The sequence below is a fragment of the Lagopus muta genome, chromosome 8 (assembly GCF_023343835.1).
Source record: "Lagopus muta isolate bLagMut1 chromosome 8, bLagMut1 primary, whole genome shotgun sequence".
Lineage (NCBI taxonomy): Eukaryota > Metazoa > Chordata > Aves > Galliformes > Phasianidae > Lagopus > Lagopus muta.
This window is the reverse complement of record NC_064440.1, coordinates 24,913,482-25,015,817: the sequence shown is the minus strand read 5'-3', so window position 1 is coordinate 25,015,817 and position 102,336 is coordinate 24,913,482. Positions and strand designations below refer to the sequence as shown.

Here is a 102,336-nt window from a genome sequence, read left to right as displayed (position 1 = left end):
CTTCCCCATCACAAGAGGGTACCTCCTTTGCATTTGCATTATCTGACCTGTCACCTAACAGCATGTCAGTGACAACATCTGTGAACTAGAGTTTGTTCATGAATGACTGGGTCACATCAAGTCTGGAGATGGGTAAATTGTAAAACAAATTTTCTTTGCACTTGGAATTTATATTATATTATTATATTAGTGAAACCAATGATATCACAAATGGTCAGTTCTCAAGAAAAAGAGAAAGAAGAGAAAGCCTTTAACTGAATTTGGTCACTCAAATTTGTGGCCTAACTGAGCTAGGGACTAACTCTGAGGCTGTGTGTGTATCCTGCAGTACTTCTTGAGCAGAAGAAATCTTTTTTTTTTTTTTTTTCCAACTCCAAGAATGTCAGCTGCATTTGTGATCTCAGTGACTGTAGAGCTCATTTTTATCTCTTCAAGCATAGCTTGTGGAATTCTGTTTTCCACCATCAGGGGAAATGGAAGTCAACTTGCATTAAAACATGATGGGCAGTGTCTATGCTGAGTGAACTGACAGCATGTAGGACAGCCGCACTCAAACATGCTGTATTTAAGCTGTGTTAGGAATGGGAGCTGAGAGAAAGAATAAGCAATCAAAGAGTGTAATGTTAAAAGCAAGCATCCTTGCTTCTCATAGTGTACCCTTTTTTATAAACAACGTGAGGAGAGATACTGGTCAGATCTTGAACTCCTTCATCACCAGCCCTCTCTCCACAAGAAAAAGAAAAAATACCTACTCTTAAAGTTTAACAGTGGGTTTGCTAATTAGTCAGAAATCTTCCTGGAAATTACTTTCTATCCTAGATCTGAGTGTCCATTTTTTATTTCCTGAAGAACTATTGTAAAAAATCAGTTCTACTTTACTGAGGTGCTGTTCTTTCAGAGATAAATGTAACCATTTCTCAGATATTTTAAAACTAAAATTAAGTGAGAGAGCGAAAAATTAGAAATTATGTATTTCTTACAAATGACACTCCAGTTTTCTGAAGAGTGCAGGTGCTTCCTCCTTGTCTCCTACTTTCATCTCTTAGTTCACTAGTTGTCGGATGTTTTCTTAGGATTGCTTACCTCTGAGAGTGCTCCAGATAAGACCAGCAAGAATCCAGATTGGAAGCAGAAGAGGAAGTAAAGTTTGTACAAAGCTGCTTGCAGGAGATAGAAGGCTATCAAAGATGGAGCTCAGGATTGCAGTTTCTTCTGACTGAAGTGGTTCACTTTGAATGGTAAACATTTTTATGGTAAGCAATTGTTTATAGCTGATCTTAGTGCTATTTATGCTATGAGTTCACATGTAGTAAAAGCTAGAACGATAACCACGTGTATTTGCTTTATCTTCAGTGTGGTAGTTATCTTCTGAATGCAAGCTGGTATAACATCTGTATTCTTAATTGTTGACAAAGCTGCTACTGCGTCTGAGTTTTTGTACGTGGAAGGAGATGGAGGAAGGTGAGAACTGCTTGACTTCCTACTGAGAAGAGATCATCTGAGGAATGAGGGCTTTACTAGTTTTAAAAGTGCATGGTGAGGGGGAAGGTTTTGCATTAATTGGCATTTCTTTCTCACTATCCAAATCTATTTTAACTGGCAATAAATTAAATTGATTTTCCCCAAGTTGAGTCTGTTTTGCTCATGACTTTAAATGATAAGCGATCTCCCTATCATTGAATCGATGGCTTTTTCAGCCTGTTTCTGTGCCTGTTGAGAGGGGATGGGGGGGGGGTGGAAGAGTGGATAAGTGCCAATGCAACTACCACAGCTTGTCCATCATCTGAGGTATGAACCTCACAGGATTCCTTAACCTAGGAAATAGTGGACTATGAGTGGTGTCTAAACTGTTTCAGATGGGTGGGTCTAATGACAGTATTTCTTCATGGCAGGTGCTTCTCTGGAGTAAATTCTTACATGGTTAACGGTGCTTCCTGGGTAATCCCACAAGTACTTACTGAAAACTTGTATTTGATCTCAAGTCATAATGGCAAATTGTGATCTCTTTGATTGTTGCAAGCAATTATTACTTTGAGTCCTTTAAGCAAGGCACAAAATTGATCACATTTTACTTTTTAAAAAATCATTCTATGTATAGAAAGGAGTGCATGATGTTTAAACTGGGGCTTGTAGTTCTGAATACATTCTGGCTGGGCCTTCCAATTTCTGCTTGTTCACCATTTCACTGTAGTAGATCTCAGTTGTGATATCAACTAAGAAACTTGCCTGGCCTATTACATTTCTGCTGGAGAGTACAAACAATATTTGTGTTTTACAGGTTTAAATGTAGGGGAGGCAGTCTGAGAAAATTATGCTGCTGCAGTACATTCTCCTTCATCTATTCTGGTAGTATTGCTCTTGCTGATGATGAGGATGGTAGCAGCATCTTCAGAGTGTTATATCTATGCTTCAGAAGGGGATAAAGCTTGGGGTGAGTGGCTTCTTTGGTCTAAGTACTGTTAGGCCATGAACTGGAAAAGAAATAAGCAGAGCCTGGGGATGAGATCTATATCCCAGTGCTTTTCAGAGAGTAATTTCCTGTTGAAATGAGAAGGGATCTTCCTTGGAATGTAAGTTTTGTATATGGGTTCTTCTATCACCTACCAAAAACACCTGCTGCTTTCCACTGAGGGTGTCTAGGCTGGATATTAGGTGAGATGATTCACTTGCTGATTTCTGATAGGGGCACTCTTTGTAACAGAAAATCAATTGATAACTTCCTGTCATTAACTAAATTAATCTTTCTTTTATTCCCCTTTCTCCTTATCTCACCATGAAAGGAAGATTCTCTGTTAAAAGGAACGTGGCAAATTATTAGGGCTGTCTGTGTGAAGGATGTAAAGCTATCTGTGGTGGACAGAGAGGACTTCTTAGCTAATAAATTAGAGGAGGAGCTTCAAAAAGGATTGCACTGTCACTGTAACTTCAAATAATGTCTTCCAATATAATTAACTATTGATTATTGTTTTAATGTATAATTATTTCTTAAATTTTCCTGTCTATGTCAAGGCCATGGATAGAAATGTATATACTAATTATTTTGTCTCTTGAGGTACTATCAAAGGGAAGGTATTTCTCCATATTTTAACTGTCAGGGTCAGCTGGGGATAATTAGCCACCAGCTGCTCTGGAAGTATACATGGTTATACATGTTCCACATCTACCAGAAGTCTTTTGCATACTAAAAAAATTTTCTGAACTTGAACCAAACAGAGTGACTTGGCTTAGAATACTGTAGTTTGGGTCATTGAACTATGGCACCTGTCATTTGAAAAGCAGCTACAAAGACTACCCTGGAATCCAGCTGGCCACATTCAACTGCCATAGCCTAGGTTTATTAGCTGCAAACAGTAAAAAAAGAGCAACATTTTCGTAGAGAACTTTACATATATTTCTTTTTTTCAGAAAGCTCAATTTATGAAAAAATGTCTCTTCTCTTTCAGATGTATGAACTTCTTTGCAAAATGATCTGAGGTATCACTAGTGAGATTAGCTAACAGCTGCAGGATGGAACTGTTTTGCTATGGATAGGTGATTAAAAAATATGCATATATATATATTATATATTGCAGTCAGTCAGCATTATACTCATTAGTAAGGTAAGGTTTTTCAAATGTTGACCAAAGACTAACACTTCTGATGATATGATGGCATTTATTCTGAGATTACAAACAAAAGTAGTGAGTAAGATACTGCAGAAAGAAACGGTAAATAAAGCACTTCATAAAATACAAATATGTGGTGGATTTGGTTTCTCTTGGCTTTGTCCTGCTTTTATTTAGTGTTCAACTGCTTTGCACACCTTCTGTGGAATCTCTTTTATCCAGTTGGTAGTTTTCACATTAGAGCACAATACACAAGTTCTTCTTGACAAGATACATTTCATCTACTTGCTAACATGAATAATTTGTTTTCAAATAACAATGGTAATTATCAAAAGACACTAGAAACTTAAGCTGTTCTAAATTTGTCTTTAATTTGTGTTTTGCTTTTGTGATATCTGAATTCCTGTTTCTTTCACAGTAGTTTTTAGCACACAAGTGACTGTTTTCAGTCACTATAAGCTATGGGGTCCTTACTGCAACAGAAAGGGCTTTCAGTAGAGAAACCTAAAGAGCCATAGTTAATTTGAAGTGCACAGGATTTCCAGAGAATGCTAAAGTCACCTCTGGACTTAAAAATAAATAAATAAACAAAAAGTGTTTTTTTAAAAAGGTAATCTTATGCCCCAAAGGTAAAGATCAGCTAGGTTTCCAAAGAGCTTTGACTGACATATACAAATGTAGTATAATTAAGTGCTATGAGTCAATGATGCTTCGTATTTATTACGTGCCTAAAATTATGTTCATTCTTCAATGCCTTGCTAGCTGATATACTGATGGATGATGCAAAGAGGAGATTCCCCAGTAACTGTTTTGCTTAAACACAGAAATAGGCATAACAGATTGCGTGTATGTGTATATCTGTGTATTATATACATATAAATCTACGTGTATATGCATATGTATATATAATAATTGCATAAAATTATGTATTATATGTATTGTAATTTGTAATTCAATTACGTATATATAATTCTTTTCCCTGTTTTTATCTGTATTTGATTGACTTGATCTGCTATAATGCATGAGAACAGCAGATTATCTTTATTTTGGCTAGTGGGTCCTCATTGCTAATTCACAATTTGAAATTCTAATCTGCTTTTATGCCATGATCATACACAAGGGCAAGCAGTGTCAGACAGAACTGAGGGAGTAGCACAGAGGTAGGCATCCAAAATGCTCTGAAACATTTCTGCTGATTTTCTTAAATGTCATTTTTTAAAATTATTTTTTGTAGCAGTAGGTAAGTGATATAATAATAAGCAGGGGTTTTGGGGCTCATTCTTTCCCTGGAAGGTCCGTGTTGTGCTGAGTTATTTTCTTTTTCCTCATCTATAGGGGCAAGCAAATGAAACAGGCTGAAGGTGCTGCTGTTTGGAAAACAGCTGCAGAGCTGTTGATTGTTGGCAGGGAACACAACCGCCATCCCCATATTCAGCAGGTGAGAGAATTAGGAAGGAAATGAAGATGGTCATGAGCCAGATTTATGTTCTGTCTTCGTATTAGCACAAAAGACTTCCAGGAACAAATCTGAAAGAAAGCAGAGGTGAAAGCTTAGTGTTAGCAGCTGATACAACTCCCTCATCATCCAGCTGAGGGAGAAGTGCTTTCCCAGTCTTCCTTCAGACTGTTTGAATATATTTTACCCCAGTCTGTTTTCTAGTACTAGGCTTTTGAGTGATGCTGGCCATTTAGGCCACCAGGATTTGAAAGGGAGTGTGGTGTGGTTCGGGCAAGGATGGGTGCACTGTGGTAGACCACATTAGTAGTGTTTCTTCTTAAGTTGTTGTGAGCTCTTTCAGCAGTAGGCTCCTCTGTATACATTAGACAAATAGCAAATTTTAGGAAGTGACTGTACTTTTGGAGTCTGCAAAAGAAAGTATAGCCTCGCACAGTGCACACATGCATAGTTATACACATGGGTGGTTATTTTTTGTCAAAGTTATTTATTGATAATACTTACTATGAGCAATTGTACAAAATCATTCTGAGCAATTTGGTAACGTGCAAGTGATGTGACAGCTCTTGTAGTTTACAAAAAAAGACCCTTAAACTATTTACAGTATGTACAGCTCTTTTACAAAAGTGGTCACTTCCTTGAAGTTTCATCTACTCACTTGTGTGTTGGAAGAGCTTTTGGTGTTTAGCATGGTTGTTACCTTCTCTTGCATCTTCTGTACCAATCAGTCATTGAAAACTTATAAATTAGTTACAGACTCACTCATGTATATCACTCAAGACAGACTATTTAGGTACTCCTGAATAAGCTTTTGCACAACTAAGAGGGTCTTATGTTTTGCTTCCAAATGCTGTAAAATGAAAGTGATGGTTAGAAAAACAGCATAAGGATCAGCCTGAATATTGTGATCTGAGATGCTCTACAGGATTATTTCATCCCCTATTGTTTAAGTTCATTTTTTTCTGTTTTCCTCTTTTATGTCTTTCTTGGTAACAGTGGTTACATTTGCAGTGGTCACAGTGGTCTCCCTCCATAGAAACTGTTGACCAAAGTTGTCTGTACTTGCCTTGAGAAAACTCATGACCAGGATGGCTGTGTGCAATTGCACCTGTGATTTATGAGTAAGCGTGTAAAAAAAGATCCTGCATTTTCCTACCCCGTACATATGTTTGCCTCTTAATTCTTAAGATGTCTGTGCTTTAGCTATGTGCACGCAACTGACTCCTAGGATACACTTTGGTCAAAAGTGAAGAAAAGCAGCAGAATTCCAGTGTTCTTCTGATATTCGTTACAAAGTTTTTCTCTTGGTTTAGCACTGCCTAACTGCATTATTTCTCTTGTGGTGCTAGAGGGAGCTCTTGGCTTATGCAGTCAGTAAGACATGGTATCGTGGACAGTTCTTGAGGAAACACAGATGGGAAATGTCACTGATAGCTATAATGCACTTTTTTCCATCAGCTGCAAAACAAGGGCTGAGTTTATCCACCTAGAAAATTACACATCTGGCTTTCAGGGACACTCAGATAACAAAATGTTGTTCAGATGCTGAAGAAACAGAGGAAACACCTCTCTGTCATGGCTGGATTTATCTTCACAGCTCCTTGTGAAGAAATAAGCCCTCATATCCCTAGTAACATATGCGAAATTGTAATACTTTGTAGTGCATCTTTCAGGCTACACATGACGTAGTGACTTCAACTGAACATCAGTCTTGTAGACAGGCAGAGACATCCTGATGTGCTGCATCTCTGTGTTCAGTCAGTTCCCTGTGGTGCAGATGCAGTGCTGTCCTTCCCAGCTAGCCAGATTTCAGCTATGAGAGAGGCTGCTGCATGGACAAAGCTTATTTGGAGCATACACTGAGAGCTCTCTGGGCTAAGAAGCATATTGCTTAAATCTGGGTTGTGCCCTCTTCCTGTTTCAGGCTCAGCCAGCAGCAGTCAATGAGCTGGAGGGAAGCTGCAGGGCTGGACTCAGTGCATATAGTCAAGGGGAGCCTGCAGCAGGCATCTCCCTGCATGCCTGAGAGACAGCTCAGCAAACAGCTGTGTTGTGTGGTTGAAGCGTTGGAAGATGTGTAATCTCAGACTTGTTAAGGTCTTCTCTGAGGTAATGGAGGGCACACCAGCCTAGTGAACCAGTGGCACCCCAGAAGTGCTTCAGCATGGCAAGCATCAGCAGTAGGCTGAAAGAACACTGTTTGCTGCTGGGGACTGAAGAGCCAAGCATCCACAGGAAACATCAGCTGGAATGGAAGATCAGGAAAGGAAGTTGGTAGGATTTGTACCCTGAAGAGCCCTTACATGAGCAGTGTATAAATAAACTTAGCAATATGGAAGGTATTGCTGTAGGCAGGGGTTTGGATGGTCAGAGAAGAGGATGTGCCCAAGCATACAGATGCATGCAGGCACACTGTGTACTCATGCACAGCAGAGGGCAGTTTTCCAGAGCACTTGAGGAGGCTTGGAAGCATAAGGTAACATCCTGAAATGTGACTGTGGGGGTTTTTTTGTTTGTTTTGGTTTGGTTTTGTTTGTTTGTTTGTTTAGCAAATTTAGTTCACTTTATAACCATTTTATCTCTCAGATTTTTTGACTTATCAACTCCTCATCCTAGTGAGTGCTACCTGTCTTATGTTTAATTATATTTCATCAAGCCCTTATTAGCCCTTAGTTAGCAGGAGCTCAGCCATCGCTGTGGTGCTCAGTAAGGTTACTGAAGGTATCAAGGCAACACTTAGTAAGTGGGCGATCATATTCCTTCAGAGTCTGAAGAAAACACCTGGCCGGCTGGGCTTCGGCAGCCCGAGTTCTGTGTTGGTGCAGGCGCAGTCTGTCCAGGAGAGGGCAGCGATGCACAGCTGCTGGGGGCCTCCATGAACTGCCTGCACTAGCCACCTCCTGCCCAGACCGCTGCGCTGCTCTTCTAATTGGTTTATTCTAAACATAAAGTGTTTAATGCGGGATAAACATGTATGATATCACAGTATGGAAGCGTGAGGCTTCTTTCACTCTTCCAGTTTAGGGGTAAGAGGTCTTCAGTGTTGTGATTTTTCTCTTTAATTCCGTGTCAGCAAGGAGGAAGCAATATCCTTCTAAGAGACTTTTGGGTGCTGTCAGGCCAGCATCGATGCAACTGGGAGACTTCACCATAATTGCCAGAGTGGGGAAAGTATTATGTATTGGATAGAAAGGCACAAATGGGTTGGCAGGTATTAGATATCACACAGTCATTGTTCAAAGGCCAGTCACAGTGAAGAGAGTTCAGAGCAGTATTAGAGTCAGTAACGTGCTGTCTTGATGGAATAGGTGTTGTTCAGGAAGCTCTCAGATTGCTGAAGATGAGAAGGCATTACAGCAAATTGACTTTGTAGATACCCAGACTTAATGACTGCGGTTTTCCAAACAGTAAGTGCTGGTGATTACCATGATTAATAGCTGAGCTTGATTCATGGAACAGAAGATATTGGATTTACCTGTGTGCAGAGGACTGAAGTTTTTCTTTTTAATATATTGCAACACAGTTGCCTAAAGCTAGATTACTCACTCTTTATTCCTAAAGGATGAAGTAAGTACCAAGAGATGCTGTTATTTGCTCTCGTATAGGTGACACTGCAGATAATCTCTGGCCGAGGCAGTCATGTTCCTTTATCACCCAAGTAGTTCATCTCCATGGACACCAATGGCATCATTTTTATTTAGAAAAAAAAGAAAAGCTGAGACTATTATAGCACATGCTACTCAGTATTTACAAAATGGTGGATGTCCTTAGAGCACAAGCGCAGTAATGGGTAGATACTTGAGGTAAAAGGATTTGGGCTCTGGGGAAGTATTTGTATAGGCGTTACAAGCAATGGAGAAGGTACATGTGGAATACATTCATGTCTTTACTCCTTATATAGCAGAGAGAGCTTTTGGGGCTGCACAAACTCTAACTGTATCTAACTGTAGCTGCCCCTGAGTGGCTACATTAGCAGAGATCTCAGGAGTGCAGCAGCAACCCAATCTTTCTGCTTTGCCCCAGGTGCTGTTTGCTGATGAAATTAGCATTAAGCAGAACAGTCGCTGTGAAGGAGTGCAGACTCAGACACTGAAGGTCTGGCTGTAACTTCACTTTTGAGGAGAGCAAGAGTCCCTAGAAGCAGCAACTATAAATAAGCCAATTGTTTTATTTTCTTTTTGTTTATTTTTTTTATTTTATTTTATTAGAACAGGCAGATTGCTTTTTCTGAAGCTCTGACATCTCAGGTTCTTCTAGATAGGGTTGGTTTCAGGTCTCTATTCGCAGTACTGAGGTGTCAATATTATTCCTTGTCCCCAAACGTGCAGGATTGGTGCTGACTGGTGTAGATATTGTGTGCTGGTATAAATATTTCTCCTGTCTGTTGTATTAAAGGCTTTTCTGGGGCAGTGAGTAGTGTCCTGAGACCAGGTGAGGTCAGTGTCTGTGACTAGGGGACCTTCCCCTGGCACCTCTTGCTCACTGAAAGGACATCAGGAGTACAGAGGAGGGCAGGTGTGACAAATGCCAGCTGAGGGCATTGAAGGGAAAGGTTTTTGCTAAGCTGGCAAAGCAAGATGTTTTCTAGAGAGAGATGAAAGGATGTGGAGACAAAGCCAGGAAATTACACTGAACTAAACTGAAGTGCACTTACACAGATTAATAGCTGCTTCCCACCCTATATTTCAATGTCTTCTGCTCACAATAGTTTGCAGACATACAGAGCTGATTTTCTGGAAAGGCATCTTTTGACCCTTCTAACTCCTTTTCATTTTCCCTTAGATTTCAAGGCATGGATTCAATTAAAATACAGCTCAAATCTACATTGATGAGCTCAAACTCAGTTCAGGGCAAATGCAAAAACATGCAGCCAGCACAGTCGTGTTTTCTGCATTGGTGGGATTCAGATCAGTTTAAGTGTGACAGGATAACAGCAGGAGAGTGAAGCAGAGTAATCTGGAATGAATCTACTTACATTCATTGTCTGACAGCCTCGAATACTTGCAGGATGAATATAAAGAAAAAGGGAGAACTAGTGAACGAAAAAGTAATCACAGGGCAGATTTAGTTGTTCCCCGCTTACTTGTAGTGTTCCCATCTGTTTCATACCAGATACCTCACCTTCAGCTGTGCTACTCTGACTGCAGTTCCAAGAACTAGACCTGCTGGTATCTTACCACCCACCCTATCTCTCACTGCTGGGAGCTCTGCTCCCTTCCAGGTCCATCTCATTTCAGCCTGCCCAGCACAAACTACTCAGAGTTCTCCTTCATGCTGAAGCTCAGAGCTCTTCTTTTTCATGACACAACCTTGGTCACTTTGTCCAGACTTTGGCCATCTTTCTTTTCCCGTTGCTGCAACTTATTTTTTTCTGTGGTACCAATATTTCTAAAGCTATCGATCCGTTGTTTGGGTTTTGTTTGTTGTCTGTTTTTTGTGTGTGCGTGTTTTGTTTATCTCTTCATTCATTTTTGCTTTAGGTATCAACTAGATCTCCATTATCCTTTCTCAGTCGTGGTTTTGTTTTTGTTCAAATCTCATGTTCGCATACTCACAACAAAACTGTCTGTGTTACCTGTTAGTAGTAAAGAAAGGTAATACTTAATGACACTTACAAAGCAAAACTTGTAATCAGAGGCCAGGTTCTGTGTGTTCTGTATTAACTTCCTAATTTAGATTGCAAATTTCATAGGCAAAAGCAGTTCCCCTGCATGTGTATGATTATTTTTCTAAAAAGAAAAAATATATGGATAGTAGCTGTTATTAACTTGAGGAATTATGTACTGAAAACTGATGGCTTTTTCAGGAGTGTGATCCTTGAAACAGAATGCTTCAAAGCAGGGACAGGGAATACCACTGATTGCAGAACACCGTGCTAATTCTCTCGAGAATGAACTGTGTCCACTCCTCATCTCTATCTGCCAAGAGTGACAATCAGGTATTGCCAGTTTAATTTCCCCGTGTCTCAGCCCCCTTCATGTGAAGTGTGAGTGCTCTTTTTGGCTTGCAAGGGTGTTCTGAGATGTTTTGCTCTCATGGAGAGGAGACAGAGCACTTAAAGAGAGTTTCTTTTGTTGCAAGATCTGTACTTGCTGGTGAACTGCTGAGAACAACCCAAAGTTTCCATGCTTTTTTGTTTGTCTGCTTGTGATGAACCATTAGCGTCAGGATATTTGCTTCAGGGGTGGGCTTGGTGGGTGCCCATATGGAGGCATTTATTCCATACGTCATCTAGATAAACTCATTCCTTGTAATGAAAAACAGTACTGGCATCAGCTGTCCCCTAAGTGCCATCCCCAAGGCTGCACACCAAGGATGGCACGCATGCAGGTGCTCAGGCAGTGCTTTGTCTTTGTAGACTTGCCCACAAGTTAGTTGTGCAGTGCAACCATCCATTAGGGCTGTGGCTTTTGAAGGTGAACTGGAAGTTCTACATGAAAGAATAATGGTGCCTGAGGTTTGACTTCGATACAAACAAACAAACAAACAAAAAAAAAAAAACAAAAAAAACAACAAAACTTGCATAAACTTGTGGGAGTCATTTCATTGGTTGGTTTTTTTTTTTCATAGCTGGCTAAAAATGAGCCCTGCTGTCCACAGCCCTGTATCTATAGCACTTTGTGTGTTACAGCTGAAAAGAGCTGCACTGTTCTTCTGGCTTATTACTTGTGCGTTGTTACAGTGCACTGTTTGATTGCTGTCTTTTGCAGCGACATCTTGAGACCTCTTGTCCACATGTCCATGTTGAAGTGAGAGGTGTGTGCCTTACCCTGTGATACCGCAAAGCGCCTCTGAAACAGGCCCCTCACACCTGGCACTCGGGACAATCTGCAGGTCTTCAGAAGGCTTTATCTGTGTGCTGTGGAGGGCAGCGGTGCAGGCCATCAGGTTGGAGTTTCGCGCTGGCCCTCTCTCCACCTCACCGACAGGTAGGAGCCACTGTCCGCGCTGGACACGGCTGCGGTGCAGGATGCTCGGGGCGGCTCCCACTCGTAAGCATCTCCCGAGTGCGGGCAGCAGCACGGGCCTCTGCTGCGGGAGCTCCATCTGGCCGTCGTTCCCCATTACAGCCATCGACGCGTCGTGCCCAGCCGCGAAGGGTCACGGGGTGACGTGAGAGGTCGGGCGGGCCCTGTGCGGGGCCGGGCAGCGCGGAGCGGCTCCCAGGAGCACGGGCGGCTGCCGGCGGGCCCGGCCGGGGGCGCCCCGCGTGGTCCCGGGGTCAGCCCCGGTACGGCAGCTCCGGGCCGGCTGTCAGCGCCCATCAGGCCGGCAGGGCTCAGCGGCGGGGGAGGAAGGAGGGGGTTTATTTAGAAGCATTAGCCCGCCCCTCCCCCGGCCCCATTAGCGGCCCTTATTAAACCAACACAGACAAAGAGCAAAGATGCCCTCGTTAATGGAGAGTCTCCGATAATTACTCTGCTCTGCCGCTTCTTTTAGGGCCTGAATGGCCTTTGAATAATGTTTCTCTTGCTGCGGCCGCAGACAATAACCTCGCAGACCGCTTTAAGCGGTGCCAATCCCATTAGCAGAAGAATAGCGGAGCTCTCGGGGCCGGCGGGGGGCGGCTTCGCCCCGCTCCGCCCGGGGAAGGCTCGGCATGGCGGGCGGGAGCGCGGCGCCCCCAAAAGCACCTCCCGGGTGGGGGCTGCCGGAGGGGGCGCTGCGGGGGACGGAGCCCGAGAGACGCTGAGGTCGGGCCGGGGCTTCGCGGAGTCCCTCCGCATCCGGGTGCTCATGGAGCACGAGAATGGCAGTGCCGGCTGATTTCGGGAGGGTTAAATCCGCGTTGCGCCCCCCGAGCGGGGCTAATTAGTGTGTTCAATAGGCAGCTACCAACCCAAGCTGGAACGGCTCTACCTGAACCGCTCTCTTTGATCTTCTTCCCGCATGATAAGTGAGAACGGTGTATTGCTGGGCTGGCTGTGGTGTTTAATTTAATCATCTGATGATATTTATTTTCACAAACGTGAACTCAAGGAACAATTATCGGAAAGGTTTCATCTTGCACTGAACGTGCCAGTTAGCAGCCTTTCTGCGAGGTAATAGCTTCCACCTAGGGAGTCCGTAATTAAAACGTGTGAAAAAAGGCTCTGCTTCAGAGGCGGTGGTCTAACGCTCAGCCAGTGTGAGCTGCTGGGTCTTGTAAATTGGCATTCGTCCTTGCACGTGGTGCCGGCCCTAAGGGTTCCAGAGAGTTCCCCATTTAAAGAGAGAGATGCTTGGACTGTGGTCAAAAGGAGCCAATCTTGGTAGTGTACAGTCCAACGATTCGGGGTTTGGAGAAGAGTTCTGCTGTACTTGTGGGAGTCATTCAGATTAAAGAAGAGCACTCAGTCCTGCAAGCTCTTACAGAAAGACAGCAGCTGAGTTACACTTTCAGAGTTAGCTGAAAGAACCATGTTCTTCTTTTGGCATTGACTTCAGCTTTTGTTAGAGGTTCTGAAGTCTAATAGATGGTCATGTAGTGGGAAAATGACCCCATGTGTGTCTTCATCAGGTGGGCACACAGTTTGTTTTCTCGTGAGGTTTACCACCAAAGGCATTGGACTGTGTGCTGATGGCTGCTGAGTGAAGGCACCAAGCTGGATGTCAACACAACAACCACTGCCAGGTCTTTAGCTTGCAGCGGCTCCTATCATGCAATATCTTTAATGGGTGAAAAGTGCTGCATCCTAGTGACATTTGTGGACACAGAGGTGGCAGGTTGATGGTTAGACCTTAGTGGTCTTTTCCAACCTTAATGATTCTACGAGTCTGTGATCTGAAATGTATGTTCTTCAGTATGTAAAGTTAAAAGAAGGACATTTTCCAAGGTTCAGATTTCTTGAGAATGGGAGCCTGTCATACTGCAGCCTTAAAGGATAGGGCTGGCCGTTTGTTCTCCCCAGTGTCACACAGGCTGTGGGATGTCTGTTGCATTAAAAAAAGGAAACAGAGCTCCCTGCCCAGGAGGGCTCCATTGTAGAAAGTTGTGGCAGAGGAGCACGTGAGGAATCAGAGATGTGAAAATGTCATTTAGTAAGGGGATGAAGTCTTCTCCTCCTTCAGGTGAAATGGTTATCATTGTTTGGTCCCTATGACTAGTGTGAGAAAGATGTGCACAGATGTTTGGATTAGGTGATCTCAGAGATCTTTTCCAACCTTAATCATTCTATGATTGTGTTTGGTGGAGTCACCATCCCTGGAATTGTTCAAGAGTTTTGGAGATGCAGCACTGAGAGCCACACTTTAGTGGGCAGTATTGATGGTAGGTGGACATTTGCTCTAGGTGATCTTAGAGGTCTTTTCCAACCTTAATGATTTCATGATTCTATTCTATGATTCTCAAGAAAGCAATGTTTCCCCATTGCTTTCTTATCAGTCCTCTTATGAAAGGTACCAGACCCCCCTCACAGTGCTGGCTGAGGATGCCCGTTAAGGGTTCGGTTCAGCAGCTTGGTGCAGCACTACCTCGCCAGCCCCGTGCCCACGTGCACAGCCTGCGGCGTCACACTGCTGGGTGCTATCGGGCACGGGGCTGAGGTTACCGGGCTTCACTCAGTTAAGTGTGCCTGTGGGCTGTTTTTGCGCATCCCGTGTTTTTGGGTGGGGTCCCGCGCTGCATTCTAATGTAAAGAAGGGTTTGCGACGGCCTCGCAGCTTGGCTTTCCCCGTGTGCCAGGTTGCACCGGAGATGCCCCCGCTGCCGCAGACGACGCTCGCTGCACCGACCCGTTCCGGCGCGGAGCCCCTCGCGCCGCCGCGTGCCTCGTGGCCGCCCAGGTGCGCGAGCCTCGGCCGCTCCCCGCCCCCAGGCTCGCGGTCCCTTTGCCGGACGCGGGCGGCCCCGAAGGCGGCGGCAGGAACCTTGGTGCCGCGGCGCCGTTTCCCGCGGCGGCCGGGCCGGGATTGCGGCAGGACGCGGCCGCGCCGAGAGGGGCCGTGCCGTGCCGTGAGCGGGCCGTGGCTGCGCGCCGGCGGATCCTCTCCGCTCGGGCCGGCCCGGGCCGCCGGGAGCCCTTTCCTCGCGGCGCGGCGGCCAGGTAAACCTCGCGCGTCCGCTGCGGGTCGGGCGCTCCGCGGGGCCGCCTTCCCTGGGATGCGGGGGCGAGGCCCGCGCTCAGCCGGCCGGCGCCCACGGTACGGTCTCGGCAGCGGGCCGTGTTCCCAGGATTGCTCCGGCCCTGCGTCTCTCCGCAGTTCTCGGCGAGCGTCTCGGTTTCGTTCCGACCGGTTCCGCGATCTTCTCGTGCGTCACTGAAACCGCAGCTTTTGTGCCACGGGCGCCCGGGCAAAGGCGGCGCCGAGACCGCGGGGGGCACCGGCCGTGTGGGCTCGGGCCGGCCTGGGGTGCCGCAGAAGGGTGGGTTTAGCCTGGCAGACGGAATTGTGGCTTGTGCCTCATCTGTTCTCTGCTCTGCAGATATGGGCTGACTGCCCTGATCCGTTAGGATTTACAGACGAGTCTAATTTTAGGCGCTGCATCATTCTACTGAGTGACTACAACAAGTTGCTGTATGTAGGAACAAAAGTATCTGCCTCTCGGTGGGACCAACACCTACTGGAAGCAAGTAGTTTTCATCTCATCGCTTACATGGTGTGTTCATCTTGCATGGAAAAATTGTGTGCGTTAATGTGAGATTAAAGAATCAGAAATCTAAAACACAAAACATGGTACTGTATAACAAGAAGGCAAGCTGTAGTTGGTGCACCATTCCTGCAGAGCTGTAGCCCACCATCTTGTTAGTGTTGCAGTTTGATATTATGTTTTGAGGTTTCTAATAGGTTTCTGCAAAGATCTCTTGTAATAAAGTTACAGTTTGAATTAGAGAACAGCAGGTGTCAGTGCTGGAAGAGTCAGCTGATGACAGCAGCTGTGCTGAAGGAGCCTGAGGGGGCTGGTAGCTGGAGCAGGGCTGCTGGGACCAGGGTCACTGTGCTGTTGTTCCGAGAGTCCTTTGTACTCTCTTTCTCCTACGCCTCATCCCTAGAGGTAAATGCGTCAAACCATAGTGGTCCCTGCTATCTGAAAGATAAGGAAGAGGGCTTAGATTGAGGTTAGAAATGAATTTGAATTTGAAACGTAGTTCCATCAGCATCAACATTCAGCCACCAGTAGTTGAGGGAAGACCTGTGTTTGCCTTGGAGTGTCCCAGCAGAGCTCCCTGGGTACCACAGCAAGGAGTTGATTGTGTTTGCAGATCAGGGCTGCTCGGAAGTTTTGGAATTCAAGTCTGTATTATCTTTTGGCCTTGTTATAAGCTTAGAGAAGAAATGTCTCCCATGTTCTTTGTGGAGATGCCATGTTTCTGGCCCTCGTTGCCTGCAGGCAGTAGCAGCTGTTACTGCCAGGTGTGGGGCATGCTGGCCTGTGCTGGCTCAGCTGGGCTATGCTCGTTACTCCCTGCTTGGTGCACCTCAGATAAACTGTTCTGCAGAGCTAACTGAAAGTTAATTGTGTAGGCTGGCATAGTTGGCAAAGGATTCACTTACTGCATTACTATTTATACCAGCTAGTGTGCCTCATCTAAAAAAAGTCCTAAAGCTTCTTATTGTCCCCTTGTCCTACTTATAAGGAGATAAATATCTTTATCTGGCAGCCCCCCTTGTATGTGTCCTTCATTACTTAAACATGGCCACCTCCAGGCAGCAAGGGAGGCACGCCGGGCAGAACATTGCTGCACACAGCAGCTGACAGCTCAGCAGCCTGATTTCCAGCAGCCTCTGGAAATGAGTACTACAAAACAACATTCTTAGGAGTGACATATGCCTTTCATTTCTGTTCAGAGCTCATGGGGACAAAATGAAAATGCCTTCATTTCTGATCTCTGTTAAATACATAAAAGACAAACAGGGTCTTCTCTTCAGTGTAGTTCTTCTAGAACATATGGACTGGAGAGATACTCACAATTTCAGTTGTGCTAACCAGAAAAGTGTATTAAAAATGTTTCCTGTCCTTAGTCATGTACTAGTTGTCCTGTTTCCTCTCAGCACACAAGCTGGTACATCACAATGGAATGTCTGATCAGCCATGTGTCTTGCTGTGCAGGTGGAGATTTGCACAGTGCTTGCATACCCTGCACTTTGTTCTGGTGTGCACTCCTCAGCTTAGATTTATTTCATTTTGATTACTTTTTTCAAAGTACAGTTAAAATGAAAGGTATATTACAAGAACTGTTTATTATTCGTTAATGTGTGCTCATTGCTGTTTGAGGTATTTACAGCTGTGCTGTGTTAGCTTGCCACACAGACGGAGGATGCATAGAAAGTTTCTTTGGTAAAGCAATGGGGCAGATCTGTAGCTGAGGAAGTCTGTGCTTCCACGGAGTGATACCTGTGTACCTTCGCATAAATGTCTGCTTCCCCTCACAGAATGCGACGTTCTGCTTTCACTCTGTTTTCTCACCTTTATCTCTTTTTCCATTTTTCTTTTTCTTCCTTTAGTGAGGAAAATCTCATTGCTGCCCTTCAGGGAGACCATAGCAAGCAGGTGATTTTGCACCACAGAAGTGGCTGTGCTTACATTCAGTCATCTTCTTGGGCGCCTGGCCTTACAAGCAAGCATTCCTGACCAGAAAGCATCTTTCTCCAGTTTTTGTAAGCTTCTTCTGAACATCAATGGCTTGTGCCTGATTATCAATCAAGAAGTTCTTCCATATGACACCGTAAAGTAGAATTGTCTGAACATTTTAAGCAGTTTATCATTCAGTTGGATACTGGGGGAAGAGACTTTTCAAAAGGTGCCTTAGAAATGTCATTTAAAGTCAATTCTTCAGGCCATGTAAGACCGTTGAATATCATACGGCAATCTCTTTCAAACTCCAGTTGCCTGTTCCATATGAAAAAGTAATGTAGTTTTGTCTTTTTTTTTTTTTTTTTTTTTGTGAGGCATTTAGTTCAGAGATTTAAATGAATCTAGTAAGTTTGCGTGCTACATTACTCAGGATAACACTTATCTTGGGCTGGGAGAATGAGAAAGCTGGTGGTCAGAACATTGAGAGTGTTTGCTGAGTAGGCCTTGCTATACTGAAAACAAAATATCATCTGCTGTCTAGTTATAGCAGGGAGATTATGCAGTACCTTACATTTTGCTGCCTCAATTTTTCAGCTTCATTTTGCCAGCAGAGTATGAAAATGGTGGTAAAGACTTCAGCAGCTACCTGTATGTCATCATCCTCTCTTCTGTCAACTCAACTGTGCCACCTGACAAATACAACACAACTTCTTAATTTAGAGGTAGCTCCCTAATGTTTTTATTAGGGATTCTGCACAGCATACTGGTTTTCAAGGACAGTCACTGACCTAAGTGCATCCCATTTAGATTCTGTGCAGTACTTGGCTGATGGGACCCTCAGAGCTAAAGCTTGTAGAGCAGAGCCTGTAGGCTGTGATTTTTCAAGGTACCACTCAAAGAGAGTTTACAGGCTGGGATTGCTCAGTCTGACTGACAGAAAAACTCATTGGATATCAGCTGCACGAGCCCCAGTGGTTCTGCTCAAGGTGGTTTTATGTCCATCTTTTCTTCAGATAACCTCTTAGTTAGACTGAGCTTGTTAGAGACATGAGTTGGGCTTGTTAGTGGTCTAAATCTGCAGCACACAAGCGATAAAGGTTACAGTTGCTGCATGAATCTGCTTCGCTACCAAAGCGTTACCAAATGTTCCAAAATAATGTTCTGTTCTGTTTTCTTGCATGCAGAAGGGTTTCAGCCCACAGTTGCTATGCAGCGTGTGGTAAGTGCAGCCTGTTTCCTCAGCAGGTTCCAAGGTGCAGAGAAGGGATGGAGTGAGCTTTCCAGGAACTGAGGCACAACTACTCTCTTTGCAGACAGGTAACCTGTGAAACTCCTCTTGTGGTCTTGAGAGACAATTCTCAGAAATACCAAATTCTCTGCCAGAGAATTTGACTCTAAGAGTCATTAGGAATCAGTGAAACCATGTTACTTATGTATTCCTATCTTTTGTCTGGCTGGGCACTCCTCTTGTTTATGTGTTTCCTCCTGAAAATTTTGCTTGTGCATGTCATTGATGGTTCCTTTCTAATTCTCTCTCCAAATACAAGAAAAAAAGGAGAGGACCCTTACTTATCTATTGTGTGTAACTGAAACTCATCACTTTATGTATACGCCTCTATCTCTTGCTCTCTGAGGAGGTCCTGTGAGCAACAAAATCAACCTGGCTGCTTTCTTACTAAATCGTGTTATCATGTCTCCTTTCTTTTGTACTTCCTGGTGTTTTCACATCTATCTAATGCTAACATGCTTGAAGAGACTCAAGTGGTGGCACTTCTGCAAAGGAAGACGGGCTGGGTTTTGCTTGCCTCCCCTTTAGCAGAAAGGCTGAATTTTCCTGTTTTCTACCCAGTATTTAACAAATGCAAGAACTGTGTCTTTAAAGACACTACTGCCATATCTAGTTGAATTTGCCTGCATAATTCAAAAGAAAGGGAAGGAGAGCAACTGGAAGATAGGCAGGATGGTGGCACAAACCCTTTTTCCTTAGGCAACCAAACAAAGATGTCTGATATATATCTTGTGGGGATTACAGAGCTAAACAGATCTCTGTAGTCTTGTTTCTCTCCTGCTCGAGCTGGAATGAGCAGTCCTGGTCATGATGCTTGAGCTGGGGGTACATAGTGGGTGCTGTCAGGGAAGTTTGTCACTTGTAGGTTTACTTTCTGCCCTTGCCTCTTCCCTGCTAGTAATTGCAGTGTGCACCCAGATATTCTTCTGGAAGATGGGATCCAGAAAAGCGCATCAGGAATTGAAAATATCTGTTCCAGCATACATTCCCTGGCATTTGTCATCCATGGCTTTCTTCTGTGGCCACATTGCTCTGTCAGCTTGGTTGGCCCTTGTGGCTTCTTGAGGCCCTGTGTATCCCTAACTAAAAGGAAACTCTATATCTCGTGTGGCATGACCTGCAGTCACTGCTGCTTGCCTCTTCTATGAGTAATGTGGACGTTATGCTCTTGTGATAGTAAAGACTTAACTCATGTTGTGATTATTCATTATCTGACTGTTGCACATCTGTGGACAGAAGCTGTATCCACAGTAGCTATTTTTCAGCTGCTGCAAACCAACGCTGAGCAGTTTTTGCTAAGAACAATGCACTGCCTTCACCAATTTTGGTTAAGATGGCTTTCTTACAGCTGCCTGTAGCTTTGGTAGTTTTTAGTAGTCTGGCTGATGCATCCCTCTTTGTTGTGTTCACCATCCTAGGCTGAATGTCCTTGGAAAATTTCAGATGTTTCTGAGAAGCAATACATGTGATAGTAATTTTAAAGGAGTTCATCCTAATGTTTTGTTTTCCTTTTCTGCTCTTACGTGAAAGGAGCAATTTCCACTGTTTTCTCTCCTGGAGGAGATTCAGATGGATCTGTTTACTGGCATATCAGAGCTTGCATTCATTTGTCACGAAATCCCTTTAAAAGTCTGAAAGAAATCATTGCTGAATGTCACTGTCAGAAGATGCCAGCTTGTGCTTATGGAGATTCGTTGAATCCCAGTGCTGAGGGAGCTACTGCACGCGTGGCACGACTCTTTCTCTGACCTGAGGAGGCTCTAGTGTAGTAGGATGTGATCTGCCTGTCACTGCCGCTGAGGTCACATTGCCTGTACCTACTGAGCAGGACTGATCAACAAAGGTAGGGGATATGAGTGTTGCCCTTTGCATGCCATATGATGCAGGGCCTGCCACCTTCTCATGATCCTGTGATTCAGCATCTCCCCGAACATGAGGTCAGCTGTAGTTCTACAGCACTCTGCGTGGCTGCATGACTGGAAATTCCAGTCTCTAGGATCCAGAGGAACATGCAGCTATGTGAGGCAAAGCTTCCAGCAGTTAAGAACAAACCTGTTAATGTGTCATTTTTTTTCCTGTCCCTTTTCACCTTTCTTGATTTAAAATAAAGAACTGCATGTGCTATCACTGAAATTCTTCCTCTGCAGTGTTTCAGTGGCATGTCACAAACCCTTGTAGAGTGATTGCTGCTCTGGTGCTTATGTGAGAGCCGGGTTGTGTTTTCTGCCATTTCAGGAGGTAGTGCCTTTGTGTGGTCAGCCTGCAGCTCTCTTGGCATAGGGTTGTGCTGGTGCTGCTTTTGTTCAAATGAAAGCCTTTTGTGGTTTTGCAATTTCCAAATACCATTCTTACTTTAAAGATATAGCATGGGAGGATGTGGAATAAGTGGATGGGTTGAAACACACTGTGTTGCTCAGCCTGCTGGAGCTCTGAGGCACCACGAGCAGAATGTTGCTCAGGGGTAAATGGCAAGAATGACCTTGAGAGTGAACTTTGCTTCTTTAAGGTGACGTGGATATGGTTGTAGTGCCTTCATTTCCCACTGCCATCAACTAGTACTATTGCAAGCTTTGCAAAGAGTGTTCCCATACTGATTTGAAACCACTCTATATATGTTTTGTTCAGCACTCCATTTTGATTCTGGCTCTGCCATTAGTGTCTCACTCTTCAGTTTGTCTTAGTCCTGGTTTGCTGTGAGAAAAGTGAAGAGAATCCTTGCAAAAAGGTGGGGGAGAAAGATCTCAGTGTAAAGCCCTGAAGTTTCCAGAGTTATGTATGTGGTTATTTATTTGTTTGTTTATTTATTATTTATTTGTTTATTTATTTTAATTGGAATGTGCTTAGAGAGATGATGGTCTGAAATGCTGATCTGTGACACAGGAGGCTGAGCTGCTGCTTTCCAGCACAGGACCGTTGGCCACAGCAGAGGGAGGGAGGAGGCCAGCAAGTGCCTGTGGAGGTTTTGTGCTCCAGGACTCTGTGCCCTTTTTTGGGGGGTGCTGGTCTCCTTCCTTCCTGTGGCTTAAGGAAGGAGACTATTTAAATGGCTTTGCGAACTTAAGTTAGGGTAAGGCAAGTCGACTGTTCTTGATTTAAAAACAAAAAACAAAAACAAAAAAACACCAGGAAACAACAAAACCCAAAAAAACTTTAAATATAAGCATGATGTGTGTTTGATGCTGTTTAATAGATGTTTTTTCCTGCTAAGTGTAAATCTTCGTGGGTCTTGGTGGCACTTAGCAGTATTCACAAGCTAATGAGCTGCTAATTATCAGCCCTGTCCAGGCTAATTAGTTCTGCTAAGAGTGTATTAATCTAGACAGAGCTCTGAGCTAATGCAGCTTTGTTGCTTTTAGGCCTCAAACTGATGTGGCCAAAACCGATCTCTTTGACTTTTGGCCATCCTGCGTGTGCCTGTTCCAAGTGCTATGAGAGCTGTTTTACTCCTGGCACCCAGTCTCTAGGTCCCAAGAACATGCATGCTTGATTTTTCCCTATTTGAACCTAGCTTCCCTGCGTGTCCCTCAAACACAGCAGCACCATGGATGGAGCTTCAAGAAGTAGAGGTTAGAAGGCAGCAGGCATGGTGAGACAGAGCTTGGCAATGAGACACCCCCTTATTGCACCCCAGGGAGTGTAATAACCCTCCCTTCCGTCCTGAAGTGAGCTCAATACAGCTCTTCAATAGTTCCAGCCTTAAAGCTGGAAGCTATTAAATTCTCTATTAAGACTTTCCAAACCAGCTGCTGGGAGATAAAGATCTGCAGCTTTATGACAGTATGGGTTATGGTATATTTTGTTTTGCTCATAGGATGTGTTACCTTTCTGGGATTTAGGTTGCCACACTATTTCCCACAGGTTCCCAGCAATACTCTAGAGAGAAATGTGCAGCAGTCGCTTTGTAGCAGCCTATTAGCACTGATTTATTAAATATCACAGTTCTGTTTATGCAGACAAGCAGCAAAGTAGTTGTTGCAAACTAGTGTCAGTGTCCTAAGACAAAGAATGCAAGTAATCCAGGAGAAAAAAAGTAATTGAGATCAGTTGGCTTGCTTTGCAGTCTGATGGGAAACTGTACTAAGTTTCATACATGGCATATTAGAGGGATGCTACTGACATTTGGTTAGTAGGTGGTATCCCTTCAGCTGGTGGCCCACCCTGCTCTCTGACCAAGAAGACAGAACACACTGTGACTGTGGAAAGAATGATGCAGATAAACATATTTATCTGGGAAAAAGCCCATGCTGACACGATGCTTTGCTTTGCTTTGCAGGTGAGCCGTTATTACTATGAGCGTGCTTTCTAGAGTGACTACAGCCAACTTTGTCATGAATGTTCGGTCTCACATCTGAAGAAAAGGATTGGTTGAGTTCCTCTCTGCCGGTACGGATTGTGGTTGATGTGTGGACTTGTCCTACCATCTCTGAGTTAGTGGTGTGCAAAGGGCAGATGTGAAGCACCTATTTCCTTTGGGCCCACTGGCAGCACAGGAAATGGAAGCTCTTGAAGTTGATGATATTAGCCCTGCCTTGGAAGTGACTGAAGACTTTTTCAATAGTTTTGATACTAAGCTTGAGAAGATTGTGCAGCCCTCTGGGGTATTTGGTGTCCAGGAGGTGCCTGAGCTGGTTGGGCATGAGGTGTTTCATCAGATAACGGAGAGTAGGAATCTAAGGAACGTCGCCTCCTTAGCCAAAAGTAGCCTCATTTGGGATCACTGCAAAAATGGCCTCTTGGAAACGAAAGCCCAGACAGCACTCTCTGCCAAAGATCAGCATGTGGTGCGGAGGGGAACAGCTGCTGACAACCTTGCTTGGGCAGGGGAAGGAGAGACTGCTGCTTTTAACATCTTCAACATCTGCCAGCGGAGGAGGGACAGGCCTCGATCAGTGAATGACATCCTGGTGCGGAATGAAGAAGCCTCCACGTTCAAGCCAGGACACAACCGCTCACGCTCTGATATCAGCCATGTAAACTGGGGAGTCGTCTTCACTGGCACCTCTCTGCAGCAGCCAGCTCTGCCAGGTCAGGACAATAACTGCGCTCTGCTCTCCTACCTGGCACTAACCAAGGGACAAGACATCCAAGGAAACACAGGTTTGTATGGATATGTTATTGTTTCTGTAGAAGTGGAGGCTTTTCTGTTTGTTTTTAATATTTACCTCCAAAAGAAGCTAGTTGTTTCAAAACAAACAACAACAACAACAACAAAAAACCCCTATGAGCTAACTCCTAGGATGATGTAAAATAGCATGACTTGTCTTTGATACAGCTCTGTCTGTTTGTCTGGTGAAGAGGTCAGTGTTTAAAACAGTCTTCACTTCTGTTTGAAAAACTAAGCTTGTTTCACTTTTTGCTCCTATTTCATTCATTTTTTTGAGGAAAAGTCATTTCCTAAACTAAACAAAAAAACAACTTTACATGCTAAAGCTATTGGGAGAATGGCAAACTAAGTCAGCTTTTATGAAGTAATGAAAGAGCAGCCATTAAAAAGAGGGTAGGTATATGAAGTTTTACTGTGAAGCCTGAGATCTCTGTTCTGTTTAAGAAATGCTGGCTATTCAGTCTGTAAACAATTAACAAAAACTCAAGCATGCTATTTGTGCCTGTCAATAATAAGGCTTCTCTGCCAGCACTGTGGCGCGTACAGGAGGTCCTGTTATCAGATTGAGGCAGGCATCCTCAGTGAGCTGTCTGAGGTGATATTTCAGCAGGTGATAGTTTTTCCTTTTCCTTTCTCAAGCAACACATGGAAAAGGTTGTGCTCAGGGCTTCAGAAGCACTCAACCACTGTCTCCATCTCTATGATTTATTTTGTGAATGTCAGAAGTGGACTGAGCTCAAAGCTGTATTCAAAATACCTTTTGTAGAGGAGTCTCAGTAGGGTTGATTCCTGGGATCTTAGAAGTGAAGAAGGAAGGGTGGGAAATGGGCTGATAAGAGTGGCTGAAGAACTTCTGCCAGGACCCTGCTGCAGCCCAGCAGCAGTCAGTACCTCTAAGATGCTCAGCTTATGCTTTCCTACTGCTTTTTGTGAAGGCGTGAGGCATCTGTCAGTGCTTGCTGTGTGCTCTCCCAGAGCCCTTCTGCATGGGATGTCTGTCTCAGAGTGATGGTACCTCCCTTGGGGAATGAGACCTGTGGTCTGAAAATGAACTTCTAACCTGTTTCCCTGGCATATTCTGTTCTGTTGCTGTGCAGGGTTCAGATGGTAGCTGTGGTATTTCTTCCCTTTGTATTTATTGGAGAGCCTACCTTAGAGTTTGCTGCTACTTTGAGCTGAGCTTAAAACAGAAAAGCAAAACCAAGAAAGTCAGTGTTGCAGGAATGTGTACCTGGGACTGGTAACTGTACTCCACAACAGACAAAAAATGTATATGCAGGTTGGCTGAAAGCTGCTGGGGTGGTGGAAGAAGTCATGGAGGCATCCTTCTCCAGGTCTTTGTAGATTAAACCAATGCATATGAGGTACGGAGAGCAGCTTGCAGCTGCTCCTATTAGTCCCCGTGGCAATGAAGGACTTCCCTCTGGAGCCTGCAGAGGTCTCCCCGTCCTCCAATGCTGGCCAAGTTGCAGCACAGATTAGCTCTTCACAATCACAATTATTATTTTTTCATCATCTTCATATTATATTTATTACTCTGAGCTTATCTGTTCCTGCTGCTTACTTTCTCATAATACAAATAAAATGAAACTGGATCCGCTCCATGTTCTGTGAAGGAAAAAGCTCTGAAAGAAGCTGTGCCTTCTGGGGTTGTATCTTCTCAGGCCTGCTGGCAACGCAGCTAGTGTACCAGAAATGAGCACTGCGGAGCAGTGTTAAACAGTAAGTGGAGCTAGAAAAGAAGGAAGTTGCAAGCAAATTCAAGGCAGGCTTTTGTATTTCTGGGCATTTGTCCTGGCAAACAGAAAGAGAATACTGCTTCTGTAGCATCTCGAGGAAGATCGCTTAGATCATTAAAACACAGTGCATGAGTAGTCATCTTTGACAGTCATGTGGATGTTTTCATTCAAACACAACCAGTCCTAGGAGTGTGAGTGCTATAATGTTTTTCCCTGGTAGCTGCTTATTTTGCCTGCCATGCCTGTGAGCATGGGGCACTGAAGAGCTTTCACTGAGTGGAGGAGCACCTGTGTGCTGAAAGTGTCCCAGCTGCAGAGAGCTGATGGCCTGGTGCCCCTTGCCAGCAGGCTGTGCAGGTGGGTACTCAGACAGCCCCCCTGGTTTTGGCACTACTGTGTCAGGATGATGCATCTATGGTTTGGTTGCAGTGCTGCAACGTGGCAAAATAGTCATGTTGAAGAAAATGATTGCCTTAAAATGGCTAACAAGACCAAAGTCCACTGATTTTTTCACCTGCCTCTCTCTCATTCTGCCTCTATGATTTACACTGTTTCCCTTTCTTTGCATCTTTTTACCTGTCTGGGAACCTAGTCACCATTTATAACATGGCAAAGGTCTGGTCATATCTTCAGGAGTACTACAGAGAATATTTCAAAAGAGGTTTGGTTCCCAACTTCATGCAACTCTTGGATATCTGACATGTAGTGGAAATGCTAAGTCACTGCTTGGAACAGTGTTTGAGCACATGGTAGGAAGGCAGGGCCAACCCAGGGGAGCTCAGGTGCATGCAATGCAATGCCATGCACCTGAGTGACTGGAAGGGGTCAAGCCAGCATCCGTTCCTTCCCAGACCTCATTTAAGGGTTGGTAGTAGAGGTGAGGGTATCTTGCTGGTGATCCCTGTGTACCTGATGCCTTCAGAAGGTAAGCAGCTTGTTTCCTTTTTTTTGGTGCTCCCAGCTGTTGTATTTGAGCAAACCTTCACTTGCTGCAGCCTAAGACCTTGCTGCTCTGCTGTCATTGCTGTGCTATCCATCGTGTTACATTGGCAAACTTCTCTATATTTTTGAGGAGGAAAAATATATCTAAATTTCTGTTCATGAGCAGCACAATAGTGGTTCGCAGACTGAGGATTGCTACTGATCTTTGAGTTTTTCAAAGCTGCTTTATCCTACTTCAGGCATCACGTTGACTTGAGGGATTTCATTTTTCTACTACTACACTGACCTTATGTGGCATAAAGCAGTCTCAATTCCATCTTAATCAAACACTGCCATGCATGTAGTACTCAGTAGCTGGGTAAGGAGCAGATTGAAGGGATACTGCTGAAGTGCATGTGAATTGGTGAGGGAAGTTGTGAGGGTTTTCTTCTTTGCCTAAATTGATTGCTTGTGAAAGAAGGACATAAGCGCATCATTGTGGTGTTAATGTCATTCACAGAAGCGAGTAGAGCAAGCAGAGCAAGCAGGCTCCTGGGCCTACAAATTTTCAGCAACACTTGCAATCTGGGTTCAGTTGAGAGTAGGTTAATCCTTAAGCAAAGGAGTTATTTATGATTTATATCTCGCTGATATTTGACAAGGCTGTCAAGTGTGATACAGCTTGGTGGTGGTAGTAGGGAGTCTGTACCAGAAATCAGCAAGTGTCATCTGCTGGGGAAAGATATTGTTTAGGTTATGTCTGTAAACATTTTTATGCAAGTGCATAAAAATTACAGCCAGAGGCTGCTGAAATCACGGTCATAAGACCTGCAGGGTCTGGCTGCTTTGAGTTACAAAATCATGTCATAACTGAGAGCTCCTTGGAGCCTTGACTATCCTCTTTGACTTTGGGAATTTGACACTCAAATTGTTCTTTGATCAGAAGGGGAATTTCTTCCTGAAGTGTAATTCTTAACTTTTTAATGCAAATTGACAGGAAAATGGGAGTCATTGAAATTAAAACGAAATCCCAATCCTAATTCATCTCTCTTCAGTGTTGTTAGAAAATTACTTAATCTGCTTGAAAAATAGAGTAATCTTTGTTCGCCAGATATCCTTGCCTTCAGCAGCAGCAGTGGCTGGCATTGTCTCTGTGCCAACGTTGCTAGCTCTTGCAGCATTTAGTAGTACGTATTGCTGCACTGAGTTGGTTCCTGGCAGTGGGTCACAGAGCAGGAGATGGCAGAGCCATCAGTTGCCACTGTTGTCCTGCTTGGGATGGAGCCTCAAAGACAGCTGGACAGAAAATGGAGAGGTTGTGCTAAGTAAGGGAGCTGCTGCAGAGTGGGAGTGGCCAGAGATCTTGAGCGATGTGAAATGCTGAGGGTATGATGTGAAGACCTCACACTGGCACACTGCTGATGGCCAGGTGAAGCCCAGCTCCTTCTGGTCTACTAGGGAGATTTGTGAAGTCTAATTACTATTTGTGGTTTTGCAAAAACACTCCATTAGCATTGTCTTTTGTCAGCAGTAAGTAGAGGTTGCACAGTTAGAGCGGACCAATTGCCACAAGGATGGTAGAGCGTTATAGCTGTGTAGTATTGTGTAGAACACAGTAGTGCAGCCATCCAAAAGGCAGATGTATGGAAACAACACTTAGCACCTTCCTCTGTGAAGAGCAGGAAGCCTCAGACTAGTTGGAAATAATCCCAGAAAGAATTCAGCCAGTTGGAGCATCCATTGCCCTCGGAAGGCCAATCTATTTTCAGCATTAAAAGGTAGGCAAGGGAAAGCTGTGCTTGCAGAGATTTGGAGCCTGTCAAGATTTGAGGTATCAAAATTGTTTAAAATCCAGTACGAATCGGAAGCCCTCCACTGGGCTGGGGTCCCCAGGTGCTAAGGGCTGTCTGCATTTAGCAAGGGACAGCCCCTTTTCCCAAGAGGTTACAGCTTAAACAAACCGTGCAGTAAAGGCAGCAAGACTGAGCAGAGACGCAGAGGGATGGGATGAGGTGTTTTGCCTAAGACCAGACGGAAGTGTAATCTGGATCATCTCATCTGCTAGATCAGACTTCCCCTCTAACTGCTCTGTCTGATTTGGGGAGTGCTGCACTTGCCCCCTTCTGGCTCAGTCCTGGTTTCTCATTGGGCACCCTCTGAGCTGAAGGGGCCACAGGGGCTGACAGAGCAGCAGCAGTGCCCTGTCTGCTCCCCTGCCTGTGGGGCCTTGGGAGGGCAGATGCACTGGAGGCTATGGGAGGGGGTCATGTAAAGAAACTGACAATGCAGGAGGATTACAGTAAAAGGCACCAGCGAGTTAGGTTGGGAGGGTTATGTCCTATGGAGTTACAGCACTCCATAAATCTTAATAGTTTTTCATCTCCTGGGGGTACTGCTGATTGCTTCCAGTGATGTTGTTGTGATGACTATCATAACTGAATTTTCACATTTGTTGCTATTACAGTATGTAAGACTTTTCCCTTAGTGGTGTTAGTGGTCACTGGCAATGTGAACCAATGACTCTGTTTTCATAGCTTTGTCAGTCATTTTATACTCTTTCTTCCTTCTTTTTGAAGTAGAATTGAGTGAATTTATACAAGGATCAGCAAATGCATTTTCGTTTGACTTTTCTCACTTCTTTTGCCTGCAAAAGAAGCACCTACAGAGCCAGATGGAAAATGGATGGGAAGAAAAGATGGTGGTTTTAAGTGGGAGGGCAGTGGGCATCACAGATCTTAGTCATGCCAGCTGAGGGACAGTTAGATCCTAATCCTGCAAGCCCCAAGCAAGTCACTAGTTCTGCTGACTTAAGGAAGAACTCGTGTCTAATTTGTTCTGGCAGCAGCAGCATGAGGGTGTTCTGTCGGAGGGCTTCCCAAGAGCCTTGAGAACAGTGTGATCAAAAACATACGGCATACAGGAGAGTGTACAGAAAGCACTGTGCAAAATGGAGGTAAACAAAAAGTACAAGCAAATGAGTTGGCCGACTTGACTTACAGAGTTAGTGGCAGAGCTGGGAGTAGGACCCAGCATTTCCTAGCTCATATCTCTGGTTGAGATTGCCATGCCAAAACTGTACTTAAATTGGGAAATGGTTGGAGAAAAACTGTTTTTGTGTTTAAGGTGACTTCCACAGGGTTCTGCAGCTATACTCTCTGACCACATGTCTGGCAGTGCTGTCTCTCGCAACTCGGGAGACTGTGGGACAGCAATGCATTGTGATCTGAGAGAGCGTTTCAGGTCAGAAAGGCATCTGCTGAATTCTACACAAATTTGAGGTGAGGACTATTGTCAAAAGCTCTGTGATTTGTTCGTGACTCTGAGAACCAGAAAATCCAGACAGGAATACCGCCTCAAAAGGCAAGTCATTCAGAAATGAAACATTTCCAAGTTACTTGGTATTGCTGAAATCAGAAATGCTTCTGTGGTGCAGAGCAGGGCATGTTTTTCTGGGACACAAGAATGTCAGTTGTTGAGGAACATGGCATCTCCTGGATATGCTGAGACAACCTTTGTGCTCCCTCTCCTATCACCAAGCATGGAAAGTGGTAGGTGTGTGCTGAGTGCAGGGTGCCTAGCTCTCTCCCCAGAGGAGAGGAGAGATGCTGAAGAGCGTATTGTCCTGTCCTTAGTTGCTGAGTTTCTCTGCTTCCTTCTGCCTCCTTCCTCCTCATCACTTGAAACTATAACTCCAAATGGTCCAGGCACGGGCCATTTACTGTTACTACTTCGACTTTTTTTTAATACTTCCTCAGTTTATTCTCCTTGTTTCTGTAAGGAGAAAGAGCTGCAGTGGATTAGTTTCTGTTTTGAAGGCAGATGGAGAGGTGGGAGCGTTTTCTCTCTGAGTGGAAAGGCATTGTCTGGCACACTGCATGTGGAGGAGATCTGGGAGCAGAGGGCTGTAAGGGATGTGTGTGTGGATTCAACACATCTCCGTCAGCGTCTACTGCCCTGGCCTAAACAATATGATACATTTGAATGTTAATCAAGTTGGCTGCTGGTTTTGTCTCATTTAGAGTGGAGCTGAGCTTGAAGGAGGGAGTGGGGTGAAGAAGGGAGGAGGGGGTGCTTCTGTGAATGGCAGAGAGGGAGAGATAGCTTTTCTGTAACTCAACAAAAGATGAGCAAACGTGTGTGCAGAAGAAGGAGGGGTGGCTGGGGGAAGGTTATGAGTTGTCTTATTATGGAGAAGCTTGAACTGTCATCTGTACTTGATGGAAGCGAGAGAGATTGCAGTTGGAGCTGCAGAAGTGCTGCCTCCCTGATTGGATTAATAGAAAGGGAAGATGACTCTAGAATGGATGCCCATTATCTGCACTACAAAGGGATTAGTGTGGGTTTCAGATAAATTAATGGCTTTTGAGTTAGCGCAGAAATACTAATGAATGTCAGGGCCAGAGATGGATGGTGAACAAAATTGGTTCTCTGTTAGTGTGTGTATGCACGTGTGTGTATCCGTTTGGGATTATGAGAGCGTGCTTTTTCTCTACCATTGTAAGTTTTAGATTGGGCTTTCAGTTTTCACATTTAGTTGAGATATTTTTGAGTAGCCTATTTGTCTGCAATGTAAGTTTTATTTATTTATTTTCAGCTTTTTATACCTGCTGCCAAAACAATGATTTTTCAATTGCTATGATTTTAGCCATATATGCAGGAAGTCTTTCCAGATACATTGAAAAGTGCTTTTTTGAGCATGGTGTTAAGGGCAGTCTCCGTTCTCTATATATGGGCTACATGAGGAAGCTGAGGCCAGGTTGGCAAAGCAAAACTTAAGCATCCATTTTGTTTGTGTGGATGGGAGGTAGCATTTTCCCCTCACTTTTAACTGCCTATCTCAGGTTTGCATACACACATTAAGTATCCCAAAACAATTAATTCTCATGGATATTGATTAAGGTTGACTGAAACTTGTCTACTTAATCCTGTAAATGCTTTTCAACGGGCTTCATTGAGAGCAGTCCAGCCAGCCCTCCTAGGAAGCCTGGTGGGGATGAGGGACTGTACACACAGCCACATCCTGAGCTCTTTGCTTCCAAGCTCTGTCAAACCCAGGTACTTTGCTCTGTGTTGAAGGCATCCTAGGCATGGTCAGTGGAGCTCATGTTTTACACTTGATAGAGTGTGGGCTGTTGGCCCGAGCAGTAGCTGGTTCAGTGGTGATGCTGGAAATGTTTCCTGCCTCCAGCTGCCTACCCCATCCCTCTGAAAGACTCTGGGGCCAAGGGCAGGAGCTGCTGGTGAAAGGGCAACTGTGTTACTGCAGTTCCTGACTCTTGTGAGCCAAAAGCCATCGCAGGTCCCATCACAGGAAGGGTAGAGTCCAACAGGGCAACACTTTGCTCCTCACGGCTGCGTTGTGCCGTGCCAGATGTTAAACTCGCCATTAGGGCGTCGCAGCGAACTGCACTGGGATTTACCCCGGTACCAGCAAAGATGGGCACGTCCATCCCAGGAGGAAGGAGTGCTCGCACCTGCTGGCAGCGCCTGCGGTGGGGCACGGCTCAGCTGGCGCAGGTGCGGGCTGCCCCCTGCTGGGCGCGGCCGGTTCCAACGGCTCTAACGGTCGCGCAGCTGTGCAGCTCCACGAGGCGGGCGGCGCCTGCGGGGCTGCTGAGGGAACGGCGGGGGGACTGGAGATCCTTCGCTGGGCGAGTTTGTCCCCTGGGCATGAGACCATTAAGATGGGCAGCAAGGCGCTGTTTTGTCGTCATCGTCTTTTTATTTTTTTTTTTTCTGTCCAAATGTATTTCAGTTCGCTGTAAATTAAACTAGTTTTCACTAAGTAGTAGCTGCTGGTGATGGTAATTGGCAAGCAATCTCCTTGCCTTTACTTCTCACGAGCTTTTTCCTTTTTTTTTCATTCCTCTGTCCTCTTCAGAGAGGAAATGAGAGTGCACTTGAGTTCAACCCAGGTCTATCATATGACCTGGTGGGCCAAGTATCAAATTTGGTGGTATATTCACTGTGAAGTATACCTAGATGACATCATCTGTGCTTAGCATCTTTGTGTTGCCATTGCCACTTGTATGTTCACCTTACAATACTGTACTCTTCTGGACTAGGTTCTGGGAGGCTTGCACTGTTTTGTTGTTCTGTCACTTCTGCTGGATTATTGCCGAGAAATTGCTTATTTTCTTTTTCCCTGTTTCCCTGCTCCTCTCTGTAAAGTGCTTTGGCATCTCTGAGTAAGATTGTGTTTTATAATCATAGCATATTGGATAAAGGCTATTTCCATGGTCTTAGCCTCTGAATGCATTGTGCCTGATCAGTAGAAGAGTGTAAGCCAGTATGACTGAGCAAAGTGAGATGTTATTTAAAATGAATTAATGTTCTCATTTTATTTCTTCTAGAACACAAGCCAACGTTCCCAAATATTCTGAAGAAGGGATACTTAGAAATTAGAAGAGACAATGACAGCTACTGGCAAACCTGTTACTCTGAGCTCTCCCCATCCAAACTGTACCTGTATTGCCTGGACAGCAGTGGCAACCAGACTCTTCCCACCATGTACCCGCTTGTGCATTTTCAAAGGGTCACTGTTACTGGTAGCATTGAAGCCAAGGTGGTGGAGGTTGTCCTGTCAGACAACTCTCAGCTGCAGCTGAAGGCAGAGTCATCATGGGAAGCTTTGGACTGGGGGCGGAAGCTCTGGGAAGTGATGCGTGCTTCTGTGCCTGCTTTCACAAGACAGCCAGAGCAAGTGGAGAATGTGCCAGAGCCTGACAATAGCAGTGACCATTCTCAAACTAACGGATTGGTAGAGAAGCCCATGGAACTTTTGCTGTCTATGAATTTGACTGAAAATACTAAAGAATACCAAAATATTCTCAAATCGGGGACTCTTTATAGGTTAACTGTCCAAAATAACTGGAAGGCATTTACTTTTGTCTTAAATAGGTCTTATTTAATGGCATTTCAACCTGGTAGGCTTGATGAAGACCCTCTGCTGAGCTACAATGTTGATGTTTGCCTGTCCGTTCAGACAGACACTCAAGATGGCTGTGACTCTTGCTTTCAGGTAATTTTTCCTCAAGATGTCCTTCGCCTGCGTGCAGAGACCCGTCAGAGGGCTCAGGAGTGGATGGAAGCACTGAAAACAGCAGCCAATGCCACTAGAAGTCTAGGTCAGAACCCACAGGTCACGCTTCGAAACAAACCTGGAGATCGACCTTTTGGAAATGATTTCAGGAAGAGCAAGCGCCAGTCTGTGACAACCAGCTTCCTCAGCATCCTGACTACGCTGTCTCTAGAAAGAGGGCTCACAGTTCAGAGCTTCAAGTGTGCAGGTAAGCAACTAGCCAGCAGTTTCTGCACCCATTCCTCCTCTGCAGAAACATACAAAATATCACCTGGAAGAGCTCACATTTGTTTTAGCAGCATTTTAGAGAGCTTTCTACCTCTCACTACAGTCATGGGCACTTTGAGCTATTAATCTTTCTTTGCTCTCTAAAATGTGGAGAAAAACCTATAAGATACGCAAGGACCCTCCAGCATTTGATGCACAGTTCTGAAGCATTAGATTGTGCGCACATAGCATATGCTACATGGGTCAGGGCTTCCTTACTAGGCAGATGAGCTGTTTTCAAAGGACAGTGGACAGTGGTCTAGAATCAAAAGAACCTGAATTCTGGTTACAAGGCTGGTTTCCAACATCAAGGACTTGTGTCTTTTTATTAATAATTCTCCTCAAAGTTGTTTTTGGAACTCACTTTGTATTGAGCTTTCGAAGGAGATTCTTTAAAACCGTGTGTTATGTTTCCCTGACATACCATTGTTTGGTGACACATGTTCTAGCACTGAGGTTATCTGCTCTTCACTTCCCTTGAAGCAGAGATGAAAACATGACCTTCAGGTTCTGCATCTAATTGTGAATCTCGGTTCATTTGAAATGCGACTCTAGTTCTAGGAAGGAGTGTGATTTTCATCCTGATTGGGAATGAGGTGAAAATAGAGGAGACCCGTATGAATGCATTTCATTGTTTTTTTACTTCAGTAAAGGCAGCATTGTGGAGCAAATTTGGAACCTTGTGCCAAAATTGTGGTTTGTAGGCTGGCTTTAGTTATGTTCACTTAAAATTGCCAGCTGCATCAATAGCAGCTTTTCAGTGGGTTTTCGTCATTTGCTGTGGAAGCTGCTAGGAGCTGCATTCCCCCTGGGATGGGGAGCTGTCTGGTTTGAGGGTCTCCTGTTGCTCTAGAACCATATGTGGCTTTCTTGGGCCTGTGCATGGCAGCTGGCTGGCCTGAATCCCTGCCGGAGGAGACCTGAGCCCCCAGAAATACTTGTTGCCTGCAGAGCTGGGTGTAGATGAAGCTGGCTTTCTCTCTCTGTGGTGATTGCCTACAGATATGCCTCCTGCTCAACTCTCCATGGTGCATGGCACTTTGGTTGCTGGAGTATCATAAAGGTTTGTCTCGTGGCAGTTATTAGTTTGGTCACGTTGTTGGGGTTTCTGCTTGAATTCAGTTCTGTTCTTGGCTATGAACTCTAACTTCATATCTTGTTTTTCTGGGACTAATTAGGTGCCAAACTCAATTGAAGGTGCCCAAGAACCATAACAGCTCTGATTAACTGCATGTCATTGGGTACCTAAGAATGTAAGCAAACATCTGCCCCCTCTAAAACAGGGGCAGCAGAGATATCTTACCTTTAAGGAAGCTGTGAGAATGACAGCTGTCAGAAGACTCTGGGAATAGTCAAACAGGTATCTCCAAGATGGAGTCGACCTGGCATGGTACCTAGCAGACAGACCTTGTGAAAGTCAAGAAGTCAGAAGAATTAATAGTCTCATTTTAAGATAACATCCCACATTGTATTCAAGCTCTATTCCTTTCTTCGTATTTCTTTTTGTTTCAAGCTTGGTGGAGGAATGTCTTCTAATTTTGCTTCATCCTCTGGCTGAGATCCACGAGAATTTCAAGGTGGTGTTTCCATCAGGATCAGCTCCTGTAATGGCAACAAAATGTGTGCCTGCAATGTGAGATAGATTTTAGTGTTGCGTTATGTTGTATGGGAAGAGATTCTGGAGTGGGAAGGAATGGATTTCTTCTACCAAACATGGGACACTTAGTCTGAACTCATTTGTGTTCCCCACAAGTAGTATTCTGACAGTGGCAGTGACATTGTGTCTTTCCCTGATACATGTGAGACTTCCCCGGTGCTCCTGTGGCTCCTTTCAGTCTGCAGTCTTGCTCAGAGAAGTTTGAATTGTGAAGAGCCTGTAAGAAGCATTGCTGCCTCCCGATTTTGGATGATACTCCTGGGACTATCTGTATCCCCCCTCATCCTTGGGTACATAGCATTTACTGTGGGAGCATACCCTTTGCCCTGAGACTCTCCGAGCTGGTTTGTATAAGTCAGCTGGTACTTCTGGCTGTTAACATAGCACAAAGAAACGAATGATTTTAATTATAATTGGGAGAAACTGAGAAATCTTGTTTGGCTCAGAAAAGTTGTGCTGAGGAGACTTTGGAGACGCTAAGGCTCCCTCCTTATACCTTGCTTCCTGCAGGCAGTTTGTGCTGTTCCCTGCAGCGGGCTGCTGTTTATAGTGAGGGGCCTGCTGTTGGTAATTACATCTTGCAGGCATTGAGAACAGTTTTCCCCGGGGCTGCAGGGAGGGGTAAGCTTGGAAAAGGATAAGGAGGGGGAGAAAGAAAAGTTTTGCTGTGAATTCTTCAGCCATTTAGTGCAAATTCCTGTAATTACCGTCTTTGTGTCCTGTCCCAATGGCACATAATACAGCAGAAGCCTTTCCTAATTGAGACCTTACAGGAGGTACAAATCCCTCCTTTGTTCGGCCTGACAAATTAGTGCCAGAAAGTGGCAAGGTCCGAGTGGGAATCAAAGGCAAGCAATACAAAGATGGAACTTAAGGCTACAGTAATAACCCTCTCTAGTCCTGCAGGGGTGGGAGGGAAGGAAAAGTAATGACCAATGAAAAATGAAGGGTTTTTTTTGTGATAAATTCCCTTGACATGACAGCACCTCAGGGCTGCTTTATTTATTTAGGAAAAGTGATTAAATAGTAATACAACAGGGCAGACCATTGTCTCTCAGGCTACCCCCCTTCTTACAGACCCCCGCTGCCTTGGCTAATTGATTGACAATGAACCACTGATAATGAAGGTTGTTGGGAGGACCTGATGGGGAGAGGTTGTGTTTTTGTGTATTTTTTTTCTCCTCGTTGCAGTCTTTGTGAGGTTCCCCTCCCCGTTTTTGGTTTTGTTTTGTTATTTTTTTTCTTTTTTTTTTGTTTGTTTGTTTGAATTGCCCTCTGTATCTCCCTTTTCCTTTCTCCTTTAGTAAAGGCTTTTCAAGGGACTGCTTCCACACAAACAGCTAACATTCACAAGCAGGTAGGGAAGAATGTCTGCACTTCTCTATTGACAAGCTTATCTTGGAGTCTGACTGGCACTTTTCAACTCGTGATATAAGTCAGGACTGTAGTGTCAGATGTAGTCGTGGGGCAGGGGGGACAAACTGTTAATACATTGGAGTCAGAAGGTGGAAAAAAAAGTTTGCATCTGCTGAGCAAGAAACAGAGTCTTTCCCTGGCACTTCTAGCTTTCTGTTGTGGAAGGCAGTTCATCATTTGAAATTGTAAGAAATAATGTCCTATCAGTCTGTTGATAATGTGGAGAGGCATGCTTTCATAAACTCTTTTTCCTTTGTTGCCACTGGTTGTATTTCTGACTTTGAATGGCAATGCATTTAGAAAGCTAAACTAGCTAGAAACTATTGGCACTAGAATGGCACCCTCTTCCGTCCTTCATATATCCACATAGCTGCAAGTTTGCTCCTGTCGTGTTGCTATCATGTAGGTTGTACCAGTGTTCCCATGGTTAGTGTCTGGGGCTCTGAGCTGGAGTGACATTTCAGGTGAGACCTCTTGTCCTCAAATGAGTATGGAGTGAAAGCTGTTGCACGTGCAAGCTTGTAAACATTAGGGTTTATGATTTTTTTTTTTAATAAAGTGAGTAATGAGACATGCTAAGGCGATCAATTATTTAACTTATTTATTTTACCTGGATTCAAGAGAAATTCTAAACTGTTCATATTACAAATTTGAGGTGGCTTCCATCAGAACGTGCTTTGCAGGTGCAGCATCTTGTCAGTAGTGGTAGCCAGTTGTAGGCACTCCAGTGACAGTCCTTTCTCCCTGTTGGGTTGTCTACGAGCTCCTGGGGAAGGGCAGCTAGCTGTCTGACCTGGAGAACCCCTTCTGGAGCTCTGTCAGGAGCAGAATTCCCCAGCAGCCCTTGCCATTTGCTATTCCCTTGTCTTGTGCCTTCACTTTTCTGCAGATTAGGAAGGCAAATAGCCTCCATCCCTGACTCTCGATTTTTACAACGTGGCTCCTGTTCTTTAAATGTTTTTCTTTCTTTTCACTTCTTAAATTTTTTTTTAATTTTTTTCTCTCCCTATCATCTGCCAGGAGCACTTGTTGCTTTGACAACGAGTCCTAATGGATGTGGGAGTTTCTGCTTTCTGCAAAATGTACTCTACACCCTTTTGTTTCTCTGTGTGGCTTTCCTCACACCTGTTTTGGAGTACCTTTTGTCTTTTCTTCTCTGCTTTCTCTTTGACTTGTCACTTGCAAGAAGAAAAAACATTGCTATTATGGCACTGCTGACTTGGCTGGCTGAACTGATCACTGGGAGCAGAGTAACCAGTGTTAGTAAATGGGCTATTTCCTGAGCCTGTAGCCCTGTCAAATGGAGCAGCAGGTGGAAAGCTGCTGGCTTTCAAGGAGTCAGGCTGCCTCTAGTGCTGTGATCCCGTGTGTAGAAGGGGAGAGCCCAACGCAATGTGCCCAGCTCATGTAGCCTCTGCTCTTGCTCACTTCCTTGGTCTAAAACCAGCTCAACTTCTGGTAAAAGTTAACTCAGTCAAAAATAAAGTGTGTTCCTAATAGATTGTGAGGCAGCAAATATAATTAAAAATAAAATAGATGAGCTGTATGCCAAGTTGACTTAGTTCAGTGTTCTAAAAAGCCAGGTAGTTGAGAAGCAAAGGTGCTCCTTCCTTGAATTTAACTAATACTTAGTGAACTGTTATCACACCCAGCGCCTATTTGATAGCAGCGAGTAACAGAAATACGAATAGCAGGGGACAAATCTCCACAAACGTAGCACAGAAGTGCTATAATACCAGAAAGTCCTTTGGAAAGCTGTCAGCCCTCTTCTCACTCTTTTAGTTCCCAAAAATAATTGCTGTGGAGAAAAGGTTTCTATGCCAGGGTAACTTAAATTTGTTGAGCATGCAGTGCTTCATCTGCTATGCACCTGCATGTTTCAAAACATGAGGTTGCTGGTCCAGAGGTTCTTTGATCATGTGGCAGCTCATTGGCTGGCATTAGAAAACATTGCACGGTTTCTCTTTTGTTTGCTTGAGTTGATTAAATCTCTTATCGGTGATCAGTTATGCTCACATAAGACATTCCATTTTCAGAAGTAAAGTAAAATGGGCTTTTCAGTTTAAGAAAGCTTGGCTGTGGGGAAATGGCAATGGAAGCATTAGCTTTGTGTAATCTCATAGCAATTAAGTCCTTCACCTGCCTGCCATTTGTTTGGTGCTTTCGCAGAGCAAGATCTTCTCCTTTGGATTTTGAGATTGGCCTGCTATTGTTGGAAAGGCAGTTCAGTTGAGTACCTGGCCAGTTCAGTGCCTGTCCTGTTCCCCTATGTGCACTTTGCAATCCTCTGCTGCTGTTTCACTTATTTTATTTGCATCAGCCCTGGAGGCAGAACAGCTGTTACACAGGTCTTGGCTGAAAATCTATGTATTTCCCCTGGAAAGTTTAAAGTGAGCCTTTGCTCCGTGCGCTGGGATAGGTTACTGTATAATTCTAATCTTTCCATGAAGAACTCTTTAGGTTTTTAGCAAGTTGTTGTTGCCTGTTTCTTGTTTGTTTGTTTTTTTTTCTTTTTTTTTTTTTTCTTTTTTTTTCCTCCAACCTAAATGTGTTGTTATTTTTGTTTTCCATGGTGCTGGGAAAATGAGCTCAGTTTTGCTGAGTGAGCATGTCTACTGCTTGCATAGGTTCTATTCTTTTCCTTGACAGTGTCTTGTTTCTTGTGAATCCCAAGAATTAATTCTGCTGGCCCTAAGGAACTCTTGACTATTTTTTTGGTCCATTTGTCCATTGAAGCCAGTCAAGGTGTATGTCTTGATGAATTAATTAACAAAGTTTAAACAAAGGAATATCAAGACAGGAGGTCTAAATGTCCAAGTCTCATTTGTGTTAGGATAGACAAAGCTACACCTGGAAAATGAAAATGTTTTCAGCCCTGAAAAGTCCAAGTCTCCAAATTCTTCTCTGGACAGTAGGGATCACGTCACAAGAACCTGTTTCATTTGCTGGGTTAGCATCTTTTAAATCAAGCAAGTCAGCTCACATGTCAGTGCAGTGTATTATTGGCAGAACTGCTATGTTTGTATGAGAGCAGAAGAAATGTAAGAGAGGCTAGAGGATGAAGCATATGCTAGCTGCTGGGAGGGTTTCAGGTTCTTCACCTGTCCTTCTGCAACACTAATGGGCTTATACATACCTAAGCTGTGTAAATCTGAGCAATATGCCCAAGGTAGCACTGTGCTAGTGATGTGCAACCAAGAAGAAATTCAGCTAACATTGGTGAAAAATGTTTAGCCACACTTAATTCACAGTTGCTCTTCATGTTAGAAGGAGATACAAATCCAGCTGTGTATCTGAATGGAAACAGGGCTGATTGTTTCAATGTATGTTATTAGCCACTTTATTAAGTGAATGGAACTCAGCAAACTGGGGGGGCCTTCAGTGTAAGTAAATGAGTGAACAGTGCAGAATTATGTGGTGTTCAAACTAATTGTAGAGCAAGAATGAAAACTGAATTAACTAGAGGTTCTGTGTGTGAAGTGACCTGGCCACAGATGTGGATGTTGGCACCAGCAACCACTCTTATCTTACAGACAGCTCACCTGCTCTTGGCTGTATTCTCATCTGCTTTCCCAGTGCATAAACTATGCACTGTGTAAACTCACCTACTATGAGTGTCATCATCTGTAGGATTAGGAATACTATTACTTACTGATTACATTCAATCCTCAGTTTACTGGTGGCTGGTGAATTCCAAGGGCTGGCCCAGCGAGTGCATTCATTCCCCACCCCTGTCTAAAGAGTTGGTGAACTACCAGTGTCTGCTACTATGTCATTCCCTGGAAAATCCTATCCACCTCTGTCTGGGAGTGCTTCAGAATCTCAGCAAAGCACTACATGTTGCTGAGAATAACCCTGTAAGGGCATGGGGAAAGAATAGCAAATTAGTTGAGGTGTGTCCTATTCTTCATCAGTGCTGTGGTCCTGCAAATGAGAAGAAAGGAATTTTTAAAGACACTGGGGAGAATGCAGACTGGCCACCTGTTAAAGGATTCACAAACCATAACTGCACGTGAAGCATGTCTTCACTGCTGTTTTTAATTCTCTTGGAGCAAGTTCTTTGGGAAATTATGGCACCTTGGTCCTTCTCGGCATCTGACACTTAGGGTAAAAGAACCTATATTCTGATAAAATTGAAGTGGAGAAATCCAAATAAAAAGCCAGTTTCCAGAAGTAAAGTTTTATTGCAGCCGTTTGATACACAGCTAGTTTTTTGGAGGTTTTTTTGCTCCTAATTTATTGATGAAGTCTGTATGTGCTGTCACATAGCTTTTTTTCACTCATGGTTATTTTTTCATTGTTGATCTTCTCAGAGAGGGTGATAGATCTGTGTATTCAGTATGACTGACATAAAGGATGTTGTTTACTACACCTAGCCCTGACAGTCTAAATATTGGATGACTGCATTAAACTAAGCTTTGCTGACTGGAAGAAAGCCTGGGTGCTTAGAGGATGACTCATCTGTGCTGTGCGCACATGAGCTGTCGGCAGCAGGAAGGGATGGGTGCTTCCTGACCCATCTGCCCAGCCTAGGCTAGGGCCTGCAACCAGCAAGCCTACCTAGGGTGGGTGGCCAAGTTATCTTGGGCTGTGTGTTTCATTTTTATTGGCACTAGTCAGGATGGGAAAGCTGTTAATTTAGGGCTTAGTTTAAGGCTCCAGTCAGTAGTTTGGGTTTCCATAGATTCAAGAGGGTTGGTCCATCCTTTGGAGTCTGTTAAAAACCAAACAACTAAGTTGGGAATTGGGGACTAACAAACCCTTCCTAATTTCTGGAGCAACTGATGTAGATTACACTCAAGAATGTAGAGCTGGGTTGTTAGTCTGTCTTCCTCGTGAGTTTGAGTTTTTCTACTGTAAAGAGCACAGAAACATAAGGTCAGCAACTAAAGTGCAATTCTCACTTTCCCTGTTTTTGCTGAGAAGGTAGAACAGTGTTTTATGTCTGATCTAACACTGAAAATTTGTTGCTGTGCACCTTCTGCTTAGTCTGTTTTATGGTTTTATCAAGCTAAAAGCCTTTTGAAGTTTGTGGGTCATTTTTCTTCTTCATATTGTATGTTGTTTCTAAATAAATTAGCTTCTAAGCTAATCTGTCACAGATTTAATTATGGTACACAATCACGAGGGAGTTGCTTTTTCCTGTACCGAGTAAATAACTTTATTGAATAAAGAAAACTGTTATGTGCTTATTTTGAGTTTGGCCTTCCTCTTTCCTTGTTTCCCACTGTTGCTTGCTCCAGCATTTCTTGCTAAATGGTTGAAGAACAGGAATAAAGGATAAAGAATAGCTGTGTATATCTGCCATGACTGTAAGAGCTTTATGACACCCTAAGTGTGGCAGAAGTGTTTTCTACACTTTGCAGAATGGGAGGTATACTGTAGTGTCTTGAATTTGTCCTTCATGCTGTACCACTCACCACCGCCTTATGTCGAGAACAGAGATTTGTGATAACTGTTTTCTTTTACCTTTTCTCCTTGTAATTCTTTCCTCCTGAAGTCTTAGCATTTGGAGATGAGCTTCTTCGTATTGATGCTTCTACTCTGCTCACAGAGGTATTATTAAGAGAGAGAGATTCATCTGTGCCCAGCAGCACCTCCTTGCTGCTATTTTTTTTCAACCCCTCTTTTCTCTGCTTGATTCTAGTGTAGCTTTGTCATATTTTCGGTGGTGAAAGGTTCAGGATCATTCCTTACCTCACTTTGCTGACAGCGTATGAAGCCACGCTTCTCCCATTTGTAGCTTGCTCTGTAACATCCTTTAGGTAGGAATGATTTTGGAGATAATAATAAAAGTTGGAGTATTCTTATTCTCAGGATTTGCAAGACCTTTGTACAGAAGTTTCATGGATGCTATTCTGTATGGGCGCTAGGAATAGTTGAAAGGGAATTGGTGAAAATAGTGCTGCTTTTCCCCCCAACGTGGGGAAGCTGTTTTCTCTTTTTGTAGGCAAGTATTTTTTTTTTCTGCAAATGTAAAAGGTTCCTTCTCTCCAGGTAAACCTGTTTGCTGAGTTGTGTTACCAATCTGTGGGATGGTTGGCTACATCCTACTATCTTGTGGAGAGGGATACTGAAGAGTTTAAGCCCAGGAATCTGTACTAGCTTTGCTTTTGGTAAACGTGATGACAAATTTATGTACCTGCATGGCTAGGTGCAGAATTTCCAAAAGCATTAAGCCCTCTGCTGTACTTTTCTCCTCCTTTTTTTTTTCCTCTTCCTCTTGCTGTTTTTTTCCCCATCTTAAAAAAACAAAGTAGCATAAATGGTCTATGCTATAGAAATATGTTTGTCACACACTCTACATCGCTTTGAACTGCATAACATCAAAGAAAATCAGTGCTTTGATAACTTGATTTGAAAGGATTGTAGAAATAGCCATCATTATGAATCACAACAGATAAGAATGGTAAGGATGGTGATTTTCCAGCAGCAAAGATTGTAAGCTCAGGGAAAATGTGAGGTGGGTGTCAGTGCTGCATTCTCATTTTAAAAAAAAAATCCAAGTACAATTGTTGTGTAGCTTTGCAGAATATGGTTGACTTGAGGGTATGAGGAAGATAGGGAAATACTCCATGTAAAAATTTGTTTCTGAGAAACAAGGAAACAAGCACAGGTGCAGAGAAGTACTGGAAAAAAGGAGAATTGGCTGCATGGATAGAAACTTCATTTTATAAAGCCACCCTTCCTGAAGGAAGCAAACCCTGAAGTTTCAGAGTTTGTTTACCTAGACCCTTTTTACTGCAGAGCCCTTCAGTTCTGGGCTGGATGTAGTCCTCTGAGAGCAGGAAGAGGATGTACTTCTGTGCTTTGTCATTCATCTCCCCAGGAAGATGTTCATAGGCTGGAATAAGTTTCTGGCTTCAGGAGATGGCAGGAAAGAATGTCTAAATAGTGCCTTCTCATCTGTGGATATTTTAGCTTCGGATGGTGACAATTCAAATCTAAGAAATTAGTTTAGCATATAGTTGCCTTTAGACTAACTAATGGGAGCTAGATTGCTAAGATAAACCAGCAGCTTGTGGAGCGGCAGGGAATGAAATTAGTGTGTACTATCCCATCCTCATTCCCTAGAAAGTAAATGTTGGCTAATGGGGAACATTTATAGAAGTTTTGATGGTATTTAGCTGGGAGACATCAGTCTCGTTCAGTTGTAGTTGTACTGCTTGGACTGCATCACCTGGTCCAAACAAATTGAGCTATAAAAAACCAATGTGTTATTTAGTGGCTTGTTTCACCCAATGTGAGGGGATTGCTGTATGTAATGAATGCTACCGCTGGAGTCCATTGGGGTATCAAGATTCATGCTTCTGTGCTTTTTCATGATAAAAGAAGTATCTAGAGGCAACTTACAAGGAGAAGGATTTAGACCTTTCACCACTTCTTTTTACCATGCTGGCACTTGAGATACTCTACTGAGATACTGCTGACACAAACGTACACACTGAGGACTTGCATCTATTTAGCTTTGGAAGGAGGAAGAAATGCTATCTTTTATATAGTTCTTCATCTTGCTCCTGAGCAGAAGATGGGTAGTATTGTTTCTTTTACAGAGGAGGGGGTTGGGCTCTTCTCTCAACAGTGATAGAACGAGAGGTAGTGGCTTTAAGTTGCACTATGGGAGGTTCAGGTTGGGTATTAAGAAAAACTTCTCAGAGTGGTGAGTTATTGGACTGAAGAGGTGGTGGAGACACTGTCTCTGGAGGTGTTCAAGAACTGTGGAGATATGACACTGAGAAATACGATTTATTGGGCAGTGATTCTTTGTTTTTTATGACAATGTCTTTTAAATGCCTACTATCTCAAAGTTGCTCTTCTGCCTTTGTTTCTTGAGAAGCTAAGTACTCTTTGCTCTCTGAACTATGTTCTACACACTCAAGTTAGTGAAAGTTTTTTTCAGCACTTGACGAAGGATATACTTATTTCACTGTTTCTAAGGAAAAAGATGGTGATTGTGGAGTTCTTGTTTGTTTGCTGTTATGTGGAGGTCGGTTAGTTTTGTGTATTTTTTGTTTAAATGACCTCAGAAGAAGGAATAATGACTTTCCTTACTGTGTCCTGAATTTGCACCTCTGGCATACTGTACAAACCCAGTCTTTTCCTCTCTCCTCCAGGCTGTCAGCGCTCTATAGGCTTGTCCAATGGCAAAGCCAAGGTGTGTAGTTACAGTGGATGGTATTACTGCTGTACCTGCCATGTGGATGACAGCTTCCTCATCCCTGCAAGGCTGGTTCATAACTGGGATACTTCCAAGTACAAGGTAATCTCCCTGTAAGTTGATTTACTAGTGAGTGAACTGAATTGCTGTTTCTATCTGAGCACAGACATTTTACTACATGTTGAGGGTTAAAGGCATTATCTGCTGATAATATCTGCTTTGACTCACTTGCCAGAAGACCTTAGCCTGACAAGTCCATGTACTCTCAAGACGACAGATATGTTCATCGCAGTTTCCTTAGCCAGACCTATGCGGCTTCTCCAGAGGAGCAGCTGTTCTCTTCTTCTTAATGGTGTCTTTTCCATCATTGCTCATCTAGTTGTTCAAGAAACAAGGAGAGTCAGAATGACTGATTGAGGCTACAGGTTGGTAATGCTTAGTGATGGATACTAAAACTGTCTAAATGCTTGCTGGAAACAGGCTTAACCTGAAGATGATACTTGTAGAAGCCCAGTATGTCTCATCTCTTGGCACAGATATTTCCAGAATGCCAGGACATTGCTGTAGCACTTTTTTGGGCTGGGCACTTGAAAATAACATGAAGAGAAAATTCTATTGTTGTTTACTTGCCACACAAGCTGCTTTTCTAAAACTTCAGTGATCTGCTGTTGCTGCTGCCTTAGTGGTTGGTTACTGTATAGTCGGAACTGATTACATGCCTCCAAGTATTATGCCAAACATATTAGCTGTGTTGTTTTGCAGTAACAGAGGGCATGTGCTGAAACAACAATGAACTCATAAGGAAACCAGATTATACTAGAACTTCAAACCTAGCAGCCACTGTTAGGAGAGGCTGTTTGATGTTTTGTGTCTGCGAATATTATTATTATGGGCTATTTGAAAAGGAAAAAAATAACCGGTAAATGCCCTATTAGAGGAAAAGCAGCTCTCTTGAGGAGGAAAATTTGACAGAAGTGAAGATTATTAAAAGGTAGCCAGAGCCTGCCATCAGGAAAATGATAGTCTTGAACCACAAATTGCAAGATTTCTCAGAGCTACAAAGCTCTGATATGTGGAAACAAGAAAACCCAAACCCTCCCTTTCCTGGAAGCCAGGAATAAATATTTAAGAATATTTTTTTATGCCTTTGCCAAAGACTAAACTTGCTAGGCTTAGGGCATTATAAGGAGCCTTCATATGGAACAGGTAGATGGTAAGGTAAGGAGAACTTATATCAGTGTGTCAGTGATACTGCCAAGAAAATAAACTGGTTAGGTTTCTAAGCTTGAGGGGTGAAAATTATGCTCTACGCTCTGTTTCCTATGGTTTAAGTGCGAGCAGCTGAGGAGAGAAATAAAATAGGACTGGAAGCTTAAGTTTCCTTTGAAAATTTAACATACTGCAACTCTTACAGTGAGAAATTGTTTTGCATTTTGTCTAAACATGTGTAAGGTGGCTTGGGATCACAACCAAATTCTATGCCAGTCTGTACTTTGTCAGTTTCTGTGCCAAAACACTCAGAGATGAATTTAAGAAAGGAAAACCATTCCTTAGTTTGGAAAACATGACAGCATCTCCAACTATTAGGGGGAAGTGAAACAGGGAGAGAAGGTCAAGGGGTCATTATGTGCCACAGTAGCAGTGTCAAAACTGAGCTGAGATCACCAGCTGGATCTCTTCAGCTCCACTTTGTCCATGTATGGGATTAAGTTAACACATTGCTGTTGTTACTTTTGGGAAACCTCTTGGATTTTTTTCCTGTTCTGTTCAATTCCACATAAACATGCTTTTACTCTTGTCCTTGCTCTATGCCCATGTTGACTAAACAGTGCTTTTTAGAGGTGGGCCACATATTGCCTGCACTTTCGCCTCCACATCTCCTTCTGCCATTCAGGAGCAAGGTTCAAAGTTCCTTTTTTCTGTATGGTCTGAAAGGTGCTTAATATTGGTAATGAAACGGTATGATTCTTTAGCAGTGTATTGATTAAATGTGCTGATTTGGCAAAGGCAGAGATGTTGTCCCACTTCCTTGAGGTGATCTTGGTAGTAATAATTTCCTATGGGGTCAATTTTAAATGAGAACACTTAATTAGTCAGCATTTCACTTCTGATAATTGGCCATTGTACCCATATAAAGCCATGTGGCAACATTCCAAAGTGAATCTTAGCAACAGATCTCCTAAAGCCAGAGCCATGGCCCTCGCAGGTAGTGCAGTGATGTCTGAAAGTAGAGCTGCTGCAGTGGGTGCCTTGTTCCCCAATGGACACAGCACATAAATAGCTTAAATAGCACATCCCACAGAGGAGGTGAGTGGATTAAGCATGCACCACATTTGATAGTCAGAGCTGAAACAGGGCTTTAGTCTTCAAAGACTTTGTATTGCATGCGGACTAAAATGTGCCTAGCATTTGACTAAATGGAAGGAAACTGAATGAAGAATTTGAAAAACTGCATTCTTTCCCATGCCTTCCTGGTGCCTTTTTTTCCTTTTTTTTCCCTCTCAAAGAGGTTTCTGGTATCTGTCATACCTGTCGAAGGAAAACAACCAGCAGCACATACTTTGGCACGTAGACTTTTATGGTGATATAATGTAATTGGACATGTTTCTCTTCTGTGTTTCATGAAGTCTCGCTCAGCTGAGTACTATTTTGCATCAGTTAAGTAAGATTTGTAAATGGTTCTTGTCTTGCATTTGGCAAGACAGGACCGTGAAAAAAGCAGAAGCAATAGAAATCTGTTAAGTTGTCTTCTCTTACCACATTGAAAAACACCAACGCACTTAATACCTGAAAGCACATGGATAAGAAAAATCCCCTTGGATGCAGTAAAAGCTTTCAAAGGACTTGGTGGTTAGGCATGTGTCTCTTGTCATAACCAAGCAGCAATTCAGTCCTCAGGTACGCTTTTTTTCTTCTTATCTCCCTGCAGTTTTCCCTATTTGTGTTTTTCATGCTTTTGTGAAGGGAAAAGAGGTAATCTGTTGAAAATGCCTTCCTTTTATTTATGCCAACTGTTTTCCCTGCTTAGATGCTAGTAAGTTCTGCAGTTTGGTTCATGTAGGTTCCAGCCTGTGCAAACAGGCAAGCATAGCAGGAAGAATCATATAAGTGAACTGTCTGTGCCAGAAGGTCTCAAGGAAGGCTGGCTTCTGATAAATTGAGTTCTGAACAGTAAATTTGCAGTCTGTAGAAAAGTCTGGAAATGTTAATATCCACCCTTCTGTGATTCTTGAAATTAAAATTCTTCTATTTGCCATGTATCATTCATACTGGCTTGTCAGTGTGTATTCTGTCCAGTATAACTGAGGTAATGTGAGCATGGTAATACGCATACAAGTATATTGGCCAATAACAATGTGAATTACTACGACTGCCTGACCATTCTTGTTATAAGGTTGCATTTTAGTGTCCTGCAACTTTGCTATACTTGGTAATGTTTTACAGACGTGTCTGTGTCAGGCGTGCAGAGGGAAAACAATGCATCCCTGTCAGCTGTTGATGCTGGGCAAAGCTGCTTTTTCCTGTAATCAGTGCTCTGCAGGTACATTGTGTCAGCAAGGAGAAAGGTTTGCTTTTCTCCCCTCAAAGGCTGTGCTCAGGCTGTGCAGCACTAGAGCTGAACAGTAGTAATATTTGGTCCTCTGGGATTGTGGGTTGTACAATAAAAAGGGCATAGGGCTACATGTTGAGCGATGGAGAGGAGCTGCTTTTTGTTCAGCTCTGTACTAATATGAAGTAGAGCTTCTATGAGGAGGGAAAAAATAGGTAATTTTAAATTTTGTGTTGTAGTCCATATATATGTATTGCAGTCACACAGGTGATTGTGGATCTGGTGCTGCTTTTGTTTCTGTTTTCTTAAAGTTGCAGCCTCAGGAAAGCTCCCCTGTTCAGGGTGAAGCTGCTCACAGACATGGGTGTAGCACTGGGACAGTCATCTCTCCTTGGTTCCTAAGTCAGGAAGACCAGTGGATGAGGAAATTTCAAAGACTAGAGAGACAGTACTGAGTTGAATCCGTTACCCTTTGCTTGGGGGGTGCTACTTGCTCTACCAAGCATTCATGTGCCTCCTAGTGTATCACTGAATACGTAGCTTAATTTTCCCATTGGTGGATGCGGAATAATATTTACGCTAGGTACCGTGGTTGTCAGGAGATAATTGAGGTATTGCGGCCAAATAGCTCAATGATTGTAAAAGCAGAAAGTAGTTGTTTAACTTTGGTCTCTTTTGTGCACCACAGTTAGTGTGTCTAAAAAACATTAACGATGCTAATGTTTGAAAATTTGACATAATTATAGAGCCTTGATTTGTAAAATCCAAGTTGTCTGTACACAGCATGTTTCTTGTGCTTCCATTCAGATGGCACAATTCCTTGTATATGCATTGTTTTGGAAAAAAAATGAAAAAGAAATGAGTGCTTAATAGTAATAGAAAGTCAGCTGTTTGATATAGCTTCAGGACCTGGGAAATCTGAGAGGTTATAATCTACCATATTTAAAATTACCTTATTATCTGTGTAGTTAATGGTGGTAATGTTGTCCTTGACATCATTATTATACTTTATTATGCATTGTGAAAAGGTTATATTTAAAACTAGTTCTCCTTAGAGTGATGCCTTTTATTAGGATATGCAAGGGCTGCACTGAAAGTAATGCCTCCTATTTTATTATGTTGGCCCACAGTGTCAGAGACAGATGGTGGTATGGCTGTAGAGACTGAACCTTCCCACCAGTATCCCATTATGCATTGTTACTATGTGACAGTTGTCAGCAGAGGGGCAGTCTGACAAAATGGTGTTTGACATGGAAGTGCGTATGAAGCAAAGGTGTGTCACTGAATTCCTTCATGTGGAAAAAATGGTACACACTGACATTCATCAATGCTTGCTGAACATTTGTGGAGACCAACGAGTGGATGTGAACACAGTGCATTTCAGCAGTGGCAATAAGGACCAGAAAGACAAGCCACACTGTGCAGAGATGGCCGTGCACATCTGTCCCACCATGAAAGGAAGCGTCTCAATCAAGTCATTCCTGTAAATCAGTAAATTACAACCAAGGAACTGTGTACTGAGCTGAGTATTGGCTTCAGTGTTTTGGAAATGATGGTGGAAACATTTGAATATTGCAAAGTTTGCACCAAGTAGGTTCCACAAACACACAGGAACAGAAATAAGATCTTACACAAGTTTTTAGGACCTATTGAACCAATCTGAGGCTGAAAGTGACAGTCTCCTAGATTACGTAATTGCTGGTGACAAGGCATGATGTTACCACTGTGAACCAGTGTCAAAACAGCAGTCCCTAGAGTGGTGCATGTGAATTCCATATCGAAGAAAAAGTTCAAGACACAGTTCTTAGTGTGTAAAGTGATGGACGCGGTCTTTTGGGATAGGAAAAGGGCAGTTCTTCTTTGTTTCCTGGAACTTGGACATACCATCCACTCTGACTTGTACATCGCAATAATGGCCAGGCTGATCTTGAACTTCCAGAATCAGGGTAGATGAGAAGACAACCTTTCTCTTGCAACAGGATAACACCGGCCCCAAATCTTTTTGGAGATGGTGAAGTACATTGCTGGTGTTGGCTGGACTGTCCTGCCTTGACCACCATATAGTTTGAGTTTTTACCTTCTGACTTCCATTTGATGAACGATGGACTGCTAGGCAACATTTTTGTAGCAATGATGCCATTATGCAGCTGTGAAGTTGTGGGTCACCTGTGCTAGTGCAGATATTTACAAGGATAGCATATAGGCTCCTATTCATTGCTGTGAATCAAAAATGGTGATGGTTGTGATGAAAAATAGTGTTTTGTAGCTGAGAATTTGCTCTGTCAAGTAGTGTTGTTGTGGTCCTTTGTTTCTATTGTGGTTTCCATGGAAATAAATAGGAGGCACTACTTTTGAAGTGACCTACATATATTGCTTTTACCAGCTTCCTGCCTTACAACACTGGTGGAGAAATGATGTCCTAAGTCTCAAGAGGCAGCGGTGTGCCATTTCTCCTTTCATTAATTTCACAGAAGATAGCATAGTTAGCCCTCCCTCAATTCAACAGTGCAAGCACTGATTTAAATATCCACAAGGACTAATTGATTTGTGGAACACACTATTTCTATAGCACAGTTTCAAGTGATTTGCAGCTTATTTCAGATATCCCATCTTCTCTTTTCCAGCTGTGATAAAATGCGAAAATGAGACATGAGTGTTTTTCATCTCTCACCCCAGAAACAGGAATATCTTTTCTAGTGGGAATAAAACTCTCATTAATTTATCAGGATCACAGTAGCTCTTTAGAGGTGGAGATAGAACAAAGTATTCTCAAGAAAATGACATTTAAAAAATGTCTTGCAAATGAAACATTGCAAATGGGTAATACCGCTAACATTTAGATGTATTTATTTATAATTTAAAAAACTTTATAGATGTGCTTTGGAGTTGTGTTTTTGTTGTTGTTGTTGTTGTTTGTTTTGTTTTGTGTTTTTTTTTGTTGTTGTTGTTTTATTTTGTTTTTCTTTTTTTACATTATTTTAGCCACACTGGCTGAGCATGTAGCAAAGGCAGTAGAACCTTTTCTGGAGTTCTGTATCCTGGGACAGCACAGTATGATTGGATTTGCAGTGTGTGTGTTTCCTTTTCTGGTGTTGTGATTTGGCACTTACCTCACTCACTTGCTTCTTCCCAAAGGAAAGCAAGCATAAAAATATTAACAAGGAAGAAACTTGATGATCACAGTTTTAAGGCCTAAAAGTACCTGTAGTGAGCTGTGTTATCCTGCAATGAAAATGTGTGGCTGCAAATATTGCTCTACTTTGGATAAGTAAGCAATTATCTCAGGCATTCAGCTTTGATGGGCTTGATGAAGTTTGAATTGGCTATAAGCAGAGACAGTTGGCTCTCTCTCAGCTCTGTTTTCATCTGTAGTTGCTAACAATAATATTTCAGATGCAGAAAATGGCTGACAAAACACAGAAGGGAAGATCTGCTTAAAAAGAAGTTACAAGGAAAGCTTGTCTAAACTGGTTGCATGTTTTTCAGGTATCAAAGCAAGCCAAAGAGTTTCTGGAATATGTGTATGAGGAGCCACTGATTGATATCCAGCAGGAAAATCCCATGTTGTACAAGCACGTTGAATCTCTGGCAACTGTTGTCCGCCTGAGACAGCAGTTAAAATCTCTGCGAGCCTATTTGTTCAGCTGCAGAGCAGCAGTGGCTGAAGATCTACGTAGAAGGTAAGAACCACAGACATGTAACACAAAAGTATAGTTTTCTTGTTTGTTTTTTTTTTTTTTTTTTCCCTCCTCATAATCTAGTTCTGAAGATGTTACCCATTTAGAAAGGTGTTGTGCTTGGGTCTGATTTTGCTGGGCAGCTGGGACATCTACTGCCAAAGAAAATGGTTCCAATAGGTTTTATAGGGTCTAAGTATCTGAAGTTGTTCTCAACTCCTATTAGCCCAGGGGCCACACGTTGTGGTGAGCGTTTTTTACTCCTGCTCAGGCTTCTTGATTTTGCATAAATATCTATTGGAAAATAGATAGTCACAGCACAGCAGAAAATGTTTCTCAGTTTAATAGTTCTGAATTCTTTCCTTGAAGGGAACAAGCAAAAAATGAACAATCTTCTTAAAACCTTCAAGACACAGTGGTGACCTCTAGGAGAGAAAAAAAAAAAAAAAGAAAAAGAAAAAGAAAAAAAAAAAAAGGTTCATTTTGTTCCAAAATTTTCTAAAGAGACTGGGAGGTAGCTATGGCTGAGCTGTGTTGTGAGAAGTGGTTACAGGTATATGTAGCTGACCCAGTGGTAAATGCATCACTGTGCATTTGTGAGTGAGACAAGTACACAAATAAGAAAGCCACTGCTTTGAAATCATCAACTTCTGAAGGACAAGAAAGCAGGTGCCATCAGTGACTGTGTTTTGAGCATAATTTTTAGGGATGGTGGGGATCTGAATTCTCTGAGAGGAAGAGAAGACTCCCAGGCAAGTGTGAGGTGATGTCTGCCATTCAGTGGACAACTGTGCTGTTTCTTTGAGTAACCACATCAAGAACAATATAACAGCAGGTTTCTGGAGGGAGCTCTACTACTAAGTTCTTGCATCAGACCTGCTGGACTGTCAGTATGTGTTTGTATTCTGCACAATCCCCATTATTTTACAGGGCAGCTCGCAGCATTTTAAGAGTTAGGATGCTTTTTTTTTTCCTGTTATTTCAGACTATAGTATTATCATGCAGAGCTCTCTTACTCTTCAGCTACAATTATTTTCCTGTGCTATCCTCTTCAACTGCAATCAAACTGAAAGAGAAGAAGGTTTGTGAAGACTGCTGTTAAGAAAAAGTGGCAGAAAAGAAATTGTGTCCTCTGATTAATGGTGAAGAAAAAAATGCCCTAATTAAAATGGACAGGAGGAGTCAGAAGAGGCTGAAGGTACTTAAGTAAGAGAGCAAAAGAAGAGAGATCAAAGAAGATGTAAACAGAGAAGTTTATGACCTGGAGACACAGTGATGATGGAAAGCCAGGAGAAGGAGATTTGAAGAGCCAGAGTTGAGGGAAGGAGATGATAAGGAAGAGAGATCTCAGGAAATGAAGAGTTAATAAAGAAATTGAATCAAAACTGAGAGGATGGAACTTGCCTCCAAAAACTAGAGGTGGCAGGTGCTGGAGAAATGGAGAGAAGACAGAACAGACAAAAATTATCACAGAAATCTGTGCATGATCTTTTCTTGGGGTGACAGGCATGGGGAGAAACAGGAAAAAAAAAGTCACAGAAGTATTGTGATAAGCATCCAACTCTGATTAGGGAGAAAAAAAAAAGAGAAGTAGCAGCAGCATGGGCAAATATGTCACTTCCTGTTTTGTGGCTGTACCTGAGTGGTTGTTTTGGCTGGACATTACTGGAGGCTTGTTCTCTGTATCAGGATGAAACACCCAGGAAAGTAGGAGGGGAGGATGAAGCATGTGCTCTTTGTTTTTTATTTATGGGCTCCTTCACACTGTCTCAAATTAAAACTCTGTGATGGAGAGATAGGGTGGAAATATTAAGGCACTGATTTTGTACAAAGAAAGCATCTCTGATTTGGTGGGATTTGTTAAAAGCCCTGTAAAAGTCACTGAAGGAATGTTTCAAAAGCACAAAATGCACCTTAGAGTTCAGCTTCTTCTCAGATTGTGAATTCTCCATTGCAGTGAGTTTTGGTGATCGGTTGATTCTTCAGATCTCCTGAAAGATGTTTGCAGAAATGGAAAGGTAGAAAAGTCCTTTTCCCGGAAGCAAGAACTGCTCCCTATGTCTTTATTTGGTAGGTGTAGTATCACAGCTTGCAGACCTTCACTATCAATGTAATGGCTTTACAGAGCACAACTGACAAGTAAATATGTCATTTTAATTTACCTTTGGTTCATCACGTGGGCTGGTTTTTAAAAAAGGAGTTTAGAAACAAAATGAAGAGACAGCATTCCTAAAAATAGTACCATTTCCGAGTTAGAAATGAAAAAAGGGAGGAGAAAATCCAGTTATCTATCTGGCTCAGAAAACATTATTTTTCTGCTTGGTCTTCACCTAGTATGTGAATGACTATTAATCACCAGCAAGTGAACACAGCATCTTGGAGACCTGTCAGACCCATATAAACAGACTGAAACAAACTGTTAATATTGCTGTCTAGGGAGAACTAAAAACAGACTGATTAATTGTATTGGCACCTTGCTGCCTTTGAGACACTAATAGAGCCTGCCTTTTTAGGGAAAAACATATCACTCTGAGGTTTCTTTTATTAATACTATTTGCATTATCATCATCTTTAAATCTATACCTTGCACTTGAACTCAGATCACAAAACGAAGATGGCAATGAAGTTGGAAACTCTTGATGTCCTCTGGGAAGACAAAACTGTTTACAGTGCTTACAAGTCATTTTTTATGAAGAATTCCAGATGGTTATAAACCAGGTTAACTTAGGATCCAGTTGGTTTAAATGTAGAAATGTTATTTATAATGCCTTGTGTGCAAAGATAGGTACTCTGTGAACTTTGTGAATCTTGGCATCTGGTAGGGTACTTAGGACTGGGCTTTGAAGAAGCAACTGACTAAGAAAGACTGGAAGAGAAAAGGGAAGGAAAATAGGAAAAGAAGCAGAAGAAATCCTAGAAGTAGCTAACAGCTTACAGTAAAACAGTGGTCATCATTATTTATAATAGTTTGTTTTCACCTATTGCTCCTCCAGGTTTTAAACTTCTTATATTTACAAGGGGGGAAAAAAAAAAAAAGAAAACTAGTGTTGTCTAAGAGGAGAAATAAGGCCCCTCACTGGTGCATATCAGCAGTGTTCCTTGGGGATTGGTCTGCTGAGGATACCAGCCAGTTGGTGAGCACCCTGTTTTACAAGAGATGTTGTTACGCCTGGAATGTTAAGACCATCACTTCAACATTGCAACAGAAGTAATTTGCCTCAAATATCTTTAACAAGTTCTCACTTGTTTTGGTTGCCTTGCTTGGGTGGATTCTGTTCAGAAGTGTACAAGACAAAACCTGGAACCAACATTGATTTACTACAAGTGGAGCTATACAAATCCCACCAGAGCTTCCAAGGTAGATGAATAAATGGCACAAGCAAACAAGATTACATCAATGAAGTGGATAGGTAGCAAAGAGCAAGAATCCCCAAGTCTATTGAATGATTAGATTATTCTGTGAATGGTGCGTTGTTCTGGTTTTACTTCTTTTCCTTTCAGGGTGTGAAACAAGCTAACTGTGTTCCTATGCCGTAGTCTGTCTTCCTCTGTTCTTGTCGTTGTTGAAGGCTCTTGTGGGCAAAGGCCTGCTAGAGTGACTTTTTTTTTTTTTTTTGGGTGGCCTTCTGGTACTTCCATGTCTACTGTAGGGTCGTGTAACCTAGGTTTACTTTGGAGCACACTCTAAGCTCTCTTTTCTCTGAACGACACACCTGAACTTGCAGTGTTGGTAGCCCAGATGTTATAGACAGATGGCAGTGGAAGGAGGCAAGATACTCTGCAACAGATTATGCAGTACGCTAGTGCTCATTCTAATGTCCTCTGTTGTTCTGTGTATGGTGGTGAGAAACTAAATGGAAAATCTTCCCCGAGATCTGGGTATGTTGCATGGTGTGTTATAAGAAAGCCAGATTAGAGCTTGCAGTTGCAGAAGGAAGTTAAAGGTACACCTCCAGTGCTGCACCCCCATGGTCCTGGCTGAGCCTGCTGGTTTGTCAGCACAAAACGGAACAAACCCAGATTCAGCTATGCTGAACAATAGAGTCCTGTCACTTCCTACAGTGTGGTCTTAGACATATCACTTCTGACACAAGGATAGATTATTTTCAAAATATTTGTGTGGCACTTGGAGAACCTGTCTAAACACATCACAAAATTCCTGATTGATCTTATGCAATCACTATACAACCAAATACCTCACATATGTGAAGCTGGGGCTATGTCATGTTGTCTTTCAGACCAAGAACAACAGAAGGTCGTTAAGTCATATTCAGACTGTCAAAAGAGAGCGTTTTTCACCATTTTCTCTGCACCGGGTAAGCCATTTGGAGAGTGGAAAATTCCAAAGCAAGGGAACAAAGACACAGCTTGTGAAAGCAATTGACTGTAAAAAGAAAATTTGAGAAGGAGAGCAAGAAAAGGATGTGATTTCGTAGCACAGAGCTATGAGTTAAGTGAAAAAAGGAAATATATTGCTCAGGTGATTAGGAGAAGAGAGGGAGAGAAATACATTCAAAGAAGATATCTGGATATTCTGAGAGGATAAGACCATTTAGTTTTAAGACCAAATGACACCTGAAAGGAAGAAAGAATGAGAAAGCACAGAGAAGAATGCTTGTGCCACTATTTTATGTAGATACTGTGTGTATGTGATCATTGCACTAGCTAAAATGAAGCATGCTTGGAGCTCTTACAAACAAACCACCTCTTTGTTTCAATTCTTTTTGTTTGTTTGTTTGTTTTGAAGAAGTAACTGTGTTTGTGGGCTTCTTTTAAGTTAACACCCTAAAAATACATTTGACTGAAATTGTGGAGGGCTCAGTATGAAGTTAAAGTAGATCTTGAGCTTTCATTTCAACTTTCTGGAGCAACAAGACTGCTGGCAGAGCAGCCGCAGGCAGAAGGCAGTACTGCAATCTGTTTAAGTCAAGGGTAAACTGAAAGCACACAAGGCAGTGCTCTACCGTTGTAAGCATCCAGCTGAGGTGTGTGCTGGGAGAGATGAGATATATTTTTCCAGTGTATATTCAGGTTCATGTTAGCATTTTCTGGTCTAGGGGTACATCTGCACTTCCTTGTCAAACAGATCAGTAGTACTAGATTTCTCTCAAAATTGTAGTTTTCCTTCTCTTTTTGAGACTAGATTACTTTTAAAAATAATATACTGATTTAAAAAGAAGTTCATGTTGCTTGTGGAAACTGCATTAAATATTATTTGTGCCATTGTCATTGCAGTGTTTTTATATCAGAACTTACAGTAGGGAACTTCAAGGATTTTTCTCCAACTTGATTTCAAAATTATTTTCAAGCTATTTTGAATTCGAGATGAAAATTGTCTCTAACTAGTTCTCTGCATCCTGCTTTTAGTACTGATGATAGTTGGTTCCTGAGTTTGATCTGTAGTAATTCTTTCCTTTCACAATTTTACCTTAACCTTACTGAAATAACCACAGAGGAGAGAGACTTACTACACTGCATTTTTGCTGGAAGTTTATTTCCTGATTTGGGATTGCTGACGAAAGATTAGCTGGTTTAGGAATGCTCACGGGGAATTTCATAACAACATGAAAAATTACTTTACCTGGACATGCTTGGTAATCAATCTAGCACTTAGTGTGGGTTGAAATTATTTAGAGAACGGCTGTTCCCAGAAGAGTTCCCTTGTGAAATTGAAATGGTTCAGAAGTGTTTTTTTTTTTTTTTTTTTTTAAACCAAAACCCTAGATTGGGGGGGGGAAAGCAACAGACAACAATCTAGCGTAAATACCTCAAGAAGTAAATCATTAATACCTTATAAATTTTACTACTATTTTAATTTTCTTAATTTATTCTTAGCTTTTGACAGCTGAATCAGCAGGTTTCCCAGGACCCTATTTCCCTGAGTAACTTTTCTGACTGGAAAGTTGGGGTTCTTTCTCCCAGTGTACTCCTAGGAGCTGGGATTGCTAAGGAAAAGCAATATAGCAGAAGCCTGAATAAAAATATAAGAAATAGCAATGCAAGTAAAACATTCTACTTTTTCTCCCTCATCTTTGTTGCTGTTCTGTAACTTAAATTAACAGACCCATGTATTTGAATTCACTGTCGAGTTACTTATATCCCTCTCCTCTGCTTAAAGTAATTCTGAAAAGTTTGAGGTGCGGTGAAAGAGATAACAGAACCAGCTTCTCCTACCTGCCTGCTGCATGCACATTCACAGCTGACAGAGGTGCACAAGCAAGGGTTTAAGAGGTTCTGTTGCCTCTTGTCTAGGGGATAAAAAATGTGTTCAATGTAGCAGGAATGGTGGAAATCAGAGTGTGCTGGCTTGCCTGCTAGTGCAGTAACTTAAAAGTAAATGGGTGGTGGTGTAAGTCACAGGGCCAGCCTACAGACAGTGCTGTCTGAGGAAATGGACTTGGTATCTGGGGTGCTGTGCCAGCTGTGGGTGTAGCAGTTTCCTGCAGAGGGGTGGAGGAACTTCTGAATGTGGCAGCGTGCTAGACTGGTGCATCTGCATCTCCCATGAATCAGAGCGCAACCATGCAAATCTCAACCTGGCCAAACAAGATGCTCCTGGCTGGTACATGAAATCATGGTGCCAGCTTCCCCTTTCCTCCCTGCCCCAATCTCCATTTTCAGCAGGCTTTTTGGTACAAAAGAAACTTGACTGTGCCCACCAGCCAGCTAACTTGATTTCTTTTGATTGTGGTATAAAAAGAAGAGTTCACTTTCCTTATCACATTTGCACTTTGGTTATAGTGTCAGGCTTGAGCAGATTAATTAGTTGAAGCTTTAGCCAAGCTGTCGGGGTATTTAACCCACTGGAGAAAAATGACCCAAGCTGATGATAAACAGGCTTTAAATGCAGAGCAATTACTTAGTGCTAACAAAGCACCATGACTACACACTTTGTCCAAATGCAAAAAGCAAAGCCTTATCGGTGATTCTGTTTGCAGGAGGACACTAAAAGATAACCTTTGTTTGTGCAAATACTTACATGATAAGATCCTCTGAAAGGAAACAGTTGAAATTTCAAGTTCTATCTTGCCTGAAGGCTGATATATATCAAACAAGAAATAATAATAATCGCAATCTGAGAATGCTTAATTCTCTGTGTTAGTTGGACCCGAAGTCTCAGAATGGTAAGTTTCTTTCCTGCTCACATTGATTGCTCTCTTTGCTAGCACGTTACAATAAAGCAATTAAAAGACCTTTAACCAACAGGACTTTGGATTTCATTGTTTGTGGGGATTGGCAAAGCTAAAGGGCTGGTTGGCATTGAACTTAGTTTGTTCACTGCAGACTTAATTCTGACTGGTAGCCAGGGTTTACAGCACTGCAATCCTGTGACTCATAACTGTTCTGTTTTGCATCAGTGATGAAACTGGGCTGGCAGTTTCCAAACCTCGTGAAAGCTTAGGAGGTGCTTTTAGTGGGACGTGCACTCAATACCATTTGCTTCTCAGGGGTCACAGGTCACATTCTGAAGCAGCAAAAGTTTGGGTTTTTATTGTGATGAGTCCTAACATCTTGCATTTGACCTCTGCCTAGCTCACTCTGAGTTTTTTCTGTGCCTTAAGATTTGACTGAAAGGACACTGTTTATTGAATGCTTTTAATTGACTTTAGGAAAAAAAAAAAATCAATGTCTCATAGAGCATCAATCAAAAGATTTACAGAGTGGACGTATTTTCTTTTGCTTTCAAATGACTTGCAAGAGATTTCCCATTTGGTGTTTGTAAAGGACCTTTATGTCAAAAGAAAAACTTAAAATACCAAATGCAAACACATGTTTTGGTCTTTTCAGTCAGAGGATTTAAATTAACCCAAGCGTGTTCAAAGCGCCTTCTGTGAAAAGCAGAGATGTATTTTCTAGTGAATTGTTTCTGAGTGTAGTTACCCCATTCTACTCTGCAGTCCATGTTACAATTTTAAGCACAGATGTGATTCTAGGCTGATTTGGATGCTATGTAATACTTTGTCCAGATGCTAATGCAGTGGCACACTGATTGTGTGAGTCCCATCTCACCTGCAGTACTCTGATGTCTGGTTTCCTGTGTTCAATTTCAATTACTGTTGGCAGAAGGATGAAGATGAAAGACTTGAAGTCTGCATGAGAAGAAGTATCTTGAGACAAGAAGGGAGAGACACTGAATTATTAAATTATTCCTATGTGCCCTTACTGCAAAATATGTTACAGTCATGTCCCTAGATTTAGAGAACGTTTATGGAAGACCTCTGGAAATGCTGGATGTTATTCATTTTCTTGTTCACTGGATTGTTTAGTGTGGATTTCCTGCCCCAACTGATTTACCTGCATTTTGTAGGTTGTTTTCTTTTAAATATGCATTTGTGTCTGGTATTCTAGTGCCTTTTGCGCTTCTCCACCTACTAGAGGTGTAGGTGTTCTCCACCCACTAGAGGCTGACAATGCTGGTGATAAGCGTGTATTTTGGAGCAATGCCTTCCCAAGTTGCAACAATTGCTCTGAAAGTAATAATGTCTTCCACTTTATTATTTTGGCCTACAGTGTCAGAGGCAGATGCTGGTGGTATGACAGCAAAAGTTGAACCTTCTCATCAATATTCCGTAACATTTTGTTGCTCAGCTCACAACAGGTGAGGTGAAGGCACGTAATTTATATTTTAAGAGATCAGGGACTGAGCTTTTAGACTATTGAAGTGTTTTCATGTTTGTTCTCAACTTTGGCGGACCATAGGAAGATTGCACATCTGAAACCATATCAGCACTACTTACTAAGCGCTTTTTAATGCCTCAGTTTCCAGATCACAGGAAAGTATTCCTTTAGTGTCATTTACGTGTGTGTTTCTGTGCCTTACATTAGGCTGAGAGAGTAGTGCCAACTTCTGTTCCTGGAAGTAGGTTGGGAAGGAATGACGAGTGCTGGATGCTGGGTCTGCAGAGTTATTGCTGCACACATGTTTCAGGAGGGGAGGTGGATGTGAGGAGAGGTGTCACCAGGGCCTGTGCTGGCTGAGACCTTTGGCAATGGCCATCACTTGATCCTTAGTTTGCTCTTCGTCAGCATGCTTTTTAGAAGTTACAATTTGCAGGAAATAAAATGCAGTCCTTGAAGGCAGGGGAACATGATGTTAGTCACTGATATTAGTCATTGACAGTTTCTGCCTTGTGGGCTATTCAGGCTACAGACTTTCTGTAGCCTAGAAAAGGAAATCTTTCATTAGCTAATTATTTTCCTTAGCAGTACTGTAAGGGCGTCAGCAAATAATACACTTCCTGGCAAAGCTATCATGCTGTTTAGTGCCTGTGTGTGATCAGGAGAGAATAAAGAGGAAATTTTAATGAGATAAATTGTATGAGAGCTGAAGAATACTAAAGGCTTTGAAATGCTGCTCAGAGTTAAGTCTTAGCAATCAATTTTAATAATCTTCTACATGTAAATGAGGAATCTAAGTGTCACATGTTGTCTGATACCTGGATTTTTGACTGGTTTCTAGCTATCTTTGACACTGTGCCAAGTATTTAATGAAGGCATGATGCAACAGAGCCACTGAAACACATTCACTTCTGATTGAAGCAATGGCACAGTATACAGAACTGTAAGGGGAAAATGCACTGGGCTAGTGAAACAGCAGCTGAGAAACAGCTGGATAGGGGAGATGTGCTTAGTGAGTTAAGAAAGAGCAGGGCATAATCTTGCTCCAGAAGAGTGCCATGAAATAGGCAGCGCCCAGTTGTCAGTGCCTTGCTTGCAGAACTCTTTCCTTCCCACTCCAACAAAGATTAGGTTTTTTTTCCAAAAACACAAAAAGGGTGGCAGGATTTCTTACTGCTCACTTTAACAGCAGTGAAAAGTCCTAATCCTTCTAAGACAGCTTTGAAAGCATCACCTTAAAATAGTTGTTTAAGGCACCTGATAAGCAGGATGAAACAGGGTGCTTCCATTATTTGTGAGATTCAGTGTTTTGTCAAAGATTGCTGTTGATGCTATTAGGCCTGCTGAATTGTGATTGAGCTAATTATGTTCCAGTTTCTAAAATCTCTTGAGTTCCTGTGTACTTTGTCATTAGTTTCATATTATCATCAAATTCATATCGATCTTTCAGTATCTTGACAGTTTCTTTTTGTTCATGTCCGGTGGACTTTCTGTTCATTCAGTTCTACCACTGCAAACTGATCTTCATCAGATCTTTGTTCATGTGTTAAACAAGATCAGTAATTTGGTTTCTGTGTTACCTGAAAACTATGTGATTGTCATGATTGTAGCTAGGAAATTCTTCTCTAAACAATAGATATTGTAAAGTAGTTGCTATTCTACATATGTTTGGTTTCTTTTCTTTTTTCCGGAAGAGTGATGTGATTATCTTCTCAATGGAATGCCTAAGCATGGTGTTAAGTTTGTCCTAGGCAGATGGGAAATAAAGCTGGTTAGCTGCTTGTGCCTCTTGTTTGCACAAAGGTAGACATTTTAATTAGATACTTTTTCCAACAGATGCATGGGTTTTCATAAACTTTTCTTGCTAATATCCACTTGACTTCACAAAGTTGATTTTCTCTGTACTCTTACTTGAACTCCATTGTTCATTTTATTAGAAGTCATTCTAAGGACATCTGTTTCAGTTTCTGTAATTTAGCTTTATTGCACATGTTTGTCAGACAATAGTCAATGGTCCTGCTTGAACCCATGTTTTATGTAAGAAAAATACAACTTTCTCAAATAAGTCTTTGTAAAGTTTATTCCAATACAGATTTTCTGTGTACAAAAGGGAATCTATATCAGTCAGTTTTATGGGGAAAACGTGTAGGCAAATGACACTGGTGTGGTATTCATTCTCATTGTGGAAATTGTGGAGTAGTTGTGTCCTTGAGGAATGTTGAGAAGTAGTTAATGACAAATTCTCTTGCTAATGCCTTTGTTCTGCAGTCTCTTGGGGAAGGGAAGAAATCTTTGAGTTTCCCAGTCAAAAAACCCTATATTTTAGAAGCATTTCAGTGCATCAGTTCTTCTCTTTTTCAGGATCTTTCCAAGAGAGTATCTTCTTCAGCAAATCCATCTTTATTCTCTGGCGGACCTCCAGCAGGTAAGTTCATTCATTAATTCTACTTTTCTCTTACCACCTTCTTCAATGCTAATTGTGTATTCCCACTTCAAGTTAACCAAAATGTAAGTTGCTTTACTTTAAAGCGATCTCTGTGGTATATAGTTTGATATAAAAGTGGGCTAACAGGGCATTGGTTAGTATTGAGAGAGAAAATGTAGGGCTGCAGTGTTGAAATAGAACTGGAAATAGGCCACAAGAGAAAACTTTGCTGGGAGAAATTTTCATCTGAAGCTCAACTGGAGACGAGTAGTGACAAGTAGTATTTACTTTTTTGCTTGAAAGAGTAGTTCTTTAGGAATTTGAGTTTGTACAGTCCCTAGTGCAACCTGCCTATTAAGTAAGTCTGCTAGGTATTACAACAATACTAAAAAGGGGGAAAAAAATGTTCATCAAGCACACTACAAAGTCAGGCAGTGTTACTATGACCGTGGAAGAGATAATGCACCAACAAAATGTGTCTTTGTGTTGGTGTTGATTGAGCTAAGTGAACAGCTTGCAATGCATCTGCCTGAACAGCAGAATTCTGTCACATACAAGATTAAACAAGAAGAAAGAACTGAAAAGGACAGGGAGTCCAAGGTGAATGTGCTGCCATGTTTAGATACACAGTGAAGGAAGCAATGAGGTAAGATTTGCTAGCTGACCAAGGCACCATCTGCTTCTATGCTGTTATCAGTGACATGTAAAACATGTTATTTTAAGCTTCTTCCACTGATAATTCACTTGTCCAATCTTACCATTTCTTCAGGGTAACAGGCAGTATAGTCAGTTTGAGGTGTTTGGTTGATTTCTTAAATTGATGTAGTTCAAATTGCCCTCAGAGCTGGAAACTACAGAGCCACAGATTCTGCAGGTTTTTTGTTGGCTGGTGAAGTCGTGGAATTGAAATGATTCCATATATAAAATAAAAAGGCTAGTCATCCAAAGCAAATTTCTACATCCTTTCAGCATGTTCTGCTATCATCTCTAATAATCAAGGCATGAAATAGCAAGCTACTTAACTCCAGAGCTGCAGTCTCCCTGGTGGGCCTGTCTATTAGCCCCCAGCGCTTTGTAAGCTGCTTAATCAGTTTCCAACACTGGTAGTAGATGTTTTAGAAGCAATCAGCAGCTTATCGAGCACCCTGTGGGAGGGATGGAGGGTAGAAGTCTCGATTCATTCATTGATTTAGCAGTTCCCTTTAGTATGTTTCTTTGTGTTTATTTGTGTTTGCAAAACGCCTTCTCTTCCCCTGAGGGCCCAAGCCCCAGATTTATCATGTTTAGAGGCAGTATAATTTGATTACCATTTCTACTGGGGTTGGTTAAATTGGATTTACCTTTTAATCTAGCCATATCCTTGATGTCAGCCTAGAAAGGGTTTTTCACATTTCAGCATCTACAGGTTTGAATTCCCATTATCTGTTTTTGTCAAAATGTAACCAACTTGGAAAGAGGTTGGAAGGCCCTGGTGAGAGAAATACAAGACCCTGCTGTGTCCCCCACTTTGGCCCTTCCTGCTGCTTTCTCCATATGGCTCATCATTTTCCATTCAGCTGCAGTTGAGTTGGGGTGTTTTTTAATCCTAAAAGTTTTCTCTCCTTTTGATTCCTCTACTGCCTATTTCTTCATATCCACGAGCTGCTTTTACACTGTGTCCTGCTGTCATGTATATTGTGTGTGTTTGGAGAATTAACTAAAAGTTTTATTAAAGATTAATGGAAAGATAAAGCATGGTGAGTGAATTAGAAAAGCAGAGAGGGGTAATCTGCAGATATAAGCAACCTTTACCTTGGTTAGTCACAGCTCAATTCTTATTTGTTTCCTAGCCAGATTCTCTTTACAGATCCTGGAAAACAAGCAGTCATTTTCAACCAAGCAGCTGTATTTTAGAAATGGGCTAAGGATCTGTTCTCAGGTACTAAAAAAAAGTTGGAGGTGTCAGATGATCAAGCATCATACTGTGTTACTTTAAAAGGAAACAATTTAAATCTCCATGCCTAGATGTTATGGGTGTGGCAAAGTACCTACTGGTGAGAATGGTTGTAATTTGGATCCGGTTGTCCAGGGCTCTACTAGGGAAGACCTTAACTGAGATTCAAAACTGAGGGAGAAAAAAAATAGACAAGATGTCATCAGTTTTGGAAACTTGCCTGACTCTCAAGTGAGGAGGTACTTTTTGTAATGGCAGGTGTGAGTAGGACCCTACCAGAGGCAGTAGGTGATATTCTTTATTTGTGTATGTGTGTTTATTTAAAATAGAGAAAAACACACATGCACCCCAGCAATGTTGCATTGCAAACCAGCATCCTAGTGACTACAGCAAAGCTTATAGCAAGTCCATCCATGGACACTCTCATGGGGAATTTATTCTTAGCTTCTTCTTGTTCTTGTTGTCATTTTAGGCATTAGCAGCTGAGATAACTAAGTAGATGCATACAGATTTAATGAGCAGAAACTGAGTGTGACAGCTTTCCTATTCTATCCCATTGGTACACTTTTATTTTTCTTTACAGCCCTCCCTATGATTACCTCTCCAAAGAATCATTTGTTCTGTGTCACTGCTTAGCCTGCTGCTAAAACATCACTGCTTCCCTGTTAGCCAGTTTATTTCAGAGCTATTCCAATCAACTAATACTTTAAAGAAGATAACCTCCAGTTGATAGGAAACAAGACTTCACTCTTCTTCAAATTACTGTCTTTAGCAGACGATAATAGACTAAGAAAAACAATTCTTCTTGCTTATGTGCAGTATAGTCCATCGCAAACCTACTGGATGTTGGGAACTTATTCTCTGCTGCTGTTGCTAATGTCCACTGGGTTTCTGGACGTGTGAAGGCGATGCGTGCAAATTGGAATTCAAAAGTATCTGTTCATTTTCTGTGGGTTGGAACTATTTTTGGTGACGCTGACAGATTTTACACTGCTAAACACTGAATTATACAGGAACTGACTCAGGCAAGAATATTGCATTTCTTAGGAAAACTAATTATTGCTATTTAAACTGGATTCCAGATTAGTGGAGCTTTACAAGTAGAAGATTTGAAGTGCTAATTGTGACGAGCTTGAAGTTCAGGTGCTTAATCCACACAGAACAACTAATATGTCATGCCTGTTCTTCATGTTAAATAGTAAAATGTGCATGTTTACAGTGTTTAATGCCACATTCTTCTTCACACTAGAAAATCTTTTCTTTGTGGAAATGATTTCATCCCAGTTAAACTACCATGAAAAGGTATGGTAAAATAAGGGTCACTGTAACAATAAATATGACTGGATGTCAGGGATGGCAATGTTGAGTGAGATCTGAGATTTGAAAAGATAAAGATACATTTACACAAAAATAATTAGGAAAATATATTTGAAGTTACAGAGCATGGGAATTTAAAATGATGAGTTGAATTGAACTGTATTGAACCACTGTAAATATATTTAGTCAAAATATCAGCAGTTTTCATTTTGAAGTGAATTGATCTAAATGATATTAAAGTCATTTTCATTCTGAATTTTTTTTTATCCATAAAAGGACTTAGTGTAGTAATGATTTATCCATTTTTATATCATGGATTAATTAATCCATTAGCATTTAATTGAAGTATCAATTTAATTCACATCAACTTTCCTGACTGTCTTGCTTTGGATGAACGCACAGATATTGTGAAGAACTAGGGGGAGGAAGAGTGGACAGTAGTTGCATTGTAATGCAGCACAGGTTGTGCAGTGAATATGAGATGGGTGTAAAAATCTTTAATGGAAATGCTTCTTTGCAGCATACACAATGAGAATGAGGAACTTTTTGCCACAGTAATATTACCAAGGCCAGAAGTTCATAATCTTTGAGAGGATTAAGTATCCATAATGAGAATGTCCACTGTTGCACTACTTAAGGTAAAAAGATTATAAGGTTTCAGAATAGACACTTTACTTGTTGAGGGGATTAGGGAGATGTCTGTCAATAGGAAAGACATACCAGTGATTTCATCTTTCTTTGACATACTAGTAGAGATTACAGCATCTGATAGGGCTTTGAACAAAGTGAAAAATTGGTCTACAGAAGCATTTCCAATATAAAAATCTTAATGTTTCTGTTCAATAATTTCAATCACTTAAGTGAAGCTTACATTGCACCTAATTTGAGTTTAGCATATTGTTAGAAAAGGATTAGAAAGTCTTAGAAGAACCAAGAAGTGGTTAGGACTGGTGTACTTTTTCAAGCTTTTAACCTGTCCTGTACTTATTTCATACATCCTTTACGGGTGGGAAATCTGTGTGCTTTCTGTTTTCCTAGACTGAGATGGAGGAAGTTGGTGATGCTTTTTGTAGCATTTTGGAAAAAAAACTGCTTGATAGATTGTAATGAACCAGGTCTGTGCTACAAAGTTTTGATAACACAGCAGTTTCTTCCAGGGAAGTGATAGGAAGTGGTACCTAACAGGCCTGTGCTAGTGAAAGCCAGTAGCATGCATGTGGCTGCACTGATTGGCAAAACTGGGTTTTGGGCAAAATACTTTGGGGTTGGTTAGAATTGTTCCTGGAATAGGTGCATGGCAAAAACAAACACACACACTTAATGGATATAGCTGTATTTACAAAGTACTAGTGCAAACTCAGTTACCTATATGAGAAAGTGTCTTGCTGGCATCATTTGTTTCATTCAGTGAATCAATATAAGATGTATCAGCTTAAACATGTATTTACCAAAAAGACTTACCCATGTAGCTGTACCAGCAGATCCTTCTAAGTTTAGACAAGCCCTCACTTTGCTTGAGGGGCAGGAGGTGGCAAATGAGAAGGGGAATTAAGGTTTTGTCAGACTTGGCTATGCAATCCTGCTGAGATGGCTGAAAATTTGGCTTTCACAGTTTTCTGTGGGAGTTCAGTGAGCTCAGCAAGGGCAGCAAAATGCAAGGCACCTCTCTGTCATAACTTCCGTAGTTCACTATCCAGCATGGTAGTGAAAATGTTAGCTTTATGTCTCCAACCTCCTGAACAAAATGTTTGATGCAGTATGTGGAATGGATGCATGTCCTGTGATGTGTTTTGCAGTACTCATCTGAACACGGGCTTAGAGACATTGCTGAGAGTAGAGCTGGCTTAAAGCAGTGGTGGGTTTTAATTGATGTGTCTGGTACAGCTCCTGCACTTAAATATTTGGTGGGCAGGAGACAAGAGAGAGAAGTTTGTGTGGTGAAGTGAGAAACATATGCATTGCTGAATTCATCTGTGCATTTGTCTAGTTCATTCTGAGGCATAGGTGATAAGGTCTCTGTGCTGTCAGCTTTCTCTGAGACAGGACATTTGTAGTTGGATTAAGGTAAGGTGGGTCTCACTTTCCTATATAGATGTTTAAAATAATCATCCTGGACAGGATATAAATAAAGGGAGGGAAAACAGTTTTGGAAGGGTAGTCTATCTGGCCTATTTTAAGTGTATCTTAGGATGGAAACAGCCTGCTTCCCTCTACTGCAATTGAAGAGAACTGGGAATCACTGTTCAGCTCAGATTTACATCTTAGAGTCATTTGCTGGTGTCACAGCAAGCGTATTGAGCAGTTTATTTACATAAAAATTGTGAGTCACCTAGATGGTTTTGTACTTGAGCTATGTAAACTCTTGCATCTTGGACTGTAACAGCATAATGTTAATGGCTACGTTTATGCCCTTATTTTTAGACCTGTGCCTTTATGATTGTCATAATTTCATTAGCAGAAGAATATGAAAATAATCCTAGAGTGGCAAAAATGACACAGTGTGTATTTCCATAGCTATTAAAATGCCTGCTAGCAAAATAGCAGTTATACAGTTTGTATGCTTTTCCTGTGGCTTCTTTATCACTCATTTCTGTCACTCCTTGGAGTTTGCTAGCACTGAGTCACCTTTCAGCAGAACAGGAAACGTTTCAGTTTAGCTGATAGTCCAGGTGTGTATGTAATTCCACAAGCTGCTGACAGCTTGGCTTACAATTAGTGGTAATGGCAAGGGTTTTACTGGCATTTCCTTTTTACCACAGTACTTTTGGGGAAAGCAGTTGTCATTGAGAATGGCCCGTGGTCAGGTGGAGAGCGTGGCAGAGCCGGCCAGGCTTATGGGGCAGTGTTTGGGCAGGTGGCAACCAGAGGGATGAGTTCATCCGAGTTTAATTAGGTGTGTTAAAGACTTGGAGGGGAAGCGTGGGCATATAGCAAGTTTGCTAATAGATATTTTTCATATGAGATATAGGTTTGCAGCTGCTTGAGAGCAGAATTTTCAGCAAGCTTTATTAAATACATGTGATGCTTTCCACATGAATATGACATTTGTGCCACTTGTATTATGTGTAGCTTTCTAGTGTGGAACTGTTTAAAACAGCTCTGCAGTGGTACCAGTGGATTGCAAGAGCCTCTGAGATATCCAGAGTTCTTTTAATTATTTTAAGCTCCTAGAAGAGGAAATAATAATATACACTGCCTCTTTTCCAGTACTTGTTGATACAGACTGTTTTTTTTTTTAATTTTTGTTTAGTTTTCCTCCTTACTGTGGGGAATGAAAGGCCCCAGTATTGTAGATCAGTCTAACCTCATTGCTGTACTTCTCATAAAATATCTGTTCAGAGAGGCAGCTGGGCATATTCCAAGAAGTAACATCCCTAGAAATAATTTCTCAGAGAAAGAAAATGCTATCTCAGAGTTACCTACTTGGATGAAAAAGGGGTTTAAAAAGTCTGAATATAATTTGTACTAGCTGAGTTTTTTCAGGTAGTTCTAACAATTTTGTAAGGATTTTGATTTCTTGTTCTGAAATCATGAGAAGATTCCTCTCTAAAATGGCACTGATCCAGTCCAATGCAAAGCAGAAAAGTTTCTGGCTTTGTGATGTCATTCATGAAATGATGTCTTACTCAGTAGGAACGTAGATTAATGTCTCAGCACGCATGCCTGATGAGTCTTATTTAAAAAAAAGAAAAAAAAAAAAGAAAGGAATACATATACCTCTGCCTGAATGCATATTTGCTTGCGTGAGTATACAGTCACGTATGTTTTTTTAAGCTGCTTTCTGTTCTCTACCAGCCAAATTCCTGGTACTCTTTCAAGCTTGTTTGATTAAAACAGCCTTTAACCTTTGCTTGAATACCTGTTTCTTAAAACAACCTATAATTCATCCTTGCGACAAGATTAGGAGAACTTAGGGTGTGACAAAATTGACATGTAGGTGCCTGGAAACCTTGTGGGAAAGAGAAAGGGAAGAGGACTGAAGTGCTTTGAGTGCAAAAGCAGAACGTCTCTTTGCAGGGCTGGCTGGGGAGCTGGCACTGCCAATTTCCAGGCATGTTGTTTATACTGAGATAATTCCATCTTTCTCACTTGCCAACTTGAATTGAGAGACCTGCAGAAATTCAGAATTTTCTTCCTTTCTTTGAGGAGTAGAGGAGGGTTTGGAGGAACCCTGTCTCTACTTCCTGCTATAAATTCCTTTGGACTGATGGACAAACCTTGTGTATACCCAAGTTTGTTCCACTCTCTCAACCCAAGTAAGACTGTCTTTGCTTGTGCCTTTTCTCTAAATGTGCTTATCAGGTTAACATTTGCTCTTGAACTTGTTTTTGTTCTTCCTGCTCTTCCCTGTCTCTAAGAATTGTAGTGGCTAACTGGTGGAATATAATTTTAATGCCAAGTAAAAGTACAACATGTCAAGCAGTCCTGCTTGGAAAAACTGCTAACAGCAGATTTCTGCTGTCACTGCCTGCGGACTGCAAGGAAGTCAAAGCTAGTCAGTGCTTTCTGTTTATTCACATTCTCATTTCTGCTTCAATTTGATTTGTTTGGATTTTGTTTTGTTTTCCTTTGTGGTGTTCATCGCCAGGTTTCCTTTTGGGATGCTTTCTGACCTGTGTGAGCAACAAGTTAGCACAGCATAATGTATGGCTGTCCTACGTGTCTTTCTTTGTGTCAAGGCCAGCACTGGCAAAATAGTGGCGTGTGTGTCAGAGTCAGCACTTTGCACTGGTGTCAGCAGCTGGTCAACAGAGACCTTGGCCTCACTTGCTCCCGTCCATCCTGCTTTCACCCATGCTACTGGCTGAACAGGCGCTTGGGACAGCCAGGCATCTGCAAAGACTGTGTAAAGTGAAAAGGAAAGGAAGGGTGACACCAGAGTGGTGTCACCCTTACTACTGGGAGCTGGTATTGTGGCCTGTAGCATGGCTGTAGTAACCAAAGATGTGTTTTCAGTTAGCCTAGATCAAGTCAAACTGGGTCTGTATGCAACCAAAACATGGCATTTCCCCTCCCCATCCAGTTGGCTGCCCATTTTATGTTCAGTTCTAACCAGGCAGATCCCAAGCTGGAGCTGTGCTCTCCTGAGGTTACTGTTTTGTTCTGGTTTTATTTGTTTTACAGCAACACATAGATTCTAGTGTGCATGCACGCAAATATTAAGAAATCATTCTTCCCTTAAGTCACTTGCAATTTAAATAAACAAGGCAGGCAATCTGAAAGAGATGACTGGAAGTCAAAGTGGAGCAAGGAAACCTGATCAGACCTGTATATTACACAAAGATGGGGCAGAGCTGAGATCTGATATCTGCCTCCCTGGGGGTTTTACCTCATGATCATCCTTCCTCCTTTCATTTCCCTTTCCTCTAAACTAAAGATTAATTGTGCACTGAAATCATAACAAGAATTCAGAGTTAAGAATATGGTGAACGGAAGGGAAAAAATCCTCAAGGAAATTAACAGTCCAGGAGCATTGTCTGTTCCCTATGTGGAAATGGTCAGTAATTTCCCAGCCAGGGAATGTGTTTTCCCTTTCTCTGCTTTGCAGCTTTTGTTTATCCTTAGCTAAGCATATTCTAGCATTCTTGTCTCCAACTCAATGTTTTCATTCTGTCAATGGCAGAAGTACTGACTCTGCTGAAAGCTGTTAGAGAGTAGAGACTCCATTTTACCCTTGGCATTATAATGGCCAATCTCCGCACTTAATAAGTATGTAAAATACTTGTTCTACAGTTAGCTGAGGGGGAAGGCAAGCACTGTAGCCTTCCAGCACTCAAGTTACTCTTCTTCCAGGCATGCAACAAAGATCATTCATAAGAGAGAAGTGAATTCATCAGAAAATGCTTTCTGAATTGCACGGTATAAGAATTGGAAATAGAGCCTGAAACGAAGGCAGTTCACCACAGCAAAAAAGAGACCTGAGATGGGTAGTAGGAAAAGCTTTCTGGATGTTTTGAGTGTTGAGAATTGTGGAATCCCTGTGGTGAGAAGTTTTTAAGCAAGTCTGTCAGTTGGATGGGCTGTAGCAGGAAGAGTAAACTGGAGGTTTACATATCCAGCCCTATTTTCTTCAGTCATTGATAGTTCCTTCAAAAGCATATTTCTCATGTGCTCTGGAGGTGCTGGTGATTACTGGGTATTTAGTCCTCCTCCACAAAGCTCCCATCGATGGAATTTGGAGAGGGGTGAACACGGTGATGAATCTAAGCCATTCTGTTCTGAAGTTTTTTATTTTTTCATTCAGTGCAGGAAGTATGTTCTCTGTGATACTCAAGGCAAGGCTGAAGCTTACCTTGAGCTTGTTAGCAAATGCTGCATTAAAAACTAGCCGTCTGTGAAGGGATAAAAAGGAAACAACCAGGAACATGAAGAAATCTTGACTGTGGAAGATGGTGGAAAGCTGTGCACTGTTTGTTGACTACTCCTTCCAATAACTTCTGTCTTCCAGGCATTCTTGTGGCACTTACCCCAGTAATTAAAGGACTCTGTGTCCCTTCCGCATACGCAATTGGAGAGAGTGAATGAACTTCATGTCTACCACCCCTTCTGTTTTCTCTGTGCCTCTTGGCCTTTTCATGTCTCTTTGTGTTGCATAAGTGCCTCTTGGCAAATTGTCTCTGTGTTTCAGATAGAGGCAAGTGTGCGTCTGGCCTTGAGAAATAATCATAAATTTTATTCTGTCAGGAAGAGAGGCCAGGACAATCCAGTTGAGATTTGAACCTATAGTTCAAGGTGCTCTAGCAATTTCATATCACTTAACCCATCCCCTCCAGGCAACACTTATGTCTGACATGTAAATCGGACTGGAGGAATAAATGGAACAAATTGCTGGTGCTCCAGAGTAGGGTTATGAGGCAAACCTGTATCTTTAAAGAGAGGGCCTTCCAATAAACGTTATCTGCAGAGAAATACATCAGCTTCTACATAAGTAGTTAATGTTACTGCTTTGGTGTTGGCTTATAAAACAGCTTTATCGCCTCTATGACGATAATGATTAACAAGCTGATTTACGAGGGTGGGGTCACAAAGCCATTTGGTGAATTTAGCTTGTCTCACAGTGGCAGTGAGATCTGAGTTTTACAATGTTTTCATCACTTTAACTGGAATACTTAACCCCAATGGTAGGGCTTTTAGACAGAGGAGTAGCAACAGATACTGCTCTGTAACAAAGGTTTTCGTCCTGCATTTCTGATACATGAGGAAAATATAGGTCCAGTTCAGAGAGTTCTGTCTCTCTTCATGGTTTATTCATACATCCACAGTGTAGTGACGGTGTTCCTGGTGTCTGTGGTTGTTGGTTGTCCCTTCTGTCTAAGCTCACGGAATGTTACAGGGGTTTGTAGTTTTCCTCCTTGCTCTCAGACTGTAGAAAGTCTGTGTAAAATATCCTTCAGCTGATGATCTCCATTAACTTGCGTCTTAACATAAGAATTACTTTTTTAAACAACTTCTGATTTTGCTTTTATTATTGTATGTTGGAAATTACTTAGGCAAAAAAATATAAACAGTTACATTAATCCAGAAACCTTTGATGTGACACTTTCATCGTGGCGCTTTTTAGAATTCAGACTTCTTGGCCTTGGCAGTGTTACATACTGAGCAGAATATTATATCTGAAAGATCAGCAAGCTGCATCCCCTCTGCCACCTGTCTTGACACAGTCTTTATGTAGGTGATTGAAGATACTTACGATCTCCATGCTATGTAAGCATTTACTACACTTTTTTCTTTTTGAAAAGTTGGTAGAAATGCACGGACGGGATTGGAAGTTTGATGACTCTCACAGAAGTGCACATCATATGGACTCCTGCAGGGATGGAGGTCTTCCTCTTTACCTGTTACTACTTAGCGTGCATTGCTGAAAGGTGCCCTGCCCTCAAAGCAAACACACACTCCCTTGAGGAATGTCTGAAAACTGTACTGCTTTTTTTTCCTCTTCTCCAGAAAGTTCATCACGTCTGATAGATGGGAGAATTGATTTATGTGGCCATGATGCAAGGGCTGTTTATTTCTGTGGTCCTGGGCTAATAGGTGGGCAAGAGGTTACAGAGGCGGTACTTAAAGTGATAGTGCCTTATAGTTGACTCAGTTTTTCTTTTTTTTCCCCCCCTACCTCTAATTGAACTTACAGCCCTTGCAATATTATGTCTTTGGGAATAAAACAGGCTGAGTTTAGAGGGGACTTCCATCCTTATCTAATCAGCATTGATTGCTTTCCTGTGACACCCAGGCAGAAACTGCTATTACGTCTTTTCTAATTTAAATAACTGTCACTCAGGATCTGGAGCAAACTCTTAGCAAATTATTTTGCATTAGGGCTTTTTTGAATGCTTTTTTTTTTTTTTTTTTTGTCTTTTTCTGTTTTTGCAAAGAGAGTTCAGAAAGCTCTAAGTTTAGGTCACCATCTCTGAATTAGAAGGAATTTAGAGATTAATTCTGCCTCTGTACCTTGACCATTCACTTTCTTGGTTTGTTTAGTTTTTTTTTACTATGAAAATGTTCATATATTGCAACATTGTGCTCAGAACATTGCTCTTCTGTGGGATTAGTTTGTGCAACCCTCCTTCACGCAGGTAAGTATGTTCTCATACAAGCAATCTTTGTTGACCAAAAAGGGAAGTGACTTGATTCCACTCTGCTGTAATGGGCTGGTTTTTTTGCTCCCCTGTAGTGTATTGCAGGGTAGGAAAGTTAAGGTTGAGATTAGGGTTTCAGGGGTAGGGGCTCCAGACATGGACTTCTATTGGCGTTATGCTCAGCCTGGAAAGCTGGGATAAGAGAGGGAGTCAGGACAGAGCTTGGCATCTGCTGGGGAAAAGGGAACTGCCTCTGCTCTGGTGCAGGTCAGGCTTAGGGCTCAGAAAAATGTTGGGAAAGAAGGGGACAGGAATACCTGTGAAAAGTTGTCTCTTGGCAACAACCCTGTTGTATGCACGGTAGGTACTGAGGACAGTTTCTCTCCCTGAGGAGGATGTTGTGACCTACCCCATTCTTATTCTCTAAAAACAATGACTGCCTATTGTTTCTGAAAACATCATCTTGATGGAGCAAGGTACATTTAGTCTTTTCATAGGGGAGAATGAGGGAACCTCTAGGGGCTAGCAGCTCTCCTGGTAGTGAAACTTTGATCACACATTGCCCTCATGATCATGCTAATGTGATGTGTCCAAAGGGATTTCAATTTAAACAGTAGCCCCTACTGTCTTTCATCTTCTGTCTTCATGCTGAATCAGGAAAAACATGCCTGTGCATCGTGGTCAAGGCTCGTAGCCACTGCCAATACTGTCTGGCCTGCAAGCATTAAGCAGACCCTTTGTTTTCCCTCCTACCTCATTTATATAGAGCTTAATTGTGGTTTACACTGCTACCCTACCAACCAGTGCCACAAAGATATACACAAATTATTCAAATTATATCAAATTATTTTTATTTGTAAGTTTGCCTTGTATGGAAACCTGCTGTTCAGAATTCATCTAAAATAATTGTCCCAGCACCCTTTTGGCATGTTTTCAGATACTGTGAATCCCACTTTGATTTCTCACTCTGCTGCAGATGTGTCCCTGCCTTACCTCTTGCTTTCCAGTACCACCCAACCTTCTCCAGGACCTCAGCTTTCCTGACCTGCGTGCCAGAGGCTGGGCAGCAGAGCAGGTTGCTGCTTCTGTGGGCTCTCCTGGCTTTTCCTCTCCCATCTGTAGCAGTCCTATCACCTGCAGATATGCTCTCGCTGGTGGGATGCCTCCTTCAAAACATGGAGTTTGTCCTGTTTAGGATTGGAGATGAAATATGTGGTTAGCTGGTGTAAAAAAGCAGTGCCCATTTGCTGTGTCAAATTGTAAGTGCTTTGAGGGCAGGGCCCATCTTTTATGTATGTATGTGTGGGTGTGTATTTTCATACAATTCCTAACATGTGAGACATGAGTCTGTATCTGTAACGTGCAAAGCTACAGCAATAGCTCAGAAAAATGTTTTCCAGATCCTCCGAGGTAGATAGCAGTTCTAATTTGAATATGAGGGCTTTTCAGAGAGAAAACTTTGAGCCTGTGCCAAAGTATGTTACAGCAGTGGTAAGTTAACTGTAGAAGCATGGCTCTATGTTCAGAATCCTTTTGGGATGGGTTCCTTGACCAGTTTAGGGAGAAGAAGCTATGTTGCACCCTTCGTTGATTGATCATCTTTCATGCTCAATTTAGGATAATTATATTACTGCCTGTGCTAGAAATAATTTGGATTAGAAAACAGAGCTTACTCTTCGTGTGTGCTGCAGCATCTCTATACAGAAGAAAATCTGAACTCAGCAGCATTTCAGTTTGGTTTAAGCATGATGCTAGAGACAGAAAGTATTTTTAAGCCTTTGCAAGCACATTTTGGGACTGCATTAAGATAGAGGGTTATGTCAGTGAAATTTTTAGTTTCTGTTCCTATAGCCCACTATTAACTTACTAAGTTTTGCACTAAATTTCTGTACTGCTTTTGAGATATAACAGACTGTTCTACAGTGCATAGTATGTATGGTTTTACAGTTACTCTTAATGTTCTCTAGGTTTTGAAAATCCTAGGAACTTCACAGGATTGAGTGCAGTTTTGGGGAATGTCATTTGTGGGGCCAGCCATTTCCTTCTAGCTCAGATATTGAAAGGATTTGGACTCATAATTCTCATTAGATTAAATGAAGTTAGGTAATTTTGGAGACCTAAATTCTTTCTGAGTGTATCTGATAAACATGAGATATGGTAAAGAGGTGGGAGTATTGTGGTGGGATTGTGTGAATGGCAACATGTTGTGGTATGGATAAGTAGGATGTGGAACACAAGTACTAGCTCATTTTTGCTGCTCTGCTTTGGTCAGATCCAATACAGCTGTCTTCCAGGTGCACAGGCACTTCCTAGTGATGTGAAATTTTGATTATTTAGTTGGGTTAAGTATGGTCTTGTGGAGTAAACATCCTCCTATACCATTTCTTTTGATGTACTTTTCTGTTCATGGAATGGGGTGCAAATGTTACCAGAGAGCTGAAAGGATGGATCATATACACTACTTTCTAGTTCCAATAGACCTACTAGCTGCAGGCTGTGAACATGACACTGCAATGTCAGTGCTCCATGTATGAATAATAGCTGCAGTTTTTAGAGACCAAATTGAAAGACTTTCTCTTGCCCTACACCCTTTCATAACCAAAACATATAATTTTCTCATGGTTTGCAATAACAACCGTTGCAGTTAGGCTAATGGATGAGTTTTCCAGACCTACTGCATACTGCGGAAGAGACTTTCCCGCTGTTGAGCTTGCCAAATGGGCCTGCCAGTGACTTGTAATAGAGTCATTAGGTCTCAGCCTCCACCTCACAGCTGAATTGCAAGGACTACTTGCATTTTTACTACAGTGACTTAAGTTATTTTGGATATGCATGAGAGCTGAACAGCTGCATGTCACCCTCTTCCTTCAGGGCCACAGGCCTGATTTGAAATTTGTTGGATGCTCGGCATTTAAAGCATTGCCTACTGTCTTGAAGTTAGGGTTTTCTCCGTGCTTTGTATCTGATCTGCTTATGGAGTAAGCAGGTTAAAAATTTCAGCTTCTTCTGAAAACTGAAATGTTCATGTTAAAGTTTAGGACTGGCTCCAAGTGGAGTGAACAGACATGTGCTGAGTTAGACTGCAAGCGAACTGTAGAGTCTCTGTCTTTGAAAGCCTTTAGTAACAGATGTAGCAATAAAGAATGACACAGATGTTGCTGGATCCACCAAGATGGCCTCTTGAGGATTTTTTCCATGTGATTTTCTTTATATCTAGGTGGTGCATTACATTTTTTTTTTTAAACATAATTCTTTAATCACCTGTATTTCCTTGAGACTTAAGACCTGGTTCCAGCATCAATTTGGAGGATATCCTTGTACTCTATCATCATGGTTCTGGCATGTCTGAACTGACCAGCCCTGGGCATCTGGCTGTCATGAGGATGCTTAGTCACAGGAGAAGGTTTGACAGTGCTCCCTTTCCAAAAGCTATAAAAACAGTGGAAGTGGTACCATGAAACTTCTCCTGGGGATGAGAAATAGAAATATCCCCTTTTGCTTGCTGAGTTAAACAGAGATTAGGGTTTTATTAGGTAGAAACATGAATGACAAAGTTGTTTCCTGTACACAGCCTTGAAGTCTCTGATGAAGTAAAATGACACGAAATTTGCAGATGCTAAAAATAGTGGTAATATAGTGGTAATATCAGTTTGATGTTGCATTTTGTCATCCTCCTATAATACAGTAAAATTGCCTGTAATTCACATTGTAAAATCGACATGCAGAGTTCTTTGAAGACAGGATCTTCATTGTGTGTCTGCAGTGACCAGAATAACAAACCAACCCACTACATTGCTATGGCAGGCCATACAAATAAATAAATAAGGATGAATAGCACCATCTCCTTGGGGGCTATCAATCCATCTTGGTTAGAATGTGAGCTCTTCAGCACAGGAAATCTTTGTGCTTTGTGCAGACTTAAATTTGCCCCTGGTGCTTAAGATAGTAATAGATTATGTTAATTTGTACATTACATTATGTAAAATGTGAATTTAATCCAGAGATTTAACACTGAAGTCCTTGCTGACAGTGACATTATTACAGGTTTATAGAATTTACTTGCAGCTCTGTCTTCAGCCTAGCATTTTAACTGAGCTCTTACAGCCTGTCAGAGGTGATTGCTGTAGTGTGAAAGTGCTTTGGAAAATATGAATTGTGGTTTACTTATTATCATTGTATGCATATTTCATCTGTTACTACTAAATGGGTCATTGCAGCAGTGTCACCAGCTGGGTAGCTTCACTGTTTCTTTCCTCCTGTTTCCTGAATGCTATCAATTTTGTGTCTTTCCCCTATTCCCCACTTGTTTGATTTTCTGACCCTCTGTAGCTCTGCAGGCTACAAGCAGAAAAAAATATTTCTTCAAAATGAAAAACAAAACCCATCCTGAGGGAGCTAAAATAGTGTCTGCCCATCTGTTATAAGGTTAGAAATATCACTACCTTGAACTATGGCTCCATTTGCAGCATTGTTTATATTCTACTTGAAGGGGATATTCCTACGCCAGGATGCAATAGGAACGTCATTTTTCCTCTAGCATGAGCAGATGTCCTATCTGCAATACTAGCAATAACAATGTTACTTCCTGTTGTTGCTGTTAACAGGCTTGAGCTGAAAGCAAAGGACGCACAGCCAGTGCCATCAGCATCAATGCTGCCTGTGCACCTTTTTTGCACTCCTTAACAGTTGATGTCTTAGCTAGTGGGCAGGATACTGCCCCAGAGCACAGATTTATTTCCTTGCTGCTTGACGCAGGAGAGGAATGCTTCTGAAACCTCTGCTGTTCTTCTCTGCCTTGACCTTTGCTTTCTCAAGATCGTTTATACTAAACCCGTTTACAAGTTGTATGTTACATACTGAAGGAAAAGGCGCCTGAAGTGAATATGACACATATTTAAGTGTCAGTGTCCTGAAGTGAATATGACACATATTTAAGTGTCAGTGTCCTGAAGTGAATATGACACATATTTAAGTGTCAGTGTCCTTACTCTTAGTCTCCAGGGCACAGCGCTGTGTAAACCTTCAAACAGCAATTAGTGCATTCTTTTTCTTTTTTTTTTTTTACAGGAGGTCACTAGCAAATCTCATGACACATTTCTATCACTAACCTGGCAGGCTGCCATTCAGACCACAGGAAGTCCAGGAGTAAAGAGTATACACTTAGAGCCTTATTCCATCTTCATTATTTCAGACACCAGCAGAATTCTTTAAAGTCTCTGGAGACTCAATGTGAATGGAAAGTATTTTGCCTGAATAGTACCCCTTATAGAGACATTGTCACTGAATCACAAATTTAGATGAGTGTTGTGGCTAGTGGTTTAATCTATACTACATGCCAGTTTTTTGGGTTTTTTTTCACACAAATACAGGCAGTGCTAATCAGTTTTAATGGCCTACCAGGGTTGTCTGGCAGTGAGAGACTTCTTGATTTTGAAAGCAGGACACTGGAGGGGAAAAAAAATACTTCCTCCTATTCCAGAGTTTATCTGAGAACGTATTCACATTGACAGTGAGGGAAATAATGTATATTAATGACTTTCAGTGGGAAATACAACCTTACTAAAGTAGGTAAGGATTCTGTGCATGAAAAATGTGCAAAAAAAAAAAAAAAAGACTGTATATTGGAAGTAAAGGAACAGAGACAAAGCTGTGCTTTGTGCATAAAAATTAACAGGAATTGAAAATCATACTTTGTAAGTCAGTGTCCATAGCTGTTGGTTAGATGATAATGTGGAACCTTAAGTTCTTTTCCTATATATTTTTCTGTGCTGCAGCATGTGAATGCATTGTTGCACTTCAAATGGTTGCAAGTCTTGTGTGTCACTGCCATATAGGGACTTAAAGAGATGGTACCTTTTCCTCTCTTTCACCTTTGAATCATTGCCAGTTCAATGGCTGCTGCTGTCATTGCAGCATTGTGTTTTCGTGGAACTATAACAGTTATGAAAATATACTATACTATAACAGTTGTGAAAATATTTTATTGTTATTTTATCGAGCTGTACATAGCCGTGTTTCTGTATTAATGTTTTTTCAGTCTTTCAGGACGTTCTGGTCATTTTTATGGATTCATACAATGTCATCCTTATTTCAGGTTATTGAAGGAAAGCTGGCTCCTTTCTTGGGGAAGGTGATCAAGTTTGCCACCTCTCATGTGTATAGCTGCAGTCTCTGTAGTCAAAAGGGATTCATCTGTGAGATTTGTAACAATGGAGAAATCCTTTACCCCTTTGAAGATATTTCTACAAGCAGGTACTGCAATTAAATTAACATTTGATTCACCTAACATATCCTTGTGGATTCTCAGCCTTATGATGTCTTTTTTAAATAACTGGGGTCTGGATTTGACTAATTCACATTCCCATGCAGCTGCACAAGCTCCTGGCCCAGAGAGGCCACAGTCTTGGAAGTAGATGGGAAGAACTACTTCCCAAAGTAAGTTTCAGAGCAGCTGCTTGAGATGGGAAGATTCCCCAGAGGAATCGCATCGTGTGATTTATTTGAAGATTTCTGAGTTTGCAAAGTGTCTTAAAACACTAAATGGATTCTCTGGTGTGATCATAGGCATCTTTTCACTACCTGATGTCACTGGGCCCATGATGTGCTGGGATTGTGTGTTGTAAAGCAGTAGCCATTTATCTGGAACGTTTTCTCTGTGAAATGTTGTGGGTAATTCTTCATTTTCACTGTGCACACTCCTCTTTGTATGTATGCAAGTTTTTTTTGTTGTTGTTTTTTCATTCTGGTTTTCCCCTTCCTTTAATGACAGCTCTTCTCAGGTAGTTACATAATATATGTAAGTATGTGCCCAGCCCTAAATTAAATCCACGAACATTTATTTCATCTTAAATGGAGTACTGGATGCCAGATTAGGGGCAGGAGTTGCATGGAAGATCTTAAAGCAAAATGCAGGATATCAGTGTAGACTCAGCAGTGCAGCAGTATTACTATTCTTTTTCAAACGAATCTCATTTTAAGTAAAGGGGGACGTTTTTTTAACTCAGCAGAAGACTGTATCTGACAGCACCGCATTCCTCCACAGATAAATACTTTTTGGTTGTTTCAAAAATAGTCATTTTAATTTGTTCTCCAAAGAGTTCCACTGGAAAGAAGAGAGGAAAAGAAAAAAAAAGGAAGGGCCACCTTTGGAAACAATCAGGAGCAGCCTCTTAAAAGGGTTTCCTTAGGAATCTGATTCCTCTGTGCGTACAAAGATGTTAAATTACAAGTAGCCAAGGACTCCTTTTTGGGGGTTTTCAGCCTGACCTGACTTTCAATGACTGTTTGCACATTCTTTCTCCAGATTCTCATTCTTCGAAATGCATTGACAAAGCTGGGAGCATAAACTATACAAGGTGTGCAGCTGAGCTCTATAAACAGTTTTCTGTAAAGAATGTGTGTGAGGGTGCTTGGTGAGATAGGCTGAGTTAAAAAGAGACTAGGATATAAAAAGCATCAGAGGCTTATTAAGAGTGTATAAAAGGCAATTGAAGATTGATGAGAAAATGTAAGAGCATTTGAAAAGACAAGTTTACCTGAAGTATCTGTGTGATCTGCCTGGGTATTTTTGGTCACAAAAACAATGTTGGATGTATATTGTTTCCATACCCTTCAGCTGAGATAAGTCTTACTTTGCAATTACAACCTTAAAACCTTCAAAATAGTATTTGCCAGTAGTCCAGTGAAAGCCAAAAGAAGCTGCTGTAGCTCCTGTTTTTATGTGAATTAGAAACCAGAAAGGACATTTATTCATGTTTCACAAATGTGGTTGATGTCATGCCAAAGACAACATCTTCTTTAGTGATTTTAATTGAAACACAGTCGGCATGAATGGTTCTGATATTTCTCTTTCTTGTTTTGTCAGAGGTCATTTTACTTGCTTCTTTTGTACTCCTTATTGCTAAACCTTTTGTCCTTAGCATTTTCTGTTTCCCTTTGTTAGCTTTTTCATTGTATTACTACTCATGTGGGCACATGCACATCTGTGAAGCTAACCAGATTATGACAATCCCATATTTTCACTCTTTTCTGCCTTTAGGCTAGAGACAAGTCGTAATGACAAAGGAGCTTGTGCATGTTACTGTGCAACTTCATCGTTGCAAAGCACTGAAGGAAAGGCCCAGAAAGAATTTTCACATCTGTAGCCATCTTACACAGATCAGAGAGGTTTTGTAGTCAGTGCTCAGGTATAACATGGGAAAGCTGGTTAGACATAGGAAAAGGTCTCGGTTTCCTGGAATTGCTGTCTGCAGCATAGTACTCACATTTTACACTCAGGACTGCCTGGACTTGGAATTACCCTGGTTGTAGCTGCTGAGTTAAAGAAGAAAGAGCAGCAGAGCTCTGAAGACTCTCTTTCCACGCTTTCACGATTTAGTCACTCACTTCTGAACATTCTGCTAATTCTACCAGCAAACTGGGCTCTTGGTTTGGAAATATTTGAAAGTGGGTACAGCTTTTCTAAACTTCACCTCTGTGTTGCACGTTTGAATAGAGAGGTCAGTTTGTGTGTTTGTCTGTGTTGAGCTGACGTTTGGTTTCCTGGCTACTTCCCTTAATTTCTTTACTCTTTGGAGAAAAGAGTGGCAGCTGTCAGAGAGGCTAGTACCATTCCGAGGTGGTTTTCAGATGACTGTTACCTTTCCATATTTGTGGTGTCTTAGGTCACCTTCGAGAGTTCATTTCTTTCCAAAGCCTTTTCGCAGTTTCAGTCTTCAGTAGGAATTTATTTAGTCTTCAGTAGGAATTTATGAAGGATGGGTCTTCTTTAGATATGTGTATCTCAGAGAAAAGGGGGGGCCCCTCTTGAAGGCTGGAGTTTCTCGTTGGTCAGGTTATTTGCTTTAAAAGTAATTTTTGTCAGTCCCTGAGCAAACAGAGTGAATACCTGGGTTATGTGCTCCTCAGGGTTTGAATACACATATATTACATACCCTTCTCTCACTAATCAGCATGACACATTCCTTTGTTGGCAGAGGTTCCAAAATAAACACAATCAGTTCACTTAATTAGCGTGTCTGTGGGCTGTGCTTGTCAGACTCTTTACATCCTGCTCAACAATACAGAGCAACAGTTTGCTGCCTTGAATGTAAGGGTGGGCTCACAAAGTCATAAGCTTTCTAATGATATTTCCTTTCTGTGGCTTTTCTTGGGAGGTGGCCATTCTGCACAGAGCTTAATGAAAGCCTTGATTCAGTAGTTAAACTATTTATTTTTTTTGTAAATTGGCCCGTCCTTTTGGATGCCTCTTCTAATCTGATTCCTCTGTCTTCACTTTCCTCCTTTGTCTTTCTTTCAAGTATTTATATGAATTCATCTAGATTCTTCCTAAATTTCAAAAATTATGCTTCTTTCTGAAGACCTTTACATCGTAAAGTCTATATTTAAAGCCTACTGAGTTAATTATGCATTTCAGGGAGCAAATAGCCAGCTAATGTAAACTCTCAACATCTCTGGATGTTGATTGCTGGAGTTCTGGCAACTTTAACAATCTGAGCATCAACCTCCTGTTTCATGTCTTCAACTAAATTTGCCTCAGGCGAAAATTTTCCAAATAAACTTATTTATTCCTATTGTATTCCAAATTTTATTTTTACAGATGTTGTGAAATGAGCTTAAATATTTCGGGTTATAAACATGTTTATTAGAGCAGTTGAGTACTACCCCTCAAGTTTTCCTAGTATTGGTCATTCTTCATTAATGTAGTGTGTCTTAAAATAAAAAGTAATGGTAGAATGGGGAAAAAAAACTGCTTAGTGCTATAGTTGTTTATGATATGTAGCCCCATTTGTTTTACCTAGAACATTCTTTAACAAGTGTTATATCTTAAAGAATAATGAGAAAAATACCATTGGAATAAGAATGGAATTATTCATTATTATAATTTTCTGTCTAATTAAATAATTGGGTAATTATGGTTAAGATTATTATGTGCTACTCAGTTAATAAAGTTATGCTCTTGCCTGGGTGCTGCCGTCCTAGTGACTACCCTCATAGGTAATGCATTGTATTTCACTGGCAAATCTACTCACTTGGTTAAGGCCTGGCAAGTCAATTCCTTGCCTTTTATGTTCTGCCTCTGGATGCACGTGAACGAAGGAGAGTGGTTCTTTTGTGTTTGTATTCATTTATCAAGGCTAAACTGTTTTTGCTTTGTGAAATTAATATGTTCTGAAGATCAGTTAAGACATGTAGCCCTTTAAAGATACAAACCAGAAGACCCAAGTTTAAAATAGATGTGCCACAGAACAGGCTTAACTATATGAACCAGGATGCCTCTATAATCTTTGGCCACCATCCTGTTAAGACCTATGAATGTACTTAACTTACATGTAGCAAAAAGTCCTACTAAGGGCTCTGGGGCTGTGCCTACATTTATACACATGCCACAGTTTTTGCAAGGCTGCAGCTGACTGTGTTGCAGATGCTGTATTGCTGGACAAAATCAGCTCTGAGCATTTGTGAGAAAGGTAGATAGTAGGTGAAGAGATTGACATATACAGCACAGGGCATTTCCAGAAGATACCTGGGCAGAAGTGCAGGGTATCATTTGAAGTACATCATTTTCCCTATTGCTTTGGTGTGTTTTGTGCTAGACAGCCCTTCTCTAGACCCAGTTCCCTTGAGGTGTGCTAGTGTTTTAGTACTTGTTTTGTGAAAGAGCTAAGTTCACTGGATGTTGATAGCGTAAAAAGCTTATTCAAAGTATCCTGAAGGGATCTGCTCAGCATAAAGAAATGTAGGCATCAAAGCAGGTGCTAAATTATCTGCATGATGTAATTTCTGTTGAATCTGACAAAATGGGCTAAAATCTGCTGGACCAAATCTGATTTTTGTCTGAGCAGATCATTGCAGTAACTTTATCTAAAATGCATTACAAGAAAGAATATACAGGCTTTTTCATAGAGCATTGTACTTTGGATCTAGATTAGCTTTACAGATCAGTTTTTCCTGCCTTGTGTCAGATTAGTGTGAATTAGAAGGTTCTGCATAAAAGCAGGCACTTAATTTCAAGCAAGAAGGCCTCTGCAGTGCTACCTGCTGCACTTTCCCCCATCTAGGCATGGCAGCCATCTCACTTCCTGTTTCTGCTTTATGACTGCCGTCCTGTGCCTTCTTCCTTGTTCTAGATTTCCCACTTGCTGTTCAGGACCTTCTAATTTCCTCTTCCTTCCTCATGCAGAATTCCCTTTTGAGGTAGACCTTCGCCATCTTGCGAGCAAGGTTCTTTGTATATCAGACACCAACTTTTCAAATACCCCTGAAAGTCAACATTACAGCTTTTAAGTGCTTGGAAATTCTAAGATTACTTTAAGAATTTAAGTTCCTTTTTTTCCATCTAAGGTCCAGATAGATGTGTCTTCAGCATTACTGCAGAGCCATGAAATCTTAAGTGCATTTGCCTTTTTCTTAATAAAAGCAAAAATCCTATCTTAATCACAAGATTTCAAGACATGAGACTTGTAATGAAGAGTCATGTAATCAAACTGTGATGGTTAAGGGATGTTGTTACCTGGCTCTGCTTTTAGGTTTTCAACCAGCACTTGGTGAATACAGAGCATTAATAGTAAGACAGGTAGAGGAGTTTCGGGTCATGCTGTGGCAGCTCTCAGAGGCAAAAGGTATACAGGTCTGAGCTATGTAAATACTTGAATCTCTATGACATTTCTGCATTTTTGGTGGCTTGCAGGCAGTGCCTATGTAGGAATTTTCTCCCTTCCAAAGTGAATAATCTCCACTGACTAAAGTGTAATCACAGTATGTTAAAAATGCATTCATACTGTCCTTACTGTCTCTTTGCAGACTTCTTGAGGATTGCTGTGTATAGGCCACATTACTTGGTTTGATACCTTTGGACTTGGACAACTTGAGAGTGCAGGGCTGAGGTGGACAGTCAGTCCTTAATTCTCCATCTGGACAGAAGTATGGAAATACATGTAGATAAGTGCAGCATAAATCCCTGCAGCCATAGCTGAGGGGGAGCTAGGGATGCACGTTCCTCCTTAGTCTGGAGCACAGAGTTCTGTAGAGAGGAGTACTGTAGGATGTCTTTGCTCCTGCTTGACCCCACTGGTGTGCTTCAGTGTTATAACTCAGCCTTTGTACACAACTGTCAGAGGAGAATAGTAGGTGGTTAAATCAAACTATTCTGGCTCAGCCCTCACCTGTAGCCAATTGTTCTGTGAGCACTTAAAATTAAGGCCTGATGGGCATTTTCTCTTCTCTCTTTGATTGTTCTGGGTCTGGTAAGAGAGGAATTGACACCGAGCCTTCCTGTGCTGCCAGTGAGACACTAGTGGTTTTCTGTCCCCTCTTATGAGCTGCCTGCTTTTCCCCTCATTTATGAGGCTTTCATATCTCTCTCCATCTCCACTGAATGTAGTTGACCTTGGCAGAGGTTGCTGGCCTGAAGGAACAAGGACACAGACGTAGGTATGGATGAAAAGCACCTAGGGCACCATGGGCAGCCTAATCGGGGGAGAGGAAGAAGCTCATTCATTCACACTCCCATCTGCTTGGGATGCTTCAACGTGGGGATCACTCTGACCATGCTAGTTATAAGGGAGCACTGAAGCTGGTCTTGCAGTTTTCATGCAGAGACACTGGGTAGCATTACTGGATCAGCAGCAGTGTTGAGTATGGACACCATGTCAGGCTGTGGCTGGGGAGGTCTGTGCAGCTGTTGCAGGGATCCAGACTGTGGGTGTTCTCCTTGGTAAGCCCCATCAGTGCAGGCTGGCAATCACTATAAGCCCCTTGCTAACTGCTAGCTGTAACCTGCATCAGCTCCCACAGAATATAACTGGGCTGATGGTTGGTGGCTGCAGTTATTTATGATCTTTCTGTGTGCTTCTGAGCCAGCCCAGAACCCAGCTGTTCCTGATAAACAAGGAGCATCTTTAAGCTATGTTAGCATACTGAGAGTAACCCCCTGAGAAGGAGGTATATAGAAATGAAAAATATGATTATGCTTTGGATTGCCATTTCTATTTGTGCTAGCTCTTTCAGCACTGAATTAATTGTTCAGAGTGAATTTGAATTTCAGATGTAATTATTTCATATTTCAGGGATTGGGTAGGCTATAAGTGTGTCATAAAAGGCATTATCCTAACAAGATCCTTATAGGGACAAATCAATGCCATATCACTGCCAACTTTCTTCCATTCATTTACTACATCAGCGTCCTGCGTAGGCAGGCTCGTTGCCATGGTTCCTAGGCAACTGTAATAATATTGTTGCACATGTATGTCAGGCATTGATTGCCTTTGAGGCTTTTTTTGTGTTGCAAGTGAACACAGTCTAGTCCATTTTCTTTTTCCTTGTGTTCTGCTAAAAGTCTCTTAAGAGTTCTGAAGGGCATGCCTGCAATACTCTTAGCTGAGCAATTCAGAAATACCTTGCAGACATGCACATGTGGATAATGTGGGGTGGTATTCATGCTAGAATCCCTAGGCAAATCTTCTTTAAGCTGCTGTGGTTTGCTCTGCTAATTGTCTTTTTAGTAATGGAGTTAAAGGTGCCTTAATATTTATGGTTCTTAGTGAAAGTATAACATAATCTAAGGAAAGTATAATGAACAACTCTTTTTTTTTTTTCTTGTTTGTACCCTGCAAGAAGGAATTAAAACAGTAATCTGAAGAGATCTAGGCAATGAAGGGATCCATCCTGCATCAAATCCTTACTGAAATTACTTAAAAGTTAATACTCAAAGTGAGTAAATTACTCATGTGAGTAAATGCGTATAAGGCTTGGCACAGAGGAAGTGGGTCTGCTGTGGAAAAAAAATAAGTGTATAAAACTAGAAGGGAAAGAATGGCAGGTGAGTATGGTGCTGCAGGGAGACAAGGGAGAGCTCTTTGCCCTTCTCTTGTAAATGCTTCTGGTTTACCTTAAGCAAGTCAGTTCACCTCATCATTGTTTCATATTTGTGAAACAGGAATGGCGGTCTATCTGTCATCCACTGTTTGTTCATTCCAGGACTGAACAGCATAGCCATGATTCCCAGCTTGGTATTTGGAAGCCAGAACTGGTGCAGCCCATGTGCTGTGGTACTAAAGCGATCCTAATGAACTTGGCTGGTCCCAGCAGCTTCATCCCAACAGTCACAATGGTTATCCTCCCAACCTGTGAGACTCCTAGAAGACAAAACTGTCTTTCATATTATACTGTGGGTCATGAATTGATCATCTCCAGTTTATTTTGCTGTTTAAGTTGGAAGCTCTTTGAGGCAGTCCTCTTTTGAGTTGCACCCCTTCCTTTGGGAGTGCCCCCTCTGATCGTACCTGTGAGGACCTGAATAATGGCACAATGTGAGGATAAATAGAAGTATGATCAATTGGTAGAGCAGAATCTAGAATTATTTGACGCATAAGCCTGTGCAATGTGAGGGATTTACCAGAATTTACAGTTTACCAAAAATTGACATCCTTATGTTTCAAATGTCCAGGCTCAGATAATAATGTGGGCATTTCTTCAGCACATAAGGAGTGTTTTTGTGCTTTTAATGTAGGAAGGCTTTTCTTTTGTAACTAGTGATAATAAGAAGAGCATTATAATGCCTGTCTAGCTGGTCTGGCTATGGAGAGCTGAGGCCCTTCTCTTAGCACACTTTTCAGTGTGTTCTTTGCACTTATATTACTTCACTTTTCAAACAAGTAAAATATCATTAAAACATGAAACACCCTTTGTCATCTTGATAGAATTGGTCAAGTAAAAGAGAAAAGAGAGAAAACATCAAAATAGAGAGGAAACAATTTCAGATGCTGTCTGAAGAGGCTGAAAGTCAGTATGTGAGTAACAGTCAGTGTTCACCAATTCTTCAGATAATGTTTGAGAAATAGCAAGATACTATTAATGTGCAGTATTGTTTATTACATAAGGAAACAAGAAAAGCCTGAATGGCTGTGGACTCATCGTATATTAACTGTGGCATATAGCAATTTCACAAAAGATGCAGAGATTTTGAGATACAGTAGTACCTGAACCATAAGCTACCTATGAAAACAATGAGGTTTAAGGAAAAAATGAGTATACATAGTAACTATTACATGAGCCTTTTGTAAATCACAAAATCTATATTTTTTTTTCCAGGAAAATAAGAGCATTTGGGCATACTGAGGGTTGAAAACAGCAGCGAAGAAAAACTGTGAAACTCACATGTGAAGAGTTAGTTGTAGAGTGGTTTTAGGGAGTCAGAGGACAGTTTTGGTAGTGGTCTCAGTAAGTAACAACTGGCTGGCAGTTACAGGCAGGAAGATTGACATTTTTCTTCATCCTTCATCAGGGAAGTATTAGCCACATAAAGGCATCTATGTGTTTACTTTTGTGCAGATATTCAGTTTGCCAGCCTGAAAAAAAAAGCTGCTTTTTGTAATTTTTATTCTGTTCTCTACCTTCTTAAAAAGTAGCAAAGGCAATTCTTGTCTTTTTTTTTGTTTTGTTTGTGAACTCCACCCATGCTGGTTTTTTTTTCTGTCAAAAACTCTACAAAAGAATATGAGGAAAGGCTTAGAAATAGCTCTGTGAGATCGGTTTTCAAAAGGCAGTATCAATTTAGAAGTGCATGTGGAACACCCTTTTTTCCTAACACAGGTGCTGCTGTTCCCTTCACAAAGTAAAGCTGCTGCTAATCCAGCTCCTGGATTCTTTTCTTTGCTTTCCCCATCATTGTACCCATAACTTCCTGGTGGAGTTTCAGCAGAAAGGCAATTGATGGAGCAATTAAGTTGTTGCACTTGGTATTTGAGTTTTCGCATGTGTAAAAGCACAGTGTCATCAAAAAGGAGCTTACTTGGAGCTGTGCACAAAGGGAAAAATGTCAGTCTAATAGCAGAGACAGAGTTTACCAGTGACTTTAAGTGCAAGCTCTGCAACTCCAAAGATAGTGATGCAGAACAGAATATGGGATCAACACCTAAGTGCAGCTCAGCACTAATGTGCACTTTAGTGCCTGATAAGCCTTATGGAGTGCAGGTTCCTGCACTTGGAGAGATACTCTGCCAGCGTGTAACCATCTGAACCTGCAAGTCCTGCGTGTTACATCAAATCATTTGAGTGAGAGAGAGACTCTTGCTGCTTTTCTAGGATTTACTGCCTCTGTTTCATAACATCTGGAGAAAGAAGCTTGTGCAGCTAGATACGCAAATATATTATTTGAAGAGCAGTGTCTATCTGTCCAAGTTCTTCATGGCGAGGAAAAGACTTCAGAATACGTGATGAAGCAGGAACAACAGACTGTTCTTAGCACTAATGGCCCTTCCATTTTTGATGCTACAATGGTGATGAAACTAGACTTCAGGATTAAAGAAGAAGAAATCTGCTTGTAATATTCTAAAATAGAATATAATTTGGAAGGGTTTTTTTGTTATCACTGAAAATTTTCTCCCAGGGTGAGTGGGAATGGTCGACCATTTGAAATTACCAGGATCATTTGAAACTGACTGGATTTGCTACAGTGAAAAGCAAAGGCACAGATGGCTTGGGCAAAGAGTAATCTGCCATCCATGCAAGTGCAGGTTCAATATTAGCCTCATGTGACTGAGTTTCTTCAGCAGTGAGAAGATAGAAGTATACAGTGAGAACTCACTCAGACGTTCTCTCTCCTTGTCCCTCTGCAGAGCAAGAGGTAGTTTGCACTTCTCCTCAGAGCTCTGTTCTTCAGGCTTTTCCAGGGCTCTTCCACAGTGAAGCAGTGGTGTGGGTTGTGAGTTGCAGGGCAGGCTGTTTGCACTGCCTCTGCTGAATGCCTCACAGTGTGGGGTCCCACCCAGTCAGAGCTTTGGCTGTTGTTCCATCCCTAGTAAAAGTGCAGTCTTTTTTTCTCTTTTGGTTTTGAGCAGGAATGAAAGAAGTTTGTTACTTTTTTCCACTGCTTACTTCTGAAACGCGAATTAATATTAATTTAAATGCCGTAAATCATTGTTTTCTCTGTTGATGACCTTTCACTGGGAGGAGCAGGTGTGCTGACTCCTTTAATCCTTCTGGCAACCATTCTAGCAGCAAGTTTTGATAACTTTTGTCACCTCATCAAGTGCTGTGGAGAAATACTGAATGAGCATAGGGAGTGGCAGTGCAAAAGCACAAAATTACACTGCTCATCAATCATTTTTCTCTAGCAACTTCCAGAGTGCAGCAAATTGCTGACTAACAAGGGAAAATTAGCTTGATAAAATCACCATTAGTGTCAGGTCAGAATGATGTAAAGTTTTAAAGACACGTCTGTCCTCAATGTCTTTCCTTCATCCATTACAGTGTCTGTTGGTAGAGATCCCAGTTCAGCAAAGCACATAAGTGCATGCTTAATTTTACTCAAATCAGTAATTGCAAGGAGATCACTGTGATGCTAGTCACAAGCATGTGTTTATGTGCTTCACTGAGTCAGAGCCATAACATACTTTATCATTTGTGTGCTCAGAAAGAGAAATATCTCTGTGAGCCACTTTCTTGCTTCAAAAACAGTTTCAGACTCACGAGCTGGACACATTAATGAGAGTATGTCAAGTTCTAGCACAACAGAGCACAGTAGTTAGCATTGTACTTCAGTTCTTTAATCTTGCTAGTTGAATTCTGTCAATTTGTGCTATCTAGAAGTCTGCCTCTTCAGACCTCTGTATAGCCATCTCAAAGCTCATCTGTTACTATTAGTCTATCTTTGGACCCATAAGTAAGTCCTAAAGCCAGCTCAAGAACCACTTCTTAAAAGTTATAGGTGAAATGCAGATGTGGCTATCATAGTTAACAAAACAGATTGTGTTAACTTATGGAGTTCTCCATAACTCTTTCCAGACTGCATGCCAAGTACTGCTATTTGTTTTAAAAGTGGCTTTTATTTGCCTTATGGCTTCTCAGCATTTGAGGCTTGCTGCTTCATATTTTCTTTTTTTTCTTCATAATGTTGCTAACTTTAACTTTATTTCAAACAATAAGAAAATTTCCTCAACAAGCAAAAAAAACCAACCCAAAAATATGAAAAAAATAACAGTAAGAGTATAAAAATGGATGCCAAGATTCTCGTATAGACTGTGGTAGCTGTGGATAAGGAGAATGAGGCATTGCGAGATAGAAATCATCAGCCTAAGAAGCATGCCTCGTTTACATTCAAGAACTGCTCTAGTTCTGTTCTGTTGCTTCCTTTGTTTGATTACACAACAGTAATCTAAGACTTTGTAATTCTGATGCTGTCATCCATTTATTTATTTATTTATTTTCATTTGGTTGTGGAACTGCAGCAATGCAGTGACTTACTGTCATTATACAGTTATTTGCATCAAAAAGCTGAGAAAATGTCCATCTGCTTAGCTCTAGCTCGCTCCATGGTTGCCAGACATTTCAGTGCTCCACAGCCATGTAGAATTCGAGGCTTGATCTACTATGACATTACATCCATTACCATCTAGTCTGGTTCTTCTGTGGGACACAGCAGAAAATACTTCCTGCCATTCCCCGTTTTATTTTTACTGTTTGGAATGATTTCTTTTCCTGCTGTTGAAGTGGACTATTTTTCTCCTTCAAGAACAGCTGACCCCTGGAACTTCATTGACAAAACATCTTGACTGTTCCAAATTCTGAAGTGTATCTTACTGGAAATGAATAATGTTATTCTTCATTACAGACCAGAGTAGCAAACTTTTCATTCATAAATCAAAAATTATATATATCCTGTGATAGCCTGAATGCTAACTAATAAGAAGAGATAAATATTAATCCTTGTAAGGTGAAGGAGAAACACTGAAACAGATTCTCAGCAAGTACATATGGATGCAAGTGCTCCTGAGTATCTTTACACCATCAGAGATGTGAGCAAGATACTGCGCACTTTTGAAATGTAGCGTGCTCTTTTGAGCTACCAGAATTTGAAGGAATGCCTACTGTCCACAGTCGATGTGAAGTCCGTTGCATGCTCTGGTCTTATTTTGTCGTTCAATTTTGACGCTAATTTGTGTTTGCAGGTGTGAAAGCTGTGGTGCTGTCTTCCACTCTGAATGCAAAGTGAAGGCTGTACCGTGTCCCAGGTGTGTGCGTAAAGAATTGCAGAAGAAGCAGAAGTCCTTCTGGAGGCGACTGAATATGGATGAAAATTTTGAAGAGTCTTGCAACATGTTTGAGTTGTCATATCAGAACACATGAGTTCCTCAAGGCAGTGGCGAGCCTGAAGAGAGCCTCTTCCCCAGCTGCCAGCTCAAGCCATCTCTCAGCTTAGCTAGGCAGAAATCTTTTTTGCAAAACAATATTTGATCTTCTTCAGCTATGAATAGCAGCTGCCAAAGTAACCGTAAAGCCTTGTCGGCTTTGGATTATCAGTGGCTAAACTGCATTTTGCATTGAAGTTCAGCCGCTAGCTCTCATGCAAAACATGGTTTACTTGAAATGCTTTATGTCTAGCTAATTAAGCACTTATCTTTTTCTTTTCCACCTCTGGAGAAGACCTTTCCTTAAGGCAGAAAGTATTTGCTGCCATTAATGCATTATTTTTGATGTTGTTCATTTAGAATTGACCAATCATCTACTTATTTATGTGTATTATTTATTATTAGCCTTCGCAGAGGTTCTGGTAAAGTGTGTCACAGAATAGGGCAGGAATGATTTTAAGCCCACCTGTTCCTTTTGATACGGACACATGGTTCCATTTCCCTGTGTTTCCAGAGAGCTATTTTTAAAAGATCAGTGCATTTACATGTCACTCCTTGCAGAGGAAACAAAAGTACCTCTCATCAAACCTTATTCAGGATGTTTGCTAGCATAAGATGCAGAATAATTTCTTTAGCTGTGTTTACATATTTATAACTACCCCAGTGGAATATTACATAAGCAGATAAGCAGGGTACTTGCTGCTGTTTTTTGTTTATGCTAACTATGTATCTGTCAAGCTGTGTTACTGAAGTCCATTCTGCTTTACACTGCTTATTCTTGATCTGTGTGGGGTCACATCCTCATCTGCAGTAACATGACATTCCAACCTCTTGCTAGTCTTGTGTTTGGAGAACTTTTAACTGTCCACGTTGGTTTTGTTTTTATGAGGTGAAATTTACTTTGCATGTTCATCTGACCTGAACCTACTAGATCAATAGTTGGGAAAGTATTCTTGTCCAAGTTACCTAGAATATACCTCCAAATTTGTGAAACATTAGTTTGCTATGTTCATGTCCAACGCGTGTCCTGAGTTCTCTGGGAGCTTTAGGGGGGTTTATACTTCTCTAGTGATTTCTCTAGTAGAGAGCAAACTTCCTCAAGGTATGGGTTTGCCTCATACACATGGAACACGGGGAAGTACTAAAAATGATAAATATATTATGACAGAGAAGTACATGATGGATTTTATTGCAGTGGTGCGTATCATCACTGATAGTGTTCAGTTCATGTGATTTCACCTTTAATGAGGACTTAGAGATCTTCCTCATTCCAGCTCGTATTCTTAACTTTTTCTCCAGACCCTGCAGTAATATGTGTATTACATACATATTAATGCATTCATATATATATACACACACATATATATATGCAGAAAGCAAATATGGTTTCAGAAGAAAAAAGCTAGTCACATGCATGTGCATTTTTCTTCTCACACATAGGTTTGTTAAAATGCAGGATACTGATCTTTGCTTCCTATATGATATGCAGGCTGTTGTATTCAAGGTAGAAAGCAGTATTGATCATTGAAGCAGCTCACTAATTGCTAAGTATTTTAAATAGAAGAGCAGGGTACATCATCTTACATTAGAGGCTAGAAAGCTACAAACTGCCTTGTATTGGAGTGTAAGTGGTTGCTTTTTCCAGCCTCCCTTGAAGAAAGTAGCTGAATCTGAGCTTTCTCAAATTTCAGCATAACTGCTATATATATATATAGAAGCATGTTTATATCTGTATACACTAGACAACCAGTGCCTTTCTTTTCCAGAAGTCTTTCTCCCATTGGGACTCTTTGGAAGGAAGTGAGGGTTTTTCCATGTTCTTGGCAGAGTAGTATAGGGATTCCTATATTTAATAAACTTGGTGAATGATGCACCTTTGTCACTAAAATTAATACTTCCTTTACACAGGGACATCTGTGTTTCACGCAGCTCACTGTTCTTCATGTGAAATGAGTTATTTTCAGCTGTCATCCTTAAGGATATAATGTTCCTTCCAAGTTCATTCCCACGTGAAGAACTCCCTGCATGTTCATATATGCAAACACTGAGCAAGTCTTGTGGAATTAGTCATGTAAACAGGAACTACAGTGGTACTGGCTGAATAAACAGTACACTCCCACGTTTTTCAATGTGTGTCACTACAGCCCGTCCTGTGGCAAAGCCAGTAACTCAGACTGTCGGAATCTGGCAAGTACTATTTTGATTTAACTCTAGACATAATGATGGGTCATTAAAGAAAAAAAAAGAAAGTTATGTTTTCCATGTCATAATGCTTTAGAACTTAAGATACTTTATGGCACCAGTTCATGTTCCGATTTAGAAAAGTGTTCTTGTGTGCACTGTGGAATAGCCTACAGCATCAAGGAATTGAAGATTAGGCATTGCAAAGTATTGATTACTTTTATAGATGCCGTGATGTCTAAAGTGTCAGTGATGAGAGTGGCTGGATATTCTAGTAAAATTCTGGAATAACAATGGACAGCTTTGGAGTTGCTCTCAGTTTGTACAGCTATTGCAGAACAGTTTTACTTTGTTATCTGAGACTTAGAGGGGAAAAAAGCTTTTGTTGTCAGAAAATTCACTGGAATTAGTGGTGAGTCTGGAACCTCTGCATTGCCAAGGACAAGGAGCAGAGCAAAAGCATGTTTTTTGATATGCTGGCAGCACCCAAAGCTTTTCGTGAATGGATAATGTACAATATACATTGGAAATTACTATTTTTAATCCAGTGTAATTGTAAATGAAATGGATGCATTTTTCTACCTTGAAAAAGTAATAGAGCTTCTTCCTGTAGCTATAAGAGCAGTCTGTAAAGCGGATGCTTTTCTCTCAGGGATGCCTAGCTCCTATCCAAAAGAAGTTATTCCGTATGGATGAGTAGTATGTAGTCTTCTGTTTCTGCCTTTCAAGAGCATAAAGGCCCAGTCCTGCCTTCAGGAATTGTTGGTGAAGTAGGAATGAGCCTTTTTCAATTTTTAGGGCTGTAGGGTGAAAGAATAAATAGAAATTACCGTTCATGTTGCTAACTCTTGAAAGACCTCAAAAGGATGGTTTTCCTGCTTCCTGGAAGCACTGTCCATGCTTCTGTAGGTGGTTTGGATTTTGTATAACACTGTATCTTGCATGACTTCTCTGCTAATGTAATGTAGTGGTGCACACTGGTCACCAATGTACTGTTTTCCTGTTCTGTAGCCTTGTTTACGCTCTGCAGACTTCTAGGTGGGCACCAGCTGGAAAAGTACCTAGGGCCTTTCCAAATTATGCATTTCTGTCCCCCACACACGTGGACAGAGGTGGAATTTGTGTATGTGCTTCTAGTCCCATCCTGCCCAAGCAAGAAATAAATTTGAACAGTAGCATTTCACTGTGATTCAAAAATAAAATGTGCTGTTAGTCTCCTTCACAAAGAAGGTGCTCCCTTTACTTAAGGAGGAGGATAAATTGATTTGTAGGTCCAGTTACTGCTCTAACTTTGTTGTACAGAGCTTATAAATCACTGTAGAGATAGAATGCTTCACTGCAAGGGACTGTAGCCTGACTTTACAACTATTTAGAAAATTATCATCTCGATTTAGTTAGTCTGAGACTATTTAATGCAGAATACTGTAGATAAACTTACACAATTCTCCCTATTTTTCTCCTTAACCCAAACTTCTAGCTTTTTAATGTAGATAAACACATATCTAGAGAGTGCAAACTGCAGCTTTTTTGATTTTATCAATCTGCAGAATTTTGGATCCCCCAGAAATCTTTGTCTCTTTTAGCTGATGAAAAATGATGGTTTTATGGTGTGACACTGTCTTGGCCTAGGAACTGGCAGTTGTGAGGGTTTCTGATAAGAGCAGATGCTTTTTGGTGAGGATCTTGCATTCTGCACAGTATGCCCTGTCAGAAGTGAGTCGTCAGAGTACCTCTAGAGCTGCTCATATGAAGTGTCCTCTTAGTAAATAATACTAGGATACTGTGTGCATTATAATGGATTTATGATCATGTCCTGAAGGACTATAAAAAAAAACACAAAACAACAGAGGTTGTCTGCTGATGGGGAAACTGCACAGTTGTACTTTGCTTTTTCCCTATAGCAACAGAAGCCACTGAGTTTGCTGGGCTTTCCAAGGTCATGATCTGTACTGCAGCTGACTGTTGATCTCGCTAAAAGAAAATTAATTGAATAATCATCATAATCTTATCTCTTGTTTCTGCTGCTCAGCTGCAAGCCAGTCCCCTCTTCCTTTCCTTCTTTCTGTCTCTGTCCCTGCCTTGGCTCACAGTGCTGAGCCTCTGACTAGGCTTCAGCTTCATAGCTGATGACTTTGCTTTTGAGCTAGTCAAGTTCGATCGCTTTCTCCTTCATAATTTGCCTTCCAATTTTCCCTTCCCAGTAGGAGTGCCTTACAGTACTGTATATTAGTTTCTATCTTCCTGTTTTGGATTTCCTGATTGAATCTGCTTGTTTGATTAACTTGTAGGCTTAAACTGGAACTCTCCTGTGGCTGCACATGCTCTTTTGCTGGGGCAGCTGAATAAATCAATTTGCTTGTTCTGTCCTCATGAAGTATGCTCTGCAGGCTGTATATACCAGCTCTGAAGATACCAAGCTGCATGGAAATGCCTCACTTTTGCTTAACCTGGTGCCTTAAATTTCCAACAATGAAGAATTTTGTCAGGAATGCTCTGCCGTGATGGAGCATGTTTGGTGTTAGAGCTCTAAACCCTTGCTCATGGCAATTTCCATCTTGCTAGGAGCGGTTAGCATAAAATTTGTTTACTATCTGTGCTTTGAGAGGGAAATGTGAGAAAAGATAGCATTGGGGGGCGGGGGAGAGGACACTGTTTTTATTACCTTCATTTTGGAGATTAGCTGGGCTTTTTTTCATTCACAAATGAGGTTGTGCTAATGTGAGAACATCAGTGCTGTGGATATATAATAATGGCATTAAGGCAGGATCGGGTAACATGCAGCTTTGCTCCTCCCGGAACCGCTGGCTGGCCTGTGCCATGTGATGAGAGGGTTCCACATGGTAAAGCTGGGTTTGTGGCAGTGAGGGCATTTACTCAAACTTTAGTTTTAATTCAGTCGTCTTTCGTGAAAGCTAAGCCTCTGGGTTTTTTTGTCAGCATTACCTTAGGGAGAGAGTTAACCTGCTTAAATATGAGCATTATTTGTTAAAGTCTACAGCTAACCTCATCCTGTGTGTGTTCATCTTGGGCACATGTCTGTACTAACTGGGATCTTTTAAGGCCACTTTTGACCCCAAGTAGCAGGATCCCCATTTGGCAGTGGCACTGTTTTCCCTGCACTTTAATAGTGTAGTGAGCAGACAGCCTGGATGATAGTGTGCATAGTCCTTCTTTACTTGAAAACCCTGGTGTGCACACTGGCTTGGGTCATATCTTAATATGCAGGTTTCGTCCTGGACACTAAGGTGGCCGTTAAGTCAGCTCAGAATGCCACTTGTGGGCAGCATTGGAGAACTTTGGGCCTGGAAGGCTATTAACTGTCCAGGACCAACGTCTGTTAGGTCTCATCCACATACACAGCTGTAATTGGCTCAGTAACTTATTTTTGTCTAATATGTGTGTTGAACCAATGTAAATCATTGAATGCATAGCACTGTACTGGTGGAGAAAGGATTTATTTCAGTTTTGCTTATGCACTTGATCTTGCTTCAACTAAAGTGTTTTCAGACTGATTTTGAGTGGCACTGATACCTCTGATGCTAGGTAGGCTTATACCAGGCCCTTCTGTACTTGAGCCAAGCAAAAGTAAGAATTAATGAGCAAAATGCACATTTGAAGAGGTAAAGGCAGTTTCCAGATAAGCACCAGTCAAGTTGAAGCAGTTTGAGGCCAAGGGAAGCCAGGCATGATAGGCAGAGCTCAGGGTTTGGTACTGGCTCCTTTGGCCTGGCCTTACTTCCCACCAGCGCTCCAGCTCACCTGCAGCACCGTAAGTTTTTTGAAAACAATTATATGTGTGTGCTACTTCATCTGTTAATTTATTGGCAACATTGTTGTGTGTGTTTCATTGGTCTTTTGTTTATTTTGTGGGTTTTTTTGTTGTTGTTTGGATGTTGTTGTTGTTTTACTTTTGACAAGGATTTTGTTTAAATTATCTGCAACTACTAGGCAATGGTCTTAATTTATTATTGATGTGTAATAATGTAATTTAAATTCGGTGAGTTGAATTGCTTGTTGATACTTGAGCAGGGTTTATTTGGATTCACTTGTGACAGCATCAGAGCATCAGTCCCTTCTGTATAAAGGCATCTCTCAATAAACACTACAAAAATTACTCCTCTCCTTTTTAATCTGCCTTCTGCTGGGTACTGCACCGTGTGCAGGACAAGAGTGCTAGTTTCCTTATAAATACTTAGTTCTTGGTAAAAGTCTTCAAAATCTAAGTAAATTATGATATTTTTATTGGGTGTAAGGCAGAAGATCTCTGGAAATGTTATCAACGACTGCATCAGGTTTGGTGTGTTTGAATTTACATTTCAGTCTCTTAAGTGTGTTTGAAAGCCCCAAATGCCCAGATTTTTAAAGGTGCTGAGCTCCAGCATCTTCCAGGAAAACTTATTGGGAGTTGTTGTTGGGTACTTTTGGGTAAGTATCTCATTGGAGCCACGGGGAGGCTGCTCTCCGCTACATGGCTGCCATGTGGACCTCTTCCTGCAAAATCCAGGTTAAAAAGCCTTAGACCGTAAGTAAGAGAGGTGCTTCCAAGCTTGCTGTTGGGCCCACTGAAAGGCTGGGAGAACAGGATGTTGCCTATGGTGTAAGCACTTTCCTGCTTAGACAGTTCTCCATCTGATGGATGGAGGAGCAGGTGTAATTGCAATTCTTGGTGGCTGCTTCTCCCAGTGCGCCAAGTTAGAAGCTTCAGCAACTTTCCAGGGATGTGGATTTGGTGTTGAGTTGTGGTAGAACTTGCAGACCTAAGTACCCTGTGTGAGGGCCCCCAGAGAAATTTGCACCCAGTCCTGTGCTCTCCTGTCTTTCAAAGAGAAGGACACATCCCCTCCCTCACTGCCCTCCTGCCACTCCTCAGAAGGACCAGAAGTCCACCAGGAATGTCAATCCTTTTTCCTGCAGGCACCTTTGGACTACATCTCTGTGATGAATTAACTACAGGCAACAGGTTAATGTTTGACCAGGACAACACACAGGAAAACCATGTGCAAGACCTTCACTTCCTCCTTATTTGCTTTACAAGGTGAGCAAATCCTGTTATTACACATTTTTCAGCTTTCACTGCCACTTTGCCTCCCCACTTCACTGTAAGAAATGCTAGAAAGGAAGCATCAACACGGAGCTGTGATTATGGAGTCTTAGGAGCCATGGGAGGAGTAATTTGGTTGTTTCTTTCAGTTTTTTTTCTTGGAGATGGGTGGGGGAGAATGGTGTTGGTGGTTCCCTTCATGGCTTTTCTCCTCTTTGCCTTTTCAGTTGCCTTTTTTGCTCTGCTTCAGTGTATGAACCCATCCACTGAAATGAGTTACTGAAAGGACATACCCCAGTAACTGTCACAGACAACTTGGGGCTGTGGTTTCAAGCACTGTTGCTCTTGGTTTTCATCAGGAGCTAAAGTGCTGGGATTTTTCTCCCTTTTGTATGTTGTCATTACATGAGAGCTCTGCCCTACAGTGAAGTGCAGCTCTGCCAACAAAACCTTACATTGGCAGCCCTATTCTTAACCCCTGCACATGCGTCCCACAAAAGCCATAGGTTTTGAGTAGTTCAGTTAACCTTCTATTAGTATTTTGTATGAATTTATCAACTCAGCAGGCCACAAAAAGTACCAGTCAGACTGTGAATTGGAGCATGCCCTAGAGGTCCTGTGGAAAATAGAAGCAAAATTAGCATTTGCTTCTGATGCTGAGCAGTGTGGGGACAAACTGACACTCACAGAGTGTCCAACCAT

At 41.7% G+C, this 102,336-nt stretch overlaps 1 protein-coding gene across 1 annotated transcript; it reads left to right on the top strand.

Annotated features, from left to right (window-relative positions):
* Nucleotides 1–23,338: 23,338 nt before the first annotated feature.
* Nucleotides 23,339–101,496, top strand: PLEKHM3 (pleckstrin homology domain containing M3). The gene is made up of 7 exons (XM_048953179.1): nucleotides 23,339–23,942; nucleotides 32,963–33,898; nucleotides 45,145–45,290; nucleotides 52,225–52,418; nucleotides 63,396–63,459; nucleotides 81,380–81,537; nucleotides 94,233–101,496. The coding sequence occupies exons 1-7, from the start codon at nucleotides 23,339–23,341 to the stop codon at nucleotides 94,408–94,410; spliced, it is 2,280 nt and encodes a 759-aa protein (XP_048809136.1). The 3' UTR covers nucleotides 94,411–101,496.
* The last annotated feature ends 840 nt before the right edge of the window (nucleotides 101,497–102,336 follow it).

Excerpts from the sequence above, each read along its gene's own strand:
- PLEKHM3 (XM_048953179.1), top strand. The coding sequence starts at position 23,339 with ATGGAAGCTCTTGAAGTTGATGATATTAGCCCTGCCTTGGAAGTGACT. Across the intron at positions 45,291-52,224 it reads GGGATACTTCCAAGTACAAG|GTATCAAAGCAAGCCAAAGA; the intron begins GTAATCTCCCTG and ends CATGTTTTTCAG. Across the intron at positions 63,460-81,379 it reads CTCTGGCGGACCTCCAGCAG|GTTATTGAAGGAAAGCTGGC; the intron begins GTAAGTTCATTC and ends TCCTTATTTCAG.